The sequence below is a fragment of the Eschrichtius robustus genome, chromosome 3 (genome assembly GCF_028021215.1).
Source record: "Eschrichtius robustus isolate mEscRob2 chromosome 3, mEscRob2.pri, whole genome shotgun sequence".
Lineage (NCBI taxonomy): Eukaryota > Metazoa > Chordata > Mammalia > Artiodactyla > Eschrichtiidae > Eschrichtius > Eschrichtius robustus.
The window spans coordinates 88276440-88420618 of NC_090826.1; the positions used below are offsets into that span (position 1 = coordinate 88276440).

Here is a 144179-nt window from a genome sequence, read left to right on the forward strand (position 1 = left end):
GATGGATTCCTTAAAACACAGATTACTAGAAGCCTATTGTAATCTTTGTAAGTAGCCTATTCTGAGAGAGACAGAGAGAGAGAGAGAGGGATTCTTCTAATTGCAACAAGTTGTTTATACATATTTAGTTCTTAAAACTTTTATCAAAATAAAACATGCAAATAGGTTTTTAAAAACCAAGTAGTGCAGAAGCCATATAATGAAAAGCAATCATTCTGTGTTCCTCTGTCCCCTACCACCGGTTCCCTAAACTAGAGGCAAAATCTTTTACATATATCTGCTTTGGTTCTTTTGGTTATTACCATTTTTGTTAATAATATACATTTCCTACTATTTCTTGATACAATAACTTGAGACATTCTTTATTAATTTCCTGCCACTCTCCTCTGTTCACTTCTACTCTATATGTTCATATCACTATTTTTAGCTCCTCTAACTGGCTACTTTTGTGACTTAATATAATACCCAAACTTCTGTCTAATTGTCTCAAATATAGACATTATCCATTGAATTTCTCCTATAGTAGATGAGGATAATAGGACCTCTAGCATTCTATTTATATTCCTTTCCTCATCCCCTCCCATCTTCTGTCAATAACTTGGTCAAGGTGAATAACATATTTACAGTCTATTCTGTAACCCTAATTAGGTCTTCCCTGTTTTGCCTGTAAATTGATTTCAAAATTGAAAATTATAAAGATATATACATTATGATTATTGATTATTTTAGTATTGTTCACTGAATAGTCAAGATGGATTTCCTAATTTATGTCTCCAAGTCTTGATCCAAGCGCCACTCAATATGACAATGTACAAAACGGGTTCTCTTTTCTTACTTCCCACCCATTGTTAGAAATCAGACTATACTTTGTGTTGATTCATATTTAGAACATTGACTTTCCCATACTGTTTAATGTTTCTTTGTTTTGCCTTGGGGTTTCTTAGAATCTTTTTTTTTTTCTTGTAGGATAAAGAAGTAAATGCATTCCACCCAATATCTTTAATATCATCCAGTTTCTTATTCATTCCATTTGTTGCTTAGAATCCATATCCATTCCATTTTCCTTTAAGTCTATAGATTTCCTATTTTCGATTGGATTTTAGACTATGAGTTTCTTGTATAGTTTTTTTTTTTGAAGATTTTAATTGTTTTTCCTTTCTAAAAATAATGCATTGTATGCTCTTTGCCATGTCCTAAAGTTCTTACCTTTTTTTTTAATGGATTCAGTAGTTTCTTAAATTTTTCTGAGTATTGAAGGGCTTTATTTTGTTTTCAAATAGCTTCTGTTCTCTGAATTATCTATTTCCCCGAGAATCAGGTTTTTTCTTTCATTATTTTAGTTCCTCTTTTTTATATTGTAGGCTTACTGCAAATGACAGGAGGTTCAGCTGCTTATTTCAATTTAAGAATGTGGCAGTGGAAAGTCTGACGAGGCCTCGACAGGAACAACCTCACTCTTCCTCCGGTGTGTGTCTCTCACTCTCACACTACTGCCACACTCACTTCTCACACCAGATGTGTATGCATTTTTCCTCACACCAAGCAATTCTCTGAGACACCATCTAGGTGTCCTACAATTTAACTGAATTCTGACACTATCTACCTGGAGATAGCATCAGATCCCACAGGTTAAGGGCTCAGTTCTACAAGACTTCCCCCCACCCTCCCACTTCAGATGCCAATCACAAGTCCAGGTTGTTACCTAGGTTTCTGACTGACTGAACTGAAGGTTCCCATAACCCGCTCCTTGGGTTCAATCAATTTACCGGAATGGTTCCCAGAACTCAGGAAAACAGTTTACTTCTAAGATTACCAGTTTATTATGAAAGGACATAACTCAGGAAGAGCCAGATGGAAGAAATGCACAGGGCAAGGTGTGTAGGAAGGGGCACGGAGCTTCCAGGCCCTCTCCAGGCCAACCACTCTCCCAGGACCACCACTTGTTCACCAGCCCAGAAGTCCCCTGAACCCTGCACTTTTGGGGATGTTTGTGGAGGCTCCATCATGTAGGCATAATCAACCATGAACTCAATTTTCAGCCCCTGTCCTCTCTCTAGAGAATGGGGGTAGAGGGCTGAAAGTTCCAAGCTTCTAATCACAGCTTGGTCTTTCTGGTGACCAGGCCCCCTCCAGGAGCCCATCACATGTCAGCTCATTAGAACAAAACACATTCACAAAAATCCAAGGGATCTCAGTGTCCACAACCCAGGTCGAACACCAGATATTGGAACAAACGACTGATTAGGAAATTACAAGGATATTAGGAGCTCTGTGCCAGGACCTGGAGGCAGAGGCCAATGTTCATTGTCTCTATGGTCTCACGCCTTTTGTAAGAGGACAGGGCTTACGGTTAGATCGCTTTTGTTTTGGGGTGGGTGACCTATTGGAGAATCAGCCCAGACATCCTACTGGCTCCCAAATACCAAAAAGTTAATCAATAGATCTAAATATGTAGCTGTAGGTGAACTTTGAACATTACTGAAGGCACAAAGCAGATGTAAAGAAACTTCCAGTGGAACCGCTAGACCAGGCTGAAGAATGTAAGCAGAAGCTCTGTACAAGCCCCAAGTGGCAGCACAGTCCTGGAGACAACCAGGCTTAAAAGAGCTGCTGCCATTGCCACCACAGACCCAGAGCGGCTACCCATTCAATGCTAGGAACGGAGAGTCATGAGCAGGACCCTCAGAGAGATGAGTTGAGGGGGCAGGAGGCTACCAGGACTCAGACCTGCCCTTGTGGTGCAGGAGCTACATCTTCTTCTCTTAGGCTATATTTTTGTGTTCACCCCCTTAACCTCGGCTCCAATAACAGTGCCTGGCACATAAATAGAAGTTGAAAGTCTCCCAAATGCTGAACTCTGAAAACATAATCAAATGTATCTCAGTGAAGTGGAAGAAGCAGCATTTGTGGCACACAACACTAATTTTTCCTCAGTGCTTATTCTTCCCTTCTCCTTTTAGTAACAGATACTCTTCCTCTTTTCAGCGGGGCATATGGCCGCTCATCAAGGAAATACACTTCCCAGCCTCCCCTGCATTTAGGTTACATGATTAAATTCTCTCCAGTGGAATGTGAGTGGAGGTGACAGAAGAAACCAATCCACTGGATGATCCTGAGAAATAAAACCTACAATAGGCCTTGGCTTGCCTGTCTACTATTGTGTAAAAGAAAAATAAAATTATCTCATATTTTGTGCTTTCTGGTACAGCAAGTGTGCTTATCCCTTAGCCAATACTGTATTCAAACAACATAATTTGACTACTGAAGGAGCTCTCCAACAATATCAAGTTTGAAACCAATGACTATATAGAAATGGCACCAAAGCCAAAGACTTATGACAGAGAGACTAAAGCCCAGAGTCAACTGAAGTATTTTAATATGCTAAGAAGATTAATAAGGGCTTACCTGCTAAGGAACACTTAAAGTACAAGATTGAGGAAGATAGAATCTCACTAAGAGAGCCAGATAGTAAATTAAAAAATGGCAGTGGAAAATAGAACTATCAATGCCTATTTTACTTTTTTCTCAATCAAAGAGAATAATCTTGAAAGTGGAAAGATTACAGCAAACATGATCAGAGAGAATAAAATGAACAAGAGAGAGAGATGATGAAGTGCAGCTTCTGCATCTTGGGCCCAAATTACTTCCAGCCACTGATGTCTTCTGCCTGAAGCTTTGGTCCTCCCAAGTTTATAAATCAGAGAGCAGGTGTCAAACGCCAGACTCAGAGGTGCCTTAAAAAGACTAGTGGAAATATGCCCTTGGGGGTGGAGGGCAAGGCCTTGAAAAGTGTGGAACAAATGGCCTGATTTGTGAGAATTACTCAGATATGAATTCATGTGGTATTTTTTGTTTGTTTGCTTATTTGTTCATTGTGTTCTTTACACACACACACACACACACACACACACACATCATGCGTCAATTAAAATGTAAACAGAGACATTGTCAGTCTTGTTTTCCACTGTGCCTAGAATAGTGATTAGTACACCCACTGAGAGGGTTGCTTGATTGACTCTCTTCAAGCTTGTTTCTGGCACACAGACATGTTGCTGTTTCTCCCGGCTTAACAAAAAATTTCCGTGACTCCATTCCCCCTGCCCAAAACCATCCCAATTTTTTTTTTTTTTTTTTTTTTTTGTCTCCCTGTTACAACATAATGCAAGAGTTGCCTATACTCTCTGTATTGGTCTGCTCTGGGTGCCATAGCGAAATACCACAAACTGGGTGGCTTAAACAACAGAACTGTATTTCTCACAGTTCTGGAAGCTGAGAAGTCTAAGATCAAGGTGTCAGCTGATTTGGTTCCCAGTGAGAGCCTTCTTCCTGGTGTGCAGACTGCTGCCTTCTTTCTATGTCCTCACCTGGCCTTACCTCCATGTGTGCACATGGAGAGAGCAATCTCTCTTTCTTTCCCTTCTTATAAAGCCACTAAGCCTATTCTAAGGGCCCCAATCTCATGATCTAATTTAATCCCAATTACCTCCCAAAGCCCTCATCTCCAAATACCATCACACTGAGAGTTAGGGTTTCAACATATGAATTTGGGGAGATACAAACATTAAATCCATAACATTCTACCCCCGGTCCCCTCGAATCCATGTCTTTCTCATATGCAAAATACATTCATTCCATCCCAACAGCCCCAAAGTCTTAATTCATTCCCACATAAGCTCTAAAGTCTAAGTCCAAAGTCTCATCTAAATAACATCTAAATCAGGTAAGTGTGAGTCTCCTGGTATGATACATCCTGAGGCATAATTCCTCTCCAGCTGTGAAGCAAGGTATGTGCTTCCTAAACACAACGCTGGGCCAGGCATAGGAAAGACATTCCCATTCCAAAAGGGGGAAATAATAAAAAGGGAAAGGTGATGGGTCCCAAGCAAGTTCAAAACCTAGCAAGGTAAATTCCATCAGATCTTAAGGCTCTAGAATAATCCTCTTTGGTTCGACACTGTCTTACTTTGTTCTGTGGCTTTGCTGGCAGTGGCGGGGGATGGGGGTTGTCATGCCCACAAGGCTCTGCAGTTAGTCCCAGCCCCATGGCTCCAGAGGGGACTCCTAGTCCCAGGGTTTTATTTGGAGGTCAGAGGCTGTCTGGCCTATTGAGACTGAGGTGGAGGCCCTGGTGATCTCTGAATCACCTTCAGGGTCAATTTTCCCTCTTCTTGAAGAGCAGCACACATTCACAGCCAAACAGCTCTATTGTCCTGTCCCATCAAATCCAGGAAGTCCAAAAGCCTTCCTTCATTTCATCCCATTTCCATCCCATTCAGCTCATACTGGTAGTATTTCTATTTATATAATCCCATAAACTCTTTATCAAGTGATAGTCCAGCCACATCCTTGGTATTCTCTTCAGAACACACTTTCTCATTTTTTGCAATATGGATAAGCGAAGAATTTTCCAAATCTTTAAGTTCTGATTCCTTTTTGCTTAACAATCCCTTCTTCAATTCATATCTCTCCTCCCACATTTTACTATAAGTTGTCGGGAGAAACCAAGGCATTCCTTCAACACTTTGCCTAGAAATCTCCTTAATTTGTGAAATAAAATTCATATTTATGGCAAGATAAGAAAAATTTAAACATAAAAATTCTTCTCTGCCCTTTGGCCTCCCCTCTCCTTGCACTGTGCATTGTGTATCCTCATTATGCATTGACAAAACCTCCCCCATCAGCAGGAATACCTGCTCAACCATAAATAGCAACATTCTCCTAGCATCAAGACAACTCCTTGGGACTTCCCTGGTGGCACAGTGGGTAGGACTCCATGCTTCCAATGCAGAGGTCCTGGGTTCAGTCCCTGGTCAGGGAACTAGATCCCACATGCATGCTGCAACAAGAGTTCACATGCCAGAACTGAGAAGCCCATGGGCAGCAACTAAGGAGCCCTGGAGCTGCAACTAAGGAGCCCGCCTGCCGCAACTAAGACCTGGTGCAACCAAATAAATAAATAAACAGATATTTAGAAAAAAAAAAAGACAACTCCTTAAAAGATAACATTCCTTCTTGATCTTATAAAGGGTCACATGACTCACCACGATGGCACTTAAAACTGGATTATGTAAGCTGTCAATAATATGCCACTTAATGTACAGCCCTCTGTCTCAAAAAACTTATATACACTGTGTCCTGACTTCTAAAGGGTGGAAAGGTTCTCAGAGCATCCTGAAATGGTCTTCCTGGGTTATAATCCTCAAATTTGGCTTGAATAAAATTTTCCAATTCCTTCTTAGATCAACTGATTAATTTTTGGTCAGCAGTTAAACGTCCAATTTCATTGCTCAAAAGGTCTACATTTCACAAATCTAAAATACAACACAAATGAACATATCTACAAAACAGAAACAGACTCACAGACATAGAGAATAGACTTGTGGTTGCCAAGGGGCAGGGGGAGTGGGGGAGGGAAGGATTGGGGGGTTAGGATTAGCAGATGCAAACTAGTATATATAAAATGGATAAACAACACAGTCCTACTGTATAGACAGGGAACTATATTCAATATGCTGTGATAAACCATAATGGAAAAGAATATGAAAAAGAATATATATATGTATAACTGAATCACTTTGCTGTACAGCAGAAATTAACACAACATTGTAAATCAACTATACATCAATAAAAAAAATTTTTTTAAAGTTCTACCTTCCACAGAGCACTAAAACGGGAACACAATTCATCAAGTTCTTTACCACTTTATGCTAAGGATCACCTTTCCTCCAGTTTCCAATAATATGTTCTTCAGTTCTATCTGAGACCTCACCAGAATCATCTTTAATATTTGTATTTCTAGCATGAACCTCAAAATTCTTCCAGCTTTTACTCATTACCCAATTCCAAAGTCACTTCCACATGTTTGTTTGTTACAGCAGCTCCTCGCTTCTCAGCACAAAAATCCGTATCAGTCTCTGCAGAGAAACAGAACCAATAGGCTGTATATATTAATATATATATAGTGACTCAATTCCTTATAATAAAACTCTTTATATTTCCTTTATGTTTATATTTAATTTTAAAATTTTGTATATTTTTAAAATTTTATGTATATGAAGAGATTTATTATAAAGAATTGAGTCACACAATTATGGAGGCTGAGAAGTCCCAAGTTGGGCAGTCAGCAAGCTGGAGAACTAAGAGAGTCAATGACACCATTCCAGTCTGAGTTCAAGTTTGAAGGCAGGAGAACACTGATATTCTAGCCCAAGGACAGTCAGGCAAAGAGAGACTCTTCTCTTACTCAGCCTTTTATTCTATTCAGGCCTTCAATGCATTGGATGAGGCCCACTTTGAAGAAGGCAATCTGCTTTTCTCAGTCTACCAATTCAAATGTTAATCTCATCCAGAAACACCCTCACAGACACACACAGAATAATGTTTAACCAAATATCTAAGCGCCCTGTGGTTCACTCAAGTTAACACATAACAATAACCATCACACTCCCTGACTCCATCTCTTCTCTTCCCATTCTCAGTTAAGCCCACCCCAACAGGCTTCTGTCCTCAGCACTTCATGGAAACTACTTTTGTCAAGGTCACAGTGTCCTCTGCTCTGCTAAAAGTCCATCTTCCTCATCTAGTTTGACATATTAGAAGGATTTGACATGGTAACCACCCCTCTTCCTTGATATATTCCATTTGACTCCCAGGACAACATGCTCTCTGTGATTTTCTTTACCACACTGGCTCATCTTTCTAAGCCTGCTTTGCTGGTTTCTCCATTTTCCATGATGTCTTTTTTTCTTTTTTTCTTTTAACATCTTTATTGGAGTATAATTGCTTTACAATGGTGTGTTAGTTTCTGCTTTATAACAAAGTGAATCAGTTATACATATACATATATCCTCATATCTCTTCCTTCTTGCGTCTCCCTCCCTCCCACACTCCCTATCCCACCCCTCTAGGTGGTCACAAAGCACCGAGCTGATCTCCCTGTGCTATGCGGCTGCTTCCCACTAGCTATCTATTTTACGTTTGGTAGTGTATATATGTCCATGCCACTCTCTCACTTTGTCCCAGCTTACCCTTCCCCCTCCCTGTATCCTCAAGTAAATTCTCTAGTAGGTCTGCATCTTTATTCCAGTCTTGCCCCTAGGTTCTTCATGACCTTTTTTTTTTTTTTAATTCCATATATATGTGTTAGCATACGGTATTTGTTTTTCTCTTTCTGACTTACTTCACTCTGTATGACAGACTCTAGGTCCATCCACCTCACTACAAATAACTCAATTTCGTTTCTTTTTATGGCTGAGTAATACTCCATTGTATATATGTGCCACATCTTCTTTATCGATTTGTCTGTTGATGGACACTTTGGTTGCTTCCATGTCCTGGCTATTGTAACTAGAGCTGCAATGAACATTTTGGTACATGACTCTTTTTGAATGATGGTTTTCTCAGGGTATATGCCCAGTAGTGGGATTGCTGGGTCATATGGCAGTTCTATTTTTAGTTTTTTAAGGAACCTCCATACTGTTCTCCATAGTGGCTGTATCAATTTACATTCCCACCAACAGTGCAAGAGGCTTCCCTTTTCTCCACACCCTCTCCAGCATTTATTGTTTGTAGATTTTTTGATGATGGCCATTCTGACCAGTGTGAGATGATATCTCATTGTAGTTTTGTTTTGCATTTCTCTAATGATTAATGATGTTGAGCATTCTTTCATGTGGCAATCTGTATATCTTCTTTGGAGAAATGTCTATTTAGGTCTTCTGCCCATTTTTGGATTGGGTTGTTTGTTTTTTTGTTACTGAGCTGCATGAGCTGCTTGTAAATCTTGGAGATTAATCCTTTGTCAGTTGCTTCATTTGCAAATATTTTCTCCCATTCTGAGGGTTGTCTTTTGGTCTTGTTTATGGTTTTCTTTGCTGTGCAAAAGCTTTTAAGTTTCATTAGGTCCCATTTGTTTATTTGTGTTTTTATTTCCATTTATCTAGGAGTTGGGTCAAAAAGGATCTTGCTGTGATGTATGTCATAGAGTGTTCTGCCTATGTTTTCCTCTAAAAGAGTTTGATAGTGTCTGGCCTTACATTTAGGTCTTTAATCCATTTTGACTTCATTTTTGTGTATGGTGATAGGGAGCGCTCTAATTTCATTCGTTTACATGTAGCTGTCCAGTTTTCCCAGCACCACTTATTGAAGAGGCTGTCTTTTCTCCACTGTATATTCTTGCCTCCTTTATCAAAGATAAGGTGACCATATGTGTGTCGGTTTATCTCTGGGCTTTCTATCCTGTTCCATTGATCTATATTGCTGTTTTTGTGCCAGTACCATACTGTCTTGATTACTGTAGCTTTGTAGTATAGTCTGAAGTCAGGATGATTGATTCCTCCACCTCCGTTTTTCTTTCTCAAGATTGCTTTGGCTATTCGGGTTCTTTTGTGTTTCCATACAAATTGTGAAATTTTTTGTTCTAGTTCTGTGAAAAATGCCAGTGGTAGTTTCAGAGGGATTGCATTGAATCTGTAGATTGCTTTGGGTAGTAGAGTCATTTTCACAATGTTGATTCTTCCAATCCAAGAACATGGTATATCTCTCCATCTCTTTGTATCATCTTTAATTTCTTTCATCAGTGTCTTATAATTTTCTGCATACAGGTCTTTTGTCTCCTTAGGTAGGTTTATTCCTAGATATTTTATTCTTTTTGTTGCAATGGTAAACGGGAGTGTTTTCTTAATTTCACTTTCAGATTTTTCATCACTAGTGTATAGGAATGCAAGAGATTTCTATGCATTAATTTTGTATTCTGCTACTTTACCAAATTCATTGATTAGCTCTACTAGTTTTCTGGTAGCATCTTTAGGATTCTCTATCTATAGCATCACGTCATCTGCAAACAGTGACAGCTTTACTTCTTCTTTCCCGATTTGGATTCCTTTTATTTCTTTTTCTTCTCTGATTGCTGTGGCAAAAACTTCCAAAACTATGTTGAATAATAGTGGTGAGAGTGGGCAACCTTGTCTTGTTCCTGATCTTAGTGGAAATGGTTTCAGTTTTTCACCATTGAGGACGATGTTGGCTGTGTGTTTGTCATATATGGCCTTTATTATGTTGAGGAAAGTTCCCTCTATGCCTACTTTCTGCAGGGTTTTTATCATAAATGGGTGTTGAATTTTGTCGGAAGCTTTCTCTTCATCGATTGAGATGATCATATGGTTTTTCTCCTTCAATTTGTTAATATGGTATATCACATTGATTGATTTGCGTATATTGAAGAATCCTTGCATTCCTGGGATAAGGCCCACTTGATCATGGTGTATGATCCTTTTAATGTGCTGTTGGATTCTGTTTGCCAGTATTTTGTTGAGGATTTTTGCATCTATGTTCATCAGTGATATTGGCCTGTAGTTTTCTTTCTTTGTGACATCTTTGTCTGTTTTTGGTATCAGGGTGATGGGGGCCACGTAGAATGAGTTTGGGAGTGTTCCTCCCCCTGCTATATTTTGGGAGAGTTTGAGAAGGATAGGTGTTAGCTCTTCCCTAAATGTTTGATAGAATTCGCCTGTGAAGCTATCTGGTCCTGGGCTTTTGTTTGTTGGAAGATTTTCAATCACAGTTTCAATTTCAGTGCTTGCGATTGGTCTGTTCTTATTTTCTATTTCTTCCTGGTTCAGTCTTGGAAGGATGTGCATTTCTAAGAATTTGTCCATTTCTTCCAGGTTGTCCATTTTATTGGCATAGAGTTGCTTGTAGTAATCTCTCATGATCCTTTGTATTTCTACACTGTCAGTTGTTATTTCTCCTTTTTCATTTCTAATTCTATTCATTTGAGCCTTCTCCCTTTTTTTCTTGATGAGTCTGGCTAATGGTTTATCAATTTTGTTTATCTTCTCAACCAGCTTTTAGTTTTATTGATCTTTGCTATCATTTCCTTCATTTCTTTTTCATCTATTTCTGATCTGATCTTTATGATTTCTTTCCTTCTGCTAACTTTGGGTTTTTTTTGTTCTTCTTTCTCTAATTGCTTTAGGTATAAGGTTAGGTTGTTTATTTGAGATGTTTCTTGTTTCTTAAGGTAGGATTGTATTGCTATAAACTTCCCTCTTAGAACTGCTTTTGCTGCATCCCATAGGTTTTGGGTTGTTGTGTTTTCATTGTCATTTGTTTCTAGGTATTTTTTGATTTCCTCTTTGATTTCTTCAGTGATCTCTTGGTTATTAAGTAGTGTATTGTTTAGCCTCCATGTGTTGTATTTTTGACAGATTTTTTCCTGTAATTGATATCTAGTCTCATAGCGTTGTGGTTGGAAAAGATACTTGATATGATTTCAATTTTCTTAAATTTACCAAGGCTTGAGTGACCCAAGATATGATCTATCATGGAGAATGTTCCATGAACACTTGAGAAGAATGTGTATTCTGTTGTTTTTGGATGGAATGTCCTATAAATATCAATTAAGTCCATCTTGTTTAATGTATCATTTAAAGCTTGTGTTTCCTTATTTATTTTCATTTTGGATGATCTGTCCATTGGTGAAAGTGGGGAGTTAAAGTCCCCTACTATGATTGTGTTACTGTCAATTTCCCCTTTAACGGCTGTTAGCATTTGCCTTATGTATTGAGTTGCTCCTATGTTGGGTGCATAAATATTTACAATTGTTATACCTTCCTCTTGGATCGATCCCTTGATCGTTATGTAGTGTCCTTCTTTGTCTCTTGTAATAGTCTTTGTTTTAAGGTCTATTTTGTCTGATATGAGAATTGCTACTCCAGCTTTCTTTTCATTTCCATTTGCATGGAATATCTTTTTCCATCCCCCACTTTCAGTCTGTATGTGTCCCTAAGTCTGAAGTGGGTCTCTTGTAGACAGCATATATACGGGTCTTGTTTTTGTATCCATTCAGCCAGTCTATGTCTTTTGGTTGGAGCATTTAATCCATTTACATTTAAGGTAATTATCGATATGTATGTTCCTATTCCCATTTTCTTAATTGTTTTGGGTTTGTTATTGTCGGTCTTTTCCTTCTCTTGTATTTCCTGCCTAGAGAAGTTCCTTTATCATTTGTTGTAAAGCTGGTTTGGTTGTGCTGAATTCTTTTAGCTTTTGCTTGTCTGTAAAGGTTTTAATTTCTCCATCAAATCTGAATGAGATCCTTGCTGGGTAGAGTAATCTTGGTTGTAGGTTTTTCCCCTTCATCACTTAAATATGTCCTGCCACTCCCTTCTGGCTTGCAGAGTTTCTGCTGAAAGATCAGCTGTTAACCTTATGGGGATTCCCTTTTATGTTATTTGTTGTTTTTCCCCTGCTGCTTTTAATATTTTTTCTTTGTATTTAATTTTTGATAATTTGCTTAATATGTGTCTTGGCATGTTTCTCCTTGGATTTATGCTGTATGGGACTCTCTGTGCTTCCTGGACTTGATTAACTATTTCCTTTCCCATATTAGGGAAGTTTCCAACTATAATCTCCTCAAATATTTTCTCAGTCCCTTTCTTTTTCTCTTCTTCTTCTGGGACCCCTATAATTCAAATGTTGGTGCATTTAATGTTGTCCCAGAGGTCTCTGAGACTGTCCTCAATTCTTTTCATTCATTTTTCTTTATTCCGCTCTGCAGTAGTTATTTCCACTATTTTATCTTCCAGGTCACTTACCCGTTCTTCTGCCTCAGTTATTCTGCTATTGATCCCTTCTAGAGAATTTTTAATTTCTTTTATTGTGTTGTTCATCAGTGTTTTTTGCTCTTTAGTTCTTCTAGGTCCTTGTTAAACGTTTCTTGTAGTTTCTCCATTCTATTTCCAAGATTTTGTATCATCTTTACTATCATTATTCTGAATTCTTTTTCAGGTAGACTGCCTATTTCCTCTTCATTTGTTAGGTCTGGTGGGTTTTTGCCTTGCTCCTCATCTGCTGTGTGCCCATGACCTCTTAATGTTGGGATACCTTAGGTTTCAGTTCTTGGACATCTCCTCACCTTACAGTCTTTCCATTGGAGATTCTATTCCATCTCATGACTATAAACACATCTCTATGTCCACAATTCTTAAAGTTACATCTTTAGCTCTAACCTCTCTACTGAACTCTCAGTTCATATGTTCTATGATCTCTAATAGACATCTCAACCTCAGCATGTCCAAAATTGAACTCTTACTATCTCCCACCTTCAGACATGCTCTATTCACAGCCTTCTCCACCTCAAAAGATAACTTTCATCTTACGTGATTTCCATGTGGCGTTGAATACTATGGGTCACTCCAGTTCTCTAGATATTTTCTTAGCTACTGTGACTCCATCTTCTCCTAGTTTTCCTCTGATGGCCCTGGCATCCTGAACTCAGCCTCCTACATGGACTTCTATCAATACTCAAAGTTTAGGACCTAAACATTAAGCTTCCTCAGACTTCCACACACAAATCTGTTGCAGGAAACAAATCTGTTCCAGGGCCCAAGAATGGGCTCTTGTCTAACCCCAGAAATGTATTGTCTGAGGAGATACACATGCTGACAAAGCAAGAGAATTTATTGGGAAAGGGGCACTGGGCGGAGAGCAGGAGTGTAAGGGAGCCCAGGAAAACTGCTCTGCCACGTGGCTCGCAGTTGGGTTTTATGGTGATGGGGTTAGTTTCCAGGTTGTCTCTGGCTAATCATTCTGACTCAGGGTCCTTCCCGGTGGTGTGTGCATCACTTAGCCAAGATGGATGCCAGTGAGAAGGATTCTGGGAAGTTGGTAGGACATACAGACTGGTGTCTCCTCTCTCCTTTTGACCCTTCCTGAATTCTTCTGGTTGGTGATAGCTTGTTAGTTCCACATTTCTTACCAGGACCTCCTGTTGTAAGATAACTCATGCAAGTGGTTACTATCGTACCTGGCCAGGGTGGGCAGTTTCAGTCAGTGGTTCCCCTAACAAATCTATTTTTCCAAATACCCATTCTCCAAGCTAGAAACCTGGTGCTCATCATGGTCTCCTTTCACTTATCCTCTACATTTTATTGATCATCAAATCAATACTATCCTACCTTCAAAATATTGTTCATATGTTTCCATGCTTTTCTACCCCCTCTATCTTAATTCAGGCCCTCATTGCTTCTTGCCTCCTAGCTGGTCCCTCTGCCTCCAGTCTTGTACCCCTCTAAATCCATCCACTACACTGGTTTGTATGTATTTTTCTAAAGTCTAAATCATTATATCATTTCCTTGATTAAAATCTTTTCCTGTTTACAATATTTTCCATATTGAAAATCTTCTGTTTTCACTATCAAGTCCAAGCTCTATAGCATAACACTCAAAGCCCTCTAAAATATGATTTCTGCTTACCTCTCTGGCATAATCTGCTACTTAGACACACTCTTTACACTCACCATTGAAAACTCTTTGCAGTGCCCCACAGCCAAGTTTGTTTCAATTATGCTGAAAAGATAATATAGTACTTTTTCAGTTTAAGTTTATGTAAGCCTCTATACCAGAGCTAAATAAATACTGGTTTTCAAAAAGAGATATAAATTAAATTCTAGAAACTGCAGAGCTAGATGACAAGCCTCTAGAAAAATTTAGAATGGATAAACTAAAAGATGTTTTATGAGACCAAATGCTAATCACTAGGGGCAGCTTAGATTAATAAATAATTGATTACTACAGGTTAACTTCTTTTATATTTATCAGATTGGTTTATCAGAGGCATGCCTTTGACATAGCATAATTGGCTCTACAATAACATATATGAAATTTAGTGTAGTCATAAAAAAACTCATGGTTGTATTTTGGGATCAAGTTAATGGTCTATAATGACAGGGAGTCATTCCCTGTCCCTACCCTTGCCTTTTAGCACCACTTTCCTACCCATAGTCAAGTGTTTCATGGGGTATGAAACATTTTTTAAATTAAGAATAAAGTTTAATATCAATCTAATAACTATAGCCACAATAGTGGAATGCATCTTGAAGTTGACAAATTATCTGACAAGCTGTGAGCTCTCAGCTTTAGGCCAAGTTGTGCCACTGCTGGATTTAAGCCTGTCCAAGCCTGTTTGGGGAACGACATAGGCAGAACCCACAGAGCTCTCTTTGTGTGAGGAGCTGAGGTATCACCTGAGAGAGAACTTTTCCCAAAGGAATCAGGCAAAACAAGCTGATTCGGTAACAGAGCTTTGGTGGGAGGAGAAGGACAATTCTGAGCACAGAGTGGTGATTGTCAATTATATTTACTGCCAAGAACAATCTCCAAGGACTTATATTTCAGTCCTGTGAAGGGGGGAGTAATGTAAGCAAAATCAAAGAACTGTGTACTCATTATCTATTGTCAGATAACAAATTAGCACACATTTAGTGGCTAAAAACAACACACATGTATCATCTCACAGAATCTGGGCATAGTGTAACCAGGTCCTCTGTTTCAGGGTCTCTCATGATGCTGCAGTCAAGGTTCCTGGCATCTCATCTGAAAGCTCAACTGGAGAGGGATCTGCTCCCAATTTCACACGCTTGTTAGCAGGATTCAATGATCTATGTCCTGTTGGGCTGGAGACCTCCGTTTCTTGCCTGCTGACAGCCAGTAGCTGCCCTCAGGTCCTTTTCACTGGGCCTCCCATACGTGGATGCTTGCTTCATGCATGCAAGCCCAGAAGGCAGTCAGGGGAGTCTCCTGGCAACATGGAAGTTTAAGTGCTATGTAATGTAAGTATGGAAGTGACACCCCATCACCTCTGCCATAGTCTGTTGGCTAGAAGCTAGACACAGATCCCACCCACAGTAAAGGTAAAATGGTTACACAGGGCATCAATACCAGGAAACAGATAATTGGGGACCATTTTAGAGTTTCTCTGCCTCAAACTGATTTATCAAAAACTCAAAGTCATTGAGGTATCAGCAGCATGACTTTAGTACTGTTTTAACACAGTGCTACAAAAGAGAAGAGTATTTAATGATGGAACCTCATTGTGAGTCTGAAAGCACAGGGAACCTAGAGGGGACTTAGGAGACAATCTGAGGTTGAAGAGCACTAAAACACACTTAAAATTCTTTGTATTTTGGCTTAGGACAAGCCTTTAAGGGAAAATACTCATTTGAATTCAATAAATGTAAATACCCACACGGTGGCAGTAGATGCCAGGAAATTCTAGGTAATTATAACCCCCCAGTGAGGTACAGAAGAGCAAATTTATCTTCCTATATGGCAACCCAGGTTTTCCTTTTTGTCTAATGCTTCTTTCTGAGAAGACTCAATAACTTCCGGGTCCTCTTCAAAAGGATGTGATAAGGGATTCTCTCCTTCTTTCTTTATGTGTATTCTGCCACAGTCTCCTCAAGCCCCACAAATCTGGGCTAATCCAGAGAGACTCCCTCAGAAATCTCTAGACTAGAAATAGGCACCAGTCTCTATATTCATGTTTGCCCCAAATTCCAGAGGGTACAAGCCAAGTTCTCCTAATAATTTCATCACCATACTTCCGTGACAGCTCCAGGGGAGACCTACATGTTCTGTGACTCAGCAAGCATCCAACTGAGAAATAAATGCCCCTCTCCTGCTTCTTGCAGGCTTAACGATCTTTTCAATTAACTGTCTTAATGCTCTCTTGGATAGATCTGATAGATTCAACCCTTGGGAAAATGTTTGGGGGAAGAAATGAAAAGAACAATGATTCTGGAGTCATGGTCAGTTTGAATAGACTCCTTTTCTATAAGAATAGCATGAGGGAAGTGAGATTGCCTCTCCTCATAAATCAGCTCCTGCTGGTGCTCCAGCTGCTAGGCAGCCCTAAAGCAAGGGATTTAGCCCCAGTTATGCAGGGAAAACTTCTGAATTGAAGACAGGTACCTCCAGGGCAGACGTCAACAAGACAGCATCAAGGTGGTCTGGATCAATCCCAACCTCACTCTCACTTGCTCCTAAGTACTGATAATAAGTACACAAGGATTTCTGGACAAATAAAAGGAGGGCCTTGAGGGAAACGGACCAGAACTGCTGCCAATATAGGCCTGTAGAGCCCCCATGTTCTGTTCTATATCATTAATGGGAGCTATTTCCACCCCAAATTATAAAACCGTTAGCCTCAATTACTTTTTTTAAATATTAGGGTTTGTAAAGAAGATTTCACAACTGAAATTAGGTGAGCCAATGCAATGTTCTTCACACCCTCAGGCAGCCTCCATCCATTTGATGCAGCTGTCTGCTGAAATGTGCCAACAGGGCAGTTAAAAATAGATGGCAGCTCCCTGAAAGGAGTTGCATTATTGATTTATATAGCCTTCCATATTTATTTGTCTAGATCATTTGTCTCCAAATGTTTTTGCCTGTATACACGTAAAAGAAATTTGAAAAACAATGTATCCTTCACAAATTTTTTAAGTTGACCATCTAATATTTTTTAATATGTTTAAAAGTTTATTTATCCTTGGGTTAATATTACCTTATTACTAGAATGAGTCAGGATTTAGCTATTCCTGTTTTTCACTTATATTTATAGCACTAAAAAATCTTATTTTTATACATAAGTAGATGAGAATGAAAGTTTTGTTAGTAAAATTTTAAATATATTAAGCATATATTTTGCATCTGATAATTAGAACAATATATTGACATCAGAGAAGGAGAACTTGATTTAATAAAGCTGGTTTTCTGAAGTTTAGGGTACTATATCATAGGTGATTTTTTTTTAAATATTTTGTTCTACAGTCCTTATATATTAGTATAGGTCCTACTTTTTTAAGAGCATGGAAAGGAATGATGAGAAAAACAGAAAGACAAAGAGGAAGAGAAATAGAAAAAGTATCAGGTCCAGGGATGGATTCAGGTTTTGTTAGCCTGAAGCCTATATAATATGAGGTGCAGACCTCTTTTAAAAAAGAAGACAACATTATAAATTTTTAAAATTAGGTGGAAAAGTAAATATTTATGTAACATGAGAATAAAATCATGACAAATTATACACTTTAAAAGGATGATAAATTCCACAAACATCATATAACCTAGAAAAGTATAACAATATCAATAACAATATTAATTAATATCTCTATAACAATTTTTCTACACTTTCTGGCTCAATACTTTTAATCATCTCTTCAGATGACAATGCCTTTTTATACCATTTTCTATGGGAAAAAGATAATCGAGATTTTTCTTCAACACAGTTGGTACATTTTATTATTGATAGTTTAGAAAAGCTACTTTCTGCTTCATTGTTAGTGGAAGCTACTGGTTAAGCCACATCCACCATTTCCTCCCAGTTTCTTTCTCAGGAGGTGCTTCTTGCCAGGGCAAGCCCTTAGACACTCCAACCCTTTGACTGGCCAGGCTAAAGCTCTGGCATGGGGGCCACAGCTCTGGGGACAGCTCTGCCAGGTCTCCTTGACCCCCTTTCTCACCTGCCACGCCAGAGTGCTGCTCTGATATGACTCCCTCAAGAGTAACTCATTATTTGATAATAGTGAGAATATGAAAGAGGTAAGTTAGTCAAACAACAAAAACAACAATTGTCATTGCACCAACTGTCCCACGCTATTGAATCTGGAACAACCCCAAAGGGTCAAACTACTCCTTTACTAATGCCGTGCCTCACAATTACTAGACATTCATATTAGGCAGGAAAAGACAATGGTCTATGAGAGGTTTATGATTATAAGAGGCTTCTCCAATACCAATATGTTGATTGTTCCTCTGAAGATTTTGCACCCCAGGGTGATGCATCATGGAAGATTTGTGTGGATAAGAGGTATTTCTTTTGAAAAGTTGGGAAATGGTAACTGTAAAAGAGAATTTGGGCAAGGGAAAAGGAGAAACAGCATTAATATATATTCTCTGGTTGCTGGATAGATTATTCTCCAAGGCTATACTGTTCTCTGATTTGAGCCAACATCGATACTGTTACTCCCATTATTCAAACCTTCTGTATCTTTTCTAATATTTTATCTGCTTAATCTACCATTAATTTTGTGATATATGTTGAAATAGTCTATTGTAATTGTAGATTTATCAGTTTCTCCCTGTAGTTCTATCCACTTTTGCTTTGTAAATATTGAGTATGTTTTATTAGGTATACACAAGTTTAATATCGTTATACGTTTCTGGTGAATTGAATCTTATTCTAGCATTTATCCCATTATATTAATTACTGGTTTATTTGCATGTTTTTCCATTAGAATGCTGGCCTATTGAGAAAGGTCAATGTTTGACCCATGGGTGAATACCTGCTACCACTATTATAGCTCAGGCTCTGATTACCTCTTTCCTGACTATTAATATAGCCTCCTAACCAGACCAGTACTAAACTGCCAATTTCAGCCCCTTGAAGTTTCTGTCAGATTAATATTCTTCGAGAACAGCTCTGATCATATTACTCCTTTTTAAAACAGTGGGTTCCTATTGCTCACGGAATAAAGTACAAACTTCATAACCCATCATTCAAATTTCTCAATGACCTGAAATTCACTCATTTTCTCCTCACATACTAGGAAATCAATCAAACTGAAATCCTCACTAACCTTACACAGATCCTACATCCCTTGTGCTTTCCACATATAATATTGAGATCATGGTATAATTTCCCTTCACACTCTGCAAGTTCAAACCCTTTAAGGTCAATCTTAAAAGCCTCTTCTCAAAGTTTTTGGCATATTCACCCCAATAAAAATATTCTCTCCTTCTTTTGAATGATGTTATGGACTGAATGTTTGTGTTTTCTCAGAAATTCAAATGTTGAAGCCCAAACGCCAATGTGACTATCTAGAGACAGAGCCTGTGAGGAAGTGATAAAGGTTAAATGAGATCATAAGGGTAGGGCCCTAATCTGACAGGGCTGGTACCCTTATGAGGAAGAAACCCCAGAGCTCTCTCTCTCCACCATGTGAAGACACAGTGAGAAGATAGCTGTCTGCAAACAAAGGAAAGAGCTCTCACCAGGAATAAAATCAGTCGGCACCTTGATCTTAGACTTCCCAGCCTCCAGAACTGTGAGAAATACATTTCTGTTGTTTAAGCCACCCAGTCTGTGGTATTTTGTCATGACAGCCTGAGCTGACTAACACAAATGACAACATACTACTTTATCAATATCTCTTCTTGGGTTTAGATTTTTTTCCATTGAATTATCATTGCTCATGTGGCACGGTTTTTCTTAGTTATTAATGTCTAATAATTAATAATGATTCAAAGAACCCAGCAACCTCCATACCAAATAAATAATCTCATATGCATGCTTGCAGAACCAGGTTTACTTGTCAGATTTATATTTATTTGGTATCTTGTCATCAAAAACTTGAGTCCTTAAAAGTTTGTTTACAAGATCTTATGCAATATTTTAAAAACTAAAATGATTCTTTGTTACATAATCCTTAACCTCCAAGACTAAGATGTTTGTTTTCAAGGTTTGTTATGAAAAATTATGTCTACTTCTTATGTATTTAATATAGGAATTTGAATTTGAATATATTCTTCAAATATAAAATATTTGAGTAATATTTTTAACTCAAAGGCTCTGATTTCACTGATTGTGTTAGAATGAATTCACCCAGAATAAAATATTGTTTGAATTCTCCTAGAATTAAAAAAGCACCTATTTCCCTTCTAGCATAGGTTGTGCAAGTAAAAACAGTGAATGACTATAGTAGAATTATTTTTAAAAACACAACGCAGAATCTCTACTTTTTCATCTATACAAATGTGCTTTGTATTTGTATGGCATTTCTTTTTCCCAAACTCTTTAATTTATACATTACTCTGACAGTTACTGCATGCCTGCAATGTGTCATGAACTGTGTTGGCACCGAGAAAAAAAAATGAGCAAAAAAGTAGAAGATTTGTGACCACCTAGAGGGGTGGGATAGGGAGGGTGGGAGGGAGACACAAGAGGGAGGAGATATGGGGATATATGTATATGTATAGCTGATTCACTTTGTTATAAAGCAGAAACTAACACACCATTGTAAAGCAATTATACTCCAAGAAAGATGTTTTTTAAAAAAAGGTTATGCTAATCTTTCTTAAATTCCTCAAAAATGAATAAAATTATAAGAGAATTGATATTTCTACATAACCGTTAATGGGATTAGAAACTGGAATAACTTTTTGGTAGATGTGACAACTGTGATATGTGTGTGTCTAATTCTATGAGTAATTTGACTTTTAGGAATTTATCCTGCAAATAATCTTTCACAAAATGGGGGAAAAAAAAAGTGGAAGAGACAGATGATAATTAAACTTTTAAAATTACAACCAATATTTACATAGTGCTCACTATGTTCCAGGCCCTGTTCTAAGCATTGTATATACACTAAATCATTTAAGACTCACAACAACCCTTAAAATAGGTTCTCTTAGTATCCCCATGTTAAAAATAAGGAAACTGAGGCACCAAGAATTTAAGACCCAAGATTCCAAGCCAAGCAGTCTTGGTTTGAAAACCCTTGCTCAACTGTACTCACCTCACTAATCACACAAGTAAATGCAAAATTGCTACTGTACTAGGCAGTAAGAAAGAGATGCCATTAAAGGGCTCCATAATGGGGAGTGGGAGCTGGTCAGGAAGAACAAGGGAGGCTCCCTGAGGAAGTCTGCTTGAGTTGAGATTGGAAGAATAGGTTAAGTAGCAGAGATGGGTGAGAGGAGTCTTCCTGGCAGAGAGAGCAACAAATAAAATAGCCCTGTGGTAGAGCATGAACAAAGGACTGAACCACAGCTAGTTGCCTCAAGCAGGAACACAGGAGGGATGATGATGGAGGATGAGATTGGGGAGGGTAGAGAGCTATGAGAGGTAAGGGTGGAGGCAGATCATTTAGGCCCATCTAGGCCAATGTAAAGAATTTCACTCATCTTTATCTATGTTATTCTGATTAAGAGCTAATTTTCTACTTCAAAAGGTAGAGCTAGAAGCAGATTTTTTGTTTCCTCTAAAAGAGAAGGCTGTCACATAGAGATAAAGACTCACAAGCTATGGATAAACTATTGTATCCAGCTTTTTGTTGTTGCTGGTGGTGGGAGGGTTGACCTGTTCACCATACTGAAGCTAGTTCATCAAAGCTTGACGCACAAGTATAAAGGTGAATATTAAATTTCTGCATGGGGATGAGAGTCCCCAGAAAAAGAGCAGAGTAGAAGACAGTGCCAAAATTTAATTCTCAATTGGCAGAGGATGAGCCTGAAAAGATTTAAAGAAAGAGAAAAAGAAAGGGTTTGGGGGAGAGGAGAGAGGGAGAGAGAAGGAAAGAATGAAAGAGAGAAAGGAAGGAAAGAAGGAAGAAAAACAGGAAGGAAGGAAGAAAAAAGAACAATCTGAGAGGTAAAAGGAAAATCAAAAGAGTGTTGTCAATAGAGGCAAGAGAAAAATGTTACAAGGCAGGAGAGGTTAACAATTTCAGATACTACTGAGCTACCAAGTCAGATAAGAAACGAGATTTAGCATCGTGAAAGTCATTGGTAACCTAACAGGAGCCATGGGAATAGGGCAACAATTCTCAACCAGAGGCAGTTTTGCTTTGCAGGAGTCATTTGGTAATGTCTGAAAACATTTTCGGTTGTCACAGCTGCAGGGAGAGCGCTGCTACAGGTATCTAGTGAATAAAGACCAGGGATGCTGCTAAACATCCTAAAATGTGCAGGACAGTGTCGCAAATATAAAACATTGGCCTAAAATGCCAATAGTGCCAAGGTTAAGAAATCCTGAGATGGAGCAATGTAGGCAGATGTTAGATTGGAAAAGGCTTAGAAGTGGCTAGGCGGAAAGAAATAGAAACAGTACATAGAAACCGTTTTTCAAAAATTTGAACAGAGGAAATAGGGCAGTAACTACAAGGGAATGAAGAAATCTAGAGAAAATTTCTCTCTCTCTCTTTCCTTTCCTCTCTTTCTCTTAATTGGGAGATACTTGATCCTGTTTTTAAAAGCTTCAATTGAAGAGAGTTTGAATATTCAGACAAAAGATAATCCATAATTTCAGGTACCTTAGAAGGTGGGAGGGAGTAAAATAAAAGTACCAGAGGAGGGTTTAGCCTTAGCAAAACTAATTACACCCATACTGTAACAGAAGGAAACTAGAATAGTATGGACAGATAATAGGACAGGTGATGCAGTTCTCATTTAAGGGCTTCTATTTTCTCTATAAAATAAAAATCAATATCATATTCTGAGAATCATGGGTGATGAGAGGAAGAAGGTTTGAAGAAGCCTGAAATAATCATTATGGAAAGTGGGAGAGAGCTTGATCGAGAATCATTACAGGATTGCTGTACAGTTTGAAGTTGCTTTAATTAATTTTTTGTAATATCAATAGGCTCTATTGTGTAACTCTCTCCAGCAGTGTTTGGCTGCTCAGGCACAGATGCAGAGAAAGCAGACAGTTGGTTTATCTATGGTTGCAGCCCTTGGCAGATGCCACAAAGAAGACAGAAGGGGAAGGAAGTTTAAGCTATTAGCAACAGTATTATTGAACAGTACATCATGGAATCTTGCTGGACAAAGAGAGATGTGAATAAGGGAGACATATGGATGAGAAGAAAATGCATGAGTTAACAGTCATCAATAGGAGGACATTTTATCCAAGGCAAAATGGGAATATGGCAGTGACTTCAATCTATGCTACAAATATACAAATTGAGATATGAACTCTCCCAAAGCAGGGTATGCAGAACAAAGCCTTGATTATCATCAATAAATGTGCTGTGCAAGATGGGTCCCCTGAGGTTCACCAGAGCTCTGGGTGAATTTTACAATATCATATTAAAGAATATGCTTTATCGAGGAAACTCAAGGAGTCAGCAACAAGAAAAGTCACAGGTCCTTTGATTTCCCCATTTTTCCCATGAGGAAGTACACAGGGCCCCTGGCCATCTGATGGACACTTGGTCCAGTGTTCTAGGGTAGATCCCCCACCTCACTGTTGCTCTCCTTTCTTACAGGGCAAGCATGATAGCAACCTTAATCAGAAGAGATAAGCACACAACATAAATGTTAGGCAGTCTGGATTGCATGCAATATATTTAAAGGGAGTAACTGTGAAAGCTAGCTGCCCAGCACCTGAGGACAGCGGAGACCATAGAAAGCTGTAGTTCCTGCAAGAGGGTAAAATAACACCACCAGTCTAATAGGAAGCTGAGTTCAAGTGTGGCTTCTCGCACTGGTTGAAGGGTGATTCCTGGTTCCAGATAGCCCAGTGCTTCGGTAACCAAGAGTGAGCTCTCCGGGTTACTTTCAGACAAGCCTGCCCTTTGTGCCATGAAATTTTATACCTTATTCAACAAATGACATTTACAATAGCTTGTTGTAAATATATTTCAGCAGACTTCTCTCACTTTATTTCTTCAACATCCTGTGTGGTTTTTAAAGAAAAGGAAGAAACAGAGGATATGGTTGCAAGGTGAAGAGAGGTTTTATGAAACAAACCATAATGTTGGCACTTATCAACTAAAAATGTTTAAGTGTAACTTACAGAGAATATTTCTAAATGTGATTTCTGATACATACACAAAAATAATATACATATAAATACCTAAATTTCATAATGACAACATATTCCATGAGGGGTTTTTCCTTTTATAACAAAGATGGGGAAAAAAAAACAAAACAAAGCTAAGAAAACAGAGAACAGAAAATGTCCAATAAAGATTTTCTTTAATTGGTTTAGAGTTCTAGAATAAAATAACAGAATGTTTATCACTAAGACACAGAAAGTATAGCTACTGCCAAGACACATGAAATTTCTGAGGTCCAAGATTTCTGTAATATGAAAAGTTAAACAAAACAAAAAGTTGAACACAGCAGAGAAAGCTACCAAGTAGTCCTTTTTGTGGTTTTATTTTATTTTACTCTAAAGCTGCTTTAAAATATGCAATATTGATATTAGTGGCAACTCATGTTTATGATTGAATTCGGCAGTAAACAGAACCTCATTACCTCAATGTTATTGAGAGAGATGCCGTGGGAGAAAGTCTTCAAGTTGATCAGAGAGAGAATATGTCCCCTGGAAGCTAGAAGTGATGGCTTGTCTCCAAAAACAAAAATCATCAAGTGAAAAGAGGTGAAAAATATGGGGAATGCAAAAGAAAAAGTCCCTTATCTGACAAAACAAGGAAGAGACAGCATAGGGCACACAATGTCACAGGTTTAGAATTTAAAAAACATCCAAATGAATTGGCTAACTGATAGCCTACAGATTCCAGAAGAGTAGGAAGTAGAGTGTGCCTAAAAATAGAGGTTTAGGAAGGCATGACCTTGAGCCACAAAGGTATAACTAGTGCTTCTTAAACTTGAATGTGCTTACAAATCACCTGGAGATCTTGATAAAATGCACTCTGATTTAGTAGGCCTAGCATTAGGCCTGAGAGTCTGCTTTTCTAACAAGCTCCCAAGAGACACCAATGCTTCTTGTCCTTGGATCACACTTTGAATAGCAAAGCGTCACACTGATGACACCCGACTTAATGTAGCATCCTGGGAACCCAAATAGAAACTTTCCACATATTTGTTCAGCCATAGAAATGTACAGACCTTCACAAGACTAGGAAATTAGTGACATGGAGAAAGAAGAGTTTATTAACTTTACATGTGAGTCATTGAATTAATTTTTGCTTTATGCTAACCAAACTTTTTTTTAATTTATTTATTTTTTGGTTGTGATGGGTCTTCGTTGCTGCGCGCGGGCTTTCTCTAGTTGCGGTGAGCGGGAGCTACTCTTCGTTGGGGTGCGCGGGCTTCTCATTGCGGTGGCTTCTCTTATTGCAGAGCACGGGGTCTATGCGCGCAGGCTTCAGTAGTTGTGGGCTCTCGGGCTCTAGAGTGCAGGCTCAGTAGTTGTGGCACACAGGCTTAGTTGCTCCGCGGCATGTGGGATCTTTCCGGACCAGGGATTGAACCCGTGTCCCCTGCACTGGCAGGTGGATTCTCAACCACTATGCCACCAAGGAAGTCCTATGCTAACCAAACTTATTAACATAAACCTGTCATGAGAATACCTGTGCTATTTTTCAGATAATCCCAGAAGCACTGATAAAGCAATATATGCTCACCTGTCAACATTCCATGAAAATACACATGGGACTTATTATAAAAGACAGTAGCACCCATTTTACATGGAAACTTCACAGGTGTAAATCTGTGGACTTATGTGAGCAGAGCATCTCACTTAACTGTCAGGTAAAGCACATGCTTTATAAATTGAACCATGTGTTCAGGTGCCAAAGAGCACTGTTTCTTGCCCCTGCCCACTTGAGCTCTGTCCAGCAGAGAGGACTAAAGACATCTGACCAGCAGATTGAGCCCTGCTAATGAGAATACCTGGAATATGTCAAAGCATCTACAATTAGCCTATTTTCCTTCTGTTTCACTTCTGGGGTGACATTCCCCAGCCTATTAAGTAGCAGCAGTCTCCTCCCCAAACATCATGCCCAATTCTCACTATGTTTCCCTAATCTTTTAGATCTGAGCAGCTATGCCAGTCCTGACTTGTGTTCTAATTCTGCAGCTAAGACTGGAACCTGGCAAAAAATCCTAGACAATATGGCCTCTGGGGGCCCTGATATTATGCTTAAGTCCTTGTGACCCTTCCCCACTTCTTCACTGTAGATCTGTCTGTGGTCCAACCCTACCCCCAAGAACAAAGATCCTGACATTTGACTAAAAGTATTATAATTAAGGCTATTTTTACCAGAGCTTACCCAGTCAGACTGAATCCTTGCCTATTTATGCCAGCCTGGACAGGATCCATGCCATCTCTGAAATTGTACTGTTTTATTCTACAAAAAAAATAGCAGTGTGCTCTAATATGTTCCCTCTGTCTGTATGTAGTCCATAATACCTTGTAATCGCACCTAGAAATCAAAAAACTTAGAAATTAGTTCCCTTCTACCACTGACTAGCCAGACTATATTACACAAGTCACTTCACATTTCAAGACACCATTTTTCTTATCTATAACATGGAGTTAGTTACTATCTTGTCTTCTTTGCAAAATTGTTGTGAAGATTAAATGAAATCATGAATGTTGCAATACTTTGAAAATCTATAAAGTACTGTATAAGTATCAAATATTATCACTGATTTTGCAAGTTTAATTTAGCAGATGAATAAATGACTTTTAAAAGCAATTTTTCCAAGCCTGGATTAATAAGTGACAGTTAACATCACATTCTGCTGGGATTTCCCTGGTGGTCCAGTGGCTAAGACTCCACACTCCCAATGCAGGGGGCCCAGGTTCAATCCCTGGTCAGGGAACTAGATCCCACATGCCGCAACTAAGACCCGGTGCAGCCAAATAAATTAATTAATTAAATATTTTTAAAAAATCATATTCTGCCTCTTGAACCCAAAGGACTAAAGAGACAACTTGATCTGTCGTTATGCTGCCAAATAAAATGCAACCAACTTACATGGGTTTAAGTACTCCTCTAGGTACTGACTAATAAAACATAACTACTGAACTTGTAGATGTCACAGTATTCTGTGGTTCACTTATTCTTTGTAGGAAAGCAAATTCTGTACTTCCATAATTTCTATTTTTTCTATTTTTGATACTATAAACCAATTAGATAATTATAAGATATCAAAAGGCAATTAGATTGTCTTGCACTGAGTAGGTTCCCAACAAATATTATACTAAATAAAGTATCAAAGAACTTTGTCAACCCAGAGATGATGCAGCTCATGGTAAATTTGACCATATGAATATTTGACTATATGAATTATTCCTATAGTTTAATATTCATTTTCCAATATAGAAAATTTGGAAAATATATATATAAAGTATAAATTGATTCCAAAGTAGTCATACAAAAAAATCACATTATTTCACTAAATATGTCTCAGTGTTGCAGAGAAATTCCATTTTGGTCCAAGCTCATAGTATCTCAAATGAAGAGATGGATACAAGATACCTGGGAGGCTAGACACTAAGTGTTAAAGCTTACAGTGGTAGTGAGAGTCCCTGGGACTGAGCCTCCAATTAGGGAAGAGGACAGCTGTGAAGACCATTCTTAAGCTTACCTGTAACCCTGCCTGATCCACAGTGGATGACGAGCTCCTAACAGGAGTATTATGTAGCAGAAAGTGCAATGCCAAAAATGGTCCAAGGATCAGAACTCTCTCCTATATTCATGGGTCCCACCTAGATCCCTCAGGATGCCTGTAAATTCTATGTGGGAGAGAGACATGTTGGAAGTCTCAACATCCCCAGAGACTCTCCTCCCCATCACCATCCCACACCTCCTTACTTTGTTGAGTGAGGGCATGTCAGTGAGGCATGCTTGGGCTTCCTCAATTTACTGCTCAGAAAACAGCTATCTCATGAGTTAGGTTGTCCAAGATCCCTCCCAGTCTTCCTGAAATGCAGTATCATCCGACTATGTCTAGAGAAATTCCTCTGATTTCTGAAGTATGGATAGTTCCTCATTGTGGATTCTATTCTTAATGCACATGTCCCCTATTTATGCACTCTAGCTTAGAGATCATTGTATTGACACAAAAATTAAGGCTCTAGGAGTGACTTGTCCAAACAACTAGTTAGTGACTCAGCAAAGTTTTTAATCATCTTATCTGATGTGCACTCTAGTGTCCTTCCTTTTATGCCACCTTGACTCCTAACAGTCCAGAATTAACACAAGAATGTTGTTTGACATCTTGATTTTAATGTTACTATTAAGATATAACATGAAGGAATCAGAAAGCACCTTAAATTTTCATTACTTTTAAAATTGTTATTTTAAAATATAAAAAAAATATCAATAAGCCTTGGGAAGGAGAGAAAGAAAAGTCAAGATGGGACCTAGAGAATATATTAAATGAATATGATATGATTTATCAGTTCAAAGGCTAAATATTGAATCTGTTCTGAACTTAGTATATATTTCATATATTTGTACTTCAAAAATACCATTATTATCAAATTTAAGCCTCACTTTTTTCTTTTTAAAAGAAGAGTTTTATTTCATTTATTTATTTTAAAATATAAATTACTCTATGTATTTATTTATTTTCAGACCTAAAGCAGGTATACTTTGTTATCCATTTTTCCTTCCAGTTTCAACGAGATATAATTAACATAAAGCACTGTATAAGTTTAAGTTGTACAACATAATGATTTGACTTGCGTGCATCATGAAATGATTACCACAATAAGTTTAGTAAACATCCATCATTCTATATAGACGCAAAAGAAAAAAAATTTTTTTCCCTGTGATGAGATCTCTTAGGCTTTACTCTCTTAACAACTTTCATCCTTCCCCCAACACCCTCCCCTGCCCCCCACTGCCTCTGGTAACCACAAATCCAGTCTCTTTTCCTGAGTTTGCTTGTTTGTTTTTTTGTTTGTTTTCAAAGTATAATTGACTTACAACGCTATATTAGTTCTTGGTGCACAACATAGTGATTCTCAATTATTTTTAAAAAGTAAATTTTACTATGTTTGAATCTCTAACTAAATTCTTTCCAGTAAAACATTAAAAAAAAAAGTGAAAGCTTATTAGTATTTTTCTATAATCAAAGAAGCAATCACTTGCCTTGACAGGACATGTTACCTATGTTCATGGAATAAACTTTCCAAAGTGCTGATTAATTTAGTCTTAAAGTTTTGCTGATTATCCACTATGCTACATTCATGATATACAAGCCTTTTATCACTGTGTAAGCAGGAAAATGACTCCCACAGTCACTGTAAATTGAGAAGAGGGCTTTTTTTAAACCTTAGGCAATTAAAATAGATTGGCCTTTGTAGTTATACCATTGACCTTTCATCAGAATTTACTTGATCATCAGTGAAATACTTCGGTCAAGTGTTCTGCTAAATTAGGTTATGTTGGTCATCAAATTGAGAGTCTATAAAGCAGGTATCACTCATAGATTATACTTCATCTAATTTTATTTTTACACAGTGTACTACGTGATGCTTTTTATAACATAAAACCTACTTTGAAAAGTTAGTCAAAGTACCTCTTTTTCCAATTCTGGCTTTATATTACAGTTTGTACATCTACCCTCAGACAGCCTATCAACTTAACTTTTGAGAATTAAATAATGTATGAGCCTATACAGCTTTGGAATAAGAAAATAATCAATAGTGACATGGTTAAAAAAAAAAAAAGTACAATCCTCTTTTAATGCCAAAATCTAAATATTTCAATTCAACAATACTAAGTCAAATTAAAATGCACAATTGCTCACTTTTGCACTATTTGCAGAACTTGGATACTTTCATATTTATACTTCACAATAAATTAACACTATGAAAGTTACTGAGTCTGATGCAATCTCTCTTGGGAAAAGGAGAGGGAAGAAAGGGAAAGGGGAACACCGTTGTTCTCCGATACCCTCCAAGATGTTTTATTAAGTGTTTACGATACAACAATCTCCAGTTCCAGGTAACTGGGGATAAGGGGGAAAGATATTTTCTCCCCTCAAGAACTCACTCTCTGGGTGAGACAGACCTAAGACTGTTATTGTCAGGATATTTTATGCATTCTTCCATTTTGAAAGCTTTGTTTTGAGAAGTTTGTTTTCCACCATTTGAGCTGGGCTGTGGCTTTCCACCATGAAATCAGCTGTCCAATCGACTCTAATTCATAACTGAGAAAAAATTTAAACTTAACCAAAATTAATAATAATAAGAATTAATTAATAATAAGAATACTACTTTTGAAAAGACAGTAAATGCAGCATTGTTAGCACCACGCTACCCATGGGCTTATTATAGTGTCATGAGATACAGCAAATTCAAGCCCCATGGGCTTTCCTATGACATTTCAAAAGGGAAAAGGAAATGCATATTCTTAAAAAGAAATAAAGGATCACCTCAATTGGTGCAGGAAAAAAAGCATTTGACAAAATTCAACATCCTTTCATTTAAAAATTCAACAAACTAGGAATAGAAGAAAACTGCCTCAACAAATAAAAGCCATGTATGAAAAAACCACAGCAAAATCATACTCAGTGGTGAAAGACTGAAAGCTCTTCCTCTAAAATCAAGAGCAAGGCAAAGATGCCCACTTTCATCACTTTTATTCAACATAGTACTAGTCCTAGGCAAAGCAATTAGGTAGGTTAAACAAACAAATAAGTAAACGGTATCCAAATAGAAAAGGAAGAAGTAAAATTATCTCTGTTCAAAGATGTTATGATCTTATAGTAGAAAACCCTAAAGATTCCATGTACACACACAAAAAAGCAATTACAACTAATAAACAAATTCAGCAAAGTAGCAGGATAAAAGTCAACACAAAAAAATAAGTTGCATTTCTATACACTAACAATGAACATCTGAAAAGAAAATTACAAAAACAACTCCATTTGCAATACTATCAAAAAGAATAAATAATTAGGAATTAACTTAACCAAGGAGATAACAGAATTGTACAATGAAAACTATAAAATATTGCTAAAAGAAATTAAAGACATAAATAAACAGAAAAATAACCTATGTTCACGGATTGGAAGGCTTAATATTGTTAAATGTCAGTACCACCCAAAGTGATACACAGATATAATGCAATTTTTATCAAAACCCAATGGCTTTTTTTTTTTTGCAGAAATACAAAAATCTATCATAAAATTCATCTGGAATGTCAAGGAAACCCAAATAGCCAAAACAATTTGAAAAAGAACAAAATTGGAGGATTCACACTTCCTGACTTCAAAACCTACTACAAAGCTACAGTAATCAAAATAGTATGGTAATGGAATAAAGACAGACATATACACCAATGGAATGGAATAGGGAGCCCAGAAACAGACCTTCATATATATGGTCAAATGTTTTTTGACAAGGGTGAGAAGACCATTCAGTGGGGAAAGGACAGTCTTTCCAACAAATGATGCTGGGAAAACTATACACCCATATCCAAAAGAATGAAGTTAGACTCTTAACTAATACTACATACAAACATTAATTCAAATTGGATCAAAGACTTAAATGTAAAACTATATAACTATAAATGTACATATAAATATATATATAAACTACAACTATAGTTTATATAACTATAAACTATAGAACTACAAAACTCTTAGAAGGAAACATGGGCATAAAGTTCATGATATTGGATTTGGCAGTGATTTCTTGGATATGACACAAAAGGAACAGACAATAAAAGCAAAAAATAGACAAACTGGACCTCATGAAAATTAAAACTCCTGTGCATCAAAGGACACAATCAACAGAGTAAAAAGGCAACCCATGCAATGGGAGAAAATATTTGCATATCTATATCTGATAAGGGATTACAATCCAGAATGCATAGAGACCCCAACAACAAAAAACCAAACAATTCAATTCAAAAATTGGCAAAGGACTTGAATAGACAGTTCTTCAAAGAAGATATACAAATGGTCAATAAGCACATGCAAATATGCTCAACATCACTACTCATTAGGGAAGTGCAAATCAAAATCATGATGATGTACCACCTCAAACCCAACAGGATCACTGCTATCAAAAAAAAAAAAACCCCAAGACAAACCAAAAAAAAAAAAAAAGACAGAAAATAACAAGTGTTGGCATGGATGCAAACAAACTGGAACACTTATGCACTGTTCATGGGAATGTAAAATGGTAAAGCTGCTGGGGAAAACAGTATGATGGTTCCTCCAAAAATAAAAAATAGACTTACCATATGATCCAGCAATTCCACCTCTTAGTACATACCCAAAAGAATTGAAAGCAGGACCTTGAAGAGATGTTGGTACGCCCATGTTCCCAGCAGAGGTGTAATCACTCCAACAAAGACTTATGCATGGATGCTTTGGACCTTGAACCAGGCCGAGAGTATCTCATATATTCAAAGGAGTCTGTAGTGAAAGTAAGATTTCAAGGAAGGCTGAGATAGCAGGAAGGGCCTCTAGGCTCTGACCAAGCCAAGAAAGAATGACCAAGAAATTATCAGCTACATACATCAGTAGCTTTTGCCAACAGGATAACCAAGAATAAGATGAGACAGACATACTTCAGGTGATGCCAGTCCCTGCACAATGACCAGTTCAGGGTCATAGAGTTCAACTCCCCCAATGCAACAAGTTCATGTGAGACCCTGCTCTGTGTGCCAGACACCATCTTAGAAGTATGCAGAGGAAGGGGGGTTGAAACCATAAAACAATGATTTCAAAGAGACAGAGTTAAAGAGGTTACTTAAATAACTGGATCAGAATTAGTTTTAAAACAGACTAGACTAAATTTTTTTTTTGTTTTCCATGCCTACCTAGCAGTTGGGCAATGGTAAAGAGATCAGAGCAGTTTGTAAGAATAAAGTATATATGGAAACAACCTAAGTGTCCATCAATGGATGAAGGGATAAAGAAGACATGGTATATATATATATACAATGGAATATTCTTCAGCCATGAGAAAGAAGGAAATCCTGCCATTTGCAACAATGTCGATGGACTTCGAGGGCATTATGCTGAGAGAAAGACAACTACTGTATGATATCACTTATATGTAGAATCTAAAAAAGCTGAACTTGTAAAAACAGAGAGTAGAATGGTGGTTACCAGGGCCTGGGGGAAGGGGGAATTGGAGAAATACTGTTTAAGGGTACAAACTTGCAACCAGTAGATAAATCCTGGAGATCTAATGCACAGCACAGGGGTTATAGACAATACTGTGTTATAAACTTCAAAGTTGCTAAAAGACTAGATCTTAATTGTTCCCATCACAAAAAAGAAATGAATAAAATATGGACTGTAGTTAATAATAATGTATCAATATTGGTTCACTAATTGTAACAAATGCATCTTACTATGTTAACAATAGGGGAACATATTGAAACATAGAAACTGGGTGTGAGGTAGTCAGGAACTCTGTACTTTCTTTGCAACTATTTTCTTAACTCTAAACTATTCTAAAATATAAAATGTATTAAAAAACTTTTTAAAGAATAAAGTATGGTTTTCTTATTGTATCTAAAAAGTGTAAATAACTTTACAACCTGCCATCCAGAGGCAGAAAACACAGCCCCTGTCTAAGGGACCCCAGTGGGAAAGGGAGAAAAGGGTAAAGGCAGTTATCATACAACATAACACAACATATCATACAACAAAGGATCATAGATGGGGAGCATCTACTCCAGACCCATGGGAGGGAGGGGAAGGCAGGGTAACTGAAGGAACTGTCCTGAGATGACTCTGTCTTAAATTAGCTAGAAAATCCAAAGAAGCAAGAAAACAAACTCACTGTTGACACAGCCATAGATAAAGTAAGCAACATCCAACTTTAATTTATAAAAACTTTATTGATTACCAGGCCATGGGGATAATGTCAGTGCCCTCAGATTTAGAGTTTACTGAACAGAATCACTGAGAATGCAATTGAAATCACATTCTTCCACTATCTGACCTTAAGCAAGTTACTTAAACTTGGGGACTCAGTTTCCTTATCTTTAAATTGGGGGTAATGACAGTGTTGTTTTGGGAATTAAATTAGTACATGTAATGGGCTTAGAACAGTGCCTGGTACCTCTTAGATGCTCATTAAATATTACTTGTTATTAGCTATTTATAGGGCATATATTCATTTTCAAAACATCTTACATATTTTATTTTTGCATATCCTTGGAAGAAAGATTACAGTTTAGGAATTGGGCACAAAAGAGGTTAAATGACTTGCATGATGCCTGAAGGAGAATGCCTTTCCCTAATTCTGTTTTCTTTAAAGAAAGAGCTTCCCTGAACAAACTCCTGGCTTCTCTTTGCTCTTTAACTCACTCCATTCCTGGGGAGGCAGAGTGACTTATCCGGTTGATGAATTTGGGAAGAATAACTGCGTGAGCTTGGCTCACCTCTGCCCTTCTTCCCTTTGGGAATAAACATGCAGTGAGCATGATTACCCCAGTCCTTTGTGACGTGAGGGGAAAGTTGGCCAGTTCTGAAGTTTAGTTTTAGCAAGCTCATTTGGCTGACAGATATAAAGCCGCAGTCTCCCATTTGTTTTGTTTGTTTGTTTGTTTTTTTGGCAAGTGAATCATTGATTGATTCACCCCTAAGCTTTCTGACAGAAAACTGTGAGGTGTTTGTGAAACATCTCTCAGTGCAGTCAAGCATGTTACATAATCAGTTTTGTTTTGTTTTTTTTTTTCCCTTGGAGACATTCCTCCCGAGCCTTCCATCCCCCTGCTCCAAACTGTACTGCTTTCTAATAATTAAAGTAAAAAATAAAGTACCATGCAAACTGTGTCAGAGACTACTGGTTATCTGCCAAAATCTATTCTTTCTTTCCATAATAACAGAACCCGGGTTTTGGCTAGTCTCACTGCTGACTAGATAAAGGTTGCATTTGCATGTACCTTGTGACTAAGTATTGGCTAGTGAGACGCAAGTGGAAATGTGTGGTATTTCCAGGAATTCTTAAAGGTAGGAAAATCACCCTTCTTTTCCTCTTCCTCCATTCTGTTCCCTGAATGTGGACATGATAGCTGGAGCTCTGGCAGCCTTATTGTACTATGATGAGTTCCATATAATAAGAGGAAGGAAGCTGTGAACTAGAGAGAGTCTGGCTTCCTGATGATGTTATAGAGCTGCCATGCCAGCTTTGAATTGCTCACCTCACCTATGGACTTTTAGTGAGAGAAAAATAAACTCATTTCTAGTTTAAACCACTGTTGTTTTGTTTTTTTCCTCTCATATGCAGCTGTAGTCACCCTGACAAACATAGAAAATTAGCTTCAAGGTCCTCTTCCTTGTCCTTTCTCCTCAACCAGACTGCCTACTCTAAACCCTCCTATATGGAAACTCTGCAGCCACTATTTTAACAGAAAGTTAAATTTACTTGCAAGGGAAAATGATTTAGCATTAAATTGGAGACCAAAGAACTTTTTAAAGATCTAAGAATAAAGAAAAGATCACCACTAAAAATGCCCTTTTGAAGTTCCTCCTATCATGGTTTCCAAGCATTCCATGCACTGCTTTTGGCTAATTTGTTATATCAATGCTTAGGAATTCTTTAATGACTTTTCCTACGTTAGCTCTAAGAGCCCAAGATCTTTTGTTTCAATAGAAATACAACTATATTTACCTCTATATATGTACATCTCAATACATTTTCAAACTAATATTTACTACATACCAACTAACACTTACTTCATTCTTAGTCTCCACCCTTCCTCAGTTTTGTACAATTTAGGCTGAAAACTTGGGCTCTGACTTTGCTCTTTGAATTCGCCTTTATACTTCATGGAGTAAGAGACCTTTCGGTGATGTCTTTTGTCTCTGCCATGCCCTGGAATCCTCCTCTTCATCTACTTTGTCTGATGGCCATCTTTGACCCAGCAAAGGCAACTAGTCATCACCTCTTCTTTCTTTTTTTTTTTAATATTTATTTATTTATTTTATTTATTTAAGCTGCGCTGGGTCTTTGTTGCGGCATGAGGGACCTTTACTTGTGGCATGTGGACTCTTAGTTGTGGCATGCATGTGGGATCTAGTTCCCCCACCAGGGATCAAACTCAGGCCCCCTGTATTGGGAGCATGGAGTCTCATCCACTGGACCACCAGGGAAGTCCCCATCACCCCTTCTTTTTTAAGGCTATCCTTATTAAAAGCCTAATTTTTGCTAAATGCTAAATGACACTTTATTTTATTTTATTTATTTATTTCTGGCTGCGTTGGGTCTTCGTTGCTGCGTGTGGGCTTTCTCTAGTTGCGGCGAGCTGGGACTACTCTTCGTTATGGTGAGCGGGCTTCTCATTGCGGTGGCTTCACTTGTTGTGGAGTATGGGCTCTAGGCACGCAGGCTTCAGTAGTTGCGGCACGCGGGCTCAGTAGTTGTGGCTCGCAGGCTCTAGAGCACAGGCTCAGTAGTTGTGGCGTACGGGCTTAGTTGCTCCGTGGCATGTGGGATCTTCCTGAACCAGGGCTCGAACTCGTGTCCCCTGCATTGGCAGGCGGATTCTTAACCACTGCGCCACCAGGGAAGTCCCCAAATGACACTTTAAATGCTTTCATTATTTCATCTCCTCTTCACATTGACCCCACAAGTGAGGTGTTGTTCTCTCCATTTTATGGATGAATCAACTGTAATTCAGAGAGATTGAAACTAATCCGAGGTTTGTTTATCTCCAAAGGAGATATTGTACTATCTCCTTTTTGAAAAATCACTGTTTTTCCACACCTCTCTGACTTCAATTCTATTTCCTTTCCTATCTTCCCTTCTTCTCCTCACTGGCTATATCTGGATATTTCAAAACATGCAGAATAAATTATCCACCTTAGAAGGGATTTTGGAAACACAGCTCCAAATTTTATAAGATAAAACTGTTAATAATATCAGTATACTATTGCTACAAAACAAAATACACAGAAAATACTGTTGAATATAAAAACCAAATAAGGCAGCCCCTCTACTTCAGACCCAGAAGATCACAGAATTGGGACCTAACCATAAATAATACCCCCAAATAACTCCTTTCCTTTCAGAAAACATACACATACATACACAAACCTGAAGAAAGCCCCTTCTGACCACAGCCCTTCTCCCACTCCCCAGCTGCATTAATATCAATATTTTAGAAAACACTAGACCAAATAGCTGGGATCATCCATCAGTTGTTCCTCAAGGAGAATCTTCTCCTAACAACTCCAGCATGAGATTATTGTGTATATATAGATCGCTGTCATGCACAGGACAGGCACATGACAAATGTTCACCAAAATGAAGGCGGCACATGGCACTACTATCGCCCTAGACTGCAAATTCACTGGCATTCCAACAACTTCGCAAATAGCATGCCAGTGTCTTCTCTTTTTAAGAAGGATAATATGTTGCTTATAAATTTAATCTTAGAGACACATCACATTAAATCATAATGTTTTCATTATTTAACATTCTTCACTTTCTTTCACAACATGAAATTTCCCAAATTAAGGCCGTTTGAATTAACAAATCTTCTTTTTAAATTTAAGTGTTTGTTTAAGAAGAATTCACTACTAAAGGAATTCACTTCATCAATCTGTTTTACTTCTTATACCTGGCTGAAATGCTGGGCACTGAAGTGAGTGTTTTGCTGGAGGAAGGACAGCAGGCAAGGATAATTTTGGAGCCCTGGTGAAGAGTGATCACCAGGTGGGCTGTGTGATGAGACAGTAATAGGAAAACCTGAAATCCGAAGTAGGTATGGAAAGGAGAGCTATAGCTGCACATATTTGTCTTCAGAAGACAAACATAAATGTGGACTGTGTTTCACAACACGGTCAGCGCTGATATTTGTACTTACACAGTACTTAGTATGTATTAGGCACAGTTCTTAGGTCCTTGTTTAATTAATAGTAGGTACTATTTTGATCCCTACTTCACAGTTGGAAAAACCAAAGCACAAAGAAGTTGAGTATCTTCCAAAGCTTCACAGCTAGTTAGAGGCAGAGCTGGGATTCAAACCCAGGCACCATTTCATAATCATGAATTATTACGACTTTACACAGCATACATTCTACAGCAGTGGCTCTCAAACTTGTTTTTAACCCTGACCCCCAGGAGGAATACATGACCCAGCATATCAAAACATAAGTAATAGAAACAGAAGTTTTGTGAAATAATACTTTTATTAGATGCAGTGCATTCAGAGCTTTCTTATTTCATTTTTAAAATTGTTGGTTGCAACAAATAAATCAATTTTACAACCCTTAATGGGTTACGACTCACAATTTGAAAAACACTACTTTGGAGACCAGGGCTACACATGGTAACTCAGGATCTCCATTTGGATGTTTGATGGTCATCTCAAGCAAGTGGACAGTCATCTTCACTTGCTTATTGACAGTCTACAACAAAACTCCTGAATTTCACCCTCCAATCCTGTTCCTCCCCTTTGCTTCCTCTCTCACTAAATGACAGCTTCTTCTGCACTGTCCACATGCCACATGAAGCTATCAAGCACTTGAAATGTCGCTATCAGAATTGAGACATGCTGGAAGTGTAAAATATACACTAGATTTAGAAGACAGTACAAAAAAGGAATCTAAAATACCTCATTAATAACCTTTTATACTGATTGCATGTTGAAATCATGTTTAAGATAGAGTTAAATACAATATATTATTAAAATTAATTTCACCTGTTTCTTTTTACTTTTTCTTTTTTTTGATGTGGCTACTAGAAGAATTTTAATTACCTATGTGGCATATTATATTTCTGTTGGACAGAAATAATGTCCTGGTTGCTCAGGCTAAATAACTGTGAATCATCCTTGACTCCTTTCTCTCCACCAGCAGGTGGTGTAGGCTTCAGCATTAAAATAGATTCGTAATTCAACAACTTCTCTCCACCTTCACCGCTATGCACACACACACCCCACTATCTCTTGCTTGGATAATTGAAATAGCTTCCTAATAGGTCTCCTTACTTCCTTCCTAACCACACCCTACGGTTTATTTAGCTATTCCCTATAAAGTTGCCAAGTAACCCTTTTAAAAGGTCAGTCGGATTACGTCACTGCTCTGTTCAAAATCCTCCAATCGTTCTTTTTCCCAGAGCAAAAGCGCAAGTCCTTGCAATGGCCTACAAAGCCTTTTAGGCCACCCACCCCACCCCATCTATCTGTCCTAATTTTTTACCTCTCTCCACTCAGCTACAGTGACCTCTTTGAATTCACCAAGTATGCTCCTACCTCCCAGCCCTTGCACTTCCTGTACCTCTGTGTATAACCCTCTGCCCTGGATATCCTCTACCTTCTTTCTGTTTTGGATCAAATGTCAATTTACCAGCAAGTCCTTTACTGATTATTGTACTTAAAACTGCAAACCACCCTCTCCTGATTCTTCCATACTCTCCCCTTCTTAGCTTTATGTCTTATGACCTTTAATTATTGTATGTAATTTACTTATTTAATTTATCTGTCTGCTACCAATCACATGTAGGAGTTCCATGAGGGCAGTGACTTTGTTTCATTGCCGCATTCCCAGCACCTATGTGCCTGGCAAATTGTAGGTGCTCAATAAAGGTCAGTTGAATGAATAAACGAGCTGTGGGTTTCCAAACTCAGTTTTGGACCATTTGCAACTAGCTATTCTCAGAAAACTACTGAAACAAGCAAACATTTCAGTATCTTTAGTTTTTAACCCATTATTCTTCTTGGACCTACAGTAATTCCACAGTAAAGAAAGCAAGATTCTTCTCCACACTCCAGACCTTCTGTCCATTTTCTCATGATCCCTAGGTGCCCTCCAAAGGCCCTGAAAGATGGGCTTTCCTTTTCCCTCAGGCATAAAATCTCCTTAGGCATCTGCACCATGTCTTGAATGTCTGGCCTAAAATATGTGCAGCTATAGCCAATATAGATTCTTAGTCTCAGACGATCTTCAAGTCTACGCGGTGTACATTAGGTGCAACCAGACGTTGTAAACACACGTGTATTTGCCCCTTGGCCGTTCGCAGACGGGCCACACTTCACCCACCTAGTCCTTCCATGTCTGTATTCAGGAAGACGGGCCCGCTCTGTGATAGGACTAGAAATGTGGACACGCGAAGGATGGAATGTCTGAGACTGTAGCCAGGCCCCTCATTTTAGACATGGGGAAATCAAGGCTCAGGGAATTTAGGCCAAGAAAACTTAGGCCACGTAACAAAGTCAAAACGAAGACACAAAACATAATGTGGTAGAAATGGCACAGGAAGCCAGGTGGCTTGCCTCCCGCCATTCAGCGGGCCCACAAAACGACCCTGTGGTGCAGCTCAACCTAGCTCGCAGCCCCCTACCGTAGCATTTTAACGTTCAACCATGAGCTCGCAGACTGTGAAAGGAGAGGCACGCCCCAGCCGTCTCACCTTCCTCCGGGCGAGAAAAAAGGCAGCCGGCCGCCCGGTCCTCAGCCACCTCCTACACCCGGGCAGCCCGCGACCGGACTCTCGCGAGACTAGCGGTTGGGGCGAGCAGGTGCGGAGATTCCCGGAAGTGGGCGAGGGGACTTGTCAGCTCCCACCTCGGCTGTGTGCCCTCGAGGCCCCGTGGGGATCGAGGGTCTCCTCGGGCACCGGCGCGAGGCGGAGTCACGGAGAAGCTTTCTGCCACTCACACAGCGGCCTCGGCCCTGCCTCGGCTGCCGCCGCCCCTCCCTTTGCCCTTCACGGCGCCCGGCCCTCCTCGTCGGCGGCTTCTTTCTGCGCCTGGGCAGCCTGCCTTTTCCCTTTAACTTTCCTTTGCGTCTCCTCCCCCGACTGTTTTAACACCAGAGTCGCAGGTCCTGCAGTGTCCCAGAAGCCGCACGTATAACTTGCTCGGTGTAAGTGCTAGGAATGCCGCCGGCGTCCCGGGGAAATGCGTTCCTTCTATCTATAGCTCTGTCTGTACGTTCTGTGTCCACGGCAGCTATTCTAGGGACAACAACTGCTTCCCTCTGTTCTCATCTCCCCATTGGTGGCTTCCGACCCGAATTTGGGAACGGGGAGATCTCCCACCTGTTATCTTTGAGCAGGCTAATCTCTTGTAAGCAGAAGGGCCATATGAAGTCTTCGAAGCCGGTTGGCTTGGGACTGGGAATTTTACTCCATCCCCCAACCCACCCAGCTCCAGGCTTTCCAAAACGTATTGATTGTGTAAAAATACTTCATTTTTTTTAACTGTAATTTTTGCTTTGGTCTTGTGCTCGAAGGGAGGAAACAACTATCAATTTGCTTTTTCTGATCTTATTTATAAGATTCATTCTTTCTCTTTGCTCGGGTTAAAACATATTTTGAACATGTAAGTGTGGCTGTCAGCCTTAGAGAATCTAAGATACAGTTATTTTCTTTATCTTAATTCCTTTTTTGTTTCGTAGGGGTACCTCGTTCGATTTTGGAGTTCTTTTCATTCTTCTGAAAGATTTCAAATCCTCTAGAAGCCAAAATGGGACACAGTAAACAGATTAGGATTTTACTTCTGAACGAAATGGAAAAGCTGGAAAGGACCCTCTTCAGACTTGAACAAGGTCAGTAGTAAGTCATTTGATTAGCTCTGTGTCTTTTACATTTTTAATTCATGGTCATATTAAAATTTCTTTTAACTTTTAGACATCATTTCCAAGGACCTTTCTAAACCTGATTTGTTCAAAGACGTTGCTGTGTTCTAAAAAATACCACTAATGAAAGTGGATTTTAGTTGAAAATGTTTTATTTATATCTGTCATGTTAGAATGAGGATAAAATTGTTCACTTTACTTTGCATTCTAACTTCCACTTAAGACAGAAGTTGCATTTATAATCGGAAGATTGACTGTATTATTTCCGTTAGCATTTACTATTAAAACTTGGGAAATGCTTCATAAGTAATTTTACTTTGGGTATATCTGTAGTTTTGCTTTTTTATAGCTCTCGCTCTTTTCCTTTACCAGACATTTGAATTAGTAAAATAGATCACAGCAAAAAGTAAACTATTATTTATGTTTGTCAAAAGCCTCTCAACTATGGAGAAGGTAAAAAAGCTGAAAATATTTTTTTGCTGAAAAAGTGAAATAACTGATCAGGTTGTGTTGAAATATATTTGAGCTGTGATTTAAAAGATCAAATTATATTTCTATAAGACTTATCAAATAGATGCTTTATTTTCTTAGACTTTATATTTTTCAGCATTGAAAAAAAAAACATTTCACACTCATTTATGTTAATGTAACTTGTGAAGTAGTCAATAGAAGTTTAATGTATGAAAAATAAAATACAATCCCCTTTATTATTGTACCAAATGAATGTTGATAGTAGTAAACATTTTGAAGAAATTTTTTTTCCCTGAATTTCTCAAGAGCTAAATTTTTTTTAAAAATTTCATCCATCAAATGTGTTTCCTCCATGCCAAATCTTTACCTTCTTCCAACTTCAGCATTTAAGATCACTGAGTACTTAGTCCATTTTTGGCTTTCCTGACTCTGCAGTTTTCTGGTTTTAATTTTTTTTCCTACACTCTTAAGTATTCCTGTCAACTTGGTGGTGTCTTTTGCTGAGCTCTCTTCTTCCACATTTTAATTGTGTATATCTGCAAGGAATCCTTTCTTTTTCTGTTCTCCTGCCCTCAAAGAAGTATACATTCTCATGGCCTCAGCTGTTGCCTCCATACTGATGACTCCTTTTGGAAGAAAGGCCTTGAGCTTTGCTTGCTTCTTGGAAGCAAGCGAGTGTAATGGCAAGAGTAGGGAACTAGAATTTTCCTGGCTCTGCTGCTAACAAATTGTTTGACTTTGGGCAGGTCACATTAATTCTAAACATTAATTTATTTGTGATATGAAGGTATTAATTTCTGCTTTTCTACTTTCCTGAGTTTTGAGGCTCAAAATGAATAATAAATGGCTTTAAAGCCCTAAATAGATATAAGGCATTGCTAGATCGCTATACCTGTCTATTCTCATCATCGATTCTTGGCTTCATCCTAGTATCATGCTATGGAAGAGCCTTAGGATAGCTCCAGTCAGATTTGCTTAAATTTAACATGTCCAAAACCATCTCCTCACAATTCTCAAATGTTCTTTACTTCTCAGCTTCCCTGTTTGCTTTCCCATTTTCATAGTTTCCAAGGCTAGAAACTTTGTACTATTCTTTGATGATTTTTTCTCTTTAACTGAAGTCTCTTTTTAAGCCCTATAATTTCTTTCCAGATGTCTCCTCTTGCCTGCCTGTCTCTTCCATATGCCTGAATATGGATGCTGAAATAACCTTCTTATTCCATCTCTTCTCTTTTTATTAATTGGTGTTTATAAGGTCAAATTTAAACACCTCTGCCTGGCTTCCAGGACATTCTATAATGTCTATAATCTGCCTTCCTTAGCCAAGATTTTATCTCATTGTTCCTCATTATTAGTGTCCTATATCTTTCCAGTTCCCTTGTTAATTCCCTCCCCAGTGGCTTTTCTCATGCCTGTTCTTACACCTCCACTCCTGTCAGATTCCTCTATATCTATTAAATCCCTTTACTATCATTTTATGTGTTGCCTCCCTCTCAGCCTTCAGCTAAAATTCCACCTACTCCATGCAGCTTTTCCTTAATTTGTTATTATCTCCTTTCCTTGATTTCTGATTACTCAATGGGCATAGAACAGTTAAGTGCTTAAGGATGTAGCAGTGTCTAAAAGCTTATAGTGTCCAACTGGAGTTTAAGATCTGTGACGATAGAAAGTATTACAAACCTAGTGCAGTGTACAACAGCTAATAAATCCTTGCTGGTTGATTACTAAAGTGCCAGTTAAAGCTAGCCAAGCTATTTGAAGAGGGAACTCTGAAGGGTTTATAAAATAAGAATATGGTGACTCTGTAACTCTGGTTAAAGCCAGTAAATTCATCCAAATGGTATAAATGGGAACATGTTGAATTTTTTTTGTGCAGTAATGATGTCATTGTATTATTTTAGAAGATAATTGTACTGTGAAAGATGAAGAGAAGGGACATTGGAGACAAGAAATCATGGAGAAGGCTATTCTAAAAACATGTCTGGTTTAACTACATCAGGGTTGAAAAAAAAGGGACAGAGTATGAGACATTTTAAAATTCATAAGACTTGGTGACCAATTAGGTGTAAAGAAAAGCTCTGGCAATTTTTGGTTCTTTCACCAAGCCCTTCTTCATTTTGCTTTCCTTTTCACTTTTCCCTAAGAAATGATTCCTGTGCATTTTCAAGGCTAATATCTCTATAGACTCTTCTAATTTAACAAGTACAAGACCGCATAATTATCTTTTCTAGCCAAATGATAGCCTGTCCCTGTATTTCCTATCTCATTTAGTGGCAAATAATGAATAAAATCATTATTCCCTAAACCTGGAATTCTTCCATTTTTTATATAGGTTGGCCAAATTACAATTTCTATTTTTTAAAAGAAAATATTTATAAAGATTCCTTGATTAGGAGTCAAGTTTATATAGATTGAGTGGAGGGAATGAGGTAGAAAAACTTAGTTTACAGTAATAGTTTAATCACTCGTCTTGCCAGTTTAATTGCCTGCAAGAGGGAAATGGCTAATCTGAGTAAAGTATTCCTGGTGTATGAGGAATAAGATAATCACACCATGTGCTGCTGTGCTAAGCTAATTTTAGCAAACCGAGCAATTAATTATGGAAGCTGACATACTCTAGGTATTCTGATGTTTCATTTACTGTATATAAAAATTTTAGTGTCAGGGATATGGATTAAAGGTCTACAGAGTGGCTGTATATATATATATATACCCTTGAGGGTATGTACTGACCTGTCTATTGGGATATAGAAAGAATAAGATTTATTTCTCTTTCTTTTCTCTCTTTCTTTCTTTCTGCCTAGGCATCTACCTATCTATTTTTGATTTTTAAAGTCAACTAAGGGGAATTCCCTGGTGGTCCAGTGGTTAGGACTCTGTGTTCTCACTGCCAAGGGTCTGGGTTCGATCCCTGGTCGGGGAGCTAACAGCCCACAAGCTGCGCAACACTACCAAAAAAAAATTTTTTTTTAATTAAAGTAATTAAATTTTGCTAATACATGAATTGATATTGATGCTCTCAGTTTGTACGTCAGATGCGTTAATAACAAAAAAGATATATTCTGAGGAAACAGTGGAGGTTATATGTCTAGAAGAGGTTGACAGTCATACTGCCACTGGTTTGCTTGCATTATGTTGCCATGAATTACACTTTTACCTAAACCAGGTTAAGTAGATATACAAGCTATATTATCTTAAATAGTAGCATCTTTACAATACTTTGTAATGAGAGGTAGTGTAACCGTACATGCCTCTTTTACCTCAAGAGTTTGTCAGACTTAAAGATGAGTTAGAAAGTGTTTGAAGTTTGCTGTTTGAGTTTTATCCTTTTCAGAAATGACACACAGCTTTTTCTATAGTATACTTAGAAAATATTATCAGAAAAAATAAACACAATCTAACTCTGAGGTAAACATGAGTATGAAAGTAAACTGCTTTTGATGGAAATTGATGCTGTAGAGCAGAGTTCAGCACATTTTTTTCCTGTAAAGATTCAGATAGCAAGTATTTTCAGCTTTGCAGGCCATATGCTTTCTGTTGCAGCTACTCAGCTCTGCCATTGTACTATGAAAGCAGCCATAGGCAATACATAAATAAATGGTGTGACTGTTCCAATAAAACTTCATTTACAGAAGGAGGGTATAGTTTGCCAACCCTTGCTACAGGGAGAGCATTTTGAATATGTATTTTTAGTAACACTTTCATCATATGATTTTACCCATATAAATGAATATCTGCTCACTTTTAAAAGTTGATAACAAAGTTTTCTAATCTGTTTGAAATCTACCAAATAAAGAATTTCAGTTGGTTTTCAGATCATCTCTTTAATATATAAAATGGGACATCTTCTCTTTAACTTGTAAAAGCAATTGATGTATGTCAAGGAAAATATTTATATTTACTAGCACATTTCAACAAAAATATTTACATAATTGATGAGTGGAATTGAAAAGTTAAGGTCATGGACTAGTAAACATAGCTACCAAGAACTTTATCCATTGGGATTTGGGTATCTTTGTGTCGTATTTTTTTTCAAATCTGAGGCCATTAAATCAAGTATCAAAATAAATAGGACTTGGGGCTTCCCTGGTGGCGCAGTGGTTGAGAATCTGCCTGCCAATGCAGGGGACACGGGTTCGAGCCCTGGCCTGGGAAGATCCCACATGCCGCGGAGCAACTAGGCCCGTGAGCCACAATTACTGAGCCTGCGCGTCTGAAGCCTATGCTCCGCAACAAGAGAGGCCGCGATAGTGAGAGGCCCGCGCACCGCGATGAAGAGTGGCCCCCACTCGCCACAACTAGAGAAAGCCCTCGCACAGAAACGAAGACCCAACACAGCCATAAATAAGTAAATAAATAAATAAATAAATAAATAAATAAATAAATAAAAGAAAAACTCTTACTTAAAAAAAATAAAAAAATAAAATAAATAGGACTTGGAGTCTTTAAATTACTTTATCAGACAATATTAAACCAAGACTTTTAAAATTAATGAAATTTATTTAATCACATTACTTTCATGACAGATATTACCAATATTAATTTTTAGTGAGAGCCAAAAGATTTGTTCCATTAATTAATAAATAAAATTAATTATTTAAAATATTGTTTATTTTATTTACATCTTATTTTTGTGTTTTATAAATTACATGATCTATTAAATTATCACACACGTATATTATATAAATAAATATTCATATTTGGAGACTACTTGTCATTTTTTTTCTGAAGGTAGACCACTGATCCAAATACTATTTTAGAGGTTTTGGATGAGTTTCAACCTTTGTTCTACAAGTTCTCTGAATCCTTGTGTAATTATATAAACAATATTTGTATAAGCTGAACAAGGGACAGGTTATTTAGCTGTGCTCAGATGGCTAATCTCTGATATTTGTACTGTTCAAAATGACACCATTACTTCTGTAATAAATTTAATCATTCTTGCAAATATAAATATTTATGGTTCTCACAGTCACTTAAGTATTAAAACTTCACATTTTAATTCTTTGGGCAATTACTTCTCAATCTATCTCTTCATATTTATAGCTCTAATATAAAAATGTTTCCCAATTTTATACCTTTTTATACATTATAAAAAGGTATAAAAAGTCTTTTATTTATGCTTTTTGTTTCAAAACAAAATTGGGTTTATACTATCTAAACAATTTTGATACCTGCTTACAGTGTCGTGGTGTGTGAATTCCACCTCCCTGCTTACTGCCACATTTCAGTCATACTTTTTTCCAGAAAGGATTTGAAAGGATCTATATAGATGCATAAAATATAAGAAAACAGTATAAGTAATCATTAAGTTATTAAATATCCCTTGATAATATGATTTATAGTGGCTTTATAATATTCCTGCTTACAGGATACCATAATTTGTACCATAATTTAATCATTCCCAATCATTAGATATTTAGTTTGTTGTGAGTTTATTTAACTATAATAAATGAAACTGTGATGAACATCCTTATATATAATCTATGTTTATATCACCGGTTAATTCCTCAGAAAATAAATGTCTTTATGAAATTATTGAGCCAAAAATCTAAACTTTATTAATATTCTTAGTATGTTTATGCCAAATTGCTTTATAGAAAAATTTGTGCATGTAGCTACTTGGAAAAGAAATTATTAGTTTCACTGTATAGTAAAAGTAAGAAGTAAGAATGAGTCCCTCAATTTTTGCAAAGTTACTTAATAACTACATTTGAATAATTTGTTTCTTGCTTGCTAAATCCATTTACTGTGAATAAATTTATATCCATATTTTGGTCCAATCCAGGAATATGGTTAGCAGAACTTATCACTAAGTTATAATTTTTTCCAGGAATGCCTAGAACTTCCATTCCCTCATATTATACATACTGCAGTATATAAAACAGCATTCATATTTCTCTAGGCAAATACAGAAGTATTTAATTGGATTAGCATAAATTGGAAGAGTCCAGCATTCTCTTAATGTCTTATACTGATATCTTTTCTTCACAAAGAATATCTTACCCAATGTTTATTATTGTGGTGTAGAATTTACCACCTGTCAAACATCACTGTGAGAGATTTACTTCTATCAAAGAGCAGTTTTAGACATGACTGAAATATATCTACATGTTCTCTATTTCAGGATTTGCCTTGAACCAAACTGACATTCTTTATATGTAAATAAAGAGCAGTTCATACTCATATTTCTGATTCATATCACCGCAGCAGGGTTCATTGTAGCTGTCTCCCTTGCTTATTGGTAACATCTTTCTCTGACAGTGAAAAACCTGGCTCTTATCACCTTTGTTTTTGAAAGATATTTTCACCAGGTATAGAATTCTAGGCTGACAGTTTTAATATTTCAGTACTTTTAAAGATGTTGCGCCACAACCTAAGTGTCCATCGACAGACGAATGGATAAAGAAGATGTGGCACATATATACAATGGAGTATTCCTCAGCCATAAAAAGAAATGAAATTGAGTTGTTTGTAGTGAGGTGGATGGACCTAGAGTCTGTCATACAGAGTGAAGTGAGTCAGAAAGAGAAAAACAAATACCATATGCTAACACACATATATGGAATCTAAAAAAAAAAAAAAAAGTGGTCATGAAGAACCTAGGGGCAAGACGGGAATAAAGACGCAGACCTACTAGAGAATGGACTTGTGGATATGGGGAGGGGGAAGGGTAAGCTGGGACGAAGTGAGAGAGTGGCATGGACATATATCCACTACCAAATGTAAAATAGATAGCTAGCGGGAAGCAGCCGCATAGCACAGGGAGATCAGCGCGGTGCTTTGTGACCACCTAGAGGGGTGGGATAAGGAGGGTGGGAGGGAGGGAGATGCAAGAGGGAAGAGATACGGGGATATATGTATATGTATAACCGGTTCACTTTGTTATAAAGCAGAAACTAACACCACTGTAAAGCAATTATATTCCAATAAAGATGTTAAAAAAAACAGATGTTGCTCCACTGTCTTCTTGCTTGCATTGTTTCCCATGAGAAATCTGCTGTCATCCTTATCCTTGTTCCTCTGTACATACTTGTGTCTTTTTTCCCCTGTGGCTGCTTATAAGATATTCTCATTTTCACTGGTTTTGAGCAATTTGATTTTGATGTACTTTGGTGTAATTTTCTTCATATTTCTTGTGTGGGGGATTTGTTGAACTTCTTGGATCTGTAAGTTTGTTGTTTTCGCCAAATTTGAGAATTTTTTACCCATTATTTCTTCAAATTATGTCTCCCTTCTTTCTTCTCTCCTTTGAGGACTCTTTATGTTAAGCCACTTGAATTGTCTGATGCTCTTTCAAATTTTTAGATTCTTTTTTCTCTCTTTGTTTCTTTTTGCATAGTTTCTATTCCTGTGTCTTGAAATTCACTTATCTTTTTTTCTGCCACGTCTCACCATCCATTAAATCCATTCTCTGTGTTTGTCATCTCAGACATTGTAGTTTTAATCTCTAAAAGTTTGATTTGGATCTTTTTCTTTTGTTTTAATATTTTCCATGTCTTGACCTAACTTTTTGAACATATGGAATGCAGTTATGATAACTGAAATCCTTCCTTGTCTACTAGTTGAACATCTGTGTCACTCCTGGGTCCATTTTCATTGATTGATTATTCTCCTTGTTATGGGTTTTGTTTTCCTCCTTCTTCATATGTCTCATAATCTTTGTTTGGATGCTAGACATTATTAATTTTACCTTGTTGGGTGCTGGGTATTTTTGGATTCTTATAAATGTTCTTGGTCTTTGTTCTGGAATGAAGTTACTTGGAAATATTATAGTCTTTTGAGTTTTACTTTTATGATTTGTTAAGCCAATCTAGAACTATGCCCTTTCTAAGCCTCATTATTCCCCACTACTGAAGCAAGATCCTTCTGAACTTTCTACCCAGTGCCTCATGAATTATAAGTTCTCCCAGTCTAGCTGGTGAGAACAAGCACTGTTCCTGGTCTCAGGTATTTTTCTCAGAGACATGCACTGATCAGTACTCTTCTGAATACTCAAGGGAGACCTTTTGCAGATCTCTGGAGTTCTCTGTGCAGCTTTCTCCTCTTCATCCACAACCCTCATCTGAAAACTCTAGCTGCCTTCGTCTCCACAGATTCTTAGTTCCGTCTCCTCAACACAGGAAGTCAGTTGAGGTCTGCCTGGGTTCCTTCTCCCTGTGCCCCAACCTGGAAGCTCTTTCAAGGTAGTAAGTAGGCAGGGACAATTGTAGGGCTCATCTTGTTTACTTTTTGTCTCTCAGGGATCACTGACTTTTGTTGCCTGATGTCAGGGTCTTGAAAAATCATCATTTCATATATTTTGTCTGGTTTTTTTGTTGTTGGTGGTGGTTTCTTTCTTTTAAGTTTCAGGGAGGGGGGGTAAATCCAATCCCTGTTATTCCGTCTTTGCCAGAAGCAGAAGTCTCAGTCCTTTAGGTCTCTGTTTCCTCTGTGTGGAATGCCCTATTCCAGATATCTGTGTGGTCAACTCCCTCACCTCCTCTTTCTGTTTAGCAGTTTTTTCTTGGGTGCTGGACATTGTGAATGTTCTGTTTTTAATCTCTGGATTTTGTTGTCTTGCTTTAAAGGAGTGATAAATTTTATTTTAGAAGTCATTTACATTATCTGTGGATCAGCTTAATCCTTTTGAGGCTTGTTTTTAAGCTTTGATAGGATAGGTTTATAGTAATTTTTACTCTAGGGCTACTTTAACCCTATTACTTAAGACATGACTCTCTTGAATACAACAGGTGTTCAACAAGGTCTCTTAACTCTGGCTGCTTAAAAAGTGTAATGTATCCCAGGCCTGAGTGAGCTCTGAGAATTGTTCAATTTACAGCTCCCACTGGTTATTCTTTTCCCAGCCTTATGTAGTCAAACCCTACTCGTGTACAGTTTAGTATTCAGGCAGATTCAAGATGACTCTAGGTAAATTCCTGGAGCTCTGTCTCTGCATAGCTCCCTTCTTGTCATACTCTGCCCTGAAAATTGCAGTCTCTTCACCCTCTGAAACTCTAATCTCTGTCTCCTCAACTCAGTGAGATTACTATTCCTGCTCCCAGTGTCACAGTCCAAAAAGGTCCCCTAGTCTGATAACTAGAAGGTTCATAGAAATCATCCTTCTCTCAGGCATCACAGTCCTCTCTACCTGTGTTTGAGAACAGTTGTCTCATGTAGTTCTTTTAGTTTTTCATCAGAGGGCAAGTCCAGTACCAGTTACTCCATTATGACCAGAAGCAGACATCTTCAGAAGGATATTTTTAACACACAAGATAGGTCATGTCACTCCTGCTTAAAAATGTTCACTGGCTCATTTCAGTCAGTGAAGAAGCCAAAATACTTACAATGACCTTTAAGACTCTGCATGATCTGGCTCCCCTGTTACCTTTCTTTCCTTGTATCCTACTATTCCTCCCACAGCTTATTCCAATCTAGCCATGCTGACCTTCTTGTTATTTCTGGAACCACCAGGCATGCTTCCATCCTAGGTCCTTTGTGCTCTCTGTTTCCGGTACTTGGTCAGCACTTTCTCTCCATGGCCATGGTGAGCCATGAGGCTAACTCTCACTTCTCTCACGCCCTTCAACTTCTCAATAACCATCCTATTTAAAGTTGCTACCGTCTCCTCACCATCACTCCTTTCCCTCCTTTTTCTTACACTGCTCTGATTTTTGTCCCTTAGCATTTATCCCTTTCTGACATACTACTTTTTCTTATTTATTTGTCACGTCCATTGTTTAATGGCTGCCTTCCCCCATTAGAACTCAAGCTTCACAAGGGCAGGGGTCATTGTCTTTTTTGTTCCTTATTACATCATATGCGCTCAGTACATCATTTTTTATTACTTTGTTGGATGTTTAATAAATTAAGTATCAAAAGTATAAATATTACTATACTTCTTTCTTCTCAAAAAGTTCCTTACGCTTAAAGATTTTAACCAGCAGAACTAAATTTCCCTGCCTTCATCAGTTATTATTGCCCATCATTAATTAAAATGTTACACCCATGTTTAAAATATATATGCCTGAATTTCTAATAGACTTTACTATAGTCAGAATTTGTACATCCTAACAATTATAATCAAGGTTTAAAGTCGGCCTTGAACCAATAAAAATTTTTCTTTCATAGTAAAGTTATACCTGTAATGTGTTAACTTTTTTTCCTCTTAGGGCAAAATACTTGTAATACAGTACAGAAATCTCAGATATATTTTAAAGGAAATAGCCTAACTAAGGCAAAAGTGAGAATGTTTTGGCTTTCAGAATTCCAAGAAAGGCTTAAGTAACTAAACCATGAAGAGTAGGTTTAGAAGCAGTAGCATGCTGGAGTTGCTGGCGTTGTCTCACAAGAGCTGATCATGCATATCTCTTCCCAGTTCCACGTTCAGTGATGCCATCTTGGTAGCTTGAGATGGACCGTGGTGAGACTTGTTTCCTCCAGAAGTCAGCAAACACCGCAAATCAGGGTTCCTCACCACTCCTACCCCCGTCCCACTCAGCTCCACACAGCCACTTGTTAACCCTCTATTACCACATCTCTGGAGTTGAGCAGACATCAGGGACAACTGGTATCAGGGGCTCAAATGCCTCTAGAACTCCTGCTAGAAATCTGAATTCTGCCTCTCTAGAGGTTGACTTCTGTCAGGGAAGACTGGCTTGCTCTATCTGGTAAGATAGTGTCCCATGATACCTCCCAACTTTTACGTACCATCACAGACTCTGATACCACAGAGAAACTCACTTTCTCTGCTGCAGTTTGAAAAATACCAGCGAAGGGCTCTAGTTAGATGCCCACCTCTGAGCAGTTCAGGAAGTGGAAGGGAGGTAATCTTGGGGAATGGGATCATGTAAGAACTTGCATATCCCAAAGTAGCCATGCCACTAGGAATCAGTTTCCAGGAGAAGAAGAGAGGGACAGTACAGAGCAGACAGTTCTATGGTGTATACTGTATGTTAAAATACAAAATTAAGCTAAACTGAGATGCAAAGTGGTTCCAGAACAGCATTAAATATTTGGAGTTCTTTTAAACATAGTTGAGAAATCATTGTTGTATAATACTTTAAATAAAACATCTTTTTAATGTGGTAACTTAAGTCCTGCAATGAGTTTATTAAAATGTGCTTTTTGTTTAGGGTTTGAACTACAGTTCCGACTAGGCCCAACTTTACAGGGAAAAGAAGTTACTGTGTATACAAATTACCCATTTCCTGGAGAAGCATTTAATCGAGAAAAATTCCGTTCCCTGGAATGGGAAAATCCAACAGAAAGAGAAGATGATTCTGATAAATACTGTAAACTTAATCTTCAACAAGCTGGATCATTTCAGTATTACTTCCTTCAAGGGTAAGTCAGGTGTTCTGTATGTGAAAAAACTATAACTTGAAGTTATCTAACTTGTAAAAAGTTACCATATGAACCATGGCAGTGCAATTTTTACAGGGCTTTCCTGAGATGCAAATAGAATATGATCCTTCAGTTTCTAGGAAGTAATTGTAAGCCTCATTACGTATTCAAACTATTACTATTATAAAGTAATGGCATAAATACTGTAGTCTTTTCATGCAACCTGATTATAGGATGCTATTTACTTAAGTGCCCTTGTTATTACTGATCTTAGTACACTTATTTTTCCTTAAAGCAATATTATTAGATATATATGTATATATTGTATTATGTCATTATGTAAAGATTGGAAAAGGGTAAAACATGGCTTTTCTGTTGTTTTATTGCAACTTTTTAAATGATTTTATGTGCTTAGAAATATATTTTTATATGGGACAATTTACTTTCCAATTAGAGAGTCAGACTATTAGATGAGAATTATTTTTCCTATCATTAATTGAGAAGTTTTTGTTTTGTTTTTTCCTTAGAAATGAGAAAAGTGGTGGAGGTTACATAGTTGTGGACCCTATTTTACGTGTTGGTGCTGATAATCATGTGTTACCCTTGGACTGTGTTACTCTCCAGACATTTTTAGCCAAGTGTATGGGACCCTTTGATGAATGGGAAAGCAGACTTAGGGTTGCAAAAGAATCAGGTAATGTCAGCTTTCTTTCTTTTCTTCTTCTTTAAAATAAATGTAATTATCTTCTGTGATACAGATTTCAAAGGCTTTAATTCTTTTAATTTCATTCCTTAGTACATTTAGTAACATAAATAGAACTGTATGAAATTGTTGCTACTTGACCATTTTTGGTCTACAAAAATGGCAAATTTTATGGTTCAACTGCATAAATTAAGGAACTCTATGATAAAATAAGATTATTATTGTTTCTAAGACTTTACTTTGACATATAAAAATTAGTAAGCTACCAGAATGTGTTGGAAAATATATTATCATTCACTTCCCTGGTGGCGCAGTGGTTAAGAATCCGCCTGCCAATGCAGGGGACACAGGTTTGAGCCCTGGTCCGGGAAGATGCCACATGCTGTGCAACAGCTAAGCCCGTGCGCCACAACTACTGAGCCTGCGCCCTAGAGCCCGTGAGCCACAACTACTGAGCCCGCATGCCACAACTACTGAAGCCTGTGCTCCTAGAGTCTGTGCTCCTCAACAAGAGAAGCCACCTCAATGAGAAGCCCTCGCACTGCAATGAAGAGTAGCCCCTGCTCGCCGCAACTAGGGAAAGCCCTTGCACAGCAATGAAGATCCAATGCAGCCAAAAATAAATAAATAAATAAAATATATTATCATTATATATAATTTTAATTCAGCAAGCCTTGATTAATGGTCTTCCATGTGCAAGTCATGTGCTGCCATACATACCAAGAGTAAAATGAAACTTAAGGTGTATTTTACTCTTAAGTAAAGGGTAATGTTAATTTTCTACTTTCGACTTGAACATAGAGTGAAGAAAGAAATGAGAAGTTCACTGACATAACTAAAACGGAATACAAGTACTATGGAACATTAAAACTAGGAGAAAGATGTACTGATAAACTTGCATAGGATATATTTTCTACATATAAATATATCAATTCAAGAAATATAAATTGAACCCTTAATGGTAACTAGGCATTGTGTGTGATTTTTTTCAAATACATCATCTCATTATCCCTATCTTGCGTATGAGGACACTGATAATCCTGAAAGATTTAAGTAGACTTGCTTGAAGTCACTTGTGGTACAACTAGGATTTAAACCCAAGTCTTTAACCCCTTCTCTGGTAGCATGGTTGCCTTGCCATTTAGAATTACTTATGGAAGTTTAACCTTACATTTTGCTTAGTTTTAGGTATGTTTTTTCTTATAGTGGTCTTTGTTTATTTTCTTGTGTTGCAGGCTACAACATGATTCATTTTACCCCACTGCAGACTCTTGGACTATCTAGGTCATCCTATTCCCTTGCTGATCAGTTAGAATTAAATCCTGATTTTTCAAGACCTAATAAAAAGTACACCTGGACTGATGTTGGACAGCTAGTGGAAAAATTGAAAAAGGAATGGAATATTCTTTGTATTACTGATGTTGTCTACAATCATACTGGTATGAGCTTCATTAACTACTTCTATTAATGTTAATGAGAATATTATATTCTAATTATTTCATTCCTTGCTGTTTTATATAACATAAATTTTGAAAACACAACTGATGATTAGGTGTCCTTCAATTTTAAAATCACTTTATACAGTACCACTTTTTTTCTTTCAAAGAAAACAGTGTTAGTTGAAGATATAATCAATTAGTAAGTATTTTACATGTGATGATTATAAAAACAGGAGTGTGATCATAGAAAGGACCACATATTTCAATTTACAGTATTAATACTTTACAGACCAACTAATGAATCCTATATAGCCATAGCTCTGGTACTATAGCATATATTTGAAAAAACTGAATGGTGTTATTTGAAGAGAAAATTATTGGTAAATTCTTAGAACTTAAATTTGAAAATTTTATCTTCTACATGTTAAAAGATATTATTAAAGTTAACCTGTTTTGGCTCCCAGGATTTCTTACCAGTATACAATTCTATAAAAATGTATCAGAGGTTTCCAGATGCTGATCCTCAGGAAATGACTGCTTCCATCAGCTATCAGAGTTACTGGGCCTGGAGAAGCCTCTGGCCCTGATCAGCTTTCAGTTTAACCCAGCGTACCTTGCAGATGCTCTTTTCTGTTTGCCATGATGTAGAAAAGTCAGGAAACCACTGATTTACATATGTAAACAACAGGAATTCCAAGTGGTACAAAACATTTAACAACAACAACAACAATCTCTGGTGTGTGTGTCATAAAATTGTTTTCCAAGTAACCATAGGAACTATGAAGATGTTCAAAAGCTCAAAGATTTGGTTCATCAATATAGATAATAATCTCTAATGATAATAATAAACAATCAAAGTTAGGCAAAGAAATAGGAACATTCTAAAATTTGTTGTTTCTGCATGCGCCTGGAAACTAAGCATCAGTGTCCACAGTGAAAACTGCCTAATGTCTAAGAATTCAGTATTCTTCGCTTGAAAATTTGACGTTATTGATAACTACTTTGACATCTTTAATACTATTCACATCAAATTTATCAAACCACATAATGGCAGCGTACGAATTATGATATGGCTTAGGCAGCTGTAACAAAAAGACAGAAAAATATAGTGACTTAAGATTTAAATTATACTTATTTCTTATAAAAGATTAAGTAGGCATTCCAAGACTGGTGTGGTAGCCAACCCATGATAGGGAACTGAGTTCTTTCTCTCATGCTGCTCTGCTGTCTCCAGTACTTTGCTTCCATCTCTCAATCAAATATGGCCCCTCCATTTCCTTATATCACCTCTACCCAGTGGCAATGAGGAAAGGGAAGTAATGTCTTTTAAGGGCATGATCTGGTGTATATATCCCTTCTGCTCACATTGCACCAGATAGGATTTTGTCTCTTGTCACACCTAGCTATAAAGGAGCTTGCAGTGTAGTATTTTGTTTGTCAGCCATGTCTATCACTGAACCTTGAGAGTTCTGTTACTAAAGGAACAAAGGGAGTATAAGGTTTGGAGTACGGTCACAGACTCTGTCAGAGACTGTATTTTCTAAAGCATTTGAGAGATTCTATGTAATATAAAAGAAGTGAACGTTGCTTCCACCTTGCATGGAAAGTGTTGCGTATCATAATGTCCTTTCTATGAAATAGGTTTTCATTAAAAAGTTACTATCCAGGGAAAGTCAACTTCCAGAATGGCACTGTTAAGGGCTTCACAGACCCTCTACCCTGCAAAACAGCTATAACTGATGAGTATTATTTTTAAAAAACTAAAGTCTCCGAAAATTGTCCTAAGGGCATTCAGCATATGGAGAGACGTTTGTTCAAGAATATCTACTAAACCTCAGAAAGAATAGTGAGAGTCTGTGACATCTGAACCACAACCTGCCCCTCCCTCCCTACCCTTCCCCAGTCAGAGTGGTGATAGGTCTGTTCCTAGCAGGTTCTGCCAAGGACACCAGGCTCCCTTTCTCCCTGGCTCCCAGTCTAGGACTGTGGTTGAAAGGGGCAGGCTTCCAACGTTTCTCATTCCCCCCTTTAAGCACTATGTTAGGGAAACTATTCTAGGCAAGAGCAGATGAGAGGCCTGGGGCTCCCTTCCTCCACCCAGCCCCCACTCAGAGAGAGAAAGTTCTACTTCATGCATGGCAGGTCAAGAATACTGGACCCTTGCCCCAGCTTGCTTGTGGGGTCGAGATTCCACACCTGGAGAGGAAAGCCAAGAAAACCAGAGGCTCCTATCCCTGCCACCACTGGTGGAGCAGTGACACAGGTGTTCTGCCCAGGGGAAGAGATGTGCAGTAAGAACAGAGTAAGAATGGAACTGACTTCATTTGGTACATAGCATGGGAAAGTTCAAGCCTATGAGCACTGTTGAAAACAATGGAGACTTTGGTGGTAAACAATCCAAAGGAGGCTGGTATCTTCATGAGAGCAACATGCTAAACCATAGGCCAGCTACTGGTCTAACAGAGAGAACCAGGGAAAGAGACAGCTAACAAGAGCCTTCTTGGGGTCAGAACAAGCCTCAAAGACAGGCCTCAAAGACTACCCATGCCAAGGGACCCAAATTTAATTGGATCATATTGTGGTGCAATTTATGCTCCAGAATATTATCAAAAATAATAGCACAGTCAGCCTGAGTAACAGCTCAGGAGAGAAATAGCTGAGTGTGATACCAACAGAAGCAGACAGCTGAACAGATTTCAGGGAAAAAGTCACTTAAGAGAGCCCTGCTAAAAACCACCGTCACCCCAGGCTGACTACCCATGGCCAAGGCTGCACCCTCTGAGTCGCAACATCAGAGTCTGCACACTGTGGGGGAAATAGACTTCCCTAAAATAGTCCAGACAAGTCACAAGCCATCAACCAAAAAGACTTGGAGGGGATGGGATCAGTATCCAGATTTGCTACAATAATTATCTAAATCACCAATACTCAACAAAAAATTGAGACATGTAAAGAAACAACAAAGTGTGGCCCTTACGCAAGAAAAAAACAGGCAACAGGAATCACCTTTGAGAAGTCCTAGATGTCATATTTGAAATAGACTTTAAAGCAAGTATTATAAATGTATTTAAAGAATTAAAGGAAACCAAATTAAAGCAGTAAAAGAAAATACTATGATGATAGCCCATCAAAGAGGGAATATCATAAATAGATAGAAATTTTTTAAAAGAGCCAAATGAGAATTCTGGAGTTGAAAAGTAAATAACCAAAATGAGAAATTTCATTAGAGCTGTTCAGCAGTATGTTTGAGTTGAAAGAAGAAAGGGTTAGTGAGCAGTGACTATGCAATCTAAAGAACAGAGAGAAAAAAGATAAAAATGAACAGATTTTCAGTGAAATGTGGGACATGGAAACACCAGAGGAGAGGAAAGAATAGAAAAAAATACTTGAAGAAATAATGGCTGAAAACCTCCCAACCTCCAACATTAATTTACACATCCTAAAACTCAGGGACCTCCAGATAGCATAAACAAAAGAGAGCTACACTCATACACATCATAGTAAAAATTTTGAAAGCCAAAGATTTAGGGAATCTTGAAAGTAATGTCTTGAAAGGCAGAGATTATCAGAGTCAATTAAAAAATAAATAAATAAAACAAGATCCAAATATATGCTGTCTACATGCCACACACTTTAAATTCAAAGATACAGGTAGGTTGACAGTAAAAGGATGGAAAAAGATAAACCTGAACTGGTTAGTTTAGGAGTTCCCTCTCTGACTGCTGCTGAGATGGCTCAGCCTTGGGCATACACAAGGTCTTCCAGACTGCCAGATTTATTTTTAAGGCTGGCTTCCTAGAAGTCACCTTGGGTCAGAGTGTACTTCGTTGTTCACTCGGTGTGCCTGCCTCTCCCAGAAAGAAACTAACCCCAGACTGGGAGGTAAAGGGAGAGGGCATCTCCCATCTTGGCCACACCTGCCTGGAGTAGAGCACTGGGGTAGAGCTTCCATAATACGTGGTTGGTCGGGTGGGATAAGGGAGCAGGTTGTGGTTCAAGTGCCACAGACTCTTGCTATTCTTACTAAGAATTAGTAGATTTTCTTGAATAAATGTTTCTCCATGTGCCAGATGCCCTTAGGACAATTTCCAGAGTCTTTCTTTACTGTGCTACTCTGGAAGTCCAGCTTTCATTTTTAATTTTGATATGTATTAAGACATAGTTTGGAGTTTAACTCCTCTTTCATATAGAATTAGAAAAAAATACTTTTATTACCTAATGTTTAGAATTCTTTCATTTTACACTTGATTTTGTTTCATAAAATTGAGATAAGAAACAAAGTTTCAGGATTTTACCATGTAAAAAGTTGGGGTTGCCTTCGTATTTACTCTTAATAAACGAAAATCCAAATTGTTTATATGGATGACATTGACATATATATCATGACATTTTTCTCTTATATAATCTTGAATTTCAGTGACTATGATGATAAATCTTGGGAAAACTATCTTGATTCAAATTTGGAGAATTATCAATTTAACTTTTATTACAACATCTCTGCTTCTTATGTATTCTGTCTATTAAATAAATACTAAGTAAATCAATGACTTACTAAATGATTTATCATATAAGTGAAACTAAAAATAATAATGATTTTAAAACTCTGTAAGGATTGTAATGGTTCTCAGCTGAGTGAACAAGGCATGACCACATTCATCTCAGCCATAGAGCAAAATGGTTAGACTGCAGATTCTGAAGAGACTTGCCCAGTTCTTTTCCTGGCTGTGTGACTTTTGCTGAGGTACTTATCTCAGTCCCTCATCTGTCAAAGGAACATAATAGTATGTCCTATATCATTTGGAAGGGCATGAGGGTTAATAAATTAATGCACTTAACAGTTCCTGGCATATGGTAGGTATTGAATAATTGTTACTACTTTCATGTACATTAACCACTCCTGAGCATGAATTTACAGGGCATTAGTCCATTTTAAAGATAAGCAAAATGTGTCTAGCTTTTATTTGTTTATTAATAAATTAAAACAAATTATCTCCAATGTTGTAAACACTTGAAAGACCTTGCAAAACTCCTGATTCTGATTCTGAATTTACTGATACAAATGGGTAATAAGATACAAGCTACACCCTTGTTCTTTGAGTATATTTCTTTTAGCAGTTTCTCAGCCTCACTTTTATCGGTTTTATCGAAACAATATATCTTATTAACCTTTCAAGATTAGCTGTACAAAGAGGTTGCCTATGAGAGAACTGAGTTTTCTTCCATCAGGATTGTCTAAGCAAAATTAAAAACAAAAACAAACAAACAAAAAAACCCTTTCTAGAATGAAGGCTCCATGAGCTCCTGAACCTTGCTCCCTTATTTGCTACAGAATATCTAACTCTCAGAACAGTGCCTGGGATATATGACGCTTTCAGTGTAGATATATGTGGACCTATGAATGGATTTTGAGTTAACATGCTGTCCCCAGGCAGTGCTATCATCACATGCTTGGGTAGATGTGCCTGGGCCTCAGCTGGAGTCTGGGCCAGTTTGAGAGATGTACTAAGAAGAGTGGGTGTGATGAGGAAGGGCATGTTCAGGGAAAGAGAAGGACTAAAATGTAGCAAACCTCCCTCCAGGATTTAGGGGAGATGAGAAGGAAAAGAGAGGGCACAAAAGAGAGAAGCAAAAATTTAAAGCAACCAAGATAACGACACCTTTTGTAAATCAAGGAAGAGGTCTTTTGTAAATCAAGGAAGGACTAATCAGTAATGACAAATGTTGTAGAGATTGAACGTGATGAAAATGAGAAAGTAACACTAAATTTCATGATTAGGAGGCTGGAGTAATCTTGGTGGAGCACTGGCTGTAGAAGCAGATTGTAGCGGGGGAAGGAATGAGAGTGTGGGGAGAAAGTGGAAGCAGTAGATACAGGTTGGATTTTCAAGACATTTGGTCTCAATACTAATAGACCCTGCAGAACTTAGAGAAATAACTGCGTTTAAATAAGGTGTGTGTTTGTATTCTTAACTTTGGGGAGATACAAGCATATTTAAAGATCTAGAGGAAGGAATCTCACCTCCCTCCCCCCCTCAAAAGAAAAAAAGCCCCACAGGAATACATGATATGTAGGAAAAAAAGATATAAATGACGTTTTGCGTTCTAAGGATAGGTAAGAGACAGAACCTAGAGCTTAGGTGGGGCCGAAGGAGGGCCCTGTCACTCAGGAGACGAGAAGTAAAAAGGAGAAGCTCCTGGGGAAAGTAAATGTTGGGGGGCTCTTCTGCCCTAGAACCTAACAGCCGGACACTGAAAAGCCTAAACCAGAGTTGAAGATACAGGTAACTTTCTGCTTTAATGAGGCCAGAGGACTTGAAGCAGGGCAAAAGCCCAGTCTGCCTTAAAGGAAAAGATGTCCTTTAGGCTTAGAAGGAGCATTCCAAAATATAGTTCACCCAAGGACCATCAAAAGAGGCCAAGGACAAGACCCTTCTTAACTCCCACTGCAATAGTAAACAATTTATACAATGGCATTAATAAATGTGTTGATCCTATTTACTATCAATTAAAAACTCTTACAACAGAAAAGAAAAATGTATGGTGAAATAGATGATAGGATACCACAACCAAAAAGTTGTTTTCATACTACAATATCATTATAAAATACTGATATCTAATATATAAGAAAATGAGTGATAGATGTTGATATTTTATTTTACCTTTAAACTTAACTTCAGTTTAATTACATGATATTCCTTTATGTTTCCTTTTTCTTTAAGCTGCTAAAAGTAGTTGGCTCCAGGAACATCCAGAAAGTGCATATAACCTTGTGAATTCCCCACACTTAAAACCTGCCTGGGTCTTAGACAGAGCACTTTGGCATTTATCCTGTGACGTTGCAGAAGGGAAATACAAAGAAAGAGGAGTAGCTGCTTTGATTGAAAATGATCATCAAATGAATGTCAGTATGTATAGAGGAATACCACACTAAAACAATAGCAGAATTTCTAAAATGTAAAGTAAATGTGTGGTTGAAAATCATTTAGAACCTGTCTTTTAATATGCTAAATAATGTTTAGTAAAAAGATTTTAAATGTGTATATTTTAACTATTGATATTTTTCAGCGCATTCGAAAAATAATTTGGGAGGATATTTTCCCAAAGATCCATCTCTGGGAATTTTTCCAAGTAGATGTTGACAAAGCAGTTGAACAATTTAGAGGACTTCTTACACAAGGTACAGGATATACACTAGAATGTTTCTATCGATTTTAAGAAATTTAGTATTACTCTTGAAGCGATAACTCTTCTCTTGGTTAACACATTATTAAATCTGTTATTATTATATGATATTTGTATTGTTTTTGATGCTCTAAAACTATGATTCTGGAAGCTATCTTAGAGTTAGCAGAGATATCTAAAGGGCGTGTCATAATACATAATTATTTCCCTCGGGGACTGTTTCTTACATTGATTCCTTAGCACAATGCTCAGAATACCGTAGAGCTCAATATGTATTTGTTAAATGCATGAATGGCAGGTAAGTAGAGCAGAGTATTTCAGCTGCCAAAGACTCAAAACAGGCTTTGAAACTGAGAGATGGTAAGTCTTCTATTGGCTAATGTAGGAATCTTAACTGAGGTAGAGGGGCTTCTAGCTGATGGTGCCTACCATTAAGGCTACCTAACCACTAGTGAGACTGACTCAGGTACTAGCCAGTAGCAAAGATAAAGAAACTGATCTTCAGTTTAGGACATAATTAACCTTAAGAAGTTAATCATTGTGTCCCTGACAAAGTAAGATAGAAAAAAACATGCTGAAAGAGAAATTAGGGGTTTTAGGAGGCAAATAAGAAAAATTATAAAGAATGTATCTACAATTAGTATAGGACAACCTAACAGCAAGGATCTTTGATGGCTAGAAATCCTCTTCCTCATCCAGAAACTAGAGCTTGCGTAGGGCCCAGAAATACTGCCTTCAAAGTAGAAGTCAGTATGACCTGAGGCCCAGGAAGCTTAGGGTCAGATTCACTCTCTCAACTTTCACAATTGTGTAACATCTTAATATATGAGTTTTTTATATTAACTTTCCTTCATGTTTTATTTTACTGAAGAGCCTCCATCTTCCCTCTGATGTTTATAAGCTGTATTATTTATTTGCAGTAATGTGCAAAAATATAATAAATGGAATGTGTGACTTCCTCTCCCCTGAAACCTACTTATTAGAAGGAACTATCAATTAATAATTTCTTGTGTTTCTTTTCAGACTCTTTTTGAAAGAAATTCCAATTTTATCTAATTAGATATATATAAATTATATTCATAAGTTTTATATTTATATCTATTTTATACACACACAAATAAAACTATAGCATACGGACTGTTTAACAACTTGTTATTTTAGTTGACAGCATGATCTTATTACAGCTAATTATTTCTTTTAACCTCTAGATAGCAATACACTGTTTTAGAGTACTTGAATTTCTTTAGCCTTTTAGATAGATTATTTGCAGTTCATTTCTCATTCATTCAATACGTATTTACTGAATCAACTGTTATGTGAAGGGCACTCTTCCAGACGTGGGGATTCAATGGTGAACATAGTAGCAAGCCCTTGCCCTAGGGGAATTTATATTCTTATAAGCAGTACTGTAGAAAATATATCCTTGTACATGTTATCTTTACTTGCTATGTGAGTAAATCTGTAGGACAAATTGTTAGACATAGAATTCATGGGTCAAAGGGTATACAGATTTCATGATAAATTTATGATAGATATTGTCAAATTGCTTTTCAACACAAGTTGTACCAGTTTACCTTATCACTAATTATACCATCACCAACGTTAGATACCATTAATCTTTATAATCTTTGTCAATAAGGGAAAATATTCATTATTTTAATTTACATTTCTTTGCTTATTAGTGAAATATCTTTTCACATGTTAATTAGCCATTTATAGTTCTTCCATTAATTCCCTGTTAATGTTCTTTCCCTATTTTTCTACTGGGTTGTTTGTCTTTTTCATATTGACTTATTATTCTTTGTGATTCCTTATTATAGTGGCCTCAAATATATCCTCCTAGTGTGCTGTTGATCTTTTAACTCCTGTTTATGGTGGTTTTTTTCCCCAATGTAACCAAATTTGTTGATCTTTTCTTTTATGGCTTCTGATTTCACATTGTGCCTAGACCTTCAAACAGCAATCTATGTTTTCTTCTGATAATCTTATTTATGTTTTACTTTTAAATATTTAGTACACCTGGAATTTATATAAAGAAGATATTTAACTTTATTCTTATTTTTAAAAGTGTTATTGAGTTGATAATTCATCCTTTTACACTGATTTGGGGTACCACCATAATACTTCATAATGTATAATCATACACTAAATATACATGCACCTGTTAGCTGTGCTATTCCAGTGATCTGTCTTTCAGTCTACCAGTACTAAAGACTGTTTTATAATGTACACCGATTGTGTAGCTTTTTCTGTTTTTTAAACACTTCTTGGCATTTTTCATGTATGTTATTCATCTAGATTAACCTCAGAAACTACATATTAAAATCTATTTAGTTTTTATCTTAGTTTGTTTGGGCCTTTATAAGCTATTGCAAAATCTCTTTAGAATAAGCCAGGTATTAATTAATATAAAATCAAACCCAGTGGAAGCAATTCTGCACCAATACCTGATTTATTAGGAACAAGTTCCAGAAGAAGAGTGAAAATTCCCCCCACAAAATGTTTATTTACTGTTTTCATTTTTTATTATTATATAAGAATATGCTTGTTGATGAAAAGGAAAACAGTATAAAAACAAACCTGTGTGCTTCTTTCAGAGAAAGTCAGGCTGTTAATATGACTTACTTTTTAGAATAGAAAGCAATCTTTGAGGAAAAAAAAAGTCCTAATGTTAATGTATTTGGTAGCACCTGTGAAGAAAATTTGTACCATCAACATCCTTAATGCCCTAAAGAATGTATAGAATAACTGAATGCCAACTGAGGTAGAAAGATGGGACTGAGGTTGAACTGGTAGGAATTGCTGTGTTTTTCTTTTATAGTGTTTTTGGGTTTTTTTTCCTCAATCAGTCAGTCTCTCTCTCTCTCTCTCTCTGTCTTTTCTTCCGTGTGTGTGTGTGTGTGTGTGTGTGTGTGTGTGTGTGTGTACGTGTGTGTGTTAGATGGTGTGCAGGAGGATGGACAGGGAGGTAGGTAGGAAGGATGCTTATGAAATAAACATATGTTTTATTTTCCAAGAAAAAACTATAAACTAAAAATTTGGAATCAGTAACAGTTATAATCTCCTTATGCATATCTGCGTTTAAGATATAATATTTTCTTTCTTTCAGAAAATAGGAAAACAACAAAGCCTGATCCAAAACAACACCTTAAGATTATTCAGGATCCTGAATACAGACGACTTGGCTGTACTGTAGATATGAACGTTGCACTAGCAACTTTCATACCACATGAGTATGTTTTATATTTTACTACATATTAAAGAGTAATATTACTTGTAAACCTTTATGGATAGTATTATTTTCATGCTATTGTTAAAAACCTGAATAGAAAATAAAGTAATTCACCATAATTCTACTACTTCAAATGCATGACATTTCCCCCCTTGTCTGTGTGCCGGTCCGTGTTCCTATACATAAATGTAAAAATGTATACAATTGGAAAACTTCTTCAGCCATAATTAAGATCCTGATGAATATATTTAAAGTTTCTATGACCATTATTAGAAAATTTTTAAATGTAGAATTTGTAAAACCATTAAATAATGTTTGTATTGCTTTATCTGCTTCAAGTAATGGGCCAGCCGCAATTAACGAATGCTGCAGTTGGTTCCAGAAGAGAATTGAGGAATTAAATTCAGAGAAGCATCAACTCGTGAACTATCATCAGGAACAGGTTTTACCTACTTCTTTTGAACTGCTATTTTTCTTTGAGTGTTAATACTGTGTTTTGTGGTTGTCATTGATGTAATATAATTTCACGTTTTCTAGGCGGTTAATTGCATTTTGGGAAATGTGTTTTATGAACGACTGGCTGGCCATGGTCCTAAACTAGGACCTGTCACTAGAGAACATCCTTTGGTTACCAGGTATTCCATTTTTGTTTTCTTCTCATTAAAGGTTAAAAATTGAAAATTGTATTAAACTCTTCAAATTAACCTAAATGTTTCCTTTAATGTGTGACTCAGTACATTTCTTAAATTGAAATAGAAGTTTTGATCTGGTACCTAAGCTTAATATTAATTAATTTTGTTAGGCAAATCTTTAGTTAGAGAAACTATCATTATTATGAACCAATTTATAATCATTTACATTCATGTTTCTGGAGGACTGCATACTTACTAATAAATTCAACGTTAATCAAATTAAGCAAGCATTTAGCTCCTTATACTTTAAGTAATGTACAACATAGATTAGGCAACTGAAGTGTAGTAAAAACCTTTGCAAAATAATGTTAGTACCTCAGTGATTTTCTTAGTAATTTTATGAGATTTTTTAAGTTATTATTTAGAATGTTAATCCGATATGCTATAATACTAACTCAGTTTCTCAAATCCTACTAGATTTACTCAAAATGTCTACTGACGATTTTTTTTACCTATATTGCAGTTTATTTCCCATAAATGGTGTCAAACTAATCTTTTCTATTCTATTCACTAGGGAAGAAGTTTAATAGTGCTAATTCACATTCTCTCCAAAGAGTTTCTCTGTATGGATTTCATACTTAATTGTATCTCCCTAGATATTTTACTTTCCCTTTTGAAGAAACGTCCCTCTCCACAGAAGAATCTATGATTCATGTCCCAAATAAAGCTTGTTTTCTGATGGCACATAATGGATGGGTAATGGCAGATGATCCCCTTCGAAACTTTGCTGAACCAGGTATATTATTTTTGTTAACTTCTCTATGCATAGGGAAATAAAAGTTCGTGGCAAGCTCAAAATATAAATTGTTTATTGATTTTTTTTCCTCCCACTATGCTAGTGTTTTTAAAACTATTTCATTACAGATGCCAGAGGTGCATACAGTTTGAGTGAGAAGAGAAGGGATTGATAGGATGGGATTCACCTTCTTCTTTTCCCTCCTTTCCCTTTCTACCCCTTATCTCCTCAAACAGAATAGCTTTTATATATCTATTTTATATTGTGGTCCTGCCTAAAAGTTTATTTGGGCAACAATTTATTGCATTTTTAAAAGACATTTGAAACCTCTATTATTACAACTATTTACTATAAGAGATATTTTCACTCATTAGCCAGAGGAGTATTTAAGGTATTTGAATGGCAGTTAAACTAGAAACCAATTGTTTTTAGATTCCCCCTCACTTAATACTAGCATCTTATTTTTCTACATCTATTTCATTGCCAGGAAGAATTTTGCAGGGACCTATCAATATATTTATTTTTTAACATTTTAGAATTAGAAGCCTGTTTTAATGACATTAAATTTAATTCAGAAATCTCATTTTTTTTTAAAAAAAAAGTGTAGCTTTGGATTTAAGTATCTCTGCCCTCTCCTTTCTAACCATTCTACATGAAAAAGGACATTCTGCTCTACACCATGGATTTAATGTAACCTATTGCCAAAAATTGGTAGCAAGGTGGAGATGGAGCTTTAAATGTTTTTGGTAGAACTATAGCTTTAAAGGCCTACTATTATTGTTTTCTTTCAAGAGGTAACTTAAATTTTTGCCATTAAGCACACATTTTTAGAAGAGACAATAAGGTACAATTTTAGCAAAATAGATATGAGATCCAAATTACTATTAACTTTAAAAAATTTTACCCCATGCCATTTTAGATGTAATTTTAACCTATATATGGTTTGTGTTAGAAATAGTAAATGTGTTTTAAAAACAAGTTTTTCCTTGAAGTAAATGTTTTCATTTTGTTTCTCAAACCATTGAAAGCAAACTCCTTTCTTAACAGGTTCAGATGTTTATCTAAGGAGAGAACTTATTTGCTGGGGAGACAGTGTTAAATTACGCTATGGGAAAAAACCAGAGGACTGTCCTTATCTCTGGGCACACATGAAAAAATACACTGAAATAACTGCGACTTATTTCCAGGGAGTCCGTCTTGATAACTGTCACTCAACACCTCTTCATGTAGCCGAGGTACATAAAAACAATTCATCTACATTAAGAAAAGAAATTCAGTATTCTTTCATAGCTTTCCTTAAATAGAGTATACAAATATATGCTTCCTTTTGCTAGTTGGATACCAACATTGAGTTGGTGGTAGTATTTAACACTTGCATAATTTGCATAATTCTGACAATTTTTTGCTGCAGCTGTTATGGAGTACTGGGCTATAAAATGTTTGAGTTAATATTTTTATTTTAAGTTAGGGAAGTATATTATATTGTCTCTGATAATACACATACAACCATATTGCTGTATATATATTATTAGAATATTATTCATATTTTAATGTTAATATTTTAACAGAATTAATCTTATTAATATTTTAATATATAAATATTAATTTGTCTTATTCTTGTTATTTTTAGGTTGCTTTCAATACATGAGTAGCCACTGTGAAGTTGAATAGCTTATTTCATATTACAGTGATTATTTAAACCCTAACATTACAGCATATTGAAACTATTTTAGCCTCATTGATTCAAGTTTTATTAATTGTTATAAAAATGTAAATGTAAACATAAAAGTTTTCTATTCCTCTTTGGGTTTTTTACAGTAACTTAAGCAATGCCAACACTTATAGCATTATCTTTTACATTTACAGCTTTGTAAACACTTCAAATTTTCATTCTGTTTATAAGATCTTTGATAGTTTTCTAGTCACAAGTTAGTGTTCTTTGGAAATGTGTGCTTATCTGAAAAACATCTATTTTTATACTTTTAAAGCAGTATTATAATGTATATGTTTCAAGTCCTGTGATGAAAAATTGATTTGATTTGGAAGAATTTAATGAACATTAATTAGTTAAGGTAGTAGACGTTTTTTAGCTTCAAAAAATGGCAGAGGTTTTTTTGTGTGTGCCTTTATAGCAACATCAAAAAAAAAAAATACACTTTTAAGATTGTTATAACATTACGGAAAAACTTAGAATATTAAAATTTAATTTGCTTAATTTTAAGTTACATAATCCTCTAGGATCTTACCTGATACAATTTCAAGATTTTATTAGTCTTTGTGGAAATGTTATGTTAAAAAAAACTTTTTGGAACTGATCTGATTAAGAGTTTTGGGGAATTCCCTAGTGGTCCAGTAGTTAGGACTCAGTGCTTTCACTTCAATGGCCCGAGTTCAGTCCCTGGTCGGGGAACTAAGATACCGCAAGCTGCAAAGCATGGCCAAAAGAAAAAGTTTATTATCATCTGTAGGAAAAACTGGTTTCAGTCTGGTCAGACCTAATCTTTGCAATAGCTAAATGATTCAGCAGTAGGGAATTTATCATGAATAGCTTAGTCAAGTGCCTGGAAATTAATAGTCTGATTAGAGGTATTAAAAACAAACATAAAACGGGGGGAAATCCTAGCAGAACTGCAGTGCTATGGTTTACATTTTTTAATGTGACACTAACATTTTTCTTCTTCCTTTTTTCCTCCCCCTTGTGTCCCTGTATCTGCAAAATCTAATCTTCCTTTTTAACTGTTATATTGTCTTTATAAATTCTCTTGTTTCCTGTATGTATTGGTCTGTTTTATGTTTTCTTACATATGCACAATTACTTTATTTGGAAATTCTTCTTGGATTTCCATTTTGTCTTGCTACATGATATTTTCCTTTGTCAAATCCATGCCTAATCTTGCCTCCTCTCCTTCCCCTGCACCATCTTGCTTTTCTCTTTCTGTTACATTTGTGACTGTGCTTTTTGCAGTACATGTTGGATGCTGCTAGGAAATTGCAACCCAATTTATATGTAGTAGCTGAACTGTTCACAGGAAGTGAAGACCTGGACAATATCTTTGTTACTAGACTGGGCATTAGTTCCTTAATAAGAGGTAGGCTTATTGAAAGTGTTTTTCCCATCTAAAGCTTTAGTTTTTGTTTAAGTAGATTAAAAGGCATTTAATAGCTTTATATACAGCATTTAATAATGTTCAACATAGTTACTGTTCTTTTAAATATTCTATTCAAAATTGCCTAGTATAACTTAATCTGTTTTCATCAGTAAAAATTTCCACTTTGGGGTAAAATATCTCATTTTAACTTGAAAGAGCAGTGGAATGAACTGATGATTCATGAACAAAACCATTTTTTTGGTTGTTGAAAGTACACAAATCTGTTTTTCATCTCCTACCTGCCTATATGATATTAATCTTTAGATTCTTCTCCATGGATTTTATATAACCAACATCCTAATAAACAACATATGTTCCCTTTTACCTGCATGAACCATTTCTCTGGTTAAGTTACAGAGAAGACTTTTTTGTCATTTAAACTAATGGACATTTGTTTAAATGTTTAAAGCAGTTTTATTTTTTATAATATTTATGTGGTCTTTTTTTGAAAGTCAGTCATGATACGAAATCTAATCTCTTCTTGGACATTGATAATGAAGATTGTTAAAATATTCTGTAATACCTTGCAGAGGCAATGAGTGCATGTGACAGTCATGAAGAGGGCAGATTAGTTTACCGATATGGAGGAGAACCTGTTGGATCCTTCGTTCAACCCTGTTTGAGGCCTTTAATGCCAGCTATTGCACATGCCCTGTTTATGGACATTACCCATGATAATGAGTGTCCTATTGTGGTAAGCATCTAACGTGTTTCTTGTATTTACTGATTTTGCTAAATGTTTTGATATTTAGTTCCCTGCTATTTCGTGGTAGTAATATCCACAAAACTTCAAAATAGTGCCTTAGTGATTGTGATACAAAGGTTTTTGAGCGTTTTGTTATTTGTTTTAAAGCAAATGAATGTATCTTATCAAATGTATTTATGCACTTTTACTTCATTATGCTATAGGATGGCACTTTGCATTTGAAAGAAAATAAACTTTTGGGTTTTTTTGTTTTTTTATTGTTTTCTAGCATAGGTCAGCATATGATGCTCTCCCAAGTTCCACGATTGCTTCTATGGCATGTTGTGCTAGTGGAAGTACTAAGGGCTATGACGAATTAGTGCCTCATCAGGTTTGTTTATGTGTTGTTTTTAAAATCCACAAGGCCAAAAACTTTGATCATTTTTGCCAGAGGTTCTCATTGTAATTAAAATGTACACATGGCTAAGTTTTAATTTTGTTCAGATTTCAGTAGTTTCTGAAGAACGGTTTTATGCTAAGTGGAATCCTGAAGTATCACCATCCAGTATCGGTGAAGTTAATTTCCAAAGTGGCATCATTGCGGCCAGGTGTGCCATCAATAAACTTCACCAAGAGCTTGGAGCCAAGGGTTTTATTCAGGCAAGAAACTAAATTTTCTAGGTTTCTTTCTTAAGGTTCAGTTTTAGAGTCTTCCCAATTTGAGCACTAATGTGTTTTCTCTTTTTTTCTCAGGTGTATGTGGATCAAGTTGACGAAGACATAGTGGCAGTAACAAGACACTCACCTAGTATCCATCAATCCGTTGTATCTGTGTCTAGAACTGCTTTCAGGAATCCCAAGACTTCATTTTACAGCAAGGAGGTGCCTCAAATGTGCATCCCTGGTAATGTGATCTAAAAAGTGTCATTGTGATTATATTGTTAAATTGTTAATAATAATAATAAATATTATTAAATTGTTGTTACATATCGTATATATTGTAACACACTGCAAGTGTAGATGTAGTTGAGAAAAAGAATTAGAAATTTTTGATAGCTTATGTTTTTGCTACATGGAACAAAACCTGGAAATACTCTCAAATGTTAACATTTTTTGAGTTGTGAAGTGATTTTGTTTTCATCCTAATACATTCCCTTATCTCCCAATTTGTATAAAATGAACATGTATTTCTTCTATACCCAGGAAAATATATATGTATGTTCATGTGTTTGTATATATGTATGTACATATATTCATATGTGTGTCCAAGTGTTTTTATGTATGTGTATACACGTATTTACATATATAAACCAAAATGGAAAGTAGTTTAATATTTAAGGCTCTTTATAATCCATCCTCACCTACCTTCCTGGCCCTGTGTCACTCCACTGTTTTAACCAAATAGATATTTTCACTGTTCCCCAAGTAGTCTTACTTCCACTTATTTATGAATTCTTTACATCTTTCAAGGACTAAAGTTTCACCTCCTTTGAGAAGCTTTCTCTAAGTACTCAGTGAACTCTCTGTCCTCTGAACATAAAGTAATTATAGTCTCTCTATATCATTCTAACACTTAGTTATAAAATACATCCTTGAGATATATCCTTAGTATTGCTTGATTTTTTTCTAGACATGTGTATTTCATTTCCTTCCTTATTATTATATATAATATATTATGGCATAACATGCTCCTGTGCATACAGCAGCTGTCCAAGTCTGTTGATTAATTGAGTGAATGAAGATTCTCATAAAAATCATCATACTCTATATTGGTTGCTAGTTGCTAAATATTCATAACTCCCATTTTTAGAAATTATCAACTTGAATAGTTTCAGAGTTAAATGTTTATTACTTTTTTTGACTATTCACAAGTTTATATTCAGTAATCTTATTTGGTTGCTGCTAATGTACATATATAGTTTTACATGGCTGCACTCAGTGTATATGGTAGTATCTCAGGGGTTTTTTTTTTTTTTTTTGATCAGTGATCATCCTTAAAAGATTTTCCATTTTATCAGTCCACAAAATTGTGATTTTCATTATGTTAAATATTTCATATTTTATGTTAGTATTCCATTTTTAATATTTTGGGGTATGTTTAGCAGTGTTCTTTAAGATTTGAATATACACTAGGAATAATTCTTTTTCTTTTGAACAATTTTCTTAGTATATATTGCCAGAAGTAGACTTCTGGATCAAAAAGTCTTTCATTGTCAGATTAATGGCTTAAAGTTCAAATTATTTAAATAATAACGTTGCAGTTTTATATATCCTTTGGTCCAGCAATTCTATTCCCAGGTATATATCTGAGAAACTCTTCTGCATTTCCATTAGGAAATATGCACAGAAATATTTATTGTAACATTATTTATAGTAGAGAAAAACAATAACAATGTTAATAAAATGAATGCATTTTGGTATATTCATACAGTGGAATACTATCTGGCATTTGAAATAAATGAGGTAGAGCTAATCTATATTAGCTGAACAAACCTAAAAAAAAAATACAGTGTTGTCCAATAGAAAGGAAGTTGCAGAAATGTATATGTAACTTGAATCCACTTAAATAAACTTGGACATATGGAGAATAGTATATGTTGCTTAGGGAAACATACACATGTAGTAAAAATGCACAGGATCAATGAACCCCAGCCTTCAGGTAGTGGTTACCTCTGAAGGGGGAGAAAGGGTACACAGGGACTTCAGTTGGATCTGGAATGTTTTCTTAAGCGAGGTAGAGAGACCTGGGTGTTTTAAATTTTCCCCTATTTTTTCTATCTTTGAAATATTCCATTTTTTAAATGTAAGCCTTTCAAGTGATCTACTTTCTCTCCACTCAGTATTAGGAAGGTTATACATTGTTCCCCAGAGCTAAGCCATTATTACTTGATGGGATCTCTTTTCAAATAAAGCTTTGTTAATTAAGTTGTGATTTTTTTTTAAAGCATTGTGTAAAAGCTGCATCTTGGGTAGAATTATCTACTTTCAGACTGTTTTTTTTTTTTAATTAACTGATATTTCATATTCAACTTTAAGTGATTTAAAACCCCTTTACCAATTCTTAATTTCAGATGGTTTAATATGAAATTTTGTTAAAGTTCTTATATATTCCTAGGCAAAATTGAAGAAGTAGTTCTTGAAGCTAGAACTGTTGAGAGAAATACGGAACCTTATAGGAAGGATGCTAATTCAATCAATGGACTGCCAAATGTCACAGTAGAAATTAGAGAACATATTCAGGTATTTGGGACTCTCTTCCCACTACTGTATTTAACATTTTAAGGACATTAGAATTATCTATTGAAAGGTTTTATATTATTTTTTTCAAGCTTAATGAAAGTAAAATTGTTAAACAAGCTGGAATTACCACAAAAGGACCCAATGAATTTATTCAAGAAATAGAATTTGAAAATTTGTCTCCTGGAAGTGTTATTATATTCAGGTATGTTACTTAGAGTTCAAACTGTTAACTTTACTTATATTTAAAGTGTTTTACATATCCTGTTAATTTTGAATAAATTACTCCTAAAAATTAACTATATTTTAATTAATGTTTTCAGAGTTAGTCTTGATCCACATGCACAAGCTGCTGTTGGAATTCTTCGAAATCATCTGACACAGTTCAGTCCTCATTTTAAATCTGGGAGTCTTGCTGTTGACAACACAGATCCTATATTAAAAATTCCTTTTGCTTCGTAAGTATGCCTTATTTTATGGAGAATTGCACTTTAATAACTGATAAGTTACCACAAGCCTGATTTAAGTAGTTTTAAGAGTCCTGTATATCCTTGTTGCTTAAAGGATAGTCTAAGGACCAGGAGTATTTTCATCACTTAGTGTTAACATTTAGTCCTGTTGCTTGTGCCTGTGTATGCATGCATGCTCTCTTACTCATACACTCCCAGATAGATAGATAGATAGACATGTATACATATATACGCTATACATATTTGTCTATCTATATATATATACACGTCTCTATACACATATACACAGTTTTTCTGAGCTATTTGAGACTAAGTTGCATACATCATACTTCTTACCACTTCATTTATTTAATGTCAATGCATTATTCTAATATATGGCTATACCATAATTTATTTCATCAGTCTACATTTTTTGGACAGCTGAATTGCTCCCAATTATTCCCTATTATGTATGTCTTTGTACATTCATCTTTGCATAAATCCTTAGTTATTCCTTTACTAATCATGCCCTTGCTAGGTGGTGCCATATAGTACTAAAGAGTATGGGTTTTGAAATTTAAGGCTGGGTTTAACTCCAGCTTCACCACTGTCAGTATGATCTTGGACAAATTATTTACACTTTCTTCATCTCAGTTTCCTCATCTGGACAATGGGGCTTATAGTAGTTCCTACCTCTTAGATTTTGTAAGGATTAAATAGGATAATGCATATAAAGCACTTAACACAATTCATGGCACATAACGAATGCTCAATATATGTTTGATATCATGAGTACTAGGATAATTTCCAGGGTTGGAATTTCTGAGTTAGACTGTCTGTATATATGAGGCTTTTAATACTGCCAAATCCACTCCAGAAAGATTATATTAATTAATATTTTCAGCTCTATGTAAAAGAGTCTAATATCCCACATCCTTACTAATACCGAGTATATATTATTCTAATGTAATGTTTAAGAGTGTAGAGGATGCGACTAGACTGCTGGGGTTTGAGTCCAATTTCAGACTCTTAGCTGTAAGAAGTAAGACCTTGGGCAAGTTACCTAAGAGATATAATTACAGTGACTCGCAGAATAGTGTTTGACACAGGGTGAGTGATCAGTAAGTGTTAGCTATTATTAGTCAAATTGGTAAATATAAAATACTTTAAAATGATATCTCAATTTATTTTAATATTAAGCTAATTTTTTTGTTCATCAGCCATTTGTATTTATTTGGTGATATGTCATTTTACATATTAGCTCATTTTTCTGTTCTGTTCAATTGTTTTTGTTGTTTTTTAAGAGCTTTTATTAATAAGGATATTAACTCTTAATTCAAACCATACTTAGTAGTTACATTCTAAAAAAAAATCTGTGATGAAGCAGTTTTGTGTTTCTACGGAATGTTTATAAAATGCACATTCCTCATCAGAGCTACTCAGATTATTTTGGGACAAGATCAAGAAATCTGCACTTTAATATGCTTTCCAGGTGATTCTTATGCAAGGAGTTCACTGGCTACATCTTGAAAAACATTGCACTAGAATGGAGTTGGTACTGAGGCTACCGATAGATTTGACTCACTCTTGACTCACAAATTGCAGAGGAAGGGTCAGTCCCAGCTGGGAGGAGGGAGGCTAGCAAAGACAGAGGGAACAAAGCACAGCTGACAATTTTCTAAGCTGAGACAGAACTAAAAGACAAAGAAGGGAGTACATTCAAGAGGATATGTATTCAGTTATATAAAATGAAATTACCTGAGCAGTTAGAAGTGCAAGAAAAGAAAGTAGGGTTTCAGTTGCATTCAGGTGTAGTCATTTACACAATCTCACTGCTAACTGGACAAAGGGAAGCCAAGGCGATGATAGTTAAACACTTCCTTCTGCTCATTAGCAAGAAACATCTTTATCTAAGAAAATCTGGTTTCTTAAACAACCAAGCTGAAGGGTAATGCAACCTTAGGAGCGGAAAGGAGAAAAGGAGAGGAATGTAGCAGTAGAGTAACACATGATTTCCTAGGTGGTTAACTGTGACCTTTGATTATCCTTTTATTGGTCCTTTGATAATTATTTTGAGTTTAAGATAATTAGCATAAAAAGTTCTTATTGCCCCCACATAGGAGAATATAAAGGAGAGGAAAAACTAAGTCTGAACTAAAAAGATTAAAAACAAATTTATAAGGTAAAGGATATAGCAACCAAAAGATTTTTCCAGTATACTTCTAATTAATAAAATTTAGCACTTGATTATTTCCTTGGCTTGGGAGAAATGTTACTTCTAATTGAGTTTTTAGCATGTTTATCCTCTAATTATTATTTATAAATGTATATTGTTTACAGTGTATAGTATAACGCTGAGTTCCTAAAACATACATTGCTAAAACATTTTTTGTTATGATTCAGATTTTCTTTATTTTTATTGAGAGCAAGTGAAATTTCAGTATGTTTAACCAGTTTTCTTTATTTTCCAACTTTTAGTATTGCCTCTAAATTAACTTTGGCTGAGCTAAATCAGGTACTTTACCGATGTGAATCAGAAGAACAAGAAGATGGTGGGGGGTGTTATAACATACCAAACTGGTCATCTCTTAAATATGCAGGTCTTCAAGGTAAGCAAGTATAAAGATAGTGAAACTTTTCGGGGTTTTTTGTTTTTGTTTTTGTTTTTAAGGGTCATATGGTGTCTTCCTTATAGGAATAAGAGTATGGGCTCAGAGTTCAACTGCTTGGGTTCGAATTATGGCTCTGCCACCTACTCATTGACCTCTGGCAAGTAACTTAAATTCTCTGTGCCCCAACTTCTGCCTCCATAAAATGTGAATAATATTGTCTAATTCATAGACTTTTATGAGGATTAAATGAGATCATTCGTTTGGGCTCCAAATGGGACTAGGTTGTAAATATATTCATCTTCCTTTTTTGTCTAATTGGAAATATTTTTTTGTTGCATATTTGTTTTAGCCTACAAAGAGAACTTTTAGTTAAATATTATGTAGGTAGAGTAGTTGTAAAGTGGGATACAGGAACTAAATATTTAACTATCAGTTTAATTCATCTGGTTGGTAATATTTTCTTAGATTTTTATCTAGGAAATTTGGTTTATCGCACATGTATTCCTGGGTCATATAGTTTCCCACTTATCAAACCTCCTTTTCAACTCCTCCTTATTTCTCTGTCCATCTAACCCATCTTTAAGGGCCAATTCAATTCTTACATCTTCCACAAATCCTTCCTTAAATATTGTTTTCACAGTAATTTCTTTGTCCTCCAGACACCCATTGCATTTATCTATTATGTCTCTTATTAGCCCTTGGAATTTACTGCCTTATTTTAATAATTAGTGTAATATTTTTTTATGAATCTTTATTATGGTGGTCAAGAAATAGGCTTTAGAACAACACTTTGTGGGTTGCACTGACTAGCTGTATAACTGTATGGTAAACTCTCTGTGGTTCAGTTTTCTCATCTGTAAAATGAAGATAAAAATAGAATCTACTGCAAGGGGTTACTGTTAGGATTAAATGAGTTAATACATGTAAAGTACTTAGACAATGCTTAGTTCATAGTAAGTATTCAGTGATAATTAGCTTTAAAACTCCACTACGTAGACTGTACCTTGAGAAAGAACAATGTTTGCCTTTTGGGGGATTCTTGTTTTTAGCTTTCATACCTTCTACAAAATCAAGCACATAAGAAGCTCTCAAAAATTTGTAAGACTTTTTGTGCTTATGACATTTTGTTTTTTTTCTAAAATATTCTCATTTTCAGCAAAAAATGTTTTGTGCTGTGAGTAATAAAGAAATGTGTATCTTACCACTCTTAAGCAGATACCTACCATTTTCACTCTGAGCTGTTAAACTCCTTCTGTTTGCCTGAAAAGACCATACTTGTGTGAACTTCTTTTCTGGCCTTTATGTTTCTTAAAGTTAAGTCTGGTTTTTTTACTAATTCTCTTTACCTTCTCATGAAATGATTTTTCTCATTCTTTCTAAATATAATTGCCCTTACCTGATTTTTTACTCTATACCAATCCCTTTACCCTCTGGCAATTTAGTATTTCCAGCAGCCACCTGATATTTCCAGCAGGCTGTTAATAGCAACCTCAGATTAAATCACACTTAACCATTTCACTGACCTTTCTCTCCTCTAACCAAAATCCCCCTTCCCTACTTCTTGTAACAATACATATTCAGTCATGTTGGAATCCAGGAATCCACTTTTGGACCTGCCCCTTTTATCCTCAACATTCGATCAATAATTAATCAAAATTATTGTACATGTGTTCACCCCAAATCAGTAATCATGACTTCTGGATTTTCTTCTGTATTCTCTTTTGGTGTACCATTTCCGTTTTATTTCCACGGTTATCATCCTGTCTAGGACTAAGTCCTGTCTACAAAACCAACTAACCAGTTTTCCAACCTCTTGATACCTCTTCCACAAATCATACCATCCCACTGGTTATCATCAGACCTCTCTTCTAAAACACTGCTCCATCATGTCATCCCATTATTCAGTAAGTGGAACTAACACTTACTGAGCAATATTTACCTTCCCTGAAAATGCTAGGGTATATATAGGCCATTATTTTATACTGTCTTGTTTTTAGATTTTTTTATGTTTTAAGCTTTGTTTCCTAAAGAAGATTATAAGCCTCCTGAAGGAAAGAATGTCTTAAATTTATATATTTATTTTTTAATTTCTCAAAACATGCTATACACACAGTAAAATTAATTAAATTCTAACTAAATAAATTTATTTGACATGAAGTCAGTGAAGCCAATATAATTTTTTAAGGTGGAAATTACTGCCTTATTAAATAATGAAAGTTGTACTATTGCTCTGTCATTGAAATAATAGAATGTGCTATATATACATAGGAATTCTGATACTTCTGTCTGAGAAGTACTTGAGGATGTGCCTGTATACCTCATTTTGATACTTCATTTAGTTCCAAGTACCTCCTGTTATATTTCAAAGAGCCTCTCCAAAACAGACTTTATTATTACCGCCATAGGTGCTCTTGCTGTCTCTGAAACCAGTTCTATGATTTTCTTAAATCTTGCCCGAATATTAAGGAATCCACCACTTTTCAACTGTGAAAAGATGTAGACTTATCAGTTTTCTTCCCCCAGATCCTTAGGGCAGGGAAGCTATGCCAATTGCCTTTGACTATTGTAATATTAAAATTCAAAAGAGCAAGACCAGCTCCAGAAAATAGGAATCTAGGAAAACTCCGCATAGCTCCTGTGACAGCAGTCCCCTTCAGTATGCCTTTGTATCTTGGTTCAAGTCAGTGTTGACACACTTATCTCCAGCCATGGGAAGTGCCACTAAGGACTGTGCAGCCCTCTGTCTACCTGTATACGTGTTCACCCCAAATCTCTAGAGACTAGCAGCAGCCCAGGCTATGAGAACAAACTACCTTTGCCAGTGATTAAATTGTCATGATATTTCTCTGAATTTTCAGGATTAATGTCCATATTGGCAGAAATAAGACCAAAGAATGACTTGGGGCATCCCTTTTGTGATAATTTGAGATCTGGAGACTGGATGATTGACTATGTCAGTAACCGGCTTATTTCACGGTCAGGAACCATTGCTGAAGTAAGTAAAGCTATATTCTAGTCCAAAAAAACAAGGGCACAATAAGAAGTATATTAACATACTACACATAATATTTATATTGTTTTCTAACCAGAAACATTATTTTCTAAACTGAAACATTTTCCTCCCTTCTTCATTGTCTTTCAGTTCTAATAAGTGAAAATCTGGTTAATAGATTGCTAGATAGTAGAATTGCATGTTTGGATTTAGCTTTTAAAATACACCTAGCCTATAAGCACATCAAATTAACTTTTAAAATTATTTTTATAACAGGTTGGTAAATGGTTGCAGGCTATGTTCTTCTACCTGAAGCAGATCCCACGTTACCTTATCCCATGTTACTTTGATGCTATATTAATTGGTGCATATACCACTCTCCTGGATATAGCATGGAAGCAGATGTCAAGGTATATCCAGCAAAGCTTGAGTAAATAAGCATGTTTGTGTGGAAGCCACATACAGTCAGTTTAAACACTCTTAAAAGACCAAAACATGAGGAATTGTCATACACGCATAGAGCTGAAAAAGTTGATAAGTGGATAGTAAATTTATTAACATCCTTTAATCTGGAACACACAAAAACAAACAGTTATTAAAATCTGTTCTATAAAACTATAAAACATGGGCTTCCCTGGTGGCGCAGTGGTTGAGAATCTGCCTGCTAATGCAGGGGACACGGGTTCGAGCCCTGGTCTGGGAAGATCCCACATGCCGCGGAGCAACTAGGCTCGTGAGCCACAACTACTGAGCCTGCGCGTCTGGAGCCTGTGCTCCGCAACAAGAGAGGCCACGATAGTGAGAGGCCCGCGCACCGCGATGAAGAGTGGCCCCCGCTTGCCGCAACTAGAGAAAGCCCTAGCACAGAAATGAAGACCAAACATAGTAATCAATCAATCAATAAATCTTTAACAACAACAACAACAAAAACTATAAAACATGTTGATGGGAAATTTTAATTGTTTTATGTTATCTGTTTCTATTTATTCCTTGACTTGTTAAGTTAATGGATACAATTTCATAAATCTACACACACCATTCTTTTTTCTAATTTTTCATTAATTAAGAGAAAAAATATTCTGCTATTATTATAAATGAAATTTGCCTTTATTGGTGAATTTCCCTAAAATGGAACCACAGGTCGGAATGTACCAGTGAAGAGCTGCCAAATCAATTTGGGCATGATTTCAGAAAGAACAAAACTTCAGCCCTACCATTTGTTTTACAACAGGCCTTTTAAAGCCAGCTAGACAGAATACTGGGTGAAATGAACGCAGTTCTGAAACCTTATCCAAGTTGAAAATTTTGTTCAACTGATATTAGCATTGTTACACATTTGTGTAGAGAGACTTTTTGAAGGGAAGAAACCAAGTAAAATAATACTGCCAAAAATTTTTGAATCAATGGGTGTAAAATTTCAGGTATGCAAGATGAGTAATCTTTGAGATCTGATGTTCAACATTGTGGCTATAAATAACAATATTGTGTTGTACTCTTAAAAATCTGTTAAAGAAGGTAGGTCTCAACTTAGGTGTTCTTACCCTAATAAAATTTTTTGAATAAATAAATGAATAATAAAAAATTTTGTATTTCTACACATAATATTTTGAACTCTATAACATTGTTGCAGCTTTGTTCAGAACGGTTCTACCCTTGTGAAACACCTTTCCCTGGGTTCAGTCCAAATGTGTGGAGTAGGACAATTCCCTTCTCTGCCACTTCTTTCACCTTCCCTTATGGATGTACCGTGCAGGCTGAATGAAATCACAAGAGAGAAGGAGCAGTGTTGTGTGTCTCTAGCCGCAGGTAAGAAATTATGTACAAGGTTCAATCAATGTGCAAGTCAGGATTAGAGAGGAAATTATGAAGAAATTATTATTAAAAAAACTCATGATGTTATTCAAGATTTCATGTTACTGCTTAGTAAATTTCATAGGTATTCACTTGTAAAAATAATAACCGTGCTAACTATTTAATTACCACTGTGCACCAGACATTTATTTATGTGCATTTTTTTTGTTGTGGCCAGTTAATCCTTTTCTTCATGTTTATTTTTTCCAACTTATGACATTTTGCATTTTTTAATCAAATTTGTTTTACTACCCTTTTTCCATTACACTATACTTGTTTCCCAATATTAAAAATTAACCCAACCTTGTAAAGCTCCTCTACAAGTTACAAAGCATGAAACAAATGTTAAATAATTTTTATTATGTGTCTAATTGCAATCAAATGCTTTCAGCTCTATTGGTATTTTTCCTGAAAGTAGATTTAAAACCCGAATCAAGTAACAAGTTGAAATCTAATCAAAATAGGCTTTTGGTTTCTTTTCAATACATTTCAAGCTATTTCTAAGAAGTATTTAATATTTGATTCCACTGAAGTTTAGAACTTTCCAAACTAAACTGAAATATACTAATTGCAGGATGAAAGTAACAGTATTGTCTGTGTGAATTCCTCTGTTTACCCTTAAATTTGCATTTGCTCAGACCAAGAAAAAAGACCTAGTGGACCCAACAACTAAAAAAGAAGTTAACTTTTCATTTGGAATGATCATATGAACCTTCTGAATGTTTTAATTATGTAATTGTGTTTTAGATTTTCACTCAACTATTTGATCTCCTTCTGGTACTTTCCCCTGTGAATCCATGCAGATGGTCATAAAACTGAACAGGGCCATTGTGAAAAAAAGTTGATAGGCAGAATTTGATTTTAAAGCCTATTGTTTAGAAGCCTATTACATAGAATAGTGATCTCAACATTTTTGATTATTCACTGCTGTTGTTAAGCACTCCCAAAATAAATATACAGATATATTGTTATCATAAATGATATACTGATATAAGTTATGATACTTGGTATGTTTACATATCAGGTACAGTATAAAACAAAAAGAGAAACTAAAAAGATAAGTTCATAAATATAAATAGAAGTTCTGGGATTTCTTTCTAACATCCTAAGGGAGAGTTTTATATACTCCATACTAACAATATATAGGACTGTACTCAGATTTGCAGGTAGATTTCTTGGTTTCATTTTTAAATGAATACAAAGGCCAGGAATACCTTCCTTTGGTGACAGTGGTGCAAAATATATATATAATTATAAGCTTTTATAATAATTGACAAGGTAGAAATCATTCAGAAGATGTGTGATCTTAAGTCATATACTCTCAGAGGTCAAAAAGTTAATACAAACATTTCCACACATCAGTGCTAGAGATTTTATAGTTTTGACTTTTTAACAAAGACTAACTGCCTGTATTTTGGGGCATACCAACTCAAACTCATCCTTGGATCTATCTATACTTACATTTTATGCAAGGTGTTAAGTGGGTTAAAGTACCAGGAAGTCTGTGCCGCACAGAGTACTATATATATATGTGATAGCTGCTGTCATCATCATCATCAGAATTACATCATCAACCATATATTGGGTTGGCCAAGAGGTTCCTTCCCTTCGGTTTTTAAAGTAAAAATAAAAGACACGTTTTAAATTTTCACCAAGAAGTTTATTGAACATCATATGCACCGTTTTGTTCCATTACCTTCCCAAAACTTTTTATCTTTTTGAGCAAAGAACTGTTCCAGGTGCCTTTTACAGTCTTCCAGGGAATTGAAATTTTTTTTCCATTGAGAGAATTTTGTAAAGACCGAAATGAATGGAACTCCAAAGGGTCAATGTCTGGTGAATACAGCAGATGAATCAGAACTTCCCAGCCCAGCTGTACCACTTTTTGACTGGTCATCAAAGAAACATGTGGTCTTGCGTTATCCTGATGGAAGATGATGAGTTTTCTGTCGACTAATCCCAGACGCTTTTCGTCGAGTGCTGCTTTCAGTTGGTCTAATTGGGAGCAGTACTTGTTGGAATTAATCATTTAGTTCTCCGGAAGGAGCTCATAATAGAGGACTCCCTTCCAATCCCACCATATACACACATCACCTTCTTTGGATGAAGACTGGTCTTGGTGTGGTTGGTGGTGGTTCATTTCGCTTGCCCCATGATCTCTTCCGTTCCACATTATTGTACAGTATCCACTCTTCATCGCCCGTCACAATTTGTTTTAGAAATGGAATGTTTTCGTTACGTTGCAGTAGAGAATCTCACGCGGAAATACGGTCAAGAAGGTTTTCCTCACTTAGCTTATGTGGAACCCAAGATCAAAGTGATTAACATAACCAAGCTGGTGCAAATGATTTTCAATGCTTGATTTGGATATTTTGAGTATGTCGGCTATCTCCCATGTGGTATAACGTTGATTGTTCTCAAATTAATGCCTCAATTTGATCACTGTCAACTTCAACTGGTCTACCTGATCATGGAGCATCGTCCAGCGAGAAATCTCCAAAACAAAAGTTCGCAAACCACCTCTGACAAGTTCAGTCAGTCACAGCACCTTTCCACACACTGCACAAATCTTTTTGTGCGTTTCAGTTGCATTTTTACCTTTCTTGAAATAATAAAGCATAATATGCCGAAAATGTTGCCTTTTTTCTTCCATCTTCAGTATTAAAATGGCTACACAAAAATTCACCAATTTTGATAAGTTTTTTTTTTAATGCACGCTGATATGACAGCTGTCGCAATACAATATAACAAAATTATTTTGAATGAAGTTAAAGACAACTAAGCGCTACTAGAGCCATCTTACGGAAAAAACCAAACGAACTTTTTGGCCAACCCAGTATATAAACTGTGTATGTGAACCATGTATAAACAATACACAAAGTGTTCAGGGAAATTTTGTACCACTATTTGAAAGACAATATAGAAAGAAACGTCTGATGTTACTTCTTAACAGAAGAACATACAAGGTGAATACCCAGTAAACAGAAACTTAAATTGTGAAGTCTTGCCAATTTTTTTTATCTTAGTCAAATTCTTTTACCTCTCAATTTACCTTTTATAATTAATCTTTTATTTCATTCATTCAGTAAATTTTTATAGTGATATGTACCAGTTACAATTTTCAGTGATACACTTTGGTAAACAATGCAAATGAGATTTCTGTTATCATGGATCTTATTTTCTACTGGGGAGAGACATTCATTGAACAAACCAGAAAACAAATAAGATATTGTCAAATAGTGTTAAGTGCTTAGAAAATAGTTATGAATGAATGCTGTGAACATTTTATTTCTGACCTCAGTTTTCCCTTCCTAAAATTTTTGTTACATTTATACTTTAGCATAGTTAGTTTTCTTGAGTGAAATGCTAATTTCCTTTGCTTTGCTTTCCTACTGATTATTGTTTTTAGTACAAATGCAGATAACAATTATATTCTTTTCATGTTTTGTAAGAAACCAAACTCAATTTAAAAGTAAAATTTTAGATTTTATCCATCAGTCACTCTGTTTTACTTCATGCATAAAAGCTGCAGTTACGGGCTTCCCTGGTGGTGCAGCGGTTGGGAATCCACCTGCCAGTGCAGGGGACACGGGTTCGAGCCCTGGTCCGGGAGGGTCCCACATGCCGCGGAGCAACTAAGCCCGTGCACCACAACTACTGAGCCTGTGCTCTGGAGTCCGTGAGCCACAACTACTGAGCCCGCGTGCCACAACTACTGAAGCCCGCGTGCCTAGAGCCCGTGTGCCCGTGCTCCAAAGCAAGAGAAGGCCCGGCTCCACTCGCCACAGCTAGAGAAAGCCCGCGGGCAGCAATGAAGACCTAAAGCAGCCAAAAATAAAATAAATAAATTAAAAAAAAAAAAAAAAAAAGCTGCAGTTACCTAGAATGTTCAAGTTATTTGGCATCTGAAATCCTTGTTTTCATCTGTGAAAATTGTTTCTGGCTAACAAACTATAACACTTCTAAGTCATTTTAAGTAAATGGGAAATTTGGTAATAAAGTAACTCTATAGTGATAGATTAATAAACATTTAATTATGTATCATTAAGGTAATCATCTCATATTTAGATTAATTTGTTGCCTTCGAATTGCACGTAGAACCTTTTAAAATATATCATTACTATTATATTAAGAGTTTCTTGATGTGTTAAATATTTGACCTCTGATTTTAATCTTTAACTTTAATTTACTAAAAGAAAGTTTATCTGTGTTTAAAGACTCACACATTTGAACCAGTTCAGATAAGCATCACTCTCTAGCACTGATTCTTAATCTATTTTGGGTGACAGATTCCTTTAAGAATCAGATATGATTATGGAACCTCATCACACAAAAGTTGACATAAGTATAGCCATACATTCTGCAGATACCTTAAGAGGGTTTGAAGACTCTTTTTAGCTCATCCTTGACCCCCAAGTTTAGAGCAACTCATCTGTAGTAATGGAGTTCATAGGTTTGTGTATATTAAGGTTAATATATTACTTTGTTGTGTTTTCTGTTAGGCTTACCTCACTTTTCTTCTGGTATTTTCCGCTGCTGGGGAAGGGATACTTTTATTGCCCTTAAAGGTCTGCTGCTGATTACTGGACGCTACTTGGAGGCCAGGTAGGGAATCTCTAAAAAGTTACAATGCAGGTTTATGTTTGAATGTTTTTCACATGCTCTTCAGACTTCTTATTCATCTATTCTCAACATTTGGGAGGCATGTTTTCCTTAAGTGTGTTTTTTATTTTATTTTTTATGTATTCAATTAATAGGATCATAGAATTTCAAAGAAGTGAAAATCTTTAAAGTTACCAAATTCTAACCCTTCATGTTACAGATCAGGTTATCTTCAGCATTTGCTACTTTATTTCAAGTAAAACTAAAAAATGTATAACCATATTACTAACATCACTCACTAAAGAGTAAAATTTCTATGCCCAAGTTAAGTGTAAGAACTCAAATGAACTTTTAGGTAAAATTGGAAAGTCTGCCATTTTTTGTTCTTCCATAATGAAGGCATTGCTGGCTTTTTGACGGAGTTCGGTAGAAAGAATTATAATACCAGGTTTTCTTTTTAATGTCAGACCTCGTAACCTCCAGTTTTATGTTTTCTAGACTTAAAATGGTGTTTTCTTATGTCACAATATTATGTATGAATTTATCGGAGGTAGAAAAGAAAGGCTCTACATCAGTGCTGTATAGTGTTCCACAAATCAGCAGTGTCACCATCATCTGACAGCTTGTTAGAAATGCAAATTCTTGGTCTCTATGCTGGATCTGCTGAATCCAAACCTGGGGGTGGAAAGGGCAGAGGTGGCAGATGGCAATCTGTGTTTTTGCAGGGGCTCCAGGTGATTTTCAGCGGCCTAAGACTAAAGTTTGATATCACTGCTCTACAAGTTAAAACTTGTAGCAAAAAAAGCATTTATATGATACCTTGTTTTGATGTCACCCGAGAAATAACTGGAGGTTTGCCTCTCCAAATGACAAGTTTTATTTTTGATCCTTTTAAAATTGGAAATTTCTAAGTGAGCATCTAAAATGTATTATATGCTTCCCTATACTAACCTAATATATAATAAGACCTTTTATTATGGATTTAAGATACTATTATGGGGCTATAGAAATTTGGGCGGCTGTGTGCTTCTTCCCCAAATGCCCCTAAATGACCGTGATTAAGAAGTAGGAAGTGGAACGTCAGGAGCACAGTGTAGTGGTTAAGAACTTGGGTTTGGGCCAGACTACCAGGTTCTAATCCTGGTTCCAAATGCCCACCTGACAAATTATTTGTTCTCTTCGTGCTCTCCATAGAATGGTTATAGTACTTACCTTATAGGGTTTTTGTGAGGATTAAATAAGCTAATACAGTTAAAGTATCTAGAGCAATGTCTGCCACATGCTAAGCACTCCATAAATGTTCATTTTTAAAATAATTATTGTTACTTTCATTGTTATCTGGGCTCCCAATGTTCACTTCTATGTACTGTCAAAAATTTCTGCTACTTAGTTTTACATATGACTATCTAGATCAAGCATCCGCTAACTATGGCCTGTCACCTGTTTTGTATGACCTATGAGCTAAGAATGGTTTTTACCTCTTTAAAGGATCATTAAAAAAAAAAAAGAATACATGATGAGACCATATATGGCCAACAAAGCCTAAAATATTTACTGTCTGACCCTTTACCGAAAAAAAGTTTGCCTACCCCTGATCTAGATGAGTTCCCAGAAGATAATGCATTTGTTAGGGTAGTGCTAGCTGCTATGAATTATAAACTCTTAAATTTCAATGGCTTTTCACAAACAAAATTCATTTGCTTCTGATCCTGTATGAGTGTTCAGGAGGGAACTTTCTACTTAGTGGTGAAAGGATATAGGCTCCTTTATCTTCAGGATATACCATCTTCCAGGGACTGTAGGTTCTCTCCAGTCAGCTGGCAGAGAGGAAAAGAGAGCCTGAGGAAAACACACTTGTTCCATGCACTTAACATTCTTTTGCCTTAGAATGCAGTCATCTGGCCACAGCCAACTGTAAGGTAGGCTGGGATGTATAGGAAAGCCATTTTATTGGACACATGGCTGTCTCTACCACAGATAGTTCTACTTCCACCCTCTGCAGAGATGTTCATGGACAGAGGACTTTTTATTCAACTTTCTCACGTATGACATATTCTAGATAATTAAGATTGCTAATACTCAGACCTCTTATTAATTGGAAGTGTCACGGTCCATACTAACACTTTTGTACTGTGAAGATAAAAAGTTCCTCTTACACTATAATTTAAGAGATGGGCACGGGACTTCCCTGGTAGCGCAGTGGTTAAGAACCCGCCTGCCAATGCAGGGGACACGGGTTCAATCCCTGGTCCAGGAAGATCTCACATGCCACGGAGCAACTAAGCCTGTGCACCACAACTATTGAGCCCACGTGCCACAACTACTGAAGGCCGCATGCCTAGAGCCCGTGCCCTGCAACAAGAGAAGCCACCGCAGGGGGAAGCCCGCACACCGCAACAAAGAGTAGTCTCCACTCGCCAAAACTAGAGAAAGCCCGTGCACAGCAATGAAGACACAACGCAGCCAAAAATTTTAAAAAATTTTTTAAAAAGAAATGGGCATTGAACTGATATATAGAATTAATTAAATTTCTAAATGGTTTAGCCAAAAAGTGTTGAGGCCTAGAGATTTTAAATGCCTTTTCCAAGGTCATACAGATGGCAACACTAGGATTTAAATCTCAGTCTTCTTATTTCTCAGTTTCATGCTCTTTTTAGAATGCCATGCCATCTTACAAAGCTGTCATTTGGTGTATGATAGTAGAATAACACTTTGAAAGATAAAATATTCTCTACAAGTTTTTGAAAATAAATTATGTTTTTCAAGGTCAGTTTTTACCCATTTATTTTCTTACATGGTTGTTTTATTCTTGGTATCTGCTATTTAAAGTAATAAGATTCATGTTCTTAGTTACTCAGATTTTGAAATACGAGGAATTTCAAAAGTAAAACCTAGAGCTACGAGGGACCTTAAAAATCACCCAGTCCAATCCCAAACTCCACAGATGAAAAAAAATTCTCCCAGAGGTGGTTAGTCACACAGATTGTTAGAGAAAAAGACAGGGCTAGGATCAAGGTTCCTGACTTTTAATTCAGTGCTTATTTTATATTATGACCTCTTTCTACATGAAAATACAAAGAAAGAAGGGCAAGAGAGAAAATACATAAAAAATAATGATTACCAAGAGTGACTTTTTTGTCTTCAATTTTTTAAGTGATTGTTTTCATGTCAAATGATTCACCTAATTCTGTTGTTTTAGGAATATTATTTTAGCATTTGCTGGTACCCTGAGACATGGTCTCATTCCTAATCTCCTGGGTGAAGGAACTTATGCCAGATACAACTGCCGGGATGCTGTGTGGTGGTGGCTGCAGTGTATTCAGGATTATTGTAAAATGGTCCCAAATGGTCTAGACATTCTCAGGTGCCCAGTTTCCAGAATGTATCCTACAGATGATTCTGCTCCTTTGTCTGCTGGCACACTGGTAAAGATCATTTCTTAAAATAATTGTTTTTCCTGAAAAATGACTGTTAGCTTCTAATGTAAAATTCATGTAAAATTAAGAATCTGAATCTTACAAATTCTTCAAATATTGGTATTTATTTAGCACCTGCTGCTACTATGAGAGATTGCAGAGACAAGACTTGCTCTTTGCCTAAAGAGCTTGCAACATGGTAGAAGAGGTGACGTGTATATAATACAATCATTGGAAAAAAGAGGGAAGTGCTATGTAGTCTCATAAAAGAGAGATGATCTAGTAAGTGGGTCTCAGGGAGGACTACAGAAAGTAACTAAAATTTCACCTAAACTAAGCCTTGAAAGGTGAGTAGGATTTCATCAGAGATGAGGGAAGTTGTGAGAAGATATTAAAGATGAAATGAATAATAAAGCATGGGGTGGATTGACGCACAGTTTAGGACATACTGCTCAGTCTAGTTTGGCTTTTCGTGTAGGGTACCTGCAGGGTAGTAAGGGATTGTGGAAAGGGTGGACCAGGTTGCGGAGAGCCTTGGCTACCAATCCAGGGAGCTCAGAATTTATCTTATGAGCAGTGCAGAATGAATAAACATTTTTTTGTGTTTTTTTCCCCCCAGTCAGGAATCTACAGGGATATTGTACTTTTGCCACTTCTGATCTGCATTTATGTTATAGTTTATTTGGTATGGAGGACTTCTAAGCTACCTCAGGGCTAGCATAGATTTATGTCACTGCAATGTTTCTATCATGAAGTGTTCAAAGAATATTTGTCCAAAAATTTTTTTAACCTGAAGTAAATTACCATTATAGTATATAGTTTATCTCCATTGCTATGTACGTGGATGACTTAGAACAGCAATGCCAATTTAAAACTGAGATTTCTGTATAATAAGCTAGATTCATTTATTAGCTGAACTGTTCACTCTAACGCAGATTACACAAGCTCACAAGATTATTTTTCACGTATCAGCAAATTACAAATTATTTCATGTCACAGAATGTATAGTTAAAACTACAATATGTTAAATGTTCGTATGCCAAAGGTCTGATCTATTATATGATGTATAGGAGCTGCTTCTTTCCCCAGTCCCACCCCTTATCCTCATTTCTCCTTTTAAGGGAAAAATATATGTTTCCACAAAACTTCAGTTGTGGAATTTGGAAGACGATAAGAAAAATGTGATTTCTAACAGAAGTAACATCCATTATGTCTCAAACAGGATCAACCATTGTTTGAAGTAATACAGGAAGCTATGCAAAGACACATGCAGGGCATACAGTTCCGAGAAAGGAATGCTGGTCCACAGATAGATCGGAACATGAAGGATGAAGGTACATAACTTTAGGTACATAGTAAAGATTTAGTGATGAGATGAAATTAAACCTTGTAATTGTTCATTTATTTTACAAGTATTTTATTTGTGTATAAAACTTCAGAATATAATAATGAAAAAGATTAAGAGTTTCGGATCTCACCAGTCTAGTTTTAGTTTCTAGAGGAAAGATAAAATGTTGTATCTTTTGTCAGCCAGTTTGAAAGGTAATTTTGGTGCTTGCATTTATAATCATAACAATAATTGCTAATAATTGAGTGCTTACTATGTGCTAAGCATTGTACTAACTACTTTACCTACATTATTCCCATTTAACACTCCTGGGAACATTGGGCATGAGTTACATTGTTCCCTTTTTTATAGGTAAGGTGACTGAAGCAGAGTAGTTTGCCCAGAGTCACACAGCTGCTAAGTGGCAGAGCTAGGATTTCATCCATAGTTTGTATGCCCCATAATCTAGGCTCTTATAAAATACTTTTTATAAAGAGGTTTATTTGTATTCAGAGTTAAAATATAGTTTTTTAACCTCTTTGAAATTCATCATATTCCTATTTCTATGGCACACTGTCATCATCATTAGCCAGTGCAAGGCTAACAATAATTTATTTCATTTTATTACTCATTCCCCTTAGAGACATTCCAGTGGGTTTGTTGTATATTCATGTATTGTCTTATAAAATATATATTGCTTTAAGTGCATGTAGACCTTTTTTTTAACTTTTTAATTTTGAAAGAATTGGGGACTGATAGAAAGTTACAAAAATGATACATAAGCGTACCCTGAACCCTTCATCCAGCTTCCCCCAATGAGGACATCTTCTATAACTGTAGTACAATATCAAGATCAGGAAATAGATATTAGTGTCATACTCTTAGCTAAGCCACAAACCATATTCCTTTTTCACCAGTTTTACATTAACTCATCTGTGTGTGTGTGTATGTGTGTGTGTGTAGTTCTGTGCAGTTTTACCTCATGTATGGCTTCATGTAACCACCACCACAGTCAAGATACAGAGCTGTTCCATCACAAAAGAGGTTTTCCTTGTGCTACCCCGTTATAGTCACACCAACCATCCCTGTTCTCTAGCAACTGCCAATCTGTTCTGCATCTCTGTATTTTGTCATTTTGAGAATGTAGATAAATGGAATCATATAGTATGTAACCTTTTGAGACTGGTTCTTTCACTAAACATAATTCCCCTTGAGAACTATCCAAGTTGCTGCATTTATCAATATTTTATTAGTTTTTATTGCTAAGTAGTATTCCCTTTTATGAATATACCATTCATCTTTTGGAGGATGTTGGGGTTGTTTCCAATTTTTTTGGCTAATACAAATGGAGCTGCTATAAACATTCATATACAGGTTTTTGTGTAAACATAAGTTTTCATTTCTCTGGGATAAATGCCAATAATGTGATTGCGTGATGTGGTCAGCACATGTTGTGTTTTATAAGAAATTGCCAAACTATTTTCATTTCACATTCCCACCAGCAGGCTGGATAGATCCAGTTTCTCCACGTCCTTGCCAGAATTTGTTGTTATCACTTTCTATTTTCAGCTGTTCTGACAGTTGTGTAGACCACTACACATTGTGGTTTTGATTTGCATTTCCCTATTAATGGTTTTGAACATCTGTTCATGTACTTATTTACCATCCATATCCCCTCTTTGATGAAATGTCTGTTCATGTCTTTTATCCATTTTCTAATTGGATTGCTGGTTTTCTACCATTAAGTGTGTGTGGTAAAATACACGTTTACCATTTTATCATAAAATATATCATTTTAGCCATTTTTAAGTGTACAGTGCAGTGGCTTTAAGTACATTTGCACTGTTTTTCAACTATCATCGCTATGCATCTCCAGAACTTTTTCATCATCCCAAACTGAAGCTATACCCGGTTAGCAATAATTCCTCATTCTCTCCCTTGCTAGCCCCTAGTAGCTACTAATCTACTTTCTGTCTCTATGAATTTGACTATTCTAGGTACCTCATATAAATGGAAGTATGTAATTTTTGTCCTTTTATGTCTGGCTTATTTCACATAACATTGGTATATCAGAGCTACATATACTATACTCTTATGCCCTTTGTTTAAACACTACCACATTCCTTTCCAGAATTACTGCACCAGTCTCTATTCCCATTAACAATCAAAGTAGCTTCTTAAGTGTCCATATGCCTACCAACATTTGGCATTATCCTCTAATGCCAAATATGGGTGTAAAGCCATATGTAATTGTTTTAACTTGCAATTCTCCTGTTACTGAATTTGAGTATTTGCTCATTGGTTTATTGGCCTCTTTGGAAAATTTCCTTTTCTATAAATTATTTGTTCATGTTCTATGCCTTTACTCATCTTTCTTTTGGCATTCCTGTATTTTTCATGTTGATTATCAGGAGTTTTTTGTTTATTCTAGATATTTGTCCATCGTTAGTTTTAGAATTGCACAAACCTTTTCCCAATTTATCTGTGGTGTCCTTCACCATATTTCATTTCAGAAATCCTACCCCACCTCCATGTCTCAAAGATAATCTCTCACATTAACTTCTATTAACTATGTGAGTTGGCCTTTTACAAATTTTTTTTAAAGAAACAATTCGTTCCACTTTAATTCATTCTATTTTTGTTCTTATGATTCTTGTTTTCAAGACCTATATCTGTATTAATTTACCATGTCTATGTTCATTTCTTTAACTTATTAAAATCCATATTGACCCCTAACAGAATAAGTAATTTAGTGTGTGCCCCTCTCCCCAAATCCCTATTTGATATTATCTAGGTGGAATTTCAGTTTGAATTGTTATGACTGTACTTCTTTTTGTTTTCTTTGGTTATTGCTTTTTCTTAGGCAACAATAAACTTTTATGTGTAATTTGACCATCTTTTCATTCCATCTCTCTTACTAGTATCCTCTAAGATTTATTTCTTTCCTTATTTGAGTTAATCAGATGAACTTATTTATTTATGTTAATGCCTGAAAACCTCTCAGAACAGTGCCTACTACTACAGTGCCTTGCTGTAATCATTTTATTGTTGCTATGTGAGTATCTTTAGTGCTGCTATATGACTGTTTTTAAAGTTGGGACTTACATGTCAAGCCCTCTGAGGCCTTGTATGGCTGACAGTATTTTTATTATGCTTTCATATTTAAATGACAGATTAGACATAAATGCTTTTTTTCTTCAATGCTTTAGAAAATATTATTCTGTTGACTTCTTGTTTCCAATATTGCTATTGAAAGGTATATGGACCTATACCTTGTTCCATTAGAAGTGATCTACTCTTTCTTTTTTTTTTTAATTTATTTTATTTTTATTTATTTATTTATTTTTGGCTGTGTTGGGTCTTCGTTTCTGTGCGAGGGCTTTCTCTAGTTGCGGCAAGTGGGGGCCACTCTTCATCACAGTGCGCGGGCCTCTCACTATCATGGCCTCTCTTGTTGCGGAGCACAGGCTCCAGACGTGCAGGCTCAGTAGTTGTGGCTCACGGGCCTAGTTGCTCCAGGGCATGTGGGATCTTCCCAGACCAGGGCTCGAACCCGTGTCCCCTGCATTGGCAGGCAGATTCTCAACCACTGCGCCACCAGGGAAGCCCTACTCTTTCTTTCTTGAAGATTTTAGAACCATCTCTTTGTCTGAATTCAGGATTTTACTCTAACTTTCCTTATCTGTTTCATTTGGTACTCTATGAGTGCTTTTAACCTGAGATCTTTCTTGATTCTAGGATATTTATCATTTTATTTCTTCAAATATTTTCTTCCTTCTCTTTCCACTTTCCGGGGATACTTTTGTCAGGATATCTTTTGGTTTATTTCTATCCCCATAGCTTCTAGCTCTTTTTTTTTCTATTTTCTCCCTTTAACCATTCCTGCTACCTCTGGAGAATTTTTCAATCTTGTTTTCCATCTCACTAATTCATTCTTAGCTATGTCTATCTACTATTTAGTCCCTTATTATCACTTTATTGTTTTCTTTATTTCAACTATTAAGTTCAGACCTAACATCTCCACTTAGTCATTTTTAATGTCTTTTGTTCCCGCTTCATGTTAATAATATCTTACCTATGTCTTTGAGGATATTTATTTTGCTTATTGTATATTATTGGTCCATCTGTTCCAGTAATTCTGCTTCATGTGAAATATGTTACTCAGCTTCTCTCTTTTATATAGTCGTTAGACTCCTCTGGTATCTAATGTTTATCTTTTCCCAACAAGCTCATATTCCCTTGATTATTAGCTACTCTGTAAGCACTGAAAAGAAGCAATCTCGTTAAGTTGTAACACAGCAGCCTTACGAACCGAGGTGGAATAAAAGTCCAAAGTGGCTGGTCAGGTCTCACCTGTTTTTTGTTTGTTTTGTTTTTTTTTTTTTTGTTTTTTGGGGGGGGGTTGTTTTTTTTAATAAATTTATTTATTTTATTTATTTATTTTTGGCTGTGCTGGGTCTTCATTGCTGCACGTGGGCTTTCTCTAGTGGCGGTGAACGGGAGCTACTCTTCTTCACGGTGCACGGGCGTCTCATTGCAGTGGCTTTTCTTGTTGCGGAGCACAGGCTCTAGGCACGTGGGCTTCAGTAGTTGTGGCACGCGGGCTCCGTAGTTTGTGTCTCGCGGGCTCTAGAGCACAGGCTCAGTAGTTGTGGTGCACAGGCTTCATTGCTCTGTGGTATGTGGGATCTTCCCGGAGCAGGGCTCAAACCCGTGTCCCCTGCACTAGAAGGCGGATTCTTAACCACAGCGCCACCAGGGAAGTCCTCACGTGTTTTTATTAGTTTCTCCCAAACATTATGTGACTTCTTCACATCAATACCTCACATATACTTCTGTAGTTTCTCCAGGGTTGATTGTGGGGAGGGAGCCAATAGCCTGGAATACTTTGCCAACTCATCAGAAAGTGCAAAAATTTTCTACCCACTTTATGCATTTGAAACAACCTATTCATTCATAGTCATTTTGACTTGTGTACCTTTTTGTGTGTGTTCTTATGACTTTGTAGCTAAATCTCTGAGATTTAATTACTAAACATTGACTATCCAATTATTTAATATCAAATAAATTAAAAAGCTCTTTGCCTTTGTGTCATGTATTTAATATCAAATAAACTGAAAAGCTCTTTGCCTTTGTGTATCACTTGACAAACATTTTCCAGAAGCTAGTACCTCTATTCCTAGCTCATAATAGAGGAAATAGGAACAGGAGGTAAAAGTAACTTGCCCAAGGACATACATCAACCATCCATTAATAAACATAGGGGGAGCATTCAATCTCACCAGTACTCAAACAAATCCATGTTAAAGTAGGTCACTGTATATATATATATATATATATATATATACATACACCACATCTTCTTTATTCATTCATCTGTTGATGGACATTTAGGTTGTTTCCATGTCTTGGCTATTGTAAATAGTGCTGCTGTGAACATTGCAGTGCATGTATCTTTTTGAATTAGAGTTTTCATCTTTTCTGGGTATATGTCCAAGAGTGGGATTACTGGATCATATGGTAGTTCTATTTTTAGTTTTTTTAAGGAAACTCCATACTGAAGTGAGCCAGTGAACAGTTTTGAGCAGGAGTGATGTGACCTAACTTAGGTATTAAAAATATCACAGTGACTGCACCAACTTACATTCCCACCAACATTGTACGAGGGTACCCTTTTATCCACATCCTCTCCAACATTTGTTATTTGTAGCCTTTTTGATGATAGCCATTCTGACAGGTATAAGGTGATACCTCATTGTGGTTTTATTTGCATTTCTCTAATAATAGCAGTGTTGAGCATCTTTTCATATGCCTATTAGCCATCTGTATATTTTCTTTGGAAAAATGTCTATTCAGGTCTTCTGCCTATTTTTTATTGTATTATTTGGGTTATTTTAATATACTGAGTTATATGAGCTGTTCATATATTTTGGATATTAACCCCTTATTGCTTGCATCATTTGCAAGTATTTTCTCCCATTCTGTAGGTTGTCTTTTTGTTTTGTTGATGGTTTCCTTCGATGTGAAAAAGCTTTTAAGTTTAGTTAGGTCCCATTTGTTTATTTTTGCTTTTATTTATTTTGCCTTAGGAAACAGATCCAGGAAAATATTGCTGTGATTTATGTTAAAGAGTGTTCTGCCTATGTTCTCTTTTAGTTTTATGGCTTCAGGTCTTACATTTAGGTCTTTAAATCATTTTGAGTCCATTTTTGTACATGGTATGAAGGAATGTTCTTATCTCATTGTTTTACATGTGTCTGTCCAGTTTTCCCAGCACGACTTATTGAAGAGGCTTTCTTTCCTCCTTTGTGTATTCTTGCCTCCTTTGTCATAGATTAATTGACCATAGCTGCATGGGTTTACTTCTGGGCTCTCTATTCTGTTCCATTGATCTATGTGTCTGTTTTTATGCCAATAGTGTGCTGTTATGATTACTGTAGCTTTGTAGTATAGTCTGAGGTCTGGGAGGGTTATACCTCCAACTTTGTTCTTTTTCCTCAGGATTATTTTGGCAATTCAGGGTCTTTTGTGGTTCCGTATAAATTTTAGGATTATTTGTTCTAGTTCTGTGAAAAAAATGTCATGGGTATTTTGATAGGGATTTAAATCTGTAGATTGCTTTGGGTGGTATGACCATTTTAATAATATTAATTCTTGCAATCTAATAGCACAGGATATCTTTCCATTTCTTGGAATCATCCTCAGTTTCCATCATCAATGTTTTATAGGTTTCAGGGTACAGGTCTTTAACTTCCTTGGTTTAGTTTATCCATAGGTTTTTGTTTTGTTTGTTTTGTTTTGTTTTTTTTACTTTCTCTTTCTGATATTTCGTTATTAGTGTATGGAAGTGCAACAGATTTCTATTTATTGATCTTGTATCTTACAACCTTGCTGAATTCATTTATTAGTTCTAATAGTTTTGGGATGGAGACTTTAGGGTTCTCTATATAGAATATCATGTCATCTGCAAATAGAGACAGTTTTACCTCTTCCCTCCCAATTTGGATACCTTTTATTTCTTTTTCTTGTCTGATTGCTGTGGCTAGGACTTCCAATGCAGTGTTAAATAGAAGTGGCAAGAGTGAGCATCCTTGTCTTATTCCTGAATTTAGCGGGAAAGCTTTCAGCTTTTCACCATTGAGTATTTTGTTGGCTGTGGGTTTGTAGTAAGTGACCTTTATTATGTTGAGATATGTTCCCTCTATACCTATTTTGATGAGAGTTTTTATCATAATGAATGTTGAATTTGGTCAAATGCTTTTTCTGCATCTATTTATTTCTTTTTATTTCTTTATTTTTGGCTGCATTGGGTCTTTGTGGCTGCGCGAGGGCATTCTCTAGTCGCAGCGAGCCGGGGCTACTCTTCGTTGCAGTGCGCGGGCTTCTCATGATGGTGGCTTCTCTTGTTGCGGAGCACGGGCTCTAGGCACGAGGCTTCAGTAGTTGTGGCACGCAGGCTGAGTAGTTGTGGCTTGCGGGCTCTAGAGCACAGGCTCAGTAGTTGTGGCGCACGGGCTTAGTTGCTCCACGGCATGTGGGATCTTCCTGGATCAGGGCTCAAACCCGTGTTCCCTGCATTGGCAGGCGGATTCCTAACCACTGCGCCACCGGGGAAGCCCTCTGCATCTATTTAGATGATGTGATTTTTTTTTCTTCCCTTTTGTTAACGTGGTTTAACACATTGATTGATTTGCCTCTGTTGAACTATCCTTGTGACCCTGGAATGAATCCAGCTTGATCATGGTATATGATCCTTTTTATGTATTATTGGATTCAGTTGGCCAATATTTTGTTGAGAATTTTTGCATCTATATTCATCAAAGATAGTGGCCTGTAATTTTCTTTTTTGTAGTGTTTTTGTCTGGTTTTGGTATCAGGGTGATGGTGGCCTAGTAGAATGAATTTGGGAGTGTTCCCTCCTTTCAATTTATTGGAATAGATTCAGAAGGATAGGTATAAGGTCTTATTTATATGTTTGGTAGGATTCCCCTGTGAAGCTTTCCACTCCTGGAATTTTGTTGGCTGGGAGTTTTTAAATTACAGATTCAATCTCACTTCTAGCAATCAGCCTGTTCAAATTGTCTGTTTCTTCTTGACTCAGTCTTGGCAGGCTGTATATTTCTAGAAATTTGTCCATTTCTTCTAGGCTATCCAATTTGTTGGCATATAACTATTCATAGTATTCTCTTATGAATTTTTGTATCTCTGTGATATCATTTATTATTTCTCCTCTTTCGTTTCTTATTTTGTTTGTTTGGATCCTCTCTATTTTTTCTTGATGAGCCTGACTAAAGGTTTATTAATTTTGGACAAAGTAACCTAGGTTGTAGGTTTTTCCCTTTCAGGATTGTAAATATATCATGCCACTCCCTTCTGGCCTGCAAAGGTTCTGCAGCGAAGTCAGCTGATAATCTTATAGGAGTTCCCTTGTATATGACTCTGTTTTTCTCTTGCTGCCTTAGAATTCTCTTTATCTCTAACTTTTGCCATTTTAATTATGATATGTCTTAGTGTGAGCCTGTTTGGGTTCATCTTGTTTGGGACCCTCTGTGTTCCTGTACCTGGATGTCTGTTTCCTTCTTTGGGTTTGGGAAGTTTTCAGCCATAATTTCTTCAAATACATTTTTGATCCCCTTCTCTCTTCTCCTTCTGGAACCCCTATATTGACACATTTTATATTAGCCCATAGATCTCATATGTTGCTTTTTTTTTTCCATTTGTCTTTTTGTCTGCTGTTCTAATTGGGTGATTTCCATTATTCTATCTTCCAGATCATGTATGCATTCTTCTGTGTCATTTAGTCTGTTATTCATTGCTTCTCAAGTGTTTTCTATCTCAGAAATTGAATTATCTCTTCTTTATTGGGTCTTCGTTATAGTTCCTTGTTAAAATGATCCCATGCTTAGATCAATTCTCTTTCTTAATTCAGTTAGCATTTTCATTACTAACTTTTTGAACTCACTGGTAGACTGATTATCTCTGTTTCATTATTTATTTTTTCAGGGGCTTTCTCTTGCCCTTTCAGTTGGGAGGTCTTTACCATTTCATTTTGCTTAACTTTCTCTGTCTCTATGAATTTAGGTGAAACAGTTATTATCATGATCTTGAAACTGTGTTTTTATGTGAGGGCATCCCTGTGTGGACTACATGTGCCAAATATCTTTGGTGTGAGGGCTGGATTTGATGTGGACACAAGGCACGTCTTTCCTCAGGGTGTACTGGCCACTATCACCTTGATATGGGGTGTGGCTGGTCTTGTAGGAGCTAGAGCCTACACAGGGTGTGAGGTGGGATTTCTTCTCTGCTCAGTGGCAGTCACTGCCCTTTCAAGGTCAGGGTCTGCTCCCAAGTTTCTGGAGCAGGTGTCCTGAAGGTCAGGCTTGAGTTGGCTCTGTTCCCTTTAAGTGTGTATTTTTCCTTCTCCCCACACTGGGGCCTTTGCCCCAGAGGTGGGGCGGGTGCTATAATAAGTGGGGCTCATGCACTTACAGAGGTCCAGTGTGCTGCCTGTGTAGGCATCCACTCAGACACAGTCCAAGGTCACATTTTATCCCCTGTTGTAGTCGTCCCAGATCTAGTGCAAGGTTATGGCATGGAGTAGGCAGGGCTGAAGCATTCACTCAACTGGCACTGGGATTCATGGCATTGTGGTTGTGGGAATTGAAGCAGCTTCACTCCTGTCAGAAATCTGGGCTGCTCTGGCACTGTTTGAGTAAGTGCCAACAATGGCCACTGCCACCCTACCTGGACCACAATCCAGGGCCCCAGACCGCCTTCTGTGTCCCTGCATGGAGTCTTTTCCCAGGACATGGCTGCCATAAATCCAGTGCCAAGCTGTGGCATGGAGTGAGTGGGGCCATGGTATTTACTCAGCTCAGATTGGGGAGCACAAGGAGGCAATAGCCACTAAGATAGACCTCTCTCTTCACCCTGTCTTATGGAAAGCCAGCACCCACATACTCCTCACAAGTGGAATCTGGGCTTCTCAAGCCTTTCTGTCTGTCCCAGGAGTTCTCCAAACAGCCAAGGGAGCTTGTCTTCTCCATATAGGACCCTAGAACTTGGACACCCAGTCTGTGGCTCTACCCACTTACTTCCCAGGGTGAGTGTCTGCCCATGTGATCTCCCTTTTCCCTTATTCCCCTCCAAGGGGCACAGGTTCCAACCCAATGCCTTTCTTTTCATCCTACCTAATTACATGGGAATCATTTTTGCAGCCTTGGTTGTGAAGGAGTTCTTCTTCCAGGTTCCAGTTAGTTTTCCATGAGAATTTTTCCAAATGTATATATATTTTTGATGTGTTTTGGGAAGAGGGGTGATTTCTACATCCTCTTACTCTGCCATCTTGATCCCCCATTGAAGGGAATCTTTTTCTTCTTTCTCAAAGTTGTTTTGGCTCTTTGGGGTCTTTTATGTTTCTGTGCAAGTTTTAGAACTAGTTCGTTCTGTGAAAAATGTCATTGGTATTTTGATAGGGATTGCATTGAATCTGTAATTTGCCTTGATAGTATGGTCATTTTAACAATTTAATTCTTCCAGTCCATGAGCACAGTATATTTTCCATTAGTTTGTATCATCTTAGATTCCTTTTATCAATGTCTTATAGTTTTCCACATACAGGTCTTTTACCTCCTTGGTTAGATGTATTCCTAGGTGTTTTAGTCTTTTTGATGCAATTGTAAATGAGATTGTTTTCTTAATTTCTGTTTCAGATAGTTCATTATTAGTATATAGAAACACAACAGATTTCTGTATGTGAATTTTGTATCCTGCAACTTTACCAAATTCATTGATGAACTCTAGTCATCTTTTGGTAGTGTCTTTAGGATTTTCTATATATAGTATCATGTCATCTGCAAACAGTGACAGTTTTACTTCTTCCCTTCCAATTTAGATTCCTTTTATTTCTTTTTCTTGTCTGATTGCTGTGGCTTACAATACTTCCAATACTATGCTGAATAAAGCAGTGAGAGTGGGCATCCTTGTCTTGTTCCTGAATTTAGCAGGAAAGCTTTTAACTTTTCACCATTCAGTATGATGTTAGCTGTGGGCTTTTCATATATGGCCTTTATCATGTTGAGGTACATTCCCTCTATACCCACTTTGCTGAGAATTTTTAATCATAAATGGATGTTGAATTTTGTCAAAAACTTTTTCTGCATCTGTGGAGATGATCATATGATTTTTATTCTTTAATTTGTTAATGCTATGTATAGATACCACATTGATTAATCTATGAATATTGAACCATCCTTGTATCCCTGGGGTGAATCCCACTTGATCATGGTGTATGCTTTTTCAAGTTGAATTTGGTTTGTTAATACTTTGTTGAGGATTTTTGCATCTGTGTTCATCATCTCTGAGTTATTTAAATTTTTAATTTTAATTATGAAATATCTCAACATACAGATAATGATGTAAATTATGCTTTGAACCTAGAACTGAAATTAGACAGATATTAACAATTGGCCAGATTTTCTTCAGATCGTTCTCTTTTGTTTTGAAAAGAAGTAAAACACCACAGATACAGCTAAAGTTTCATCTCTATCTCTTTCTCTTCCCTCACTCTCTAGAATTAACAACCAACCTATAATCAGGATTTACTATTTCCATGTATGTTTTTGTATTTTGTGTGTTTATGTGTGTTTGAGTATGTGTAAGTTACATATGATATATATTATGTAGCATATATTCAGTATATCATAGTATTTACTGTATAATGTATATATATTATGTATTTTATGTTTTCTAATTTTATACAAATATTATCATATTAGACATAGCCATATAGACATACATGGTTATATGTATTAGTATTATCTATATTTTAAACTTTTACAGAAAAGGCATCTTATTATGCATATCTTTTGCAACTTATTTACTCAGTCATTCTGATTTATCCATTTTGCTTTATGTAAATCCTAGTTCATTAATCTTAAATGATATAGAGTTTTCCATTATATGACTAGACTAGGGTTTATCTGTTCCTCTTCTCAGCAGTTATTTATTTCCTTGCTAATACAAGCAGTGTTGCAATGTATATTCTTGTATGTGTCTCCATGTTCACATAGGTAAGCATTTCTCTAGAGTGTATGTCTAGAAACGAAATTATTATGTGGTAGAATATGCACATCTTCAACTTTTAAGGTATTACCAGATTGCTCTCTAGAGTAGTTGTCCTAATTTATTATATTTTTATAAATGTTTTATTTTTCTTTTTTAGGTTTTAATATAACTGCAGGGGTTGATGAAGAAACAGGATTTGTTTATGGAGGAAATCGCTTAAATTGCGGTACATGGATGGATAAAATGGGAGAAAGTGACAGAGCTAGAAACAAAGGAATCCCAGCCACTCCAAGGTAGTGTTTATTTTTACTGCTTATATAGTTATATCATTTGTAAAACCACATACTTGTGGAATCTTTTATTCTATTAACAATGAAATCTTCATGTTAAATCAGTCAAAATCTTCCTTCCTTCCCCCTACTTCCCCTTCCACGCACTCCTTTCTCTCCCCTAATATACACATACACAATCCTCTTGATATAAGTCATCAAGTAAAGCTATCTGTTCTCTTCTGGATGTTCTCATGGGTTGATTACCTGCAGGCACCTCAAAGGAAAGTTGTATGACTTATTATCCCCATGGTTAAGACATTTCTTTATAACATGAAGTGTTTTCTTTGTAAGTATTTCATTATTATTATCTTTTGTAAATATAGAAAACAACCAGTTGTCCTGTCTTTTATGAAATCCTTTCGCTTTCTGAACATTTTCCCCTTAATTTTTAAATCTTTTATCCCATCATTTCTTTTTATGATTTCAAGTTCTTACTACAGTATCAAGTCTGAGAAACTATTTTCTTATTCCAAATTTTATCTTCAATCAGAATTGTCAAAAAAAATTCTTGAATAGTAGTTGTCATTACATGTTCTACAAATTCTTTTAAAAACCTGTTTATTTTGGTGAATTATTAGATCTTCTACTTCCCTTTCATTTTCCTTAAAAATAAGCTTTCAAATTATGATGTTCACCTTCCCTGGCTTTCTTCAATCCAATATCCCGTATTTTCTATCTTTTCGCTGCAACTCTATCTCAGTATTCTCTGACTCCTACTTCTGCCTTTTTCCAGCAGCTATCTCCCTTTACTCCATAATCTCTATTCTACTTCATAGAATTTTTTAAAAATACATTAAGATGGTAAACAATGGCAAAGTAATAAGAGGAATGATTTTTTTTATTGGAGTATAGTTGCTTTATACTGCTGTGTCAGTTTCTGCTGTATAGCAAAGTGAATCACAATTTCTTATATATGCAGTACACATTCCTATAAAGTGAGGATTTTTTTAATAGATAGTCATTTATATAATGTGTTAGTTATATAATTCTTCAAAGCTGTTTTTTGAATGCCCTTTTTTAAAAAAATATTTATTTATTTATTTATTTATTTATTTGGTTGCACCAGGTCTTAATTGCAGCTCGCCAGCTCCTTAGTTGCGGAACGCGGGCTCCTTAGCTGTGGTATGCGAACTCTGATTCATTGCAGCATGCGTGTGGGATCTAGTTCCCTGACCAGGGATTGAACCCCGACCCCTGCATTGGGCGTGGAGTCTTTCCACCGCACCACCAGGGAAGTCCCTGAATGCCCTTTAGATAGTGCTTAATTTACTCATTGTCACAGAGTAAAATTTATTTTTAATTTTAGAGACGGGTCTGCTGTGGAAATTGTGGGCCTGAGTAAATCTGCTGTTCGTTGGTTGCTGGAATTATCCCAAAAAAATATTTTTCCTTATCATGAAGTTACAGTAAAAAGACATGGTAAGCTGTTTCTTTTGTTTACAAAGAAACTCCAAATGTACTGTCTGTATTCTTAACCTACGTAATCATCATGTGACTCAATGAACTAGTATTAGAAAACCCTTAAGATTAAGGGGAAAGACAAACCATTAATTTACTTGTATGAAAACTGTAACAAACCTGATTACTAACCATATTTTTATAGCAACTTTGAAGTGAGATATGAAGAGCATCATACTTATTTTTTTTCCTCAGTATGACTGTGAGCAAGTCGAGTTTTGATGAACAATTATGAAATCTTTACATCTCTTTTTCTAGAACAGTGCTGTCCAATAGAAATATAATTTAAGTCACATACATATTTAAAATTTTCTAGTACCTACATTTTAAAAAAGATAAAAGAGACAGGTGAAATTAATTATGATTATCTTTTTTTATTAACTCAATATATACCAAATATTATTTCAACATGTAATCAATACGAAATTATTCATGAACTATTTTACATTCTTTTGGGGGGGTACTATGTCTTTGAAATGCAGTATATATATAAATATATATATATATAAATACAGTATATACTTCTGGCACCTCTCAATTCGGACTAGCTTCCTTTCAAGTGCTCAATAAAGATAATTTTATCAAATGTAAGAGTGATCCAAACAAAGACAAATGATCTGGGATCATTTGTTAGAGTCTAATCCTTTTTTGGTAATACAGTGAAAGATAATTTTTAATTTCTGGGTAGTGTTCTTCAAAAGGCCCTGACAGTTTTAAAAAGTGGATAATTTATTGACTAAATATTACTCTTTAGCTGTAACTAAATGTATGAGTTTCTTTGAATGCCTAAAACTACCAAGTCTTCTGTAATGTTTCAGGAAAAGTTGTGAAAGTCTCATATGATGAGTGGAACAGAAAAATACAAGATAACTTTGAAAAGTTATTTCATGTGTCAGAAGACCCTTCCGATGTCAATGAAAAGCATTCTAATCTGGTGCATAAACGTGGCATATACAAAGATAGTTATGGAGCTTCAAGCCCTTGGTGTGACTACCAGCTCAGGCCTAATTTTACCATAGCAATGGTTGTGGTAAGTGATTTGTTCTGTTCTTTTCAAATTTCAAAAATATTATGATAGGGTTTATTTAGTTCTTTATTCCCATTTGTTTTCAAATTCATCGAATTGCTAAAAAGTGCATTGTTTACCAGCTAGTTTTATATGGTCTTTTCTAATGAATAAAGCATTATGCATATCACCCTTAATCTATAACATTTGGTGTCAAAAAATAGAAAATAATGGATGATGACTAATGAAGTTCTTCTCAATAACACACATAGAAAATGATGATATTTGTACAGCACGCTGGCCTAAATGGATTAGGTTGCTGCCAGATCCAGCTGCTTCAGTTAGCCCCAGGCCCTACCCAGCTGTCTTGAAGCAGAGGGTGTCTGTATTTCAGCACACCTGTGCCATGACCAGTGCCTCAGCACACTGGTTGGAAACATCTGGACTAATGAACTAATATGGGTAGCTTCAATTCACATTCCATTTTCTTTGTTGTATTGCACTAATTAGTTCTGTCTAGTCAAGAATTCTAGACTCTCCTTATTTTCTCTATACCTAGTCTAAAAATACAGTAAAATAGAGAAGGTATGTGTTCTTCTATGCCCGCCTAGATGTTGCCACTTTGTCAAAAAGAGTATTAAATGTAGTATTATTAATTATAGTAGAATAAAAAATACTAAGGTACATAATGTCAGCTTTGATTCAGTGTACATTTGATTTCATTTAACATTTAAAATTAATGCAGATTCTTAGTCACCAATGCTTTCTCTCCTTCTCTACATCACAAGTAAATTTACTCATGCTATTGGAGTACAAATCCTTCTGTATTATATTATGACCCTAAAAGCAAAAAATGGGTTCCAGATGAACTTAAAGGAAGCTATTGTAAATCTTCTAAAGAATGAATTATATGGGTTTAAATGTGTTCTGCCTTCACTGTAGCTGTGACAGCTTCATTCTGGAGCTAGTATACTTTCTTAAGTGACACAAGGAAACAATCACCTCAAACAGCTTTCCTAACCTCTAAGGCCAAGATCAGCGCTTCCAAGTCGGCCCGATAGGATTAGGTCTGATTAGGCATCTGCACTTGATTTCTGACCAGCACTGTATTTTTAAAGTTTTCGTTATTTTCCAAGTTTATAGTCTGTTTTCCAAATTGGGTGGACGCTAATTCTTCTATGATCTTAAAAAGTTTGTATATTTGTTTTTAACACTCATTAGGCCCCTGAGCTCTTTACTACAGAAAAAGCATGGAAAGCTTTGGAGATTGCAGAAAAAAAATTGCTTGGTCCTCTTGGCATGAAAACTTTGGATCCAGAGTAAGTTATAAGTATTAAGAATGTTGTTCATATTGTATTTAATATGCAATTATATTCATATTGGCATGAAAACTTTGGATCCAGAGTAAGTTGGAGTATAAGTATTAAGAATGTTGTGGATATTTTATTGCATCAAGCCATAATTTTTTTGCTTATCAATAAAATCTCTAAAATTGCAAACTGAATTTTTAAAAATACGTTTTGTATCTTCATTAAACATCAGTGTTCAAAATGCCTTTGGCTTGTCCTATATTCAATAATCAATAAAAGAATTTTAATTTTATAAAGTAATATGTCATGAATATTTTCTAATGCCTATTTTTTCTGACTGTAAAAGTCATACATGATTATTATGAACATTGGAAATATAGATGTATCATCTCCTCAGAGACAACCTTGATTTTCTAAATTGTTACTCGTAGTAGTTCCTTCCATATTTCTAAATGGTATGTGTTTGCAGCTGTTTCTTGATTCTTTTAAATATTAGACATTATTTGCTTACTGCTTGCGATGACAGATGAGGATTTAACTCTGTCCTACCTTGCCACAAACCCTTTCCATCCTCTCTAAGTAATTACACCACTATTTTTATTGAAACCAATAAATAATTTTGTTTTTATGATTATGTGTTTATCTCATTTTGTATTTCTTCTCTTTTTCAGTTTTTTTTGAGTTTCTAATGACCTTTCTGTTTTTCTTCTACTTTTTTGCTTTAAAGCTTGATACCCACCATCAGTTTGCTTTCTCTTCCATGTATGAGAGATCCTCATTTTTGTAGTACCCTTATTACCTTTGTAGATTTTTCCTGACTTATTGTGTACTCATTTCAGTCTTGAGATGCAAAATTTTGTATGTGTGTACTTACCTGCATTCTAAAGTATTCTCAATATTTTCAGAGGTGTTAAGAACCACTGGTCAAAACTAAAACCCACAGTAAAAGCTTACTCATGTTGCAAGTTCTATCTAGCTCACTAAAAGAAAAAAAAAGTAATAATTTAACTAAACAGAGTGTAGATAACTGTCTTGTATTAAATGTTGCAGTGTTTGTAACTTTGTTTAATTTGTAAGTATGTATAAATTGTGTGCATTTAGTTGCTGTTTATAATCTAATAATGTACCAATTTTACTAAGTTTTAAAATAACTTTATGGAGAAGTTTAAAAAACAACCTTTCCAATATATTATAATTAATAAAACCTTATCTTTAATGTTTACTAATTCAAATTATTCTGTGTATATTCTAATTGTTATAAGTATATTAGAGGCCTAGTGAAATAATTAAATTCAACCAATATTTAGTGCCTCCTTGAAGGCAAGGTATCTGAATATTTTATATTTTTTGCATTAGGCAGTAAGTGTTTCTTAATCATTCCCTAACACATTCTGAACTCAGTATGTACTAATTTAAGGTTAAATGGATGATGAGCTTTAGTCTAGAGATTGGAAAACAAAATAATTTGATTAGTTCTTACCTTTGCTATTAGGAAATTTTTCTAATGCTTTCTGTGTAATGCCTGATCTTTTTTTAACCTAAATTTCAATTATTTTGCAGTGATATGGTTTACTGTGGAACTTATGACAATGCCTTAGACAACGACAACTACAATCTTGCTAAAGGTTTCAATTATCACCAAGGACCTGTAAGAATTTAATTTTTCTTCTTTGAGTTTTCAATTAAAGTTATTTTTCAAAGAATTTTTGATATTCACAGCTCTTTTTTTTCCTTCACTTTTAAATTATCTTTTTCAGGAGTGGCTGTGGCCTGTTGGGTATTTTCTTCGTGCGAAATTATATTTTTCCAAATTGATGGGTCCCGAGATTACTTCAAAGACTATATTTTTGGTTAAAAATGTTCTTTCTCGACATTATGTTCATCTTGAGAGGTAAGTCGTCAGGGCATGTAATTTTCAAAATTAATGTTTAGTCAATTTATTAGCTAGTAAATGGCATTTCCTTAGAATTCATTTCAGTATATTCTATGTGCAATTTGAAAGCTTTACTCTTTAACACAAGTTCTATGTAATTTTTACCTTCTTTTAATTATTTTAGGTTGTTATTTAATTTAAAGACTTGATATTTCATGATTTATACATGTGGTGGAATAGTCTGGTTTTTAAAATTTAGCTGATATTTTTGGATAAGGTCAGCACAAGATAAATACAAAAACTAAAAGTCTCAGGCTGGGCCTTTTGAGTTAACTGATTTAAAGATATATCAATAAATAATCTTCAGAAATGATTTCATTATAATTAAAATATCAGTGTTGGTGTTTTGACTATTTCAAACCCATTTGTCACTTCCTTTGTCCTAATTATTAGCAGATAAATAGTATCAGAGTTATGTGTCTTTATAAGATGATATAACTCAGTCAAAAGGTATCTTAATTTCACAAGTTCTAGATTAAACCTAGATATATGTACATCTTATTGCTCAGAATAATTATGCATAAATATGCATAAACAACATAGTTTTATCTCCTCTATTGTAAGAACGTGAGGGACTTCCATCTAGCAACATGAATGTTGTCAAAATTTTTCTTTTTTTTTAAAGTTTATTTTCATTAGCTTAAGTATAGTCACAGAAACCCTAATCCTGTCACACTTCTACCTCATCTAGAGATTAAGTCTGAAGTCTGTGTGATGTGAACATTCTTATATTCCATCCTTTACTGCCCAAAGTATTTCTCAATATTTGCATTACTTTTCTCTTTCTTCCTTTTTTTCCACGAGGAGTAAGAATATCTTGCACTGCAGAGATGATTCTTCTACTTTACCTATAATCACATCCCTCCTACCTGTTCCATGACCTTGTCAAATAGTTATCCTTTCTTGGTATTCCACTTGATCCCTCCTTCCTAAGCTACAAAGATATCTGTCAGCCTATCCTAAAATAAAGTCCCTTCATGCTGTTCCTGCCTCAAGCCTTGTTTTATCATTCTGTTCTCTCTTCAGTACATTTTCTATACAGTTAACTGCATTTTTTTTTTCTTTTCTGACACCCAGTCAGTCATCACCACGTACAATCTGGCTTTTGTTTTGCCCTCACCAGTCTGGTGAAGCCACTCAAGAAGATCCTTTCTGGTTCCCAGATCCCATGACTTCCTTTCAGTTCTCTTCTTTGACCTGGCTATAGTATTTGACATTGTTGCTTTCCTCTTTTCATGAAAAACGTTATGCTAGCCACAGCATTAGGTTTCCCTTGTTAACCTAGTAATAGTAACAACTATAATAATAGCAAGTAATATTTATTGAGTACTTACTGTCTTCAGATATTGTTCTAAATGCATTCATATAACATTACTCATTTCATCCAAAAAACTATATAAAATAGCTATTACTATTGTTATCATCCTATTATTGTTATTCACATCTCCACTTACTAGCTATGTGGCTGTGGGAAAGTTACTTAACTTCTCTGAGCCTCAGTTTCCTCATCTTAAATGGATGTGCTGGTATTGTTTTGAGGATTAATATATTACTACATGTAACACGGACAAGATACTAACTCAAGATATGAGCTACTATCTCCATTTTATAAATTAAGCTTAGAAAGTTAAGTAATTTATACAAAGTCAAATGGCAAGTAATTTGGTAGAGCTCTCACTAAACTCCAGGCAAGCTGGCTTCACAGGCTGTGCTCTTAACCACTACACTATTGGCTCTATTTACTGTTTTTCTGGCTTTGCTTCCTGGCACCTAAATATGTTCGTTCTCCAAAAATCTATCCTTTATCTTCCTTTCTTTTCTATCTACCTTGTCTTCTGTTACATTTCACCTAGTCTCACATCTTCACTCTACAGGTAATTTTGAACTTTCATAAACTCCACTTCTACTTTTTAGCTACCTGATAAACTTGTTACCTCGGATGGCCTTCTGCCATCACTCATTTTCTCTCACACGTTTTTTCTTCCTATAGTTCCCATCTTTGTTACCGTATTACCATTATTCATGCTCTGCAAGCTCAAACACCCCAGGTACTTTTTAATTTTACTTCATTACCTCTCCAGAACATCCAGATAGTTGTCGAGACTTGATTCTAGTTCTATTCCTTCTAACAGCCCACCCTGTTCCTTTCTGTTGCCAATGCCGGATTTGTAACTCATAACCTTTTCTATGGACTAGGCAATAGCCTCCATACTTGCACTCTCTTTTCTCCATTTTGTCATATTACCCCAAACAATATCAGTCTTGAGGAAATATAACTCACAATTTTAATCTTATGTTTAAAAATCTTCAGAAAAAAAAAAAAAATCTTCAGTAACTCCCCACTGGCTACAGAACGAAATCCAAATTCTTTAGTTTCCACAATTTTTTCTCAAACTACCTTTCCATTTTTATTTCTTACTGTTTCCTGTAGCTACTTTTGATAGCATAATATGCTTTAACTATGAGCTTTGGATTCAGATTGGATTTCAAATTCTGTCCTTGCTGCTTATTTTTGCATGTGACTTTGAGCAAGTTACTTAACCGCTCTAAAATAAATTTCTTCATCTATAAAATGAGAATAATATCTCATTACTTGCTGTCAAGACTAAATGAAAAGATAGATCAAAAATACTTGTCACAATTCAAGAAATGGTTTCATCTAAAGTGCAGTATTACTTTTTAAATTGTCTATAGAATCTGTAGTAATGTCAATATTCTCATTCTTGATATTGATAAGTTGTATTTTCTCTTTTTTTTTCCTGATCTGCCTGGCTAGAGGCTTATCAATTTTATTGGTCTTCTTAAAGAACCAGCTTTTGATTTCATCGGGGGTTTTTTTGTATTGTTTTTCAGTTTTTATTTCATTGATTTCTACTCTACTTTTTATTATTCTCTTCTACTTACTTCAGGTTAATTTGTCTTTTTCTGTTTTTTCAAGGTGTAAGTTGAGGTCATTGATTTAAAGACCTTTCTTCTTTTCTAGTATAGGTACTTAGTGCTATAAATTTCCCACTATGTACTAAATTAGCAATACCCCAAAATTCTGATGTGTTGTGTTTTTTTTTTTTAATTCAGTTGAAACACTTTCTGTTTTCCCCTTTGGTTTCTTCTTTGACTCATGTGTTATTTAGAAAGGCGTTATTTAGTTTTCAAATATTTGGGAATTGTCCACAGATGTTTCTGTCACTGATTTCAAAATTAACTCTGTTGTGGTCAAAGAATATATCTAATATGACTTATCTTTCTAAACTTATTGATACTTATTATATGATGCAGAATATGTTCTAACTAGGTCACTAAACTCTTTGCAAGTGAAAAATGTGCCTCCTGCTGTCGTTGGGTGGAGTGTTCTTAAAATGTCGACTAGGTCAAGTTGGTTGATAGTGTGATACAAAGTACTCACAGATTTTCTGTCTACTTGTTCTGTGGGTTACCTAGAGAGGGGTATTGGCATTTTCTGCTACAATTATGGATTTGTCTATTTCTCCTTGAAGTTGTATGGGTTTCTGCTTCAGGTATTTTGAAGCCTTATTATTAGATGCATAAGTGTTTGGAATTATTATGTTCTCTTGATGAATTGACCCTTTTATCATTATGAAATGACTTTCTTTATCACTGGCAATATGTCTGTGCTCCAAAATCTTCTTTGTTTGATATTAATATAAGCACTCCAGATTTCTTTTTGTGTGTGTGAATCAGTTTTTTTTAATTGAAGTATAGTTGATGTACAATATTATGTAAGTTACAGGTGTACAATATAGTGATTCACAATTTTTAAAGGTTATACTCCATTTATAGTTATTATAACTCCAGATTTCTTTTGATTAGTTGTGAGAATGATATATATATTTCCATCTTTTTACTTCTAACCTTTTTGTGTCTTTATATTCAAAGTAGGTTTCTTGTACATAGAGCATATAATTGGTCTTATTTGTCTATGCAGCCTGATAATCTCTGCCTTTTAATTGGGATGATTAGACCATTTACATTTAATGTGATTATTTATATGGTTAAGTATAAATCTATTTGCTTTCTGTTTATCCTGTCTGTTCTTTGTTAGCTTTTTCTTTTTTCCTGCTTCTTTTAGACTGATTATTTTATTTCCATTTTATCTCTTTTGTTGGCTGATTAGCTATTCTTTTTTTTTTTTTTTAATTTATTTATTTATTTTTGACTGTGTTGGGTCTTCGTTTCTGTGCTAGGGCTTTCTATAGTTGCAGCGAGCGGGAGCCACTCTTCATCGCGGTGCGCGGGCCTCTCACTATCGCGGCCTCTCTTGTTGCGGAGCACAGGCTCCAGACGCGCAGGCTCAGTAGTTGTGGCTCACGGGCCCAGCCGCTCCGCGGCATGTGGGATCCTCCCGCACCAGGGCTCGAACCCGTGTCCCCTGCACTGGCAGGCGGATTCTCAACCACTGCGCCACCAGGGAAGCCCTGATTAGCTATTCTTATTTCAGTTTTTTGAATGTTTGCTTTAGGTGTATAGTATACATCTTTAACTTATCATAGTTTACTTTCAAGTGAAGATATAGAGTTTCAAGTGTACTGTAAGAACCTTAAAATAGTATAGTTCCATTTCTTCCCTTCAGACCTTTATGCTATTATTGTCATCTATTTTGCTTTTACATATATTATAATGCCCATACTACATTGTTATTATTTTTGTTTCAATCAGTTATCTTTTGAGGATATTTAAATAATACAGAAAAAAGTCTTATATAAATACATAGTTGCCAGTGTTCTTCATCTCTTTTTGAATATCCATATTTCCATCTGGTATCATTTTTTTCTGCCTAAGGACTTCCTCTATTATATCAGGTCTGCTCATGATGAATTCTTTAAGCTCTTGTATGTCAAAAAAGTCTTTGCCTTCATTTTTTGAAAGGTGTTTTTGTTGTGTATAGGATTCAGTGTTGACAAGTTTTTGTTCTAGTACTTTAAAGTTGTTGCATTATTTTGACAAGAAATCTGCTGTCATCCTTATGTCTAATTTGCCATTAATTTCATTCAGTGTATTTTTCATTTCATACATTACAGTTTTCATCTCTTGAAGTTTGATTTGGGTCTTTTGTATATCTTCCATGTCTCTGCCTAATATTTTGAACATATGGAATACAGTTACAGTAACTATTTTAATGTCTTTGTTTGCTAATTGATTTCTGGGTTGGTTTCACTCGTGATATTCTCTTGTTATGGTTAATATTATCCTACTCTTTGCCTGTTAGTGTTTTATTGGATGCTAGATGTAAATTTTACTTTCTTGGATGTTGGATTTTTTTCTGTATTTCCATAAATATTCTTGAACTTTAGTTTGGAATGCGGTTAAATTATTTGGAAACAGCCTGATCTTTTCAGGACTTGATTTTAACTTTTTTTGGACCTAACCAGAACAGCATTTAGTTCAGGACTAATTAGTCTACACTAATGAGTCAAGACTCATCTGAGTTCTCTATCCCATTTCCCTAAAATTACAAAGTTTTCAAATCTACCTGGTGGGAATAAGCACTGTTCCTGACCCTCTATGAATGGCAGGTACTACTTCATCTAATACTTTTGGGTGGTTCTTTCCGCATCCTTGGTTAGTTTTCTCTTGTGTATTTGCTGATGGTTATGCTGTGAATACTTGAGTGGGACCCTTTACATGTCTCCAGAGTTCTCTGTTTGTGCAATTATCTCGTCTCTAGTACTCTGACCTGAAAATTCTAGCTGTCTTGGTCTTTCTGGACTCTCAATTCCATCTCTTCAGCTCAAAGAGTCTGCCAGGCTCCACCTGGGTTCCCCTCCCTTTGTCAAATCCTAGAAACTCTCTCAAGACAGGAATGCATAGTAATCATAGGACTCACTTCAATTTTTTTCTTATTTCTTAGGAATCATTCTTCTTTGTTGCTTAATATTCAGTGTCTTAAAAACTACTGCTTCATATACTTTTTCCCGTTCTTAGATTGTTTCAGGCAGGAGGGAAATTCTGTTCATGCTATTCTGTTTCCCGGTAGACAGAGCTAGGAAATATATACAATATATATACATACACGTATATTTATATTTCCCTGTAGTTATCTCTATACAGTATACTGTAAACCTGCATTCACACCTGTTTAATTCTAGTGTTTAATTTTCTCCCTTTTCATATTTGTAATTCCCTTTTCCAACAGTGAGTAACCTACTCCCCATACTCTGCTGTTGCCACCACATGGACCCAGCTCACCCTGCTCTAGCTCTGACACCCCATGCTGGGGTGCCACAAGACATAGATGCCCTCTTCACCTTCCTTGGGCCTGACAACCCCATGTAGGCCACTCTTATGCATGGATGCTCTCCTTGCACCACTTGGGCTCTGGACTACCCCCACCCTTGCTGTGAACTCCTTCCTCATACCCCCTAGACTCTAACATTCTACTCAGTGCTACTCCTGCTACACTTCTCTCCTTCCCTCCTCAACTGTAGTTACTGACCTTCTTGGTCCCACCTAATGACTTGAGGAATGAATTTTTCAGAAAGCAAGGGAAAGGAGACTTCTTTATACCAGTATGGGTATCTTCCACGTTCTTGTGTTCATATCCAATTATGAGCAGCATTTAATGGTTCTGTAAGTTTGTTTTGTTTCTTAATTTTGGTGCTATATCAGTTTGCTAGGACTGCTGTAATAAAGCACCACAAACTGAGTGGCTTAAACAACAGAAATGTATTGTCTTATGGTTTTGGAAGCCAGAAATCTGAAATCAAGGCATTTGCAGGACCATGTTCTCTCTGAAGGTACTAGGGAAGAATCTCTTTCAGCCCTCTCTCCTAGCTTCTGGTATTTCCTTGGCTTGTACAGCATAATTCCAGTCTTCTCATGGCATTCTCCTTGTGTTCATATTTGTGTCCAAATTTCCTTATTTTGTAAGGACACCAATCATATTGGATTAGGGGCCCACCCTAATCCACCTTAACTAGTTACATCTGCAACAACCCTATATCCAAATAAGTTCACATTCTGAGGTACTGAGGGTTAAGACCTCAACATATGAATTTTGAGGGGGACACAATTTAGCCCATTATAGATACTCAGGAACCCAACTTCAGTAATCTGATATTTTACTCTGAAGTAGTTTGAACACTTGAAAATGAATAAGTTTTCTATTTCTCTATGACAGTTTTTTGAAATATGGTACCTAGCTGATATTATTATTAATTATTATTCAAAATATTGCCATATTTACCTAATGGAATCATTTTTTCATTTTTATTTTGAAATATTTCATATCTTCAGAAAAGTATATATAAGTTACAAAGCATAATAATGAAACAAATTTAAAAATGAACCAAAAAAATGAAATATTACAGAATTCTGTATTTTTTTAAATTTTCATTTCATATTTAAGAGATTACATTACATCAAAATGAAGAATAAATTTGATATGCTAATAATGCTGTGTTTTGATAGTGAGATCTGGAATGAGTCATTAACCTTCATAAACTTCTCTTACCTCCTCTATAAATAGGAATAGTTATGATACCTACCTTACAGAGTTGCTGTGAGCATTAAATGAGATAATGTATATAAAGCACTTAGTATTAGAACATAATAAATACACAATAAATACTAACTGTGTTATTATTCAGGAGAATGAGAAATTAGTATAGAAATTTAGATTGTTTTTCATTGGCATTCTTTTCCTAATCATAATCCAGTGTTTCTTCATCATTTCATATTCATTTTATAATTTTGTCAAGATCAAACATAATACAGTCACATAATTACAGTTTGAGTCTCATAAACTTACTCCAAAAAAAATAAAATTAGGCCTGAGAGGATGTTCGTATCTATACTTATATACTGCTTGGGATGGTAGTTTCCTCTGTTTTTAATACATAAAGGGATTCCTTTGTAATTGAAAGTCTTAAATCCAAAAGATTGAATATCAAAGAATAATTTCAATCTAAATTCTTTATACATAAGCTTTAGGATATTCTGTTTTATTTTGTAGTAAATGAGTACATATGATTGTTTTCTAAAAGAGAAGGCAAAATCACCAGGTGTATTGCCTGTTTTGTTAATCCAACAAGATATGTGTTTGATTATATCTCATAAAATGGCTTTTCTTTCTTTAAGATCCCCTTGGAAAGGACTTCCAGAACTGACCAACGAGAATGGCCAATACTGTCCTTTCAGCTGTGAAACACAAGCCTGGTCAATTGCTGCTATTCTTGAAACACTCTATGACTTATAGTTGACTCATGCATATGATTGCATTAAGTATGCAATCAATTGTATTGTTGAATGCAAGGTCATAATGTAATGTAAATGTTTTATATGCACATGCTAAAGTCATTCTTAAAATCTCATTCATATAATACTGATGCTTGATTAGGTAAGACTGTAAAGCATTGGTTTTTCTTTTTCTTTTTCTTTTTTTTTTTTTTTTTTAAACAGGATGTTTGTCTTTTGAATTCAGGAAGTATTCTTCAAATGCCTAGAAATCAATAATTTGAAATCCAGAGTTTGAAAAAGAAAAAATCATGTAATCTTCTATTTGTACATAAGTGAAAATGAAATATGAGAATGTAATAATGAAAGAAATGGAAAAGTATCTTTAAATGGTGGTATATATTTTCTTCAGTAACAATATATACCAAATAGGCTGTGGTTAATTAATACTTTTACTATAGTATTTCTAGCACCTTCCACACTGCATTCAATAGATACTAAATGAATGCTGAATCATAGAAGTGTCCACCTGCAATATATGTTCATAACTGGAGCACAGATGTTTATAATGTGCTTTTATTTTTTTCACTGATATATTAACATGTTTTTAATATAATGAATTTCAACAGTATATTTAACATAATTTACTTGTGCTAATGATGCATAGGCTATATGAAAAAACCATAAAGCATTAGGAATTTATTTTCTAAAAACAGTTTTATAAAATTAGTCTTGAGTGCCAGTGTCCTACTATGAGATGGTTTACCTTTTCATAATGCAGATTGTTGGCCATGTTTATGAGAACTTTAAAGAAAAAAAATACTATATTAGTTTTCTAAGACTTAATAACTATTTTTAGTTTGTGTGTAAAAGTGTATTATACTGGTTTCCTATTAACCAAAATGTGTTGACAAGTTTAGCATTGAGAACAATCTTAACATAATATAAATAGAGATACGAATTCAGTAGTTCTCTTGAATTCAATATAATCACTTGAAAAGTTTTTCATGTTATTTTAAGATACCTTAAATCTGGAAAAGTCATAAAGGAAAAAGACTTTTAACATTTATATGATTTGACATTTTTTAATAGTACTTATTTTCTAGATGAATTTTTTTTTTTTTTTACTGTCTGTTTTTGTCTCCAGAAGGCTCTTAAATTAGATCATTATACTTTCAGTTGAAAGAAAATAGTTGCAAAAATCCATTTCATTATTCAATTGTGTATTTATAGTTAAAATAATGGTGCAATAACACTTTTCTCAGCCAGAAGTCACATATCCAACCACCTTAACTCTGAAGAAGGAGTAAAAATAAAGAAGAAAAACAAGTAAGCTAAAACTTCTGGGTAGTAAAAATGTAAAAATGCTTCAGATACCAAATACCCATTCTCGACCCTCCTTTAGCTTTAACTAGCTTTGTTCCTGGTTTCCCAACCTAAAGCAGATTAAATCCTACAGAATTAATGACCGTTGTGATAGTAATCTGACCACTGTCTATAAACACATTGATTTCCAAGTTTCCCTTCCTTCTTTATTGCTCAATGTATAACCTTCTCTAACCTGTGCAGTTAAAAAGAATGACCTTTCTTGAGAGGCAGAACCATTAGTCATCAAAGATTCACATAGTTCTACTGTTCTAATTTAACTCCTGTATTAAAAGTGGTAAGAAAAGTAACCGAAAACCAACATTAAATATGTTAAATATAAAAGCAAGAAGCAATGGCTGGCTGATGATTAAATGTGATAAATAAGTAAGTAAATGAATATATTAATTCTAATAAATAATAACAAGTTGACAATTTTAAATACATAACCATATTGGGTTATCTATGGTAGGGCAAATATCCACCTCAATAAATTTTTAGGATATGGTGTTGCAGTAGAAAATTAAGTGATTCATATTCCTTACTAGGAATATTAATGAAAGAACATTGTTGTAATCTGCATGGCCTATTTTAAAGTTTAAGAGGCATGTTACACATTACTTCATCAAAGGTTGTTAAAATAATAGTTTTAGACTTTAGAGGGATAAATGTTGACTAAAAAACATTTAAATAGAATACTTCATTCCTGAGTGATGTTGGACGAGGTGCCATTATATTACATATTGAGAATGGTTCTGTGCCTTGGTTCTTAATTAATTCAAATCATTCTTACTTTTTAACTTGAGAAGTTTGCCAGTTTAACCAGTATGCTGTGATAATTTAATACATTTCAAAGATAATTGAGAAAACATGAGACCTGTCATCCTATCTATGAGCATTATAACCTATGTGAATTGCAATGCATTTCTGATATGTCTTCAACTGCTCTCTCTAGTAGGCAAATGTCATTTTTATGTCTGTGTGCCAAGAAAATAAAAATCTTTTCTAAAGGACTATATTTTGCATTTATTCCATTATTTACCAGTTAACTAATTTGTTGATGCTGACTACTACCATTTATTCAGGGCTTGCTTATTTTGGGTGCTTTATCTTTTTGCAGGATGTGTGGGGACAAAGAGAGGAAGAAGAATTTTAGGCTGTTCGGTAACTTATTTAATTAGCTATGTTGAAATTAGGAGCAAAGTTAACTTTTGATGTACAAATTGACCTGTTAGCAGCTATACACTCCCCAGGTATTTCTTGAAATCTTTCACGCTACTGTGAATTTTTTGTTTACCTTTCTTTCATGAGTATGAGTGAATTTGTCAAACTTGCCGAACTTATTTATATAGATCCTCAATGTGCCAAAATAATAAACTCAAGTAAGTTGCTCAGTTTTGGGGTTTTTTTCCATTTGTATGAGATTTCAATTATTAAGTAATACTGATACTTTGTCATTTTGGCACAATTTTTTCCTAATATATATTTCTTAATATATCTGGTATTGGTTGGAGGTTTTTTGTTTAACTTACAAAAGCTTTTCATTTTCCTTTAATCAAATTTTTTAGTGTTTATCTTTGTGAACTCTTCTATCTCTTCAAAATTTAATTGAAATTTTAATTGATCCAATAATTTAATAAACTTTTGTTTCTATGTTATATTCTGGTTTTATATTTATCTATTTACAGCAGCATACAGTATGAGTTGAGACATTACTTAGCTTTTTTTTCAAAATTGTTATATCCAAACTCATGAATTGAATTTGATTTGTAGTGATTCCTTTTTTAAATTGTTGAAGTTTTATGTAATAATAGGGTGTACTTCTGGGATATACCATTGAAGTTATCTGTGCCTGTTCACTCATTTAACTATTATAATTTTTGTTTTAATATTTGTTAGAGCTTTTCCTCACCGTCTTTCTCTCACTAATCCCCTACTCCTTTTTTAGAATCTTGTTTTATATACCTACCTATTTGTTCTTCTCAAGTACTTTTCCATGTCCACAAAGTATTCTCTTACCATTTTTACTAAACTTATACTTACACTGTAAGGTAATTTGATAGGAATTGACATTTACAGTATTTAATCTTCTAAGAACATAGAGTGTCTGCATTCATTCAATTTTTATTTTTTTAGTTTGCTGAAATTCTTCCTAATGTTTGTTTTGCCAGTTAGAATAAAAAACTCAGATTTAACAAACATTTATGAGCCTCTACCATATAATAAGCAATTTTATATTGGAAGTATTATACCCATTTTATGTATGAGAACATTACTAAAGCATCTTGCCCTAAGTCACACAACTGATAAATTACTGGACCAAAACTCAACCCCTGATCTTCCTACCACAAATCCTTTTTCAAAGATCCTCAAGACTGAAGTCTTCTGTGCTCACCTTCATGCTTCTTGCCACCATCCATCCACAGGTCGAGCTGTGGCTATTATTAGTTGCCCACATGATTATGGAAATCCTTAGATGCTGTTCTGCTTGGGTCTAGATATACTCCCTTATTATCCTGGTCAGATAATACATTTGACTCCCTGGTCAAAATGTATCTGCAGCAATCTGCCTTGATAGGATAACTGGTATATTACTGGCTCAATATTCAGACTCAAAATGCATGAGTTAGGTTACACAACTTGGATAAATTTGCAAATATAAGTGTCTTATCAAAGTGAGACAGAGAAAATTCAAAGGCAGTAGGGAACGTATTGGTCCATGAGAATTTTGGTCAAAGGAAGCAAGTTATATCTATAGAAGTTTACTAACAAATATGGCACTTAATTAGGCAAACACTCAATGTTAATATATTTATTGTAACTGATATATTTTGAAAGCACAAAACTGAGCGCTAAACATCTTTTCTTATAATCATAACATAAGGAAGTGCTCCAAAGATGATTCATCTTGACTCCCACATCACACTCAATGAATCACAGGCTTCACTTTTACCTGCCTGGGCTCTCGTCTATTCCCCACTTTGTATTTGCATTCTTCTCTTCTCCTTAAACAAACATAACGATTGCTTAACTGATCACAACTTACACCATCCCTCATAGAACTGAGGAAAACCTTTCTTGAACACTGCTTATATCCCACCACTGATCAGGGGACGTTTGAGATACTCTATAATTTGGCCCCAATCTCATTCCAGTTTTGTTACAATAACTTTTTGCTCTTTCCAAAGCTGATTACTTGCCACTCTGAGTCTTTGTTTTTTCAACTGTAAAAACAAGAATGATGGTAATACCTACCTTGCAGGGCAGTAAGAATTCATGAAGGCAACCCATAGTACATTAGGATTAAGTTTGACTGCACATAACAGAGCCCATGACAGTGGTCTCTATGAGACAGAAGTCCAGAAGTGTGCAATCCAGGGCTGATATGCTGGTTCTGTGGTCATCAGGAACCGAGGCTAGCATCTAATTACAAAAAAATATTCTATAATTTCTTAGATATAATTTTCTTAATGTGAATTCATTGTCTCCTAGATGTTGTGAACAGATGTACAATAACCTATTCACTTATTTTGATCAGTGGTCTCTCCAAATTCTTTGTCTTCTTGACTTCCCAAAGCCTTACCTTGAGGAAAAAAGAATTCAAGGTTTACATCTTTCAAATTGGTTGTAAATTTTATGGCTTGGTTAAAATAAGAACAAATTTTATAATTTATAATTTTATATTTACATTTTTTAATTCATAATTTTATACTTACATTAAAGTTTAAAGATGCAAAATAGCTATTATTGAAGTCTCTACTAATAAGGCAAGATGGAATTTTGTACAAATATTTGTTGTTTTTGGTTTGGGTGGTTCTCATCACTGGTTGAAGGGGAAAAAATGTATTTCAGCAGAAAAATAAATGAAATGGTTTAAAATAATTACCTAGAATGCAATTGTTTAATAGACTTAGAATTCCCTTGTTTCTGAATGTCTTTAGAAAACATAAGCTTTTTTATTTAAAGCAACTTCAAAGCACTAACTCTAAGACCTAGAGTAGCTTTCTATTAGAGCTTCACTTAACTTACTGGAATTCAGCTCTGCTTACTCGAAAGTAAACAAATATGTTACTTTGAATGAAGGGGATCATCATTTCTGTGTGTTTCTCATGATGTGATTGTTCCATTGGGTCAATGGATTCTAGTGATTAAAAGATGTCATGTGATTCTAGTGTTTAAGAGATGCCATTTTCCACAAGACACAGTTCCCTAAACCAGTGATACCCAATCATTTATATATTGTGGAATATGTAGAAAAAGCTATTTAAACAGCATTTTGGTAAATGAAAGGAGGATGCTTCTGGCTGCTGACAACTAGTCAGAGATATTTGGCCTGTAGGGCTAAAGAAAACTATCTCATCACTCTTGGAACCTTTTTACCATGGTGCCCCACATTGGTTGGAAAACTGCTCTCAACACAGAGGCTACTTTACCTTATGCCCAACCTAAGGAAGAGCAAACCATTTATAATTAAAGGGGTAATGGTTTGTTGGGCTTGTTAAAGATATGGCTTATCAGTTTTCAGTCTAGAAACGTCTTAAGGAATGTTCAAGTACAAGTGCTTTCCTAGAGAAAAATTATTTTGAAATATGTTGTCCATATAAAAAATATATAACATATGTGCACCTTTAAAGAAGATTAATTAAATGAATAACCATGAACCCAACACAGAATTGAAAACTGAAACAAATTTCCTGTCCCCAATTTAAACAACACTGAGACCAAGCAAAGATAATAGCAGTGTATTCCAGGAATTCTGCTCTAGGAAGATAAGACTGTAAAATAACTAAAACAGCCTGCACAGCAGTATTTTTCTGATGAGATTTGCAGCAAGATTTGCTTCATAGGTCCTTGGGAATGGAGCAAGCTTTACACTGAACACTGGGAGTCAAACACCTTCCAAATTCATCAAACCATCCGACAGGCCTGTGAGAGCCACAGCATCAAACTCAAGACAATTAGTCAAGCTACTCTCTTTACAGAAGTAAGCAGGATGGTGGAAAGGCCACATGCTGTGTGTTAGAGCAGGGGTCCCCAACCTGCAGGCCATGGACCGGTACCAGTCCATGGCCTGTTAGGAACCAGGCCGCACAGCAGGAGGTAAGCAGCAGGTGAGCAAGTGAAGATTCATCTGTATTTATAGCCGCTCCCCATCACTCGCATTACTGCCTGAGCTCCGCCTCCTGTCAGATCAGCTGTGGCATTAGATTCTCATAGGAGCATGAACCATACTGTAAACTGCACATGCAAGGGATCTAGGTTGCGTGCTCCTTATGAGAATCTAATGCCTGATGATCTGAGGTGGAGCTGAGGTGGTGACGCTAGCACTGGGGAGCGGCAGCAAATACAGATGATCATTAGCAGAGAGGTTTGACTGCACAGAGACCATAATAAATCAATTGCTTGCAGACTCATATCAAAACCCTATCAGTGAGTGGCAAGTGAACAAGAACAGAACAAGCTCAGGGCTCCCACTGATTCTGCATTATGGTGAGTTGTATAATTATTTCATTATATATTACAATGTAATAGTAATAGAAATAAAGTGCACAATAAATGTAATGTGCTTGAATCATCCCAAAACCACCCCCCACAACCCCATCCGTGGAAAAATTGTCTTCCACAAAACCGGTCCCTGGTGCCAAAAAGGTTGGAGACCGCTGTATTAGAGAATGCTCCCCAATTTAACATCATCTTTGAGATTACAAAAATTGTTCTTAGGTGCTACATTTTATTGAAATTTAACTCGAAAAATGCATTTACCAGATGGTTGTCATAATTCCTTTCCTATCCAGTCAGGTAGTTCAAGAATATTTTGTATGGGGACTTCCCTGGTGGTCCAGTGGCTAAGACTCTGCACTCCCAATGCAGGGGGCCCGGGTTCGGTTCCTGGTCAGGGAACTAGATCCCACATGCCGCAACTAAAGATCCTGCATGCAGCAACAAAGATCCCACGTGCCACGACTAAGACCCGACACAGCCAAATAAATAAATATTTTTAAATGTGTATATTTTGTATAACCTACTGTTTTAAAAGTTGGATAACAAGTTTTTCCCTCTTCTTTTTTTTTCTTCCAGCTTTATTTTTGTATTTGACTCTTTTCTGTCTTTTGTAATCCTGTTGAAATGGTCATATATATATATTTTAGAAATAAAAAAGTTGTCCTATTTAGGAATAGCTGAACAGTTTTTTTAAAACCCTACTCTCCTTTTATCTCACCATCCTTTTTTTTGTTTGTTTCCCTTACTCCCTTTTCCTCTTTCTTTCTTATGGGGGTTTTGAGGTTTCCCCTACAAGAAGAAATTCCCATGAGTCTTGTTCACCCTTGAATATTCTAGCCTCACATACAGCATATGCTCAATAAATTAATGACTAAATTTCGTTTTGTCAGGACTGACAAAAGAGGAGCACGGTGGCTAAGAAACATCCACAACTGAACTTGAAATATGACATCACAGCTAAATAAATATGTTATTCTATCTCCCAGGACCTACAACTCGCAATCTGATATACGTACGAAACAGGTAAGCTTTCTAGCTTACATTGAACTTGTAGGAGTTCTTTATTGAAGAGGTGCACTAAAAATTAGGATTTGGAAAATAGTGGGGCTTGGACAGGCCTAAACAGTTTTCTATAACAAGTAGAGGGATGGAGGTGAGAGTGAGTGTGGTACATCTGAGGAATGTGGGCAACATAATTTGTGCTGGGATAAATTATGATAAGATTAGATACAGGATAAGGCCTTGAAAAGCAGACTAGAATAAATACAAATCAGCTACACCCACCAGAATGGCTAATAAAACAAAAAAAGAAAATACCACGTACTGGCATGGATATGGAGTGGCTGGAACTCTCGTACACTGCTTATAGGGGTGCGAACTGGCACAACTGCTTTGGGAAACTATTTGGCATTGCCTAATGAGCTTAAACATACCAACAGTTCCATTTTGAGTATACACCTAAGAGAAACGTGTTCATATGTTCAACAGAAGACATACACAAGAATGTTCAAAGAAACACAGTTTATGATAGACCAAACTTGAGACTTCCCAAATGCTCATCAACAGAAAATAGATAAATTCTGGTGCGTTTGCACAGTGGAGTATACAGCAGTGAGAAGAATGAACTACAGCTAGAGCAACTAGGAAGATAAATCTCACAAATAGTGTTGAGTCAGATGCAGTAGAGTACATATTAGATGACTTCATTTACATAAAATATGCAAATGAACAAACCTAATCATGCTGTTGGAAGTCAGGATGGTGGTTTTCCTTGTGTAGGGGGTGCAGTGCTTAGAAAAGGGCATGAGAAAGGCTTCTGGGCATTGACAATGTTCTGTGTCCTGATCAGCTGCTGTTTATACGTATAAGGTCAGTTTGTAGAAAATCCTTGAGCTGCACAATTACGATTTGTGCAGTATTCTGTCTGTAGGTTAAAGTTCAATAAAATATCCCCCAGCCCTACCATTAAAACGTGTTACAGAGCCCTTGTATTATTTCAATAGTAATTAAATTATATTTTGTGATTTACTACTTCAGGTTTTAAAGGTTCACTATCTGCTGGTGAAGTAGTCCATTTTTTTTTTATTTAGCAAAATGTATCCTTTCAGAATTATTACTCAGTTTGATCAGTAAACCTGTGTTTATCCTAATTATATTTATATAATGAGCTTGATTATTTTATAGGCTTCTAGCATATCCCAAATCTTTTCATCTATAATCTGTTTTCTCTCTTTCTCTTTTCTCTCTCTGTCTCTCACACACATCATTTTACACACTTCTAAAAAAAATTAGAGCCTAAGTGTTACACAGATTTTTAGATGTAAGTATCCTGATACCCAGCTCAGCACTCTTCTTCCTGTGTCTCCACGGTGTAAGACAAGAGCTGGGTGCCTCTTGGGGGACATCCCTGATGTAAGTGCTGCCATTGCCATTTTGTGACAACACTGGGCTCTCCAGTCATTTGGACCAAGATATAAAATTGACCCTATAGTGGCGAGGTCGGGGAATTCAAGAAATTAGAATTCACATCAAAATGATATCAACATTTATTTAAAGTATTTGACTTCTAGGGAACATGGTAATTCTTCTTGTATTTTTTTTTTAATTTATGCATGTATTTATTTATTTTTGGCTGCTTTGGGTCTTTGTTGCTGCACGCAGGCTTTCCCTAGTTGCGGCGAGCGGGGGCTACTCTTCCTTGCGGTGCGCGGGCTTCTCATTGCGGTGGCTTCTCTTGTTGCGGAGCACGGGCTCTAGGCACGCGGGCTTCAGTAGTTGTAGCTTGCGGTCTCTAGAGCACAGGCACAGTAGTTGTGGCGCTCAGGCTTAGTTGCTCTGCAACATGTAGGATCTTCCCGGACCAAGGATCGAACCCTCGTCCCCTGCATTGGCAGGCGGATTCCTAACCACTGTGCCAACAGGGAAGTCCTACTTCTTGTATTCTAAAGAGAATTTTCCAATTAAAAAACTTCTAATCATTATTTCTAGAATGTGACAAAAAGTCATCTTTGAAAACTTAAGTACAATTAAGCTTTTTTTTTTAATTCTTAAACTTATGATTATTTATTTATTTATTTATTTATTTATTTATTTATTTATTTATTTATTTATTATGTTTGGCTGCATTGGGTCTTCATTGCTGCCCGTGGGCTTTCTCGTTGCAGTGGCTTCTTTTGTTGCAGAGCACGGACTCTAGGCACACGGGCTTCAGTAGTTGTGGCACGTGGGCTCAGTAGCTGTGGCTCGTGGGCTCTAGAGCGCAGGCTCAGCAGTTGTGGTGCACGGGCTTAGTTGCTCCGCAGCATGTGGGACCTTCCCGGACCAGGGCTCTAGCCACTGTCCCCTGCATTGGCAGGCGGATTCTTAACCACTGCACCACCAGCGAAGTCCCTATGATTAATTTTTAAAAGTCCCTCCAAGAGCCATTCTGCAAGCTCACTGAAGATATGGGAATGTGGTAGACAATCAGGAGTGCACCCCATCAAGCGCCTGCTTTGCTGAGTGCTGAGCTCCGCTTGGAGCTGAGCAAGCTTGAGCAAGTGCCAGCAGAGGACAGTGTGTGCTCACCTTATGTCTCTGAGTCACCCTCACTGCTTTGACAGATGCGGTTTAACAGTTCTCTCCCGTTGGGGGAACCAACACTTTTAGCTAACTCAGGACTTTGCCAACTGAAATCAGGGCATGTATGTTCGCTTTAAATTTCATAATGAATCTAACTTGATAGTAAGTTTAACCCTAATATAAATTATACTAAGACAGGAGCTTTTTTTCCCTTCTCATAAATGAAACTTTGCCTTCCTTTTTGGATTGATATTGAACACAATTATATCTGCTCTACCTTGTTACCCTTTACATAAGCCTTACCAAATATCCCCAAACTTCGTAATCTAATGGGACAGGTGATATTTCCCTTTGAGAAGAATTGACCAATTCTAAAAGAAATGAGATGGCTCTTTGGTGTGGAGGTGGGGGAGTGAACAGAATTATTTATTTATTTATTTATTTATTTATTTATTTATTTATTTATTTATTTATTTATTTATTTATTTTTATTGGAATATAGCTGATTTGCAGTGTTGTGTTAGTTTCAGGTGTACAGCAAAGTGAATCAGTTATATATATATTCTTTTTCAGATTCTTTTCCCATATAGGTTATTACAGAATATTGAGTTTCCTGTGCTATACAGTAGGTCTTTGTTAGTTACCTATTTTATATATAGTGTGTATCTGTTAATTCCAATCTCCTGAGATGACTTTTTTAAATAAATCATTCAGTAAGAGACAGTACCAATTATCAAAGTCTGCTCTGAAATTATGAATTCTTCACGTTTTCATTCATGATGTCCTGGTAATTTTTCCAATTGTTATCAGTAAGTTCATTTGTGGAACTTTATAGAAAAGAAATCCTATATTGTGGTAATCATTTGTCAATATGTATGTATAGCAAATCATCATGTTGTTCACCTTAGATAAATATGTCAATTATATCTGAATAAAGCTAGAAAAAAAAGAAAAGGGACTAAGGCCGAAACCCCAAATTAAATACATATTATCTCAACAATAGATAAGGCTGAAGTTTTAATTCATGAGAAAATTAAAGTTGTTTTTTTTTTTCCAACCAATAAAGAGATTTTAATTTCAGTTTAGTAATGGTGTGGGAGAAAAAAAAAACACTTTTGCATAAAGCCTCTTTGGATAACAATGCCTACTATTAAGAGACGAGGTATTCAGTTTGTTATAAAGCAGAAACTGACACACCACTGTAAAGCAATTATACTCCAGTAAAGATGTTAAAAATAAAAAAGAGAGATAAGGTATTTCTATTGTTAAGAAGAAACAACATACCCTAAATGGAGTCACTTGTGTTAAGCCCAGTCACCATCACCAAACCAGTTTATTACTTAACCTAATTGCAGTCTCACCTTCCCAGAAGTGAAACCTTTAACCAGTCAACCTAGAATTAGCTGAGGGAGGTAATTAACTGAGGGAGGTAATCCCTACAGGCCTTCTGGTTCCCTTTAGGAGGGTGACCTTGCCCGAAACAATGCATTCTTTGCTAATAACTTCCTTTTCTCACAGCCCTTCCACCTTTAAAAACCTTTCCTTTTTTACAGCTTAGAGGAGCTCCCTTCTATTTGCTACATGGGGTGCTGCCCGATTCATGAATCATTTAATAAAACCAATTTGATTCTTGAATTTACTCAGTTGAATTTTTGTTGTTTTATACTATGCAGCCGATTTGGGTCAGGAAGATGATATTCCCACTGCCTTCAAATACTTTCCTGTAGTTAAGGGTAGGTAGGAAATTGAGTAAGATGGGAGACACTTCCTTATTGCAAAATATTAGAAGTTGGAGAGATTGAAAGGCAAGCTCTGCATTCTCAAGATTCTTTAAAATGTCTCAGCATTTTGATGACCCTTATCCGTTTAATCTTTTCCCTTTAGTTAACAAAGTAACTCAATCATTTCATATTTTGTTCACAGCCAATTGTGGAAGAGAATCTCTCCTACTCAACTCAGAGACTTTCAGGGAACATGTGTCTGGAGAATATTTTAGAAACATGAGACATGATTGTACTTAAAATATGACAGTTTACTGTTAAGAAGAGAGATCCGTAACCTTGGTCCTTTTTTTCCTGGATGAAGTCAGGAAAATGCCAGTCTTAACCTGGCATTTTAAACCTTATCAAACAAGTTGTAGATGGTGAATTAAGTTACCATAAATTTCTGTTTGGTGCTGGGAGAAAAGAAAAATATCCTGGATGTTTGGAGGGGGTTTGTATGTTTGTTTGTTTGTTTTCACCTCAAAATGATCAAAAATTGCTCTGGCCTGTCATTTCTAGTCAAAGTTAGTGTTTTTGAATAATAAATGTGAAGAAACTTGAGGTCCAGCATGACTTTCACATTTATGACTCAGAGATTTATATGTAAAAGAAAACAGTTGTAAATATAACTTATGCAGGTAATTATCTCCTCCTCCTTTCTCCTTAATTGTAGGGATCTCAGGTCTTTATTGTCAGGGAGGGGGCAGTTTCCCTTCTACCCCTCTTGAGTTCTTGTGGCTGACCTAATAATAACATTGACACAAGACAGATTAACAGGAGAAAAAGAAAAATTTTAATTCATGAGCATGGAGGCCTCATAAAAATGGGAACTAAGAAGTGGCCAGAGCAGACAGCTTTTATACTCTTTAGACAAAACAAAAAACAAATTTGTAAGGAATTGATAGGACAAAAAACCTTAGGTTTTGGGTACCCAATGAGTGAAGCATCTAAATAGAGTTTGGGATTGGGGTAGTGAATTAAAGAAGTAACAAGGTTTTTTATACAAGCTTCTCGGCCCCAAAATTTATATCTGGCTTATTAAGGGTGTTCTTCTATCTCCAGATACAGGGAGTGCACCTTTCACATGAGAGATTTATTAAGTAACTTTAATTCAAAAAGTCAATATGCCACTGAAGCACATTTTGGGACAGCCTATCCTGGGCCACAGCAGTTCCCTCCTCTGAAACATCCCTGGAAGACTCACATATTAAAGCTGAGCTGCTGGGGCTTCCCTGGTGGCGCAGTGGTTGAGAATATGCCTGCCAATACACGGGACACAGGTTCGAGCCATGGTCTGGGAAGATCCCACATGCCGCGGAGCAACTCGGCCCGTGAGCCACAATTACTGAGCCTGCGCGTCTGGAGCCTGTGCTCCACAACAAGAGAGGCCGCGATAGTGAGGCCCGTGCACTGCGATGAAGAGTGGCCCCCGCTCGCCGCAACTAGAGGAAGCCCTCGCACAGAAACAAAGACCCAACACAGCCATAAATAAATACATAAATAAATAAAAATTTAAAAAAAAGAAAAAGAAAGCTGAGCTGCTGACTGCAGAGAGAGAGAAAGTGTTAGTAAAGTCCTCCATTGCACTGAATAATTTTCTTAGTTCTGAGGTCAGTTCAGTTAAACAGTTATATCTCATTTCAGGAGGCAGTGATGCAGATGGGCTCCCAAAGCTAGTCCTATGGCACAAACAATCAGGCCTTTAATAAGAGGCATTTATATGGAAACAAAAGAAAAAACAATGGTTAGTGATTGGAGCAGATTATAAACCAGTTTCTGAGCCTAGAGGGCAGTCAGTCAAAAAGATTTCTAGATGTCAGTGTCATGCATCTTTTGCAGTTTGAAATGTCTCTGATGATGTCATTGGGTGTTCAGGTGAACTTTCTGAGAGGCTCATACAGAAACAGGCACAAGGATTGTTTAAATGTGAGCTGTTTGTGGTAATTTCTCTGAAGCTTATATCAAGCCATCTAGCTTCAGTTTGCAGGATTTCAGAAAAAAGGCAGTTTTAGTTCTCGATGATTCCAAATCAAAAGGATGGGAGAAAACTGGAAATGTTAGAGAGTTACAGCCAGATTTTGGAGGAAACTAGAAAAATTCAGGATCCAGTCCAGTTTTCAGGAAATAACAAAACCTCAAGGAATATTAATAGCACTAGAATCTAATATCCACAAGTGTGTATTATAGTTTCTATTGAAACATAATTTTTCTCTCTAAAATCACCCTCATTTCTATCAAAGATAGCCAAATTAAGACTGATTTGTTTGCAAAATAAGTTTAGATTTGATAAACTTGGTCTGATTATGTATATACGTCCAGCAAGAATAGCGGTTGGCCATATAGGCTCCTTTTTTATTTTTAATTTTTTTAAAATTTTTGGCTGCATTGGGTCTTCGTTGCTGCGCATGGGCTTTCTCTAGCTGCGGCGAGCAGGGGCTACTCTTCATTGCAGTGCGCAGGCTTCTCATTGCGGTGGCTTCTCTTGTTGCAGAACACGGGCTCTAGGCGCAAAGGCTTCAGTAGTTACGGCCCATGGGCTCAGTAGTTGTTGCTCGCAGCTCTAGAGCGCAGGCTCAGTAGTTGTGGCACATGGGCTTAGTTGCTCCGTGGCATGTGGGATCCTCCTGGACCAGGGATCGAACCCGTGTCCCCTGCATTGGCAGGCGGATTCTTAACTACTGCGCCACCAGCAAAGTCCCCATATAGGCTCTTTTAAATCTGCTCTGCTGGAACTTTTCATAATGAATCTCCAGATTGAACTTTAAATGCTTCTCAAGGCCTGGAAACCACACCAAAGACTTATCATCAGACTCACCTATAATACCTATGGATTTGGGTGAATTTCTCTCTTCTTGAGGTCCCCAAAATATCCTGAGGTTCCTGCACCTGCCAGGAAGTGACCTTCCTTACTCACCTGGTAAGGCTGCCAGGAATCCTGTAAGTAAGGTACAAGGCTGATTTTCCAAGGGGCTTTATTGGCTCCATAAAGTCAACCTTAGTTCCTTCAAACTGTCTGGTCATATCTGAGTCTACATGTCTGAGTTTCATATATGACATTCCAGTCAAAGCCTTGGTAATATAACTAAATGTTTCCAATTGTGTCCCTTTATAAGGAGAACAGATTCTTACTGAACTTATGCAATAACTATATTACCAAGGAAATAATACTTACTGAGAGTTTCTGAATTCTGAAGTGATCAGGTATGGAGAAAAAGATAAATGTTTCAATTCTGCTTACAAAGGTATAATTTACTAAGTTGCTGTAAGTCTTAAAAAAATTCCTTGTATCTAGAAAACAAAAGATTTAAAAAACAGTAATACTTGAGGCAAAAAGTCATAAAAATTGTAATCATATTCATCAGTTCATTCAATCCTATGTAATTAATCCTTGTTCTGCTTGAGTCCAGTTTTTCCATTAGATCTGTCAACCTTGCCTGATGACTGAGGGTGATAGGGACAGTGATAATTCCAAGAAGTTTGCAAGGTTTTTGTTAAGGCTCTTATGAATTGCCTAGTGAAGTCAACGTCTTGATCACTGAAGGTTGTTGAAGGTATACCCAAGTAGGAAACATTTTTCAATTTTTTTTGCTATTATGAGGGCATCAGACTTGCAGCAAGGGGAGGCTTTAACCCGTCTGGAAAACATACACATCATAATAAGTATGTTTTGATAATCCATACTAAGTGTCAGTTGAATGAAGGCCAGTTGCAGGTGTTCAAAGGGTCCAGAGGGAAGATGTTGATGCTCTTGGTGATGTGGTCCACAGCCTTGGTTACCTCTCATGTAAGGGCATATGTGACCCAGTATCTTGCCAAGCTTCCTTACTGGCCCAGACAGTGGCTTGTCCAGGGAAAAATCCAACCCATGCATGGTCTGCTATGGTGATGAGTCCTTGAGTCCTTCAAGTTTTATATGAAGCGATTGGGCTTTAGCTCATAGGGCTTCTTCTGATCCTGGGGTTAAAGGCCAGTGCAGCACACAAAAGGAATCTGGGTGGTCAGATTTTAGTTTCTGAACACAGGAAGGACAGAATTTGGAAAACTTAGTTTAGAGGGCTGTAGCCAGATATTGAAGGAATCTGGAAGAATTGAACATTTGGTAAGTTTTAATGATTTGTGTAAGGTAACAGGATCCAGTCCAAATCATAGGTAGGTTCCTAAACTGGTTTTTCCACAAGGGTGGGGCGGGGGGTGGGGTGGGGTAGAGGAAGTCACTTAAATCTCTACCAGAGAAGATGGAGTTTGCATATCCATCAATTACCTGTAATTTACTAAGTGAGCAAAGAGCACAAAGATAGTGAACAAGGCTAGAGTCTTATAACTCTGACTATTGCTAACTTGGGATTAGAGTCAGAAGGGTGTGCTATTGTTTTCCATTGAAACACAAAATTTCTCTCTATAGTCACTTCCCTGTTAATCAAAGATAACCTCAAAGAAAGATTATTTTTGATCATAAAATAAATCTGGTCTCATCAAATTTAGCCTGAATATTTACATAGCTGCAGCGATAATGGTATTATCATATAGTACTTTTTAAATTTGCTTTGCTGAAAGTTTAATAAGAAATGTCAAATTGGATTTTCAAAAGCCTCTTGAGCTAAGAACTCACCATCAGATTTCACTTGTAGTATTTATAAACTTAGGTAAATTCCTCTCTTCTCAAATTCCTGAAATATCCTAAGGTTCCTAGGCTTGCCAGAAAGGGACCTTTGTTACTCACCCTGTAAACCAGAGAACAGTCCCGTTTTCCTAAGCATGGTTTGTAAGAATTAGTGCCATAAAGTTAACTGTAGTTCCTTAAAAATGTCTGGTCATATCTGATTAAATTCAGCATTATTCTCAATTATTCATTCCAGGCAAGGCCTTAGTTGCATAACCAATGTTTTCAATTAAGTCCTGTTAACAAGGAAGACAGACTCCTATTGAAATTGTGTAAATACCTACATTGCCATGAAAATAAGAATACTCAATAAGAGTTTTCGAATTCTGGAGGGGTCAGGAAGAAAGAAAAAGATAAATGTTTCATTTTCTGTTTACAAAAGCAGAGTATACTAAATTATTATGAGTTATAGATAGCTTAAGAAGAAAGAGAAAGGAGTTCCTTTATCTAGAAAATATAATATTAACATCAACAATATTCTATTGGCTTTTAAAGGATTGGATGACTTCCAATCCACAATCATCCCTCATCAGTTTATTCAGCCCTGTGTAATTAATTTTTATTCTACTTGACCTTGGGTTAGCAGTCTCAGGAACCCATCTGTTTCTGGACTAGAGTTCTGGAAAGCCAAGAGTACCTGGGCACAGGGCTCTGAGAAAGTCCATCTTTGTTGACACACTCTGGCCTGTGGCCAATTGCAGGTCCTTTCAGGAAAATGTCAGAGTAAAACAAAAAATTATCTGTAGATAACAAATGACTTAAAATGGCTGTGGTTAATTTATTATTAATAATTTTCAAAAATGAAAGATCTGATGAGAGTTCATTATCAGAATAATGAAACTGACAAAGAAGATTGTTTCTGTGACATGCAAAACAAAGTCAATCCAAAAGAAATTTTAGACAAAATATCTATAAACATAACAATCCTATTTTCAAAGACCAGGGTATATTACATTTACTTTATGAAAATGAATGAATATAATCTTTACAGAGAAAAAAACTTTAGATTTAACGTATAATAATCCTGAGACATAACATACCATGGATATTCCAAGTATGTAATTAGAATATACCAAGAATATATCAAATTTATCAGGTAAAGAGATTCAGTAGAATGGAGTAAGACCTTAATATTTGTGTATTCATAGAACTCCATAGGTAAGTGATATGAATTCCCAGTTTAAAACCATTGGACTAGAAGAAGCTACATTCGAATTAAAGAAAGTGGAGACTAACTTAACATTTTAAAAAATTACTGAAATTATGATTGTATTCATTATCCTTTTGTTGTCTCATATCAGGCAAAGTAGCACCCAACTCTAATAAATAGAAACATACTATAGACAGTGAGGATACTGACAAATCTCTAGGAACTTCTCAAACAACATATAATTTCTGAAATATTTATATTAGTAATATGTTACCTATACAAAATAAGCATAGGGAAGGTTAAGCTTTCCTTCTGATTTGACAACTCTTCCCATGCAGCTCATTAATAGTAACATATCAAATAAAACTAATTATTTCTAGAACCTCTCTTTTTATAAGATAAAAGAACAAATTCTTTGCGATTTTTCAAGGGCCTTCTGGGAAATCAGTTTTAGATGCAAAATATATTATTTGGAATTTGATATTTGGAATGTAGAGTATCAGGAATTGTTAGGTTTGAACACTTGCTTAAATAGAATCATGGGCTACTGTGAAACAATACTTGGCCACCTATTTAACCAAAATGAAAATATTTGGTTAAATATTTTAAAAGTGTACATAAGGGATAACATGATTGTAAAGAACCTAGCTCTTTCAAAAGTAGGAAGACTTTGTACTCTTAAGTAATCAAGGACATGATCAATCAACATAAAGCACAGGAAGTCATTCTGATAAGACACAGGATCCTTGTTATACAGGCAAATTACTCAGAAGGTAAAGAAAAATCTCTTACAACCTCTTACTAAATAAAGCAGGCAAGTAATCCAAGAAGAGAGAGAAAACTAAAGTCTTTAGTTTTTATCAGTACATTTGCTACTAAAACACTTTTTGACAATCATCTCATGAATAAATCCACTAAACTTTAGCCACTTTTGACCACCACAATTAAAATTTCCTTTCTGAGAACCTGCTACAACTTTCTATATCCATCCCAATTTTTTCCTACACCTTCCTCCTTCTCATTCTAAAACAAAGAGTCGGTTTACTTTAGCAGAAAACTACTCTTTTTGTGTAACAAAAACCCATCCTGCATACCTTGCATACAGAGTTCCTCTCTCCCACTATTGCTCTGAGTAGAGACTCATTTACATATATTGATTGTAACTTTTAATCACAGTCACTTCTATTTCACAGGGAAAACTAAGAGGTAGGTAATTGTGACTATCTGTAATACACTAGCATTTTTAGCAGATCAGCAGAGCTTATGAATATACATCTCACAACTTTTTGTAGCCATACACATCCCAAAGCTGCAGAAAATGAACACATTCATTAACAGATCCAAATATATAGACTCTGCGTATCAATAAAAATGAGAGGCAAAAGTGTACAAAAATTATATAAACTAAAAATTATGCTTTGCAATTAGTGTTTCAGTATCCTATCTATCCTACTTAGAAATGATCTAGGATCTATGAATATCCGTTAATTAACTCAACTTAGCATTTGTCCAAGAGTTTAAGTCACCTAGAGATCTTGGAAGCTATTTCCAATAGGACATATTACAAAACACAATTACTGTTGAAATAAAGTTTGCCAGAATAACAATTCAATTTGGTTAAACACAAATTTACTTTTTTCATAATCTTAAACATACAGTTGATATATGCTAGCTTATTTGATCAGTAAATGAACAAGTTTATGAAAAACATACCCAATTAGAATAAATATGTATCAAGCAAATATGCTTATTGCTAATACTCAGAAAATATAGCTCTTTTTATTAAACCAACAATATTAAACTAGTCTCATTTCCCAAAGATTTACCTAAATAATGTGAACTCAAATTCCTAAGCCATTTGCATATATATATATAATGAAATTTTTAGAAGATCAATTTCCTTAATTTCTGAGAATTTTAGAATTAGATAAGGCTTACTTATCTCTAAATCACTCCAAGTAGCACTCTTTTAAGAGATTTTATAATCTGGTAGTACTACGAAGGAAAGAAAATATTACATACTCACAAGCACGTAAACATATATATAGACCCAAACAGAGAGCTTATAGCTTCAATTTTTAAATTTCAGTCAATTTTGTATTTCAGCCAAGTAGGAAAAAAAAGGGGTTTTGTTCTCATTAGGTACAAATTTTAATTAATTAATTAATTAATTAATTTTATTTATTTATTTTTGGCTGCATTTGGGTCTTCGTTCCTGTGTGCGGGCTTTCTCTAGGTGCAGAGAGGGGGGGCTACTCTTCGTTGCGGTGAGCGGGCTTCTCATTGCGGTGGCTTCTCTTGTTGCAGAGCGCAGGCTCTAGAGCGCAGGCTCAGTAGTTGTGGCACATGGGTTCAGTAGTTGTGGCTCACGGGCTCTAGAGCGCAGGCTCAGTAGTTGTGGCGCACAGGCTTAGTTGCTCTGCAGCATGTGGGATCTTTCCGGACCAGGGCTCGAACCCATGTCTCCTGCATTGGCAGGCGGATTCTTAACCACTGTACCACCAAGGAAGCCCCTAGGTACAAATTTTTAATTGATTTGAGTTTCAAGTAGACAAAATAGAAAAAAAAACAGAGTAATAGACCAGATCCTCTGCTATGCTTCACCCACAGAGGCAAGATTTCTATAAACCATTTAAGACATTCACAGAGGTCATCAAAAGTTCAGACCATAAAACCAAAAGAAGCTAGCACCAGAAATCAAGCCAGTACTCAAAAAGAATACAAATCAAGTCCTTACTGTGCTGCTGATGGACAGGAGTCTGGAACACAGGTCCAAATGTGGGACTTGCTGTTGAATATCTGGATCGCCAGTCAAGAGTAGAGCACAAAGGGCTTGAGGAGTTCCCCTTGCTTGAATGGAGTAAAGAGGGATTGAGGGAGAGGTCCAGTCCCATGTGGTTCATGGCACCACACTACTGAAGACAAAAGCTGGACAAGTCAGGGTATTGATTTTATTCAGGCTATTAGAGAGAGCAGGTTAAGAGTATCTCAGCAAGTGGTTTTGCCTTGGAGTTTCATAGAGAAATGCTATGGTCTGAATGTTTGTGTCCCCCCAAAATTCATGTAGAAATCCGAATGCCCAATGGGATGGTTTTGAGGTGGGGCCTTTGGGAGGTGCCTAGGTATGAGGATGGAGCCCTCATGAATGAGATTAGCGCTCTTATGAAAGAGAATCCACAGAGCTCCCTAGCCCCTTCTGCCATGTTGCGGATACAGCTAGAAGGTGCTGTCTATGAATCAAGTAGCAGGCTCTCACCAAACGCCTAATCTGCCAGCACCTTGATCTTAGACTTCCCAGCCCCCAGAACTGTGAGAAATAAATTTCTGTTGTTTATCAGCCACGCAGTCTGGCATTTTGTCATAGCAACCTGAACTAAAACAAGAAGGATCAACAAGTTGCAGGTAGAGTGATTTACAGTGAGCATTGTTTTGCAAACAGGGGAAGTCTCAGTTGGTTAGCTGAACAAGAAATGTTTTTCTCTGTGGATAGCTAGTTTCAGGTGGACAAAACAGTTCTAATCTCAGCTAATCAATCATGAGACAGAAAATGGAAGTTGGACGTTCTGAGTCTGCCCATGTCAGAGGATTCAGGTAAAAGGAACTTGTCACAGGTAAATGGTAGGGTCACCTGTGAGTCTCATGGGAACCATGAGAAAGTTGGACAGCAAATCTTATTTAAGTTGTATTGGGAGAAGTGGTTCTTTATAGTAAGCCATTTCTCAGAACCTGAAAGGGTAGAGGAATTTTGGAAAACAAAGGGTTGGGGGGATTTCTTAAGCACCTCTATTTTCCAGGCTCAGGTAAAGTTTAACATTGACACTATATAACACAGTCTAATCATGGGTGTGACACCAGGGGCAGAGAACATGGGGGCCATTTTAGAATTCTGCTTACAACAGGGGTAGTTCAAGAAGCTCAGAAAGTTGCCTGATAACTTCAGTTTTCTCTTTGAGGTATGTGTGTGATGGGGAGGGTTGACATAAGGAGGAGGGCTGTCTAGAGATTTGTGAAGGTTTGAAATGATTATTGTGAAACATAGAGTAAGTGAATTGAAGATATTGAAGATCACCATGAGTAGACACGTTATTTAATACCAGAGACTGTAAATTTGCAATGGCTCTAATCCACTAAGTTATGTGGTTCTGTAGTTTTCTCCAGGAATCTTTGGCAGATTTGTTGACTGAGTGTATGAGTGGAAAAGGAGATCAGTGGACTGATCCAAGTTAAGTAATTCTGGGTGAATGGAAGTACAAAAGGACATGGCAGTGGATGGTAACAGGAAGAGGTTATGGACATTGGGGGTCAAATCTAGGTGGAAAAAGAAGAAAGAAAGAGGGGAAAGATAGAATAAGGCAAATGGAGGAAACAAAATGACTAAAAATGCTGAAGAATTCAAATAAATAGGTATAGTGAGAGTAAAGAAATGACACAGCTGAAATGAAAGGCAGTTCTCGATAAATACTGGACTATTGAGATTTATTATTTCAGGGATGGAGCATGATGGTGATAAAGTCTAAAATGTAGTCATGGGTGTAAGTGGCTAAAGTACAGTAAAAGAAATAGACTGTAAATCATGTGGTAATGCTCCCGAGAAATGTGGAAATGTGGTTAGCAGATGTCAGGGATAAGGAGGGGCATAAGGTGGGAGAATAAAGATGGCAAAGGAGAAGTTTTTTCCTTGTCAGTGAGGGAATAATATTTTAAAAGTAGTAGTGAGGAGCTAGAAAAAAGACAACACAATCTTCCAGATCTGGAGCTGCTGTTTAATTGAGGGAGTGGCCTTCCTAGCACAGAATTTAAGAGGGAGGAATGTCAGTACCTTGTTAACATACGTATTTCCCAAATACCTGGTACCTCTCTAATAAAAAAAAAAAAAAAGTGTAGCATAATACTTATATTTTCATCAAATTCCACTTTGCTGAAAATACCATCAAAACAACCTGCTGCCAAGACAAAGTTGAATTTATAACGTAGTGTTGGTAAAGGTATTTTATAGAGAGAGAGAGAGGCAGAGAGAGAGAAAGAGACTACAATTTATTTTTTTTAAAAAGGTGTCCAGTTCTATTAGGTTTAACACGTGCATAGATTTACGCAACCACCACTACAATCAGAATACAGAACAGCTCCATCACCCCCCAAATTTCCTTATGTTGTTTCTTTGTAATCAAAATTTCTCTCCACCTCTAAACCCTGATAACTACTAATCCCTCCTACTTGGTCCCTATAATCCCTGGATGTCATATAATGGAATCGTACATTGTATTGATGTACCTATTCAAAAACAATCGGGGCATTTGCAGGTTTGGGCAATTATGAATAATGTTGCTATAGACATTCATATATAGGACTTTGTGTGAACATAAGTTTTTAATTCTCTTGGGTAAATAAATACCTAGGAGCAGGATTGCTGGGTCATGTAAGTATATATTTAACTTAATAAGAAACTGCAAAGCTGTTTTCCAGAGCAGCTGCATGATATTGTATTCCCACCAACAATGTATGATAGTTTCTTGCTTCACATCCTTGTCAGCACTTATTGTCAATTTTTGTTTGTTTGTTTGTTTAGCCATTCTAATAGGTGTGTAATGGTATCTTACTGTGATTCTAATTTACATTTCCCTAATGGCTAATGATGTGGACTGTCTATTCCTGTGCTTATTTGTTATCTGTATATCTTCTCTGAGAAAGTATCCTTTCAAATCCTTTGCCCATTTTTTAACTTGGGCTTTTTCTTATTGTTGAATTTTGAGAGTTCTTTGTAAATTCTATATACAAGTCCTTTGTCAGGAGATTTTAAAATATTGTCTAGTAGTCTACAGTTTTTATCTTAATTCTCTTAACAGTGTCTTTTGCAGAAAAAATACTTTGAAGTTTTGATGAAGTCCAATTTATAATTTTTTCTTTTATGGATTGTACTTTTGGTGTCATAACTAAAAACACTTTGCCTAACTCAAGGTCACAGTGATTGATTTCTTTCTATGTTTTCTTTTTTTTTTTTTTAAATATTTTATTTATTTATTTATTTTGTTGCTCCAGGTCTTAGTTGCAGCCAGCAGGCTCCTTAGTTGCAGCTCTTGGGCTCCTTAGTTGTGGCATGCGAACTCTTAGTTGCAGCATGCATGTGGGATCTAGTTCCCTGACCAGGGATTGAACCCCAAGGCCCCTTCATTGGGAGTGTGGAGTCTTAACCACTGTGCCACCAGGGAAGTCCCCTATGTTTTCTTCTAAATGTTTTATAGTTTGGGGGGTTTTTTGAGGTTGAGGTAGAGGTTTATTTTATTTTATTATTTTATTTCATTTCATTTTATTTTATTTCATTTTATTTTGCATTTGGATGTACAATTGTTTTTCCCTACCATTTTCTAAAAAGAGCATCCTTTATCCATTAAATTGACTTTGTACCTTTGTCAAAAAGCAGTTGACTATATTTGTGTCTATTCCTGGACCCTATTCTGTTCCACTGATTATATGTGCACACTTTCACCAATATCACACTGTGTCGATTACTGTAGCTTTATAATGATTCTTAAAATTGGGTAGCGTGCATCCTCTAATTTTGTTCTTCAAATATTCTTTTCTGCACTAATTTCATTCTCCTTTCCTCCTGCCTCTCAAATGCATTAATGTTAGACAATTTGAAATCATCCTACAGTTCCCTGAGGCTCTGTCCAATTTTTTTCCAATATTTTCTCTCTGTGGTTCAGATTGGATAATTTCTATTGATCTTCAAGTTCACAGACAATTTCCTCTTTTCCATTCTGCTATTGAGCTATTGAGTCTTGTTCTGGTAATTCTGACATCTGAGTCATCTCAAACTGGGATTTGTTTTTTCCCTTGTGAGTTGCTACAATTTTCTTGCTTCTGTTTTATTTATTTTTTTAACATTGAGTAATATTGCATTATATCCTGGATGTTTTAATTGCTATGTTATGAGACTCTAAGGTCTGTTAAAATCCTCTGGAGAATGTTGAGTTTTTCTTTGTTTTGTTTTAGCAGCTAGTCGTCCCAGTTGGGTACAGGGCCAAATGTCTTAGCCTGCCTTCTTTGGGCCATGGTTCCAATGTAATTTCAGTTTTCAAACATTTGCAGTATTATTTGGATCTGTTCTATATGTTTCCCCCAGGGGCTAAACGGGCCTGGGTAGTGGTCTTTACCATAGACCAATGTTCAAAGCCTTTGGTCTTCTTTATCAGATTAGTTTCACACATGAGTTCCTGGGGTGATCCTAAAGCTTCACACACGTATATCTATAGGATTAACTTTTTAGTTACTGGGAGAAATAGAATAGAGTATGTTTATGCCATTTAACTAGAGCTGGAACCTATACTTTTTTTTTTTTTTTAATTTAAACCAAACTATTTTAATTTTTATTTATATATTTATTTATTTATGGCTGTGTTGGGTCTTCGTTTCTGTGCGAGGGCTTTCTCTAGTTGTGGCAAGTGAGGGCCACTCTTCATCGCGGTGCGCGGGCCTCTCATTATCGCGGCCTCTCTTGTTGCAGAGCACAGGCTCCAGACGCGCAGGCTCAGTAATTGTGGCTCACGGGCCTAGTTGCTCTGCGGCATGTGGGATCTTCCCAGACCAGGGCTCGAACCCGTGTCCCCTGCATTGGCAGGCAGACTCTCAACCACTGCGCCACCAGGGAAGACCCGGAACCTATACTTTTAATAATAATTCAAGAAATTTCGCTATGTGGGTGTGACCTATTGAGATATACTTCCACAAGTTGTATGTTAGGTAGGCTGTATTGCTTTAAACATATTTGAAGTAGAATTCTCCTAGCTTAAAAATAATGTCTTTTGTGCTAACAGGTACTTTCATTTTCACAAGTCTTGTTATAAATTTGTCTTTTTACAAATTATGGCAATGCTTAAAGTCACATGAGTAGACATTCTCTCTGCATTATACCATAGACTTGAACTTGTGGTACATAGCAGTAGGCAGAGATTTTAAAGATGGT

The 144179-nt window shown here is 36.2% G+C and overlaps 1 protein-coding gene across 1 annotated transcript; it reads left to right on the forward strand.

The window, feature by feature from the left end:
• The first annotated feature begins 40779 nt into the window (after nt 1–40779).
• AGL (amylo-alpha-1, 6-glucosidase, 4-alpha-glucanotransferase) lies at nt 40780–118350 on the forward strand. Its single transcript, XM_068540389.1, has 34 exons — nt 40780–41106; nt 41641–41790; nt 53406–53616; nt 54144–54310; nt 55555–55758; nt 62478–62659; nt 62824–62935; nt 66050–66173; nt 66512–66614; nt 66710–66807; nt 67461–67600; nt 68648–68835; nt 70566–70689; nt 71280–71443; nt 71724–71825; nt 71939–72094; nt 72188–72338; nt 74550–74674; nt 74764–74876; nt 74995–75129; nt 77599–77729; nt 80591–80727; nt 81001–81134; nt 82355–82530; nt 87078–87180; nt 90377–90602; nt 91816–91927; nt 104144–104279; nt 105625–105737; nt 106595–106806; nt 108004–108101; nt 109653–109740; nt 109850–109983; nt 118120–118350. The coding sequence occupies exons 2-34, from the start codon at nt 41709–41711 to the stop codon at nt 118235–118237; spliced, it is 4599 nt and encodes a 1532-aa protein (XP_068396490.1). The 5' UTR covers nt 40780–41106; nt 41641–41708; the 3' UTR covers nt 118238–118350.
• Nucleotides 118351–144179: the final 25829 nt, after the last annotated feature.

Coding starts and splice junctions, on each gene's coding strand:
- AGL (XM_068540389.1), top strand. CDS start 41,709: ATGGGACACAGTAAACAGATTAGGATTTTACTTCTGAACGAAATGGAA. Junction 71,444..71,723: donor ATAATGAGTGTCCTATTGTG/GTAAGCATCTAA, acceptor ATTGTTTTCTAG/CATAGGTCAGCATATGATGC. Junction 105,738..106,594: donor AGTTACAGTAAAAAGACATG/GTAAGCTGTTTC, acceptor GTAATGTTTCAG/GAAAAGTTGTGAAAGTCTCA.